At 33.8% G+C, this 140430-nt stretch overlaps 20 protein-coding genes, 1 long non-coding RNA gene and 1 pseudogene across 29 annotated transcripts in view; 9 read left to right on the top strand and 13 right to left on the bottom strand.

Annotated features, from left to right (window-relative positions):
- LOC117932241 (ubiquitin-conjugating enzyme E2-17 kDa) overlaps positions 1 to 4454 on the bottom strand; it is an 8402-nt gene extending 3948 nt beyond the window's left edge. Inside the window, exons 1-2 of the mRNA XM_034853374.1 lie at positions 4250 to 4454; positions 1679 to 1806 (exon numbers count right to left, since the gene is read on the bottom strand). Of these exons, the coding sequence (XP_034709265.1) occupies positions 1679 to 1806; positions 4250 to 4319 (198 nt within the window). The 5' untranslated portion in view covers positions 4320 to 4454. The remainder of the gene's footprint in view (positions 1 to 1678; positions 1807 to 4249) is intronic.
- A 3454-nt stretch (positions 4455 to 7908) lies between these two features.
- On the bottom strand, positions 7909 to 10499 carry LOC117931675 (NDR1/HIN1-like protein 13). 2 transcript variants are annotated; one of them, XM_034852683.1, is made up of 3 exons: positions 10292 to 10499; positions 8999 to 9826; positions 7909 to 8556 (listed from the first exon to the last, which is right to left on the bottom strand). In XM_034852683.1, the coding sequence occupies exons 2-3, from the start codon at positions 9721 to 9723 to the stop codon at positions 8541 to 8543; spliced, it is 741 nt and encodes a 246-aa protein (XP_034708574.1). In that variant the 5' UTR covers positions 9724 to 9826; positions 10292 to 10499; the 3' UTR covers positions 7909 to 8540. The 2 variants fall into 2 exon arrangements, with proteins under 2 accessions (XP_034708574.1, XP_034708575.1); XM_034852684.1 differs by lacking the exon at positions 7909 to 8556 and having other exon boundaries at positions 8995 to 9826.
- Positions 10500 to 13785: 3286 nt separating this feature from the next.
- On the top strand, positions 13786 to 19125 carry LOC117932218 (exosome complex component RRP41 homolog). The gene is made up of 13 exons (XM_034853336.1): positions 13786 to 13880; positions 14676 to 14743; positions 15150 to 15196; positions 15302 to 15362; positions 16038 to 16076; positions 16171 to 16238; positions 16427 to 16505; positions 16590 to 16626; positions 17520 to 17636; positions 17753 to 17838; positions 18271 to 18360; positions 18534 to 18594; positions 18831 to 19125. The coding sequence occupies exons 2-12, from the start codon at positions 14690 to 14692 to the stop codon at positions 18579 to 18581; spliced, it is 726 nt and encodes a 241-aa protein (XP_034709227.1). The 5' UTR covers positions 13786 to 13880; positions 14676 to 14689; the 3' UTR covers positions 18582 to 18594; positions 18831 to 19125.
- Positions 19126 to 19638: 513 nt separating this feature from the next.
- Positions 19639 to 23461, bottom strand: LOC117932217 (putative glucose-6-phosphate 1-epimerase). Its single transcript, XM_034853335.1, has 8 exons — positions 22357 to 23461; positions 22110 to 22184; positions 21459 to 21515; positions 21205 to 21368; positions 20843 to 20977; positions 20534 to 20636; positions 20172 to 20271; positions 19639 to 20061 (listed from the first exon to the last, which is right to left on the bottom strand). The coding sequence occupies exons 1-8, from the start codon at positions 22465 to 22467 to the stop codon at positions 19868 to 19870; spliced, it is 939 nt and encodes a 312-aa protein (XP_034709226.1). The 5' UTR covers positions 22468 to 23461; the 3' UTR covers positions 19639 to 19867.
- Positions 23462 to 27516: 4055 nt separating this feature from the next.
- On the bottom strand, positions 27517 to 34463 carry LOC117932146 (common plant regulatory factor 1-like). The gene is made up of 13 exons (XM_034853225.1): positions 34181 to 34463; positions 31735 to 31888; positions 31502 to 31546; positions 31308 to 31403; positions 31098 to 31178; positions 30594 to 30650; positions 30270 to 30430; positions 30018 to 30066; positions 29851 to 29899; positions 28763 to 29010; positions 28472 to 28549; positions 28234 to 28359; positions 27517 to 28110 (listed from the first exon to the last, which is right to left on the bottom strand). The coding sequence occupies exons 2-13, from the start codon at positions 31795 to 31797 to the stop codon at positions 27871 to 27873; spliced, it is 1293 nt and encodes a 430-aa protein (XP_034709116.1). The 5' UTR covers positions 31798 to 31888; positions 34181 to 34463; the 3' UTR covers positions 27517 to 27870.
- A 7291-nt stretch (positions 34464 to 41754) lies between these two features.
- Positions 41755 to 45541, top strand: LOC117931879 (GDSL esterase/lipase At4g01130). The gene is made up of 5 exons (XM_034852950.1): positions 41755 to 42067; positions 44168 to 44377; positions 44543 to 44700; positions 44780 to 45050; positions 45139 to 45541. The coding sequence occupies exons 1-5, from the start codon at positions 41824 to 41826 to the stop codon at positions 45405 to 45407; spliced, it is 1152 nt and encodes a 383-aa protein (XP_034708841.1). The 5' UTR covers positions 41755 to 41823; the 3' UTR covers positions 45408 to 45541.
- LOC117931880 lies at positions 45506 to 46968 on the bottom strand. Its single transcript, XM_034852951.1, has one exon. The coding sequence runs from the start codon at positions 46508 to 46510 to the stop codon at positions 45632 to 45634; it is 879 nt and encodes a 292-aa protein (XP_034708842.1). The 5' UTR covers positions 46511 to 46968; the 3' UTR covers positions 45506 to 45631.
- Positions 46969 to 48399: 1431 nt separating this feature from the next.
- On the top strand, positions 48400 to 51319 carry LOC117931882 (protein CURVATURE THYLAKOID 1A, chloroplastic-like). Its single transcript, XM_034852957.1, has 5 exons — positions 48400 to 48623; positions 50085 to 50179; positions 50344 to 50451; positions 50651 to 50722; positions 51038 to 51319. Exons 1-5 carry the CDS (start codon positions 48464 to 48466, stop codon positions 51101 to 51103), a joined length of 501 nt encoding a protein of 166 aa, XP_034708848.1. The 5' UTR covers positions 48400 to 48463; the 3' UTR covers positions 51104 to 51319.
- Positions 51320 to 52623: 1304 nt separating this feature from the next.
- Positions 52624 to 57695, top strand: LOC117931881. Of its 3 annotated transcripts, none has more exons than XM_034852952.1 (3): positions 52624 to 52681; positions 53175 to 53954; positions 57445 to 57695. In XM_034852952.1, the coding sequence occupies exon 2, from the start codon at positions 53214 to 53216 to the stop codon at positions 53946 to 53948; it is 735 nt and encodes a 244-aa protein (XP_034708843.1). In that variant the 5' UTR covers positions 52624 to 52681; positions 53175 to 53213; the 3' UTR covers positions 53949 to 53954; positions 57445 to 57695. The 3 variants fall into 3 exon arrangements, with proteins under 3 accessions (XP_034708843.1, XP_034708844.1, XP_034708845.1); XM_034852953.1 differs by lacking the exon at positions 52624 to 52681 and adding an exon at positions 52719 to 52919; XM_034852954.1 differs by lacking the exon at positions 52624 to 52681 and adding an exon at positions 52943 to 53040.
- Positions 57696 to 57902: 207 nt separating this feature from the next.
- Positions 57903 to 58675, bottom strand: LOC117931883 (eukaryotic translation initiation factor 1A). Its single transcript, XM_034852958.1, has one exon. The coding sequence runs from the start codon at positions 58565 to 58567 to the stop codon at positions 58130 to 58132; it is 438 nt and encodes a 145-aa protein (XP_034708849.1). The 5' UTR covers positions 58568 to 58675; the 3' UTR covers positions 57903 to 58129.
- A 1483-nt stretch (positions 58676 to 60158) lies between these two features.
- On the bottom strand, positions 60159 to 65213 carry LOC117931878 (BTB/POZ domain-containing protein POB1-like). 2 transcript variants are annotated; one of them, XM_034852949.1, is made up of 6 exons: positions 64806 to 65213; positions 62661 to 62780; positions 62382 to 62503; positions 62226 to 62289; positions 61633 to 61912; positions 60159 to 61337 (listed from the first exon to the last, which is right to left on the bottom strand). In XM_034852949.1, the coding sequence occupies exons 1-6, from the start codon at positions 65059 to 65061 to the stop codon at positions 60524 to 60526; spliced, it is 1656 nt and encodes a 551-aa protein (XP_034708840.1). In that variant the 5' UTR covers positions 65062 to 65213; the 3' UTR covers positions 60159 to 60523. The 2 variants fall into 2 exon arrangements, with proteins under 2 accessions (XP_034708840.1, XP_034708839.1); XM_034852948.1 differs by having other exon boundaries at positions 62661 to 62786; positions 64806 to 65212.
- Positions 65214 to 79612: 14399 nt separating this feature from the next.
- LOC117932809 lies at positions 79613 to 80502 on the bottom strand. The gene is made up of 2 exons (XR_004654230.1): positions 79942 to 80502; positions 79613 to 79813 (listed from the first exon to the last, which is right to left on the bottom strand). It is a non-coding gene; the product is annotated as an uncharacterized LOC117932809 (long non-coding RNA).
- Positions 80503 to 89990: 9488 nt separating this feature from the next.
- On the bottom strand, positions 89991 to 94710 carry LOC117932418 (uncharacterized protein At5g41620-like). Its single transcript, XM_034853659.1, has 3 exons — positions 93819 to 94710; positions 92455 to 92580; positions 89991 to 91796 (listed from the first exon to the last, which is right to left on the bottom strand). Exons 1-3 carry the CDS (start codon positions 94170 to 94172, stop codon positions 90246 to 90248), a joined length of 2031 nt encoding a protein of 676 aa, XP_034709550.1. The 5' UTR covers positions 94173 to 94710; the 3' UTR covers positions 89991 to 90245.
- A 658-nt stretch (positions 94711 to 95368) lies between these two features.
- On the bottom strand, positions 95369 to 96839 carry LOC117932419. Its single transcript, XM_034853660.1, has 2 exons — positions 96387 to 96839; positions 95369 to 96155 (listed from the first exon to the last, which is right to left on the bottom strand). Exons 1-2 carry the CDS (start codon positions 96391 to 96393, stop codon positions 95824 to 95826), a joined length of 339 nt encoding a protein of 112 aa, XP_034709551.1. The 5' UTR covers positions 96394 to 96839; the 3' UTR covers positions 95369 to 95823.
- A 2006-nt stretch (positions 96840 to 98845) lies between these two features.
- Positions 98846 to 101876, bottom strand: LOC117932549 (F-box/kelch-repeat protein At3g61590). Of its 5 annotated transcripts, none has more exons than XM_034853823.1 (3): positions 101470 to 101874; positions 100429 to 100490; positions 98846 to 100317 (listed from the first exon to the last, which is right to left on the bottom strand). In XM_034853823.1, the coding sequence occupies exon 3, from the start codon at positions 100294 to 100296 to the stop codon at positions 99055 to 99057; it is 1242 nt and encodes a 413-aa protein (XP_034709714.1). In that variant the 5' UTR covers positions 100297 to 100317; positions 100429 to 100490; positions 101470 to 101874; the 3' UTR covers positions 98846 to 99054. The 5 variants fall into 5 exon arrangements, with proteins under 5 accessions (XP_034709714.1, XP_034709713.1, XP_034709715.1 ...); XM_034853822.1 differs by having other exon boundaries at positions 101474 to 101874; XM_034853824.1 differs by lacking the exon at positions 101470 to 101874 and adding an exon at positions 100698 to 101411.
- A 3281-nt stretch (positions 101877 to 105157) lies between these two features.
- Positions 105158 to 106573, bottom strand: LOC117932314. Its single transcript, XM_034853505.1, has one exon. It carries the CDS (start codon positions 106286 to 106288, stop codon positions 105491 to 105493), a length of 798 nt encoding a protein of 265 aa, XP_034709396.1. The 5' UTR covers positions 106289 to 106573; the 3' UTR covers positions 105158 to 105490.
- Positions 106574 to 106956: 383 nt separating this feature from the next.
- LOC117932312 (BAG family molecular chaperone regulator 6) lies at positions 106957 to 112173 on the bottom strand. Its single transcript, XM_034853503.1, has 3 exons — positions 112019 to 112173; positions 109277 to 111319; positions 106957 to 108836 (listed from the first exon to the last, which is right to left on the bottom strand). The coding sequence occupies exons 2-3, from the start codon at positions 111242 to 111244 to the stop codon at positions 107145 to 107147; spliced, it is 3660 nt and encodes a 1219-aa protein (XP_034709394.1). The 5' UTR covers positions 111245 to 111319; positions 112019 to 112173; the 3' UTR covers positions 106957 to 107144.
- An 884-nt stretch (positions 112174 to 113057) lies between these two features.
- On the top strand, positions 113058 to 114203 carry LOC117932313 (annotated as a pseudogene).
- Positions 114204 to 115029: 826 nt separating this feature from the next.
- On the top strand, positions 115030 to 116073 carry LOC117931752 (acidic endochitinase-like; the record flags this gene model as incomplete). Its single annotated transcript, XM_034852804.1, has 2 exons — positions 115030 to 115373; positions 115451 to 116073. Coding segments are annotated over 2 exons (891 nt in total), but the record flags the coding sequence as incomplete, so codon positions are not given.
- A 7-nt stretch (positions 116074 to 116080) lies between these two features.
- LOC117931751 (basic endochitinase-like) lies at positions 116081 to 117224 on the top strand. Its single transcript, XM_034852803.1, has one exon. It carries the CDS (start codon positions 116116 to 116118, stop codon positions 117064 to 117066), a length of 951 nt encoding a protein of 316 aa, XP_034708694.1. The 5' UTR covers positions 116081 to 116115; the 3' UTR covers positions 117067 to 117224.
- A 5261-nt stretch (positions 117225 to 122485) lies between these two features.
- Positions 122486 to 126201, top strand: LOC117931517 (rRNA-processing protein FCF1 homolog). The gene is made up of 10 exons (XM_034852482.1): positions 122486 to 122626; positions 122741 to 122872; positions 122981 to 123046; positions 123146 to 123251; positions 124352 to 124394; positions 124652 to 124724; positions 124987 to 125074; positions 125588 to 125644; positions 125758 to 125836; positions 125954 to 126201. Exons 2-10 carry the CDS (start codon positions 122802 to 122804, stop codon positions 125965 to 125967), a joined length of 597 nt encoding a protein of 198 aa, XP_034708373.1. The 5' UTR covers positions 122486 to 122626; positions 122741 to 122801; the 3' UTR covers positions 125968 to 126201.
- Positions 126202 to 126981: 780 nt separating this feature from the next.
- On the top strand, positions 126982 to 128390 carry LOC117931514 (acidic endochitinase-like). The gene is made up of 2 exons (XM_034852481.1): positions 126982 to 127679; positions 127777 to 128390. Exons 1-2 carry the CDS (start codon positions 127252 to 127254, stop codon positions 128300 to 128302), a joined length of 954 nt encoding a protein of 317 aa, XP_034708372.1. The 5' UTR covers positions 126982 to 127251; the 3' UTR covers positions 128303 to 128390.
- Positions 128391 to 140430: the final 12040 nt, after the last annotated feature.

Below are 140430 nucleotides of genomic sequence, written 5' to 3'. Positions count from 1 at the left end.
TGAAGCAGTTGCTTTCCACTTTGTATGATGTTTATTAGGGGCAATCCCCATCGGCCCGAGGGACTCTTTTAGGGTGTCATGGATCCTTTGTTGGAAAAGGATGTAAGAAGGCTTGAAAAGCGACTTCCTTGTGCATTTTTTTGGACAATGTGGAAAGAAAGGAACCAACAGTCTTTTGATAATGAGGAGAAACTGGATCATCCTCTAAAAATTTCTTTTCCTAGTAATCTTTTCTTGTGGGTGAAGTTGTTCATAGATTTTGTTGATTGGCTAGGCTCTCAACAAGGGAGGGGGAGTTGTTTTTTGTATCCTCCATTTTAGAACATGTCTTTTAGTGCCCATTGTATACATCATGTGTACCTTAGGGTGCTTTTTTTTGCGCATATTTATAAAATTTTATCATTTGCCTATCAGAAAATAAAAAATGTGATGCCATAAAAGGAAAGTTCACGATGCTAAAGATAGGCAAACATGAACCAAGTCATCAGGATTATCCAAGACCAAATGAATGAATGAGAAAAACTACATGTTTCATTAAATCCTTGATTTTTTTTTTTCCTGATAGGTATATATATATAAGGATAAAGGTGTCAATCAAAAAGTGGCGAACACAGCACACTAGAGGTATAGCTGTGCAAAAGCAATGAGAAGCAACGTACAACCACAGCTCAACAAGAACTAAGTATGCAACCACTCTAAAAAAATCTATCAAGGATAGCAAACCAATTTGACCATCAACTAGGAAATGCCCTAGAGACCACATGTACAAATTAGAAATGAGAGGGTCCTTAAGAGCAAGGTTAGTGCTTTGCACCCCTTTAAAGGTTCTTCGGTTGCCTTCCTTCCATATTGTCCAAAAAAGCTAAAGATGAGTTATCATCCAATTTACTTCTCTTCTTGCCCATGAAGCTTCCATTCCAACCCATTAATAATTCCATCACTGAATATAGGTGAACCCACAAATTCCAAATAAGGAGTCCTTCATTCTTGCCAGTTCTAAAACATAGGTCCATCAAAACCATCATTTTCAAAATGTTGAATCTCCACAAACAACATTTCAAGAAGATCCATTTCTTTCTATAGAAAATTGTACAATTATAACGGGCCTCCCATAGCACAAATCCTGCTATTCGATTCCAGCCTATTGAGAGTCATATAACTCAAGCTGATCTGATTGGTAGGATGCACAGACCCATTCTATTTATAACATGTAGATATGGTCCAGACAATAAATCAGTATTTGTTACAGAAACTTAACACAAAAGAAGAAGAACAAGAAGAAAGTAGAATATAAATTGTCAAACCAAAGATTCATGCTGCAGTCTCCAGTTGGATATACGCTCCCTCAAAAGAGATAATTACAACCCTTTTATGGATCGAAAACACTAACAATTTATCCTGTTTTCCTATTTATTCTTTAAAAATATTTCTTCTACCTCTCAATTTTGTAGTAGTTGACCCACCCAAGTTTCTTCAGTCGGAACTAAGGATTCAACACACCATCTTTTGTATGGGATGTTTTTCTATCACTAAAGGATAAGGGTAGGGAATCTAGGGATAACAAAAAAATCCAGAGTTATGAAAAAAAAAGTCCAGGAAATTTTCAAGAGAATAACAAAGAACAGAATTGCAAAGAAATGTCAACTTTTATAGAGAACAATTAGAACTGAAGCCATACCTTAGGTGGTTTGAATGGATAATCTGGAGGGAAATGAATGGTAACTAGAAAGACTCCCCCTGCATAAGGGCTATCAGGAGGACCCATTATTGTTGCTTGCCAATGGAACATGTCTTCAGCAACAGGGCCTGTTAGAATAGGATATACAAAAATGAAAAGAACATATCTCAAAATTTGTTCAAAATAACTGAGAATGCTTGCATGAATAAAATGGATGGAATGATTAGGAGTCAAATTTTTAATAAATCTGGTTATCCAAGAGAGGACTTTTGCCTGCATTAAATGGAACATATTTATTTCATGAAAAGTTCAAATAAAAACAATAATCAGAATAAAGCAAAAGGAAACTCAAACCAATACCGAAACCAACATTCATCCAAACCAAACAACCCCCATTGACACGACCCCAAAGAAAATGGTAAAAAGAAAAACATTCCATGATCCATGTAAAGTAGGGAAGTCATATCTATTCAGATAACAAATTTTGAGTTTATTTTGACAACATCAAGTGAAATTTGTTTAGTTTCTCACCATCATGATGTTTCTGAATGAAGAATTTTCATATGAAATGTTCTTTAGGCTGAAGGAAGCTCAAAGTACCTTTGTAGCATGTTCTATTGAAACTCGAAAGGTAATGAAACCATCACAAATTGTTAAGATCCTATGAATAACATTTGAAAGCTCTATTTGGATAATGAAAAATGTTAAGGAAAGAAAAGAAAAGAAAAGTTGAACAAGAATGAAAAAGAAAATTTGAACTCAATAAAACCTTCTCCAATATTATTCCCATGAATGTATAAGGTTTTTAATAATTTTCAGTGTGTTACATTTTCCTTTATCTTTTCATGACAAACCTAATAAGGGATACAAGATCCTTTATTTTTTTCATTTTCCTAATACTTTTTGAGATCCAAACACGCATTAAGTATGAAAGCTTGTTATCTAATTTCAAGACAAACTAATATATTAATCTAGACCCTTTTTTATGGGTGATATATTAATCTAGATAAGCAACATTCGATTTTAAGAGACAAGTGAAATCTAGGATTCAATTTCTCAGTCTTATTTTTTCCTTCTTTCAATCACTACCGGCTCCAAATGGTAAACCAAGTCTTCATGTGATTGACAATTTCAATGAAAATAGCCTTTCATGCAGGGTACAATATCACAAATAAATAACAATTCAATTACTCTTTCACTTGGATATATTGATACACTCCTAGATTGTTGGCCCAATACCCGAACTAGAAATTCTTGAAAAAGCTGTCATTTGCTTATCCCTTGAGATATGTTTAGCACAACTATAAATTTTAGTGAAACGATTCTCCTAAAGATTCACCTAAAGAAGGGACTTATGTTGAATATGTAAAAATAAATTTAAATTCTAAAACTTCCTTCCCAAAGCTCCTTTGCAAAAGCATCCCAATTCCAGCTTTACTAAATGAATTTAAATCGCAAACCTCTACTAGTTGTAACTAATACATTATAGAATTCCTTTAATGATTCAAAAGGAACTTTAGGCGATTTGAAAAGCTACACTAGAAAAGACCTTACAGCTCCAACGAGGTAAGGTTTAGCTAAAGCCTTGAAAACCATATTACATTACAATAACACAATGGCAACCATAGTGTTATACATCAACCATCGATCATTCTGATGGACTCCAAAAATAAATTGGACCTACAAAAAAAAGCATCTCGCTTCTATGCAGGGTCCCTTCCAAATCCTATACAACCCATTACCAAAATAAATCTTCCACAAATATACAGACTTGTGATGCTTTTTCATGAAAACACAACCCTTCATGACTCCAGAATTACATCAAAGGCTTTCATTTCTATATATAATTTAAGAAAAAAATACATACCCAAAAAAAAAATAATTATAAATTCGAACAATCATCCATCAAAAAAAAAACTATGACTTCATTCTGTATCTATAAACAAACGCATGATCAAGATTAACTTGCACCTTGTGTAGCTTTTTGCGAAGTCTCAGTTTCCCAAAACCTGCAACATTTATATTTATATAGTGTCCTAATCAACTCGCACCTGTTTTAAAACCCCTCATTCTTCTAAACCCCGAATACTTTTTCCCCCTTTCTATCTCCTTTATAATATATTCGACTCATGTTTCAAAAGCTTGTAAAAGATCGATTTAGTCTGAAATCAAAAGATATATTATCTACGTAATTTTCAGGACTAGTGTAAATTTTAAATTATTCCAAGAAGAAACAAAAATCCATGGATTCACGAGCAATAAATATGTAATTGTATGTATATTGTAACATATGTGTATATAAGTTTGTACTATTCACGAAACTCGTAGATCGACCCCGAAATGAGCATTAGGACCAAGGGAAACAAGCAACAACTCTAACCAAAAGAACTGAAACGGAAAACCGAATACCGTTCAGATGCCGAGAAATTTTCGCAGAAAACGCGGAACCAGAAAAAAGGAAAATTAAATCAGGATTTTTCCGTTCATTTCCTCCGATTTCTCAGCCACCAAACAAACCGCTACAAAAAAAAAAAAAAAAGGTCTTTTACATAAAATAAAACAAAAGTATACCAGCACTGCAAGATGTCGGAGGATCTTTCTGGAGATCCTTGAGCTCCTTCAAGATCCGCTTCGAGGCCATGCCGAAACCCTAACTCCGACCGCCACGGACGGCTCTAATCTAGAGAGAGAATTTTAGAGAGAGAAAGTTCAGAGCAAATGAAAATAAGTGGGGAGACGGAGAGATGAAGAGATAAAAGTGAGGTGTACGTCTACCCGACGATTTCAGAGTCTTTCTTTTGCTGAGTTTCTGGCTCAGAAATGATGGCTATTTCTTTAATATTAAACGGACGGCTGTGGTTGAAGGAGTCTCCACAGTTCCTGTAATCGGTTGTTTTTTTGGGCCCCACTTGACTTTTCCGAAACTGGGTTTTTACTGGTTGAGGTTGTTGACCCTTAACATCAATGCAATTTTTTTAAAAAATTTTTAATAATTGGTCGAATAATCTTGGTTCTTTATTAATTCATCTCATCAAGTCTTAATTTTATAATTGGTTTATATTTTTCATATTTTAATCATATTTTTTTTTACTAATTTTATCAATTTTTTATTTAATATCGCACTTCAAACCAAAAAAAAAAAAAAAAAATTTTACATTTGAGATCAAGTTTTTCAAGTATTTGATCAACATTGTTTAAATAAGTTTGACTAAGGCCAAAATTAAGGTTGTTGGGATAAGTTCAACTAAGGCCTAAATTAAGCCTAAGTCGTGTAGACGTCCAAGTCATGATAAGATTCAAATTATGGAAAAGCTTTAAGTCTAAACAATACCCCAATCAAGTCATATTAAAAGTTATTTATCAATAATTTTAAAAGAAATTTAAAACCTTTTCTAATACTTTATTGTATTTATCATGTTTGATTTTTTTTTCTTTTTTTTTTTTATGGAAATAAACTACAAAGTAGAGTATGTACACATTCAATTGAAAGATGAACTAGGATTATATTCAAATCCAAATTATATAACATTTTTAGAAAAAAAATGACCTCCAAATGATAAACTCTAAATTATAAATATTTTTTTAACTAAATAATTTATTATTCTACCTGTTCTTCATACATTTGACGAAAAACATAAGTATTAAAATCTTGATTTAACTTCCATTAATAACATAATATAATTAAAAATGTTACTCTTTTTATTATAATTATTTGTCACCGTTTTTTAGTCACCTTTATTTTTTAGATTTAATAATTCATTGTTCTTAGTAGCTAATACGTCATCTTTAAAAGTCACACATTCTACGATAATTATTGATGTATTACCTCATATGCCTACTTATAGCCATTTTAATCATACTATTCAAATCTCTAATAATCTAACATAATGTACTTCTATTCTCTACTATTGAATCATCAAAATTTATACTAATAGGATGAATTCAACGAATCTATTTTTCAACCATTTTGAGGGACCTCGCAAGTCGCATCTTTCATTTTAAAAGATAAGAGTTAGTTATATATTACATCTGCTTGTAAATTTTGAAAGTTTAGATAGTTTTCTCAATAATAAGAAAGACGTTAGGTTAGGTGGTGTTTGTTTTTTTTACTTTTTAATTAAAGTAATTTATTCTTATAATTTAGGTTGTTTGTTTTTTTACTTTTTCATGACTTATTATAAACTTTTCACTGAATATAAAAAGCCAAAATATGTAGTTTTTTATAAATAAAAAAAATATTTTCTATTAATAACATAATAGAATTAGGAATATTATTGTTTTTATTATAACTATTTATCACTATTTTTTAGTCACCTCCGTTTCTTAGGTTTAAAAATTCATTATTTTTAGTAGTTAACTCGTCATCACTAAAAGTCACATATTCTGCAATAATTATTAATGCATTACTTCACATGCCTACTTATAACCATTTTTATCATATTATTAAGATCTAACATAATGTACTTTAATCATCTACTCTTGAATCATCAAAATTTATTTTGAAAATTTCACTAATTTGAGGAATTCAACAAATCTTTTTTTCAACCGTTTTAAGGGACATTACGTCTTTCATTTTAAAAGATAAGAGTTAGTTATATATTACATATTCTTGTAAATTTTGAAAGTTTAATGTAGTTTTCTCAATTATGAAAAAAAACGTTGGATTAGATCTTTTTAAACATCATCTTATTTTTACAAATCCATACATTCCATAAAATAATGACAACTTTTTTTTATATAGGGTATGTTGAAAATCTTGCAATTAATTTTATAGTTTTTATACACAATTTCAATCTAAAAAAAAAATCACCTTCAAACAAAAGATGTTTAAGACAGTTAAATTTTATGTGATCCCAAATTCTTTTAACAAAATAACAATTTTTAAAAACATGGTCAATGTTTTCAATGTCTTGATTGCATAGACTACACATGTTTGAAAATTTAATTATTCCAACTATTAGTTATCTGTAAGTAAGAAAGACATTTCTAATAACTAGCTATAATAATTTTTTTTATATATATATAAGATTTAATTTCCAAATCCAATGTAGAATTCTAGATTTAGAATGCATTAGAGGCTTTCTCATTGTTCAATTAATTGACTTAAGAATGAACTCATCATCTTACGAGAAACCCCAAAAAATCCTATTACAAAAAGAAGACGATGGAATAGGGATTGCTTTAATATTTGATAGAATACTTGGATGAAGGATCGAGAAAATAAACAGTAAATTTCACTATTTGGAATTCTAATTTATAAAGTCATACACTTTGACATCACAATTGATGCAATGTAAATGATTTTCATCCACAAAAGAAATAAAAGGCGACATGCAAACACAATAATCTATCTATAAGTAGGGTTTCCTCCCATCTCCTATGCACTATTTTAGCTCAATTTTAATATATTTTTTATAATTACTAACTTTCTTCCAAACAATAATTTTTTTTTTTTAAGATATTAAAAAAATTGTCGTTTTTAACATACTTTTCTCTCACGATCCTAATCCAAATGTTATCACTATCCATGAAGATTCTCAACCCTAGTTTAGTAATTGAAGTTTTATTAACATCTTCATTCCTCCTAATTCCTAATCCTAGTTTAGATTTAAGTTTACAAACCTCTTCCCAAACTTTCAAAGGAAATCCTCTAGACTTCTAGGACCTTACATTTTGCAACTATAAGAAGTTTTTATTAATTATATCTAAATCTTCATTATTCCTCTTTACAAGTTTAAAATTCATAACATGAAGAGGGGAGTTAGTCGATTTAGTTATATTAAGGCTATTGAAATTAGTACCCTGGATTTTCTTCTTTGGAAAATGTACTGTACACGGTTTTTATTTTGGATTGTGTGACACCGTATTTCCAAGACATCAATAATGATTCCAAGTACAAATAAGGGCCAGGCCATCCGAAAGGGTCCTTCAAGTCTACCAATCTTTATGGTCCGACTTAAAAGAACATTCACGCACGATTTCTGAACAAGAAATTTAAAGTTGGATTTGACAACTGCAATTCCAATCCAATCTTATCCCTAAACAAAAGGCATTATAGTGTCGGCATAACTCCCACTTTATATTATATCATTACAAAATCAGCCTGAAATTATAAATTAAAAAAAAAATCATTTTCTCAAATCCACCTAAATATTTAAATTATTACGTGGTAATGAGAATTAATATTATTATTTTTTTGTTATAAAATAGTATCATAAATAATGGGAAACTATAAAAAAGAACATGATCATTTGGATTCGTTTGATTTCAATCCCACGAAGCAAAGGACAAAAGGGGAGAAATAAAGATTATCTTTCCACAATGATCGATTACAATATGATTAAAATCACAACTCAATAATCCTAAATGAATGTAAGAATCTTCTCTCACTAAGCAAAGTGGCAATCTCGAGGGCCACTTTCAATCTTCCATTGCCCTTTTCTTTCTTTTTTCTTTTTGCTCTTTTATGGATCTTGTGATACGTTTCTCGAATACACGTTACACCTTTATCTCCTTTTTTTCCCTTTCTCTGTTCTCTGAAGTAATGATAAACGGACAGCTGTCATGATCCTCCATCAATCCATTCAAAAGGAATTTTATTATTATTATTATTATTATTTTATTTTCCTTTTTGCCTTTTTGAAGCAAAATAAGAAAGAAAGGAATAAATCCCAACAAATTCAATCAAACCCAAAAACCCATGTGTCCATCTTTTCTTCTATATAAGGAAAGAATATAGGTGTATATAAATATTAGATTATACACATACATATAATATATATATATATATATATATATATATATATATATATATATATAAACAACCCCACCCCAACCTCAGCTTCTTCAAGTGAAAACGATTTCAGTGAAGGTTGATCCTGCAAACAACGCAACCCACTCGATCAGAGGGTGAGCAAATCAAGTGTATAGACCATGACATTTCACCCATGCAATCATCGCATTAATTTATAATTAATAGTACCAAACCCCACTTTATATTTTTTTCAGAACTCTTGGATTATGTTTGAATCACAAATGCAGAAAGAAAAAGGGAAAATAAAATAAAAATCAAATATAATAATAATTGCTTTAAAATTTATAATTTTTGTGATTTTTAGTTTTTATATAAAAGAGGGAAAGAAGTGACATGAAGTTTGAAAATATAAGATAAAAGTCTAATAATTTTAAATATGTTTTTTTTTAAATTACAGAAATTATATGTGTGCCGAAAAATAAAATCAGGGTTTAATCCAAAGTTCAAAGATTTTTATAATAAGATTTAGAAGGGAACATGATTATAGGAAGTATGAAGATTCTTACCATTTGAGCACATTAACGGTACATTTGGGCATGTCGCCACCGTCGAGCTTCTTCAAGGCGACGTCCCCGCATGAAATATGCATCCCCACGGTCCCTATCCTCCAACCCCCCACACCTAAACTGACCCTAGTCCGAACCACCACAGAAACCACCATAGCTCTGCTTCGGTACCGAGCCTTCAGCTTCGCTCCAACCTCATCAGCGACCAAGACATTCTTCTCATGGACAGTCCACTTCACGACCGTTGTACTCTTCTTCCCTTGAGTGAACTCGCCCGAACTCCCCGATCCCAACTCGGTCTCATCCTCCCCAAGCCCAGCGGTCAGCGTCACACTTGTCTTGCCGTATCTGAACGTTATCTTGTCGTTAGGGTTCCTCACTTCCACCTTGACGGCCGTTTGCGAATCTATATATGTGGCATCAGATTTGACGGTGACGTTGAAGCGTTGGATCTTGAGAGACTGTAGATGAAAAACCGGAACTTTCGGATTGAACCAGAGGTAGAAAAATGCTCCACCAAGGAAAAGGATAATTATGAGAATGAAAGAGAAAATGCAGAAGAAGCAGCAGCAGATACGACAGCAGCTCCTGCGCCTCCTCTTCACTGGAAACGTTGAAGGAAGAATCGGCTTTCGGAGCCCCGGTTTCGGGGCGAGCCGCACTGGCGCGTTGGGGTCTCTGTAACCCGGTGGTTTCTGGAGAACTGGTTTTGGCGGTTCGGCCATTCCTCAATTCGATTTTTTTTTTCTTTTTTAATTATGCTCTGTATGGCTCTCGAGAATCCTGCAAAAGCAAAATTTATCCTGCTCTATTTGGTCGCCGACAAACCTGCAGAAAAACGAAAATTGTTCATATCGCTTGTTTTGGTTTCCGTGAATTGAGAAGTCGCCTCGACTGAGCCGGATACTTGAATTAGGCTCAGTTGAGTTGAACTTCTTTTGTTTCTAAATCTTCTCGCCGACCGAACGGAAAAATGTGATGTTCACATTAAAAAAAATTCCCCATTACGGCCGTGAAAATTTGATAATTGTTTCCGGTAGAATTGAATGCAGATTAAATGAGGCTGTATCTGATGTTAGAAATAACAAGCGATGACCGAAATGGAATCCAACACAATCTGAGAATTCAATGTCATTAATCCTCCCAAACTTGTGATGCAAATCCAGATTACTCAATCATGAACAACAAAATTTGAATCGAATTACACGCAATAAAATCCGAAACAATCTTGAAAAAACGAAGGGAAATTAAAAGAAAAAAAAGGCAGAAAATAACATGCAGAGACATACAAACCTCAACAGGAGCACATTGGAGCAAATCTCGAGAAAGAAATCCAGTAAGATGCGGCCCAAAATTGATGGAGAAACTGAAGGAGATTAAAGATTGGGAGATCTGATCTGACGAGAAGGAGAATATGACCAAACAGTCCAGAGATAGAGAGAGGAGAGAGAAGAGAAAGATTGTCTTGTTATGGAAAACTCGGGGTGGCAGAAATTTAATCAGCGAGATTCACGCGCGGCTCTCATATGCTGACATGGCGGGAAAGTTTCTGCCACTCTTCTCCTCAGCTCTCTACTCCAGCTTTCCTCTTTCATTTTCCAAATTATAAAAATACCCTTCCTAACAAACCAAAATTAATTCCTACAAACTAAAATAAAAATAAATTTATTAAATATCATTATAAATTGTATATTAATATTTGTTATTGATACTAAAACTTAGATATAATATTCTTTTATACTATAAAATTTTAGTGACCAAATATGATTAAAGTTGTAACCCAACACTAACGACTAAGATGCAATTATTAATTCATATGAAAAATCATAATAAAATTTAAAGTAGGAGACAGCTGACATTATGATATGAAGGATAGTTTTGGAAATTCATATTTGTGTAAGGACAGTATAGTAATAGTGTAAATTCATATAATTATTATTTAACGATCTAATTACAGGTGTGATGGTGGAGCGGAGTTGAATGCTACTCGTTCGTCCACGTGGACGGGCTCTGGGCAGCCGTTATCCAGTACGGTGTCGTTTTCGCTAACGACAACTTCCAGAAGAATACGTTGAAAGCCTTTCTTTAATTACGCCAATACCCTTAACCGCGGCCCTTATTTACAATCGATGTCACTGTAGTACACAGTTTATGTAACGCAGAAGCAATCGCATCACACAGTTGGGGCTTTTGGTCATTTTTGATGTGGTCCGGGACTATATTCATGGATTAGAAGAAAAAAACTATTTTTTATTAATTATTATAATTTATTCATTAAATTATAATTATAAACTTTTCATTCCCCTAGTTAAAAAATTTAAAAGTTTGTTTAGTCGTAGGATTTAAAAACGATTTTCTATTTTTAAAACTAGAAAATTGTTTTTAAAAATTTCTCACATTGGTTGTTATTATATAAAATCATTTTTAAAAATATTTAAAAATAAGTATAAGTTATTTTTATCAAATTTTAAAAATAAAAGGACTTTTTGACCATATTTTTTAAAAGTTGTTTTTTGTTTTTTAATTTAAAAATATTTTTAAAAAATAAATTTAGAAAATATAGTGAATTGGATGCTTATGTTTTTAAAATATTTTTTATTTTTTATTTTTGAATAAACTTTCAACAATATATAATGAAAATTTTATTGATTTTGTGTAGAAAGGCATTTTATAATGATGATAAAAGGTCATGGATTATGACCTAGAAAAGAAAGTATTGTTTATGAGTTTTATTTTCTCGGAAGGCAATCATGTATGTATGTTCCCCCCTGGCACTAAAATTGAAACGATACATGACCCACCAAAGTGGCAGACAACCCAACGGTTCAAACAAAATTAATACAAAATGCCTGGAAAAAATGACAACATTAGAATCCACATGCCCATCCCAACAACACCGACCGCCTTTTTTCTTTTTCCGCCCACCATAGCATGGCCTCACGTTATTAAAATATGGTAGATAAGGAAAAAGATTGTAGACCTCAAAACTATCATATATATATATATATATATATATATATATATATATATATATAAATAAAAGAGAAAGTGAATATTGATTATTAATTGGACTTTTTAAAAGCTTAAGGTTATATTTTTGAAGTATTTTTAAAAAATAGTTTTGAAAAGAAAATAATTTTTAAAAACTGTTATATAATATTTTATAAACAAAAGCTTGTATGAACTTGAAATGCTTTTTAGTATGAAAATATATTATTTTTTATTTTTAAAAAATATATTTTTATTTTCATTAATATTTTTATTTTATATAACAAAAACCGTTTAAAAGCATAATTATCAAACTATCATTAAAAATTAATGATAGTTTATTTAATTTAGTCGAGGAATAAGAAATTATTTTTCGTATTTGTTTAAATAAAAGTAATTATATAAACAATAAAAATTTTGAAAATAAATAATAGAGATGATTCATGAATCTTTTAATAAAACTATTAGTGGTGTTTGAATATATTAACATAATAATAATAATAATGATTTTTGATAATAAGTATATATAAAAAAATTATAAATAATTTTTTTTTTGAAGTATTTGAAAAATTATTAAGGATGGTTTTCAAAATTTTATCCAACACTTCATTTTTATTAAAAAAAACAGTTTTATAAGGATTAGAAATCATGCCTAATCCCTCTTAAAATCATCCCCAAAAGAGCCGTTAATTATAATATTAAAAATTAAACTATTTTGAAGGATAAATATATGTATAAAATGAGTCAAATCCATTCAGAAGACTCCAAACGGTCAATGAAACACGTCCATTGCTGCTCTAACGTGGGGGCGAGTGTAATATACTAATATCTTGGAGAATGCAAGGGCCTTTTAGTCATTTTGCAAATGAGGATAGAAATTGAATTAGAAAATTTATTTAATTTGGGGAAATGGGAGGCCGCTATTGGAGTTGGGTCTTCATTGTCATGATGGTTGCTCAGTCCATTTTTCTTACTTTAATTAAAATTTTTGTCGGCAAAATATTTTAATTATTATTAAATTTAGTATTGATCTATAAATTTTTATTCCAATATTAATATAACTTTATATATAAGAGTTGGGCCCAGCTTCGGCCCAATAAGGTAGTTGGGCCCAGATTCGGCCCAATACGGTAGTTGGGCCGGGGTGGCAGTCAAGTCAGACACACAGTTAGGGTCAACCAAAAAGTGAGTTGGATTGGGTTGGGCCAATACACTCATTTTCTCCATCTTTTGTCCACATATAAAATAATTACAAGTTTACTATTTTTAAGAATAAAATAAAAAATTTAGGAAAACTTTCCATTTTTTTTCCTTGTTTTTAAATTACGGGTTGGGAACTATTTTAAATATAATTAAGAAAATGCGTTAAAAAAATTATTTTATATTTTATATTTTTAAGAATAAAAGATTTGTGTTTCTATAAAATATTTAAGATTGTTTAAAAAAATAATTATATTAATATATAAGATGATTAAAATAAAATATTAGACATAAAAATTATTTTAAAATATTAAAAATAGATTAAAAATATTTTATGTTGCTAAATAAATTTTTATTTTATGAAAATTAAAATTAGTTTTTATAAACTATTGTTTTAAAAAAAATGTTTTTTCAAACGGGTTTGACGGTTTTACTAATCTTTGTATTTTGTTAACGGTTGAAATATTGCTAAGTTCACAAATTTAAAATTACACTTGATGAAAATTTTATTTTCTAAAAACTAACATAATTTAGCCTAAATAAAATAAATAGAAAAAAAAATGAAATTTTAATTTAAAACCCTTGCAAAACCCCGAACGTGCTGTTCACCCTACACCTCGCCGGAAGGAGAGAGAGCACTGGTCGCCCTCGCCATCGATACGCCTCCACCGGCCACCACTTCTAGGCCTAAACGGTTTCGTTTTTCTCTTTCTTTGCTCTCCCTATTTTTTTTTTTTTTTTATGATCTTTTGGAATTTCTTTATCATCGTACCTTAATTGAGTTTCATTCTCTGTTGTGCATTTCTGATAATTGTTGGTGAGGATTGATTTGGGTTTGCTCGGTTTCTTGCTTTTGGTTAAAGGGTTTCTGGGCAAGTGATTGTTTTCGAGGAAAATTTCAATTTATTCTTGAATCTTGATGTTGATTGTAAGCTGTAAACATGTATTTATTGATACAAGCGCCACACCCAAATTTGAAAATTGCATTATCAGGCTAATAGTTCTGAAACATTTGTTTGAAAAAGCAATTTTTAGCTGTTTTTAAAGATTATGGATTTTATATCACTCCATTCAGATGATACTCTCAGCATCAGGAGTCATCTCTCCTTGGGAAAGTGTACTTCTGTATTTGAAATTTCGTGAGTAAATGTGTAATCTGTGTGTTTTCAATTTCCGAAGTTGAAACCATGATTGGGAAGTATGTGATCAAGGGAGGAGGTTTTCTCTGGGAGGTCTTGGGTTTTCTCTCCTTAATTTTCATTTTTTGATGATATCTCATGACACATAATTAGAAGTTCTGTTTGGGGTTTAAATCCCTTCTTGCATGTTTCCTTTTTTTTTTTTTTACTGTATTTTTTTAGTTTTATCCAGTGATGCTAAATGTCATTCTTTTATTTGAATTAGGGTTTCCTTGCGTTTTGTTATTTTGTAAACTAACGGTCCTCTAAATTTTCCTACTATTTACAACTTGAACTTTTCTTTAGTTCAGGATTTGTAGTTATTATGGAGTTTGTGAGCCCTGAAGGACTTCGCTTGGATGGCCGCCGTCCCATGGAGGTATTCTTCTCTCCCTCTTTCTACATGTATTTGTGTTGATGTTTTTCCTGAAAAAAATATACTGATAGTGTGTTTATGACCATATGTAACATGTGTATACTACATACTATGGCCTGCTTGATTGCTGAGAAATAGTGAGGGAAAGAAAAGAAAATTGAAACCCTGGCTCCAAAAAGCATTGTTAATGAGTTTTGTTATGTTGTGTCAGATATTTGGCCAAGTTAATTAGAAGTCTTCCTCATTTTCTAGATGGTGGAAAATATTGAATTTCACATCGTGTTTCTTTTTATCTTTGTCAGTTTTCTTGGCAAGCAAACAGATGGATAATGTAATTAAATTCCATTTTCTCAGGCGCCTAATGACCCATTAACTTCTTTTTTTTTTTTTTTCCTTCTGGGAATCTCAGATGAGGCAGATACGAGGAGAGATTGGTGCTGTGGCCAAGGCAGATGGGTACTAAGATTTTGTTCTGCTAATATAGCTTCTGGCATTTCTTTTATTTTTATTTTTCTTTTCTTTTCTTTTTTCTTTTTAATTTCAACTGTTACATAATTGCAGTTCTGCATTTTTTGAGATGGGCAACACCAAAGTAATTGCTGCAGTGTATGGCCCTAGAGAGGTACCCTTAGATTAATGCCTTCTAACCCAATCTTCCTATCATCAACTGTTTTTTAGCATTAGTTTCATAAAAATGGGAGGAGATCTATCTTCTTTCAATCAAGGACTTAATACTTAAAGCAAAATTCCCACCATACCACTGCATATGTTTGGGTGTGCATCACCCAAGATGAGTTTCTACCTCATACAGGGTTTGGGAAAGATGGGGAGACCCACAGCTACTGGTCTGAAAATTCAAGAGCGAACTACAAAGTATACTGAAAAGAAAGGAAATTATGAAGGTTCCTGAATGGACAACATTATGAGTTAATTAAGATATAACAAGATGAATATTTGTGGTTCAATGACTGCAACTTAATTTCTTTGTTGAGGTTTAAGCATATGTCCTTAGACCTTGTTTTGTAAAAGATTTCTGAGTGATATTCGGGTATGTATTTGGGAAACAAATAACCATGATCCAATCTCTTTGGGGTTGGGAAAAATTGAAGAATTCGATATTAATACACTCCAGATATTTAAAATAGGCATGCTATACTGCAGGTGTGTTGTCTATTCAATTTTCTGTCTCTCATTTTATCTATAACCTATCACTGTAAAACTGTTCAATGGTTTTTATATTCACTTTTATAGAATGGGCTGCTTCTATATGTTTTGACTGATCTGTTCTGTTTTCCAGGTTGAAAATAGGAGCCAGCAAATTAGTGACCAGGCACTGGTAATATGTTTTTGGTTATAATGTTGTTTCTTTTGTTTTTTGGTCCATTCATCTATGGTTTTTATATCATGTCAGTATTAATACGTCTTTCCAGGTTCGTTGTGAGTATACAATGGCTAATTTTAGCACTGGAGATCGTATGAGGAAACCAAAGGGTGACAGGTTATTCTCTGTTATTTATCATTTTACTTTCCTGTCACTTGTTTCTGATATATTTGTCATGGTAAAGATTTTGATTGGTTTTGAACATGAATGCATCTGCTGCATGAGCAAATTAAAATATATTATATATTTATATATAAGGGGGGACTTCTTTTAATATTGTATATATGTTTTGTTGTTACCTGCAGGCGATCCACAGAGATATCTCTAGTTATTCGCCAAACTATGGAAGCATGCATATTAACACACCTAATGCCTCGTTCTCAGGTGCAACCACATTATTTTATGGGAATTTTCCTCCATGAGTTGGTACAATATCTTTCACTGAAGCCTTGCTTGTCTAATTTGCAGATAGACATTTTTGTTCAAGTTCTCCAAGCAGATGGAGGTAACTCAAAACTCAAATTAGGAGTGCCTATACAGTGAACTTCTTGATGACTGCAGAGTTCCTTTTTATTTAGCTTTTGTTTTCACTTAGCTTTTATATTTATCACCCTCTGTTTGTGTGTGTGCATGCATTTACCTCATGAAATTTGTGGGATGAGTGAGAATATGTCAGTGTGTGCACATGTGAACAACATACCTCATGGCATTTGTACATGTGTGTATGCATGCATGTGTGTAGTTATCACCCTTTGATTGTGTGTGTGTTTATCCGAGCTCATAGCATGATGTGGAATGATAAATAACTTAGCATGTGTCTGTGTGTGTATTTATTTTCACCCTCTGTGTGTGTGCATGTGTGAGCATGCATGAATGCACTTACCTCATGGCATTTGTGAGATGAGTGATAACATGGCTTGTATATGTGCTTGCTTGGGTATTTATTGCCATCTTTCTGTATGTGATGGCATGCTTATACACGTCCTTACCTCATGGCATGCATAAGATGAGTGATAACATGGCATGTGTGTAGTGTACAAACACACTTACCCCGTGGAATGTGTGAGATGAGTGATAACTTAGCAAATTTAGCAACATCAGATCCTCCATTTTATTGTTGTGGAATCTTTTTGGTGAGCCTACAGTGAGGGAAGCTATTTAAAGTTTAATCTGTTTAAAAGGCTAAATAAACATGATGTTTTGGAGATCTCTCATATGATTGATTGCTGTGTTGAGTGTGACAAAGGAGCTAATATCCTGGAACACTAATTGGGAGGCCTGTTACTTCAATTTGTTCTGTTATCATATGTAAATATGCTGATTGAATATTTTGATGTGATGAGTCCATCTTCTGGAATGGGAAAAAGGTTCCCTAATTGAGGCGTCAGTTGCCTACAGGAACAAGATCTGCATGCATCAATGCTGCAACTTTGGCCCTTGCTGATGCTGGGATTCCGATGCGTGATCTTGTTACTTCATGTAGTGCTGGATACCTTAACAGCACTCCACTACTTGGTAAACCAGTGCATCCTTCTCCCTCACCTTTACACAACTATATCTCATTTCCAAATGGGGTTCTCATCTGATTCTATAGCAGGTTTTATTATAATTGAAACCTTTTATTTCGGCAGATCTGAACTATGTTGAAGATAGTGCTGGAGGTCCCGATGTTACTGTAGGAATTCTACCTAAGTTAGACAAAGTGACTCTTCTTCAGGTTCATATCTCATAGTTTCATTTTCTTTTCTGATCTTCACTATTTCCTTTTGTTAATTAACATCTCAGGTTATTCCTGCTGTACTTGAACATTGACAAAGTTTTAGGATTTGCAAAACTGCTCTTTCCTAGCTTTTATTCTTTTGAAACCTTTTCCCATGTTACAAACAAATATTCTGGAAAAACATATGAATTATGGATTCCTTTTACCACCTTTTAATCTTATGGTTCTAGGATCAGATGTAATTTTTATCATGTGTTTGAAGCTAGAATTTTTCCTCAACATTCAACTTCTTTAACCCGTTTTGCCTTTTTTGCATTACTCGAATGAGTTTGGTATTGAAATTTTTCATTATTTGGGCGAGGGACTTTGCTCAAGTAAGGAGACATTAAGATTTCCTCTTAGGTTTTCATTTGTGATGTTTCTCTGCAGATGGATGCTAAGTTACCAATGGATATTTTTGAAAATGTCATGCAACTTGCAATAGAAGGCTGCAAGGCAATAGCAAATTACATTCGAGAAGTAAGAAAATCTCAACTTGATTTGCTCGTAGTCAAACACAATATTGGTCTTGCTTCCATTTTAAAATTTAATCTTGTGACTCTGCATTCAAGCATGCTCATTCACATCAATATCATTGCTTGCTTTTCTTTCTTTGAAAAAGTTGGTATCTCTTTTGTTGGTGTGGTTGGCAGGTATTATTAGAGAATACCAAGCAACTGGAGTATCGTCGAGGTCCATAGCTTAAAAATCAATGTAAGAAGCTAAAGGCCCCCAATTTGAAGCCTCAATTTTGTATTTTAGAAGGATAGTGACTGCTGGTTTCTGCTTTTCAACACAATTATTTGACCCAGAAACTGCTTTTCTATGTTAAATCAGAAAAATCATTCCAAAATTGAGCCGTGAAGTAATACGGCACTGATGAAGACACAAAAATAACAATTTACCATACCATCGTATAGCTTACGGTTTGCTTAAAATTTCTATTTCAGGTATTTGATGTAAAAGCCTGTGTTGCCTCCATGGTCATCTGCTCAGTGTTAATTTTCAGTTCGTCTGATCTTTACATGGAAATTTTCTTGGATTCTGGAATTGGCGGGCATTGTTTGCTAAAATCAGCTTGTACAATGTCTCAAAACTTTTACTAGGGTCATTGCATAGTCCTCTTGTTTTCATTTTGGGATACTTTTCTGGTACTTTAACACTCAGACAACTGCAGTTTTGTATTATGCAATATCTTTGTGAAAAAAGGTAGTTGTGTTAAAAGAAAATTGTTGACATCTGATACTTCTGGGTTCTGCATCACATCCTACTGCATTAACAGGGTTTTGATACCCAAAAATTATCGTATTCTGAGATGAGTTGGTTAATGTTTTGCTCAGTATTAACATATGCAGATCAACAGGAATCCACAGAAACAAGCTCCTTCTGATGGCTCCACCTGTTTCTATGGAAAGCAAAAGTGGGAGGAATTCTTGATTTCCACAAGAGACGAAAGCTGATGGTGAAAATGTAGAAGCAATTGGAGACGTAATCTCCAAATAAACTCTGCCTTTTCCCAAACACAACACCCAAGTCAATATCGTAGGTGGGTAAGACCGTAAGAGGCTAGACCTAATGCAACTTTGTGAGTCATTTCCAAAGAAAATGTTTTCCTTTCCCCCAAACAAGTTTGACCACCTTTTTCAAAGTTATCCAAATTCATGGAACCAGATCTCCTTTCACATTTCAATTCATCTCTAATTTTTCTTGGGTCGATGGGAATCTTCCATATCTAAACAAAAACAATTAGAAAAAAACAAAAAAAAAAAGGAGGCAGCTCAGCTGCCGTTCTTGAAAAAGAATCAAGGAATTTTCTAGTCAATTACAGGGGGGTAATTTCTCATGACCCTGGTCTCAGAAAACTGCAACTTGATTACATTTTCATTCTGAGTTTTAACACTACAAACACGTCTAAAAGTAGATTTGGACAATTACAACTAACAACTGGGGGCCACAACTTGTACAGTTTTCTCAGTGACATCTCCCTCTAATGATCTAGATACTCACTGCAGAAACTTGAAGGCACAACTGATAGCTCCAAACGCCCGGTCCATTCTTCACCAGGCTTCAAGGTGATGGGTTTCTCAATCGCTGCCCCATCAACACAAAGCATCTGTTTGTACTCCTCGTCGCCAAAATCTGCCATTGCCTTTGATTTCTTGTCCCATGGATTCCAAACCACTGTGTAGATATGGAAATAAATTTGTCATAGATCTGAGTTGAGCCCCATGTACCATCCACAAGTCAAAACTCATAAATTTAACTTTTATAACATATCAAAGGCATCTCACCGACGTCTGGTAGGCCCTCCTTTCTTATTACAAATGTCCGCTTCTTTTCATGATCAAGGACGGCAATCAAATGTGATGAGCTAAGATACACCCGATCCACCTGCAAGGGACAGAAAATATGCTAAAAAATATGCTCATCCAAGCTTCACTCCTTTTACCCAAAAGTGCATAGAAAATGAAAATGGACATTGATTCATGCAACTTTAAATGAAACAAAATTTGGTATTTTGCCATGACCGACATTTTCCCAATCCTCTAGAGTCCCCACCCTAAGGAAATTTTGTGGCTTAGCTCCATTCCTGATATAGTCACTAATATAAATCCTTAACATGTCATACTGTAGTAATCAAGAGGATGCTGACCTCAGATTCAAAAGTAATGGCATCTCCTTGTTCTGTGAACCGCTCCCTTTGGCAAAGGTTGTCTAGGTAGTCAAGGGTTTCCAAGCCTTCTATCCTCACTTCACTGTGGATATAAATCACGTTATAAAAGTCCGAATACCATATATCTTGCATGAGATTAAACAAAAAGTTGATGTTAGTCCTCCTTGACAACACAGGTATCCCATACTTTGCCTCATTTATGATTGTTGGATGTAAAAGAGGAGAGAAAGAAAAGTAACTGTATAGATGCGTACAAACTACTTTTTAATTCAACAATATCCTCCATACCTTATGTCGGAAACTGACAGATATGTGTGATAAGCAAAAGAGAAACTAAATGGCCTGCCATTGATGTTCCTGATGCGCGATATCAAGGTCAAAACTCCATCTGCTGCAAGAGATATCCTCAGACGAAACTCATAACTGAGGCAAAGAAAGAGGTACGTGAGCAACATGCAGTCATGTTAACAACCACACACTTAAACAAGACGAACTCGATCAAACATGCAAGAGCTTTATACATAAAAGCTACTTAACATAATGAGATGAAGTTCTGAGAGGCTATTTGAATCTTCATGTATCACAAGATTTGACGCTAATGGCTTTATATGGTGAAACATTTAGAGATTCCACCTTGTCTAAGTTCGTACCTATGTGGCCAGCCCTTCAGATCTTCTTCAGTTGGCTTGAGTAGTAAGTCAACGAAGGATTTGCCATGGGAATCATTTGGGGGCAGAGGTGGAGGATTTTCATCAATTGTCCAAAGCTTGTTCCTTGCAAACCCATGTTGTTCCAGTGATCCACAGTTTCCAAACTTCACAAGCATTGGTATAAAACCTACCATCAGTTAGAGATGTCCAAAGACCATTATTTGCTTTGCCATGAAAAACAGGATTGAAAATACCTGGGGAAAACAAATAGGGATTCCTCCCCTCATTGCTTTCGGGGGCTTAAAGATCGCCTACAATTGACACAAGAACAGATAATAAATCAGTTGCATATCCATTTCTTGGTTTTTTCTGCTTGGTGATTTACAAATTATCTCATGAATGTAGTCAGCATGTGCAAATTTTCAACTGATGGCTACCTGTTTCTGGTAGGTCTGTGGTGATCATCTAATAGTGATCAACTTGTAGTTTCAGTAACCCAAAATATCTTTTGTCTATTAACATAGATCATCAATATCAGTCGGGGCCAACACAATCAAGAAGATCATTTCAATTGGATAAGTCCAAAAAGAATCCTTCATTTAGCCATGTCCTAGTTTTTTATCAAACAATGTTACAACACGCTGCTGGGTATGATTTTATTGGCTCGGTCCAACAAACAGTGCAGTAAATGTCATAAGCACCGGTATGTAACAGTCAAAATGCAAATTTCTATCAAAAATCAAAGTTAGCACAACTATAGAATGCAGTATATCGAGCCATGTAATGATGAAAACTCAATAGAACTTGTTTGGATCAGTAGCGGCCAGACAGCCCAATTAAGAAATTAACCCGAATAGAACAATAACTGGAGTACCTAAAGGACAGGTGGGATTGGAAAACCAAACCTTACTGCTAGTAAATAGAAGTTCTTCCCCTTGTTCATTTCTCCAAGAAGTAACCTGGCCTCCATGCAAGCTAACCTAAAATCATCAAAAGAAAAACATCACACCATCAAACCAAAACCATTTCAACATAAATTATCATCAGACCCAACACAAAGTTTTCTATTACAGATAAAACCATTAAGCTAAAATTCTTCAAATTCATCACTGTAATTGATCAAGTAGCAATAAAGAGGCTGAAGAGAGTAACCCGTGCTGAAGCTCCTTGCGGGTTCCGGAGCACAACCTGATCGATCCCATTCCAGTCCTTTGTAACTTCAATTGCTGTTCTATGATCCCAAACTGCTGCAGAATGCCCCATTCTACTCTCTCTCCTCCTTCTTGGTCTCTCTACAATCTAGAAACTGACTCAGACTCCTATGGATTCTAGGCTCTTATCCCACTTCTTGAGCATGAAAAACTGACGGTGATATAGAAAAAAGGGAGCAATAAAGTCACTGGGTTAGCTGAAAATCAGAACACAACCCAACACCTATCCTGTGACAACCTTGCGATCCCGTGAACCAAAAGCGAAAAACCAGCTACCAATTTAACTTTCCTAAGCTTTTTATGCAGCGGTTTTCTCAGATCCAGAAAACCCTCTTGCTAGAGAAACCCCTAGAATGCTAATTTGTGAGAGAACTATCGGAGAAACCCTAAGCCTAAATATAGGAACATCTGGCACTTGAAATAAATGACAAATCCTCAAAAATCCAAGCTAAAATACACTAACAAATCCACAGAGATTGTCCTATTTACATAAAAATAAAATAAGACAATCAATCAAATGTAATCCAAAAGGAAACAAAGCACCCCTAAATGTAATCCCAAGTTCTAACTTCAACGAAGAAATTTCACCAAACCTCTCACTCTTTCTACTTAAAGAATTAAACACTAATCCCAAATCCCAAATACAGCCTCCAAATCTCAAAAAATCCAACAAAGAATTGGATTTTTCAGAAAACTGAGTGTCTGTGAAATCAATCCAAATTCCCCTAATAACTAAATTCCAACAAAATCCTCTTGGGAACGCCAAAAGCAAGAGGAAGTAGACCCATTAAAACAATGCCCATTTGAGAGAAAAATGAGAAAAATTCAAAACTCAACACGTGAAAACAAGGGAAGAGATGATCTTTCAATCAACCCCTCTTCCAGAAGGGTTCATATATATAAAACTTTGTGTAAATAATGAAAGATTTGAAGGAAAATGATTCTTAGAAAAGATTGTCGAAGCTGAGAAACACTGAGAAAATAAGGGAAAATGTGCGGACAAAAAACCGGTTTTCTTTTTCCTCTGCTAGACGAGGCGAGGACGTTGAGATACGTGAAGTATATGTACATGCTGTACAAACGGTCAAAATTTCAAAAGAAAAAAAAAAGAATTTTAAGATTACAACTAACAGAAAAAATAAATAAATAAATAAATAAATGAAGTTGTCTAGGATCTTGTCTGCTATATGGATACCGTTTCTTTTTGCCAAAATCTATCTCCCACACCCATTATTTTCTTGGGGTCCAAACAAGTTGAGAAATATTGGATAAGGTTCGTAACTTTTCATTATAATGAATCCGTTCACTATCGAGATCCATTTAGTCAAAATTATATGGCCATCGAATTCAACTTTTATACTCAACCATTCATATATATATATATATATATATATATATAAATTTGGGTTATTATTAAAATAAAATAATATTTATGTCAACATATTATTGATTTTAATAGATTATTATAGAAACCATTTAGTTTTATTTTAATTTTTAATATCTAAAAGGTATAGTAAATTCTAAATTGTTAAAATATTGTAAGAGTCTATTTAATTGTAAATAAATTAAGAATTTATTTGATAATAATTTTAGAAAATATTTTTAATATTTAAAAATTTGTATCCTTAAACAATTGCATATCATATTTCATTAATATGAGTTTAAATTTTATCAAGTTTGAACAAAAACAAAACCCTAGACCAAATTTGTGGAAGGGTCCATTTTGGGTGAATGGGAAGGCACTTTTCCTCAATTGAAAATGTGACATAGAGTCATGAGTCATGACAAGCCAACCCAATTAGAAAGAGAGGAATTTGGTTTTGAAAAAGTACAATTTTCTTTTTCTTCATTTGAGAAAAAAAAGTTGTTTTGGTGGAGTCCCAAGCATTGGCAATTTTTCTACATGTTCATATTCCACACCATTAAAAAATAGTTGATGATGTATTCACATAATCTTGAATAATAAGTATAATAATATAATAACTCAGACGATTAAGTCATCTTAAAAATTCAGAATGGATAATATCCAAGTAAATGGGAATGATTTATTTTATTTTTCATTCAAAAGAATGATTCATTGATCAATCGGGTTTGTGAAAATCTTTTTCGAGATATACTAAAATTAGTTAATAGTTTAAACTTTTGAGTTGGAAATATAATTTTATATAGAATTAAAATTGTAAAATCAATATTTATTTAATAAAACTATTTTATGAACCCATTAATCAAAAATAAAAATTATGAGAGAGAAGTATGAAACCACTTCTAACAATAATTAAAATACAAGACATTGTAGCTAGCCATGGTGGTTGAAAATGAGACATGTGAGGGGGCAAGAAGTGAAGGGGGGAATAAAGTGATGAACATCAAGGAATGGGAAATGGGGGGTTCAAGGAAAATGCATTGAAATTGGAGAGGAGACACATGGGAGGCAATCTTTCTACTGTTTGGTTGTCCTCTCCTTCTGAATCATGTGGCTGCCAGCCTTTGACTCTGTGGGCCCTCATGGGATAGATGTGTTTTTATTTTTTATTTTTTCAAAATTTGGAATAATTTTTTAATATTGATTTTAGCCAAAATTTAAATCACATGTTAATGTTTGATTTGGGCTTGGTTAGAAGTCCATGCCAAAATCATTTGTAGAAATAGATTTTATCTAATTAGGAATATATATATATATATATATATATATATATATATATATATATATATATATATATATATATATATATATTTTGGCGTTAGCTCACAACTAAAGTCAATATCAAAATCATAAAATTAAAAGAAAAAATTATAATTAATATTATAATTTTTTTTATTAAATATGATATAACTTTTTCTACACGTTAAAATAATTTATTTATCAAAAAATAAACTATGATGATAGAAAATTGATTAATTTAGTTTAGGAGTGACTAAATGAACCTTTTTAGTCAAAAGAAAAATAATATCTTCAATTATTTAATTATCTATTTTCAATAAAGTAACACACAAGCAAAGATATAATTTTTTATACGAAAAACCATTTATACACGTAAGGATTTGGAAAAAAAAATGTAAAACTTCTAATTACCAATCCAATAGTCCAAGATACATGGTTTTACATGGGGAAAATTATTTTTAAGTTTTATTCTTGGTAGCATCAAATCAAAAACTTTTTTATAAGTTGAAGAATTTGGTGAAATCTTGAATTTTCCCACAATAAAGTTTTAAAAAATTATAAAAATGAATCTCCAAGATTTTAGAGAATTCTAGACGTTGGATTACTTCACGAACACTTGACCATTCATGGAGATTTTGATCATATTGCAATATCGAGTCTTACAAAATCTAGAAATATCTTAAACTCAAATGAATAAAATAAATTTATTAATCTTAAACTACATAGCCTAATACACTACAAAATACAAATTACATAAACCCCTAATGCTTTCGAAATGAGTTTATAGATCTTTCGATAACTCTTATTTAAACCAAATAATTCTTTATTATGCTTATGACGATTAAATTGTATCTAAGATCGAGTAATCCCCTAATACCTATAAAATAACTTTTTGCACAAGTTAAAATAATTTATCTTTTAAAAAACATGTTTAAATATTTTATATTAAATTCATTTTTTAAATCATAAATTATGATAACAAAATTATGTCACACTATGGAAGGAATTCACTTGAAAAACTTATTTTTATGTGTAAAGACTTGCCTTAAAATTACTTTCTATAATTAGTAAAATAAATTAAGATAATCTTCCTATTTAATTAATAATATAGATCAACCTAGCCTCATCTTCTTTGGATAAGTTTAAAAGAAAAAAGAAAAAAAAAAAAAAACAAAGAAAAAAAAAAGGGAGCTACAACCTCTACCACCTCTGAAAAAGCCATTTGGAATAATCAAATCAAAGAATTTGTCAATTCCTTAAATATCCAATAATCAAATAAATTTTTTCTTTTTAAAAAATAGAATAACAAAAAAAAAAAAGAAAAAAAAAAGGTAAAAGCAGCTGCTTTTAGAATTGTTCCAACGGTCAAGCTCACAAAAAAAATTTAGAAAGTAGACTTCAACTGAATTTGTAGTCTTTTGCGTGGCAATGACATGGTCTAATCCGCATGCCTTTCAAACTTTCTCTTCTTTTCTCTCTCACTTTCTTTGTTTTTGACTTCAACAAAGACTGGCTCCCGCTGTTTGGACCATGCGAAAACTGGTCCAACCCCTAGTCTTAGAGGGTACTTCTCATCCATATCTGCTTAGAATGCCACAAGGCTAAGAGCTTTTTAATAAGAAGTGTTTTTCTCTTTTAGTTATAAAAATATTTGTTTTAAGAGATATATGACTCTATTTGATCAAGCTTTTTCGAATTATTTTTAGTTTAAATATATATATATATAAAATTGGAGAAGAGTTTCTAATTATTAAAACAAAATATTAATATAAAATTACCTTATTTAATATTGGATGAAGCTTTTTTAATACTAAAATAATTTCTTTAAAATATAATTTTTTGCTTTCATTTGAAAATGCAAGAGCAAAGCAAAAGTGTAAAAGACCCCACCCCACAAATGACATACCCTCCTCCACCTTCCCCATGGGCTACCCTCACAATTTGTCGGAAGAAACCATTCTCAATGGACAAGCCCTTACAACCTTAAAGATCATGTTGCTCCCCACTGTCTGGTTGTCTACTCTATAATCTATGTTTCTGCCATGATGCATGTTCTTTTTTGTAGAGGTTTGGGTGTAAGCACAAATGAAGATGTTAATAATATAATGCCAAAAACTTCTTCCATCCATCTTCACACTTCTTAGCCCACCTGTTCTCACAGGTATCAAACAAAACCCTAAACCTTCTTCTACCTCCTCTAATAAATCTTTTCGAAGTCTCACCCAACAGTGAGGAAGCCTGCTGCCCATCCTAGCGCTAATATTAGTGTGAAGAAACAAAATCTCCAGCAAAATTTTGCCTTTCTTTTTTCAAATGATTCAGTGATTATAGAGGTGAGACACTTGGGGGCACCTTATTGGTATCATCAAGTGTGGGAATCATGAGTAGACAATGGTATATAAAAGGGGTCTCATACAGTGAAAAAAGTGAGGGGCGAAATCAAAAGCAGTGAGTACAAATTGCACAACCACCAGATATTATATTATATGGTATAATAAAGGTTCGAAGATTCTCCCCCAAACAAAATCTCTCATTCTCTTCAATGTACACTACCTTTCAGGGCGTCAATCCCACCACTCTGAAATCTAAAATATAATACATATTGGTTTTATCTTCAGAGAAACTAAGTTACAGGTAAAAATTAGAATCCAGTTTTTCTTCAGATACTCATTCTATTCACCTATTTTGTTAGCAGTAATTTTGGGTTTGTAATTATGACCAAAACCACAGGATTCACTTTTAAAAAAGTTGATGAATGATAAAAGTGGCAGCAGATTTTTACAGGTGACTTGATCATCCAGCAGCCACTGCATCTGCCCTGGGACTCGTATCCAGAAGTTGGTGCAGCTTTGCGCCAGTGTTTGTGTTTTTCTCGTACATGTCGCCTTCTTCCTCAGTGCTCCTGTCGACAGAACCTGAATTATTGACTCTGGAAAGTAGGTTCTCTGTGCTGACAGGCAGGACTCTCTTGTCGTCGACCTTATTCAAATGTGTATCTTCTGCTTGTTCTAACTGTGCGCTTTTTAGTTTCTCCTGTAAATTGGAATTGAAATTGAAATCGAAAGTCCACAGTGAGCAACACATTGGCGTACGATAATATGAAGAATCTATGAGCAATGAAAGGAGAAGCGAAGCGAGAAGGAAGCAAGGTTATACCATTAATGTGGCATTTTCAAGCTTCAGTTTCTCTGAATTCTCTCTTAAGCGATTAATTTCAGATTTAAGTACCGAATTCTCAGTATTCAAGCTTTCAACTTTCAGTGCAAGTTCTTCGGTCTCAGCCTGGATGACAAGAAAATTAAAAGCATTAAACTCTTAAGGTACATGGACCACACAGATCTTCAAACTGCGAGTAGATAATTCAACATTAAAGGATGGCATATCTGTGCTGTACCTGCTTCCTCAACCTTGACCTTCTTGCAGATTCTCGATTAGACTGTTTTCTCCTCTCACGTTTTATCTCCCTTTCATTCTGACTCAAGTAAAACAAATCATCAGACGTTAATTTCAGGACAATAAACAAGTAGACAGCACACTAGATCCATATCCTTATTTGAGGCATTGAGCCTTAGAAGAGCATCAATCCAAAACCTTAGCACATACAAGATGCATTTTTTATCAGTGGGAGTGGCGTCCAAACACTAACCTAAGCAGGTTAAAAACATGGACAAGCAGGAGATCATACCAGTATCCATGTGTCAGAAGGCACCATAGCACCAGGTTGAGGGATGCTACCCGGACTAGTTTTTGCATTCACACTAGGAGGATTTCTGAGCTCCAATGCTGTGCTCATTCTAGGAGAAAGTACAGCTCCTGCCAATTTTCCTGTGACACTAGTGGGAGGGACAGCAACACCCAACACCTTATCAGAACCTGCATTTACCTCTGCAGAAGGAGCTGAAGTGGCCTGTGTCTCAGTTTTCCCATCTCCACCTGTTGGTACAGTGATTGAGAAAACATGAATAATAAATGTCTAAAAATGGATCAAATTCAGCAGAGAATCTTGTACAAGATGCATCATCTATTCCACTATTTTTATTTTGTCATTTATTCCACCAATTCAAAGGTAATCTTTTCTAAAATATTTGAGAGGAAGCAGTTTCTTCAATCTTTGCATGATGAGATTCATGAGATGATAAAATAGTTCCACCATATAGAGCTCAAGCAATGCTATTTCCGAACCTATCAGTTATTAAATCATTCCAAAAAACAATCCTGCATAAGAGGACAAGCGATAAACTCTGAGATGGAATATTGCACACAACAGTGCTTTTGCTCAAATAGACCACTGGCATTCAGAATTAATCAGGTGCAAAGACCACAATATTGCACACAAGCTCCAGATTAAAGGAGGACCCAAATTGGAGTAGCAACATGGCAACTCTTGACGCTAGTTATTATCAGAGGAAAAGAGGTTTTGGTACACACCCAAATTTATGAGGCAGGACTGCTTTTGCTCCCAACCCCACTTTTCAGAAACAAATATTATTTTCAATATAATTTGTTGCAACCAAAATTTAAGATAAAATCAAACAGCAATTCATTTAATCACCACATTGAGAGATGCAGAGCAGTGGACATCCTAAGCTTTGACAACCAATAAGAGCCACTCTTCTGCAATATAAAAGGCCAGTCTTATTGTTGCTCTCACTGGTACCCATGGCTCATGCCAAGTTTACAATAGGAGGGAAGCTCTGATAGTGAGAAGTAGAAATCCTAGGCCAATTCTACTGTTTATTGATATATGGTATTAGGTGAAGAAAGCAACCATACCTATAGGTGGTGTTCCCTCCCGGCTTCTTTTCCTTCTAGTTTGATCTGCCTGGCATAAGATGGGAGATCATAAATAAACAGATAAACTCTGTCCTTCAATATTTTATAAAACAATGACATTCGAGCTTTTATGAAAAGCTACTAGTGGCAGAAATATTAATCTTTACCCCTGCTGTATTCCCATCACTTCCATCACTGGAACCTTCAGTTTCTCCACTGTTCATGTGTCAAAATTTGGATGTTAGTCTAGTCACAAGAAATCTACTATGAAGAACACATTGGCTGGGAACATTTCCTATATATAAGATGGAGAAGGAAAAGTTCCAACCTCCCAAAAATAGACCATCTAAATCCCAAAATAAGATAAATGCACATAGAGAAGGAAAGGGTTGGGGGGCAGGGTTGTTTGTTCAACCAACCTCTGAGATAATCCATGATCAGACCCACCCTCGGTGCTCTCACCATTGCCATTCCCTATGGACATTGCAAGCCCATCAAACCCTTTCAACTTCTTCATTAAACCACGGTCTGTATTTCCTGATGACTTTGCAGGTGTTTCTATGCTCAAAGGAGGTGCAGCCTGCATCATAGCACCTAATTAGATGTATCTGTGACTACCTGCACAGCTAAAAGACACAACTTTGCTTTGTCCATCACTGATGCATTCTTAGTCACATTATTCTGTCCATATTTGCAGTACAGGGCAAGAGAATATTTCAAGAGTTAAGGGAAAATTTAAGTACCAATGCTTCGCTTACAACAGGTGATGATTGAACCCCATGCCCATGTGCATGTGACCCCTGGATGCATGGAAAGCAATCAATATAGATATATTAGACCTATTCCAGTTAGATTGCACACTGAGTTTCATTCAGAAACTACTTTGCCTAGATGGTAAATGAAAGCTATATCTACCATAAACAAATTTAAAAATTAAAAATTAAAATAAAAATGCATTCTTTTGTTTGATTCAAGTCACTCGAAAATGGGGGAATCCAAGCCAAGGAAGATGTGCACCAAGAACAAAAAACTGCTATCATTACACAATTAGAATTTCAGGCAAGTGGATGTCATGTATCCTTCCCATCAAAACTGCATATAAGTTCACAAAGCCAATCACTTATACCAAGGCACTAAAGGAGGCTTAAACAACCATCAAACTTAAACTTTGAACACATAGAAACCAATTCCCTCTAAGTAGAAAAGCAAAGTAAATGCCCTATAGTTCATACAAATGTTGGACTTACAAGAGGAACTGCAGGATGTGGATAAACACCTCCAGGCGAGTAGATTGCCGCATATGGTGGCCCATAAGGCGGCATCATTGGCTGAGAAAAAAAGAAAAGTTTCAAATTATCCGCATAGAGTACCATGTAAGATGGCTATGATATATATGATTGAAGGGAAAAATCAGAAAAAATAGAAATTTTCAACTGATTTCCTGCTATGAATAATACCTGTGGAGGGCCCCAAATGTAAGGATGAGGAGCATGACCAGATGCCATAGCTGAATTGTAATATGGAGGTAGAGTGACCCTGGGGCCATAATATGCCTGAAGACAAAACAAATAATATAAATCAATTCTTAAGAAAAATATTTCATTAATTATTTCATCGAAACTGGGAAATGCATGTATGTAAAATGTAGAACCTGCATGGCTGCCCAATCAGGATACACATGAATATTGGCTTGATCCTGTCAACAAAAATGGTTTGACGAGTGTTCAGACTCAGACTCCAGAACTCAATCACCAAATAATGATAATATTGTATGCTTATCCACATAAACAAATAGCACATTCTTCTCCTTGAATAAAAAAATCAAGACAATAACTCAGATTAGATGGTTCCAACAAAAGTAACATGTATAATTGCTCAGCTTACCGGTGGTGGAGGTGAAGTTGGTTTTTCAGGCTTAGGGGACTTCCCCTCTTCTTCATTCCCCATGGACAAGCACCAATGCAGGAACTCTCAATTGATTGAGGATGATAAAGAAAATGCTTAGCCTATTCTGTTTCTCTGGTTAAAATCTTGTCAGCTGCATTTAGGGTTACCGTGTCAAGATGTGATTGTTAGAAAAAAAAATATGCAAGGTGAATGAGAACAGTCTAAAGGAAATCAGAATTTATGACTTTATAGTTAACCCAGATATTGGTCCAATTCATCCACCAAAAAAATCATCACATAACATGAAAGAAATGGGCCCACATTAGTAGATGGAAACCTACCATTAGATTCCACTTAGCCCACAAATCAAGCAGATGATTGTAACCACAAAGTTCCCCTAATTACTACTACCACCGGACCATATCTCTACATCACTTTTCCAATTAAACTTGCTAACCCAGGGTCACAACATCACTTGTGCAACCACAAACCTGTTTGACGTGCATGGGTTCTGTGTTGTTTTTTGAAACACTGAAGTTCAAAGTCAATTTGTAAATTAGGGTTGCTCAGCTTGTTTGGAACAGGGTAACAACAGAAACACAACATGATGCTCATAACACCATACAATTAGAGAATAAATACTTTCAGATTCAATGGAATCTCTACATATTTCTCCCCCCAACATGAATCCACAAGGCTAATTCAACAACTAGATTCTGCTTCACAAAATGAGAAGGATATATAAATATCCAAAGATGAACTTCCCCTCCTTAACTTTCCTTTAACAAACAGTGCCACTAATGACGTCTTGACCCAACATGAATACCAGAGGAATCCACTGGACCCAAACTTTCCATTCACCAAAGTTCCAGCAGCAATTATACTGGGAACTCCACAGATAAAAAGGTTTAATCAGAACCTTCTAACAAGAGTAGCACAATCAGACCCAACAAAGCATTACCCTGAAATATTTTGGATAACCTACAAAGACCAATTTCTGCAAAAATCGGATAACAGATGGGGAAGGTTTACTTTCACAATTCAGGAGCCCTTGGGTAACTGTACATGTTAACTCTAACCAAGTGAGAGGCTGCTTTGTACGTTGAGTGCTGAACCTCACATAATTGAGATTAGTCAGCATATCTTCACCAGAAGATGACCCTAAGATATTAGGTATAGCGTGTATAAGTTAGAAACTACATATGGCTTGGGTTGCTTCAAAAACATAAGAGAAAACAGCTCAATATTTTGGAAGTATTACCAAAAAAGAATAGTAAGTAGCTGCATAAACAACATTCCATCAAGCCAAAAACCATCTCTAACGGAAGAATTTAGACTGTTATCACTCAACTAAATCACTCAATATGATTAAAGGTCCAACGATTCATCATATAATCTATAAGATCCTCCAAGAATACAACCAGAATCTATTAGATCTATATTCACACAAGTTATTTAACCCACAACTACAGCAGAAAAGGTTATTGATCCACACGATAAAACAAATAAATAAATAAGAAAAAATTTAACGGACAAAAATGGAAAAAGAAAAAAAAACAAAAAAACAAAACAAAACAAAACAAAAAAGAAAGGGTCATCAATGTCTTTCCACCATCCCCACCGATACCAAGAAAGCGAAGGGTAGAAATGATCAGAGTAGCAGCAAATCGATATCACCGAGATAGTATGGAAACTAAATGACAAAAATATCCTAGTATGTGTTCATGAAATAAAGAACTCAATTTACTCTTTTTTTTTTTTTTGGGAAATAATCTACAGCAATCTCTATTTTCTGAAAACAATGCTTCCAGTGAGTACAGTTTCACTGCTCATCATCCAAATGGACTCTTAGAAATTATAGAAACCTAATAAAACTGCAAATTATAAGAAAATTTCCCATGGAAGAGCGCAAGAATACATCTAAAATCAACATAAGGAAACCGGCACTCAAAATAAGTGCGCAAAAGTTCATAGCAGGAACAAAGACCGATTAGAGAGATCCAGATGAGTTCCAACTCTCCTCTTCTGTTTGGCTCCCGAGAAAACGAAGGAAAACAAAAGAAAAACAAAATTCCGAGTCCTGCACAGTATTTAAATTTTGTTTCACAAACAAAAAACAAAAATAGAAAAGAAACGCAAATAATCGAACTCAACGACAGCAAGTTCCGCTTAGTTAAGTGTTTCCTTAGTCAAAATTTTGATTTCCCTTATTTTCCTACATTTCTCAGCAACCCCTTGACTTAATTGACTTTTTTTCCTTTTACAGAAACCAAAAACACTCGCATAGAAAAAGAAAAAAAAAATTATAACTTCGTTTTCTCTCCCTTTCCCTTTTCCCCCGTTTTCTCAGCAACCAAACAGAGCCAAATGTCGGAACTCCACCATCAAATCCTCCAATCCGAATCCAAAAATTCAGACAAATCAGACTCCGAATTCCACGTACCTTCAAATCTCCTCCTCTCCGCTTCCCAAACCAAAACACCCAAGAAAAAAAGAAAACAAAAAAGGGCAAAACCGTTCCGGAAATTCCAACAAGCTTCCACTCTCTTCAATGGCGAAAAAAAGATCGCACACGGCACGCCACACACGACACACCACAACCCCTAAATCTAGCCCTAGCTTCTCAGCCTCAGCATTTTCTCTCTCTATGCTTCCACTTTCTCTCTCTAGAAACGGAGGGAAAGAGTTTTTTTTCCTTTTTTCCCGTTTTTTTTTTGTTTTTGCAGAGAGAGAAAGGGGGGAATGAGGAGAAGAGATGGAGAGAGGGGAGGAGGTGGTGCGGTGACGAGGCACCATCCACGTCATCATACACGTGTCGTATATCTGATGACTGTACAAACATACGATGTACATACGGTGGCCGTGGTGGTTGTTGAGCTGGCTCATCGATATTCGCTCCCAGACCATTTTGTTTATTCCGCGTCACCTCTACCGTACACGTGTTGCCCAATGAGTCGATCTACGCGTCCCCCCGGCTAGGCTTCTGAGAGGGCCAACTAATTCCACCCGTCATGTGGCTTACGTGGTTGGTTTTTGCCTTCTTCTTTAATAAAAAAATTTTAAAATATTAAATCCCAAATTTAACTCTATTTGATAGGCCGTTTCGAATCCGGGTTTCGCCGGTTGGTGTGGTCCTTTTCAAATATATATATATATATATATAATAAGATTAAATTTAAAATTTTTAAAAATTATTATTATAAAAATCAAATTTTAATATAACCCGCGAGCATGGTTCAGAAAATTTGGGAAAGAAAATAAAAAAATAAAGAAAAATAAAAATAGATTTAAAATAAATAAATTATTTTTATATGTTATTTCAAACTCGTCTGACTTATTTTTACAAATAATTTAAAAATATATAAAATTTTAATTAGATTTACTTATATATTATTTTCTTTATTATATTTTATAAAACAATCAAATATGAAAAAATTATTTTTTTTAATGTTTTTCGAGAACCAAACATAATATATATATATATATATAATATCTTTTTATCTACATGTAATCCATATATCTCAATAAAAATAAAATATGATGTTATGATATCTATAATAAGTATATCTTATCTTATCTTATCATTTAATATAAAATCAATTAAAAAATTATAATAATGATAACAAAAAATTCATTCAATTTTTGTACTTCATTTAAAAAAAAAATTTGAGTCTTACCAAACGGGCTCCAAAAATAGCAATTATTTTAGCCTTGGAATTTAACTCACATTCTAACATGAAAATTTAACATATTGACCATAAGATAAGCACTTCAAATAAAAGCAGCCCATGGGTTGAACCTACGGGAAAGAGGGAAAAAGTGAGAAATGGGCAAAAATGGGCAAAAATTTTCCCAAGTCACATTTGCTTTATACCTTTTTCTCATATATATATATATATATATATATATATGTATATATAGTACAACCTTTACACTATGAAAAGCCCCACAATGTTTCTCCTGAGTTACCCCACGTTTAAAAAAAAATCAGTATAAATCTTTTCTGAAGTATATTTTATATTATTTATAGGGAAATTAGAAGTGCATACTGCATAGAGTTCAACCATTTTCCATGATTGGTACAGAGGCGGAACAGGACCTAAGGCCCGCATTTTCTTACCAACCCCATTAATTCCCAAAAATAATAATAATAATAATAATAATAATAATAAAGAAAGGGCACTACAGCCATATCAGGAAAAGGTTAGGGGCATTCGGATAAGTTCATAGGAGGGACACCTCACTTTCCGACGCGGAGAGCACTCCATCTCTGACGCCTGATCCTTTGACTCGCAGCAGCACGCAATCATTAAATCCTGGCCGTCCATTGCCAGATTCTCCCATCTCCTCTACTTTTTCCCCAGTCACCTCATCTGTTGCCCACGTGTAAGCGCAGGGCTCGCCACACCTAAAAACACAATAATAATTATCTATTTCACTCCTATGGCCCCCACATCTGACGCCACCGCATCTGACGGCTGCGGTCTCTTTGATCTGACGGATGGAATCGTTCCACGACATTCAGAAATAAGAGATTTTTTTATTTATTCACTGCCAACGAGGCCCCAAAAGAAGGCATCTCGTACGCAAGGGATGAGTGGGGCCCACGGGGCTTTTCGTTGATGTCGGTGATGCTGGTCCCACTCACCTACGTGTGCCGTCTAGACACGATAGAGCGTGGGGCCCACGGGCATCGGAAGGTTGCGTAGCCAGCTCACGCTTCACGACTCTTGGGACTTTCTAGAGATCTTAAATGGCCCACGTGTCACCTCTTTGCTCCACGTGGGAGATCTCCACGTGCTGCTCCATTATTGGATGGCACGTTGTTATTTTAAATTCTAATTCACCTTTTAATAAAAAAATTAAAATAAAAAATTATTAAAATAGAAAAATATTCATATCCTAATACGAAGCGTAAATCTTTTACATAATTTTTCCGATAGAGATAATTAAGTAGATCCAGGGCCGATATTGAAGAGAGCGAGCATGTGACAGGTGGGCACAATCGTGGGGAATGACGTCAGCGTCAGAAGGTCCACGTCAGAGAAAAACGTGACCCGTCGGATGTGGCTGAAAACGGACGGAGATGCGTGTTTTGCGGTTAGAGTAAGAAAGTGAGATGTGATTGAAGGGGTCTGACGTGGCGGCCTCTTTTTATGAAATCTCTCCCGACAGGGTGACGTGTCTGGCAGGCACATGGTTTACTACGCAACGTAGGGTGTGGGGCCCAGTTGACGTGGACTATAAGCAAAGGTTGAGATCCGATCTGAATATCCCTGATTTTTCTGTTTACCTTTTATAGTCAATATTTAATTTTTTACCGGTGTTACTTTAATGCCCCTGCTTTTCTTTCATATGGACGACAACGCCCTCCTGCCGCCTTGTCAGAAGCGCGTTCACATTGGTGACGTAAGTATTGGGCTTCATCCCTGGGGCCCAACAATATGGGTCCAGGCAAGGGACTCGGACTGCGGCAAACCAGAGTGGTAACGTTTAAATTTTCATTTTGAATTTTGAAAATATGGACAGAGAGAAAAATAGAAAAATTAAAATACAAGTTTGATGAAAAATAAAAAACAAAATACGAGAATTAAAAATCAATTATAAACTCTCATCTATGAGTCTCGCCCTTTCTAAAATAATTTATCTGTTACTTTCTTTAATTAAAATATTAAAAATAAAAGCATTCTTAAATATAGTTCATAAAACAGTTAAATGTCATACCAAACAGGGCCTTAAACAGCAGTTATAGAAGTTAAGGGCTCATTTTGATAACGAGTTTATCAAAAACATTAAGAAATTTTTTTATGAAGAAACGATTAGGTTTTTGAATATTAAAAAAAATGTTTAACTATATTTGGTTTCCAAAAAGTAAAAAAAAAAAAATTAAGGTTATGTTTTATCTCATAAAATATTGAAGAAAGAAAAAAAATATATTTGATTTTATAATAAAAAAATACAATATAAAATTAAATATAATTAAAATTAGTTGAAAATTTAAACATTTTAAATTATTTTATAGTTAAATTAGTTTGTAGTGACTAATAATAATAAATTTTTTATTTTTACTGATCCTTCCCTTAGGAGTTGGTTTTATGGCGTTTTTAAAAAGCGCTTATATTCTAAAAGGTATTTTTTAAAAAAAAATTTAAGAGGTTTAGCAAAATTTGAAAAGTTGCAAAAACCACTTTTATTGTTTTTTTTTTTTTACAAATGATTGATAAAACATTTTCCTTAGTATTTTAAGGAAAAACATTATTTTAATTTTTTACAAATTTTTAACAACAAAGATAACGAAACATTCTTTCTTCCCATATATATCATGATACAACGTGTAAAAGTCAATTACGTAGATAGAAAAATTATATTATATATATAATGTTGGAAACTTTTATCCCGATGTTGGAAACTTTATCTTGCGGTCAATTCGATACAAGCTCTTAAACACCAATTTGGTGACTTTAAGAGTAATTAAGGGCCCCATTGAATCAAAATTGAGGCAATTCGTGGATTTGGTGCGTGAACACCATACGACATGAAAATGTGAAGGAAGAAATACGAGTGTGAGTGGGCCCAACGGGCCTGTTGTTGAGTGGAATGGGCAGGGCCCAATTCTCCTTAGTCAAAAGTGGGTCTGACATTTGGAATCAGCCTTTTGATTTCATAAAAATCCTTTTCTTATCATCCAACAAAGCACATTTATGGTTTTAAAACTTTGAAAGTTCCTTTATGGAAGATACTTTTAGTCAAATTACCCATAAGAATATTTTTTAGAATTATTATTTTTATAAATTAATTATAAATATTATATTTATTAAAATAGTTTTTTAAACACTAAAACAAGATAAACTTTTGATTCATTTATGATTTGAAAAATAATGGTAGCTATATTTCATTCAAGTGTTGATTTATATATATATAATTTTTAAATTAGTAAATTTTTTATTTTTAATAAAAAAAATATTTTAAACATGAAATTAATTGCATAATAAACCTAAAAATAAAAATTATCTCAACCCCATCCTTAAATTTTTAAAAACATTTGTGTATTACAAAAGTTGGGGAAAATAGATTAGAAAACTAAAAGAAAGAAAGACGGATAAAAAAATTATTTTTTATGTAAAGAATAAGTTAAACTACAATAATGCAGCTCTTAAACTTAAAAATAAATTATTGAATTGAGACACTTAGAATATAGTCACAATGTGATATTGTTATATTGAATGTAATAAAATGTTTGATTTATTATTATTAAATTTATTAAACTTTAAATAAAATAATCAAAATGAATTCAACTCAATCGAAAATAGTTAAATTCTAGAGATTTTTAATAACATTATATTTGTTTTTGTTTACATCACAATATTTTAGAAGACTTGACTTACTATTTATTTATTTTTTTTAGAAAATTAATATTTTTTATAGAATGGGAAATGTTGAGTGAAAGATATGAAATGTTGGATGGTGGGTGATGAGTCAAAAAATGGGGAGGAGAGAGGAAAGCTTCACTTTAGGGATTGGATCACAAATGTTGGGGAAATGGAAGTTTAGGGGTAATGGGGTGGAGGGTGAGGTGTTGGTTGGTGCTCTGACTCTAGACCCCAAATGCCTAGAGGTGAAGTGACTCAAACCTCCACACTCCATACATAAATGTGAGGTAACCCTCTTTTCTTAAATCTTTCCTTCATTTCATTATTACCTCCTCTCCCATCCTAAGTATCCTTAGGGCCTATTCATTCAACACCCACTCATATTTACTTTGAAAAATACCCCATTTGTGGGATTTTGTCCTTTTTTGTTATGTTAGGTACAAGACCAACATAAAATCTACTTCCTAAAGGGAATGATCAAATTTGGACCATTCAATGGAAGCATGGAAAAAAAAGAAATACAAAAACAAATAAATAAGATTAAAAAAAAAAGAAAGTTGAACAAAAAAATTAGCGAGTGACCCTTTGGATTGGAATTTCCGACTTTCTGATATTAAAAAATTAATTTCTTAGTGGCATAGAAAGATATATTTTTGATAAAATTTCATAAAATATAGGAATTTTGAAAAATAACCCCTCTAAAATTTTAAATATTTAGAGAAACTCAATTAAAATATCATACTCTATGTTACTCCTTCTTGAATAGAGGGTAACAATGTTTAATACCATTTGAAGGGTCATTACCAAGAAAAAGAAAGACATGCCAACAAAAGACCCCTTATTTAAATTCTTTCTTTTATGATTTTTTTTTCTTAAAAGAAGTATAATTATCAAACAGACTTTAAATTTTTTATGAGTTACAAATTATTTCTACAAAACCGAGTTAATCTATGTAGAATATTGAAAAAAAAAAAGGCACTTTAACTTCGTAGAATCAAATCCAAACCTAAACATATGGTATAGGATAAGCTAGGAATTGAATATGGTTGTGGTTTTGTTTGCATGTATTTGGATTTGTGCCATGATTCCCAAATGGTGGCCTCTAAAGGGTTTTATTTTATTTTACTTTTTATTATTTATTTTTGGTTATGAATATTTTGCAAGTAATTAAGAATTTAAGAGATAGTGAGTGTGACCCACAAATTCAAATGGAGACAAAATGAAATGTGGTTGTCCACCACATGTACTTGAACCATAAGGGTTCATCCATTTGTGTGGCTCATATCATGAACATTGACCCCAAAGCAAATCTTCCATTCTTTTTACTTATTCCTTGTCATACCATTTCTCTCCTTTGGGAATGTTTATCATTTTGTCACCTTCTTATATAAATATTTCCCTTATGTAGGATTGTGCATAGGTGTCATCTTTTAAGCTAATTTTGTACTTGAAAATGTATTTTTTTATATTTAAAATAAGATAATTTTGACCTAAATTCAAAATTGCTTTCTTTTTCATTGAGGAAAAAAAGTAGTAGGAGTTCAATTTAATGTTATTAATATATATACATATTTATTAAAAAAATTTAAAGATAATTTTTTAGTATTTAGGAGAAATAATATATTTTAGCCTTAAGTCTTCTTTGTTTTTCATTTAAGTTTAAAATCAACTTTTTAATTTATTACTTTATTAAAATAATTTTTGATTGAATAAAAAGGATTCATTTGTGTACTTTTATTAAAAAAAAAAGTGCTTATTTGGTTGTCCTTTATGTTTTTTGTTTTTAAATATGGAAAATAATTATAACTTTATTTATTTATTTTTTTAATAAAAAAAAAGATGAATTTGTCTTATGTTGGTAAACTAGGGTAGAATTTTTTTTTTTTTTTTTATAAAAAAAATAAGTTGAATTTTTAAATCATTATTTTTCAAGATAAGTTTTAAAAAATTCTTTAGTTTCATATAAAAATTACTATTATTTTCTATTTAAAAAAAAACAAAAAAAAGAAATATATTAAAACCACACACAAATTTTTATTTTTTCTTTTTTAAGTTGTTCAATACTCCTCCCAAATTTTTGGCATCCGCTACCCCAAATCTCCAATCAATTTTTTTTTTGCTTTTTTATTATTATAATGAATGTCATATTATATAATAATTTTTTAATATCATTTCAAGGTTATTAAAAATGAAGATATTCTGAGACTTTTGTTTTGCAGTGTTTTTTAAAAACATTTTTATTCTAAAAAATATTTTTGAAGGAAAATGAAGTATTTGACATAATTTAAGAAATACTTTTAAAATTTTCAAAAATCACTAGTAGTGTTTTATGGAAAAACATTTGATAGGTAATTTTCTTAAAAACAGTTAATCGTGTTTACAAGAATAAAGAGTATGACTTGGGCCTAAAACTTTGACTGAAGTCATTCAGCTCAAGCCCAAACAAGCTGTCTGGATTTATTTTGGGCCCAGCCACTGTTTATCAGGAATAAAAAGAATACATGACTTGGGCCCAGGCCCTCCAAGTTAAATCCAATAAGGTGAAAGTGGATATCTATATATAGAAACAAAAGAGTATAGAATAATCAAATTTCGGATAAGAATATAGAAAAAAAATAAAATAAAAAATTCAAAAGCCATGCGTAAATCAGGTAAATAAGGCTAAAAGCACTTTTGCTCTGTTTTCTCTTCCCAGTCTGCTTCTCCAAGCTGAAAGATGAAGCTGTCAGCACCAGAAATTTCCACATTCACAGTGATTTTCGTAGTGTTTATGGCAGTCTCATCACTTTCAACTGAACCCAAATGTGAATTCAAGGCTATCTTTAACTTCGGCGACTCAAACTCCGACACCGGCGGCTTCTGGGCAGCTTTTCCGGCACCGTCTCCACCCAATGGCATGACCTTCTTCAAGAAGCCCTCTGGACGGGCTTGTGATGGGAGGCTTATTCTTGATTTTTTAGGTAATTTTCAAGACACCCAAGTCCAAAGTAGTTGGACAATTTGAACTCTTTTAGTCATATGACCCAGAATCCGTTTCTGCTTCTTTTTCCTGCATTTTTCTTGCTAACCAAACGGAGGATAATGGGTTTTGTCAGAGGAGAAGAACGTGGGTGTCTCTGTTTTTTGTCCTGAAGAACGTGTAATGTAATTTGATACACATTGCATGGTTCTGTAAACTAGAACTGAGATTAGGGGGTGTTTGGTAGGTGGGAATGAATGCAGATCCAATGACTCTGTTTTCCTTGACCTTTTCACCTCTGTTTAGGAAAGTTCTGGCCCACTTTAACGGGGAAATGGGCGGTTTCAGCCTGTTATACTTCCCAATCCCAACTAAAAGACACAAGGCCTAGCTGGAAAATGCGAAGCTGTCAATTATTCTCAAATAGGAGGATACATCAATTATTTGTAGATTTTTGTCTGAAGTTCATGAGGTACCCTTGATATGATTTTGAATTATTGGCTCCTTCAACTCCACAGTTCGGCTTCGCTGTCTTCTAGCTTTTTAGTTCACTAAGAGAAAAATAGATTCTCAGGGAAGGAGAATTAAGGTTGCGTTTGGGAATGATTTATTAAGGGTTAGAAACGCTTGATCATGTTTAAGAATGCTTGGGGACGCTTAGAAATTTCAGAAAAGTTGGACTTGCATTTTATGATGTTTAATAACATTTTCTCACAATTAGAAACGGTTTTTTAAGAAATTTAGATGTTTGGTATAACTTGACTTTCACATCATTAATCAGATGGTATCATACATACATTTTTAATATCGTTATTTGTACCATAGTCTTATTTGCTTGTATCGTTATACCTATATTCCACTCGTTTGTACTATCATTGTACGACGTAAATCTCATTACACATCCAACAATTTAGATTTCTTATTTTATAAGTGACTAAGTGCTACCATAATATCATGCTATTTTCCTAATGTTTAAGAATATCTTCGACAATTAAAAAAGGCCCTTTTACATTGTTTTACAAAACTTGGACCCGAATCAAGTCATCATATTTTTTTTGTCACTCATTTTTCTATTAACACTCAAGACAAAAGATATTTTGAAGAAAAATGTTAATAATAGAAGAGTTCATTTGAAAATGATTTTGATTGAAATACCTTTATTTGTAATATTTTTGTTAAAAACATTATCATTAAAAGTGTTTTAATAAACAAATATTAAATAATTAGATATAAACTAAAAAAAAAGGTATTTTGATTGTGTTTTGAGTTATATATATAAAATGATTTTTGGAAAAATCACGGTCAATTAATTACCTAACAATCATTTTAAATATTTAAAAAAATTTATCAAATACCTAATTTTTTAACTGAAGCACTTTTTAACCCCATTCAAAATCATTTCCATACTTATGAACAACTTCTTCTAATACGTTCCTTCAAATCTCTTGAATGAAGTAAGAAAAATTTATGGATGGATTTTCAAAATAAGAGTGGATTTCAAAGTGCTTTTAGTCAATTTTTTTTTTAAAAGATATTTTTTTGGGAAATCACCTATCAAGTGCTTTTCAATTTTGCTAAAGGTTTAATTTTGTTTAGAAATGTTTTTTAAGCTAAAAATATTGTCAAATGGAGTTTAAGGTGGTGTTTGTTTTTTTACTTAATTCTAAATAGAACCTTAATACTTAATAGTATTAAATATTAGGTTGTTTGTTTTTGTAGTATTTTATTTCTATTAAGTATTAAAAAGTAAAAAAAACCATTGTGTTATTTTTTTTATTTAGAAAAAATCATATATTTTGACTTTTTTTATTTAGTAAAAAATTTAGAATAAGTCATGAAAAAGTAAAAAAACAAACAACCTAAATTCTAAAATTAAATGGTTTTCGGCAAAAAGTCAAAAAAACAAAGACTACCTAAATGTGTGAAGGTTTAGGAAAATTTGATTAGGGAATTGGGTCATTTGAATGAAATCATGATTCATTCGGATTTCATAATCGCATGCTTCCTATCTTGGGAATATTGGTAGCCTTCAAAAAGCCAAAACTGCAGAGCCAAGTTAATTGAAATAATCCCTCTTTTTTTTATTTTTTTTCTCTGGCAGCTCAAGCTCTAGGGCTGCCATTTATAAGCCCATATCTGCAGTCAATTGGGTCTGATTATAGACATGGAGCCAACTATGCAACATTGGCATCCACTGTGCTCCTGCCAAACACTTCCTTATTTGTCACTGGCATCAGCCCATTTTCCCTGGCCATTCAGCTCAACCAAATGAAGCAATTCAAGGTTCTAGTTGAAGAACATCACTTCTCAGGTACCATCTTTACATCATTGCATAATTCTCACGCCTCGATTCGATCTTTTTCTTCAGAATTTGATCCTTTAAATGGCCTTAAACATGTCCCTAAATGTTTAGTACTCTTAGTTCAGGATGACAAACTTTGCCTTGATGTTTCTGAAGTTTAGCTATTGTTTCTAGGATCAAGTTATCTTCCTCAACCTGACATTTTCGCGAAATCCCTCTACACGTTCTATATTGGTCAGAATGATTTCACTTCCAACTTGGCTGCCATTGGCATAGATGGAGTCAAGCAGTATCTTCCTCAAGTCATCTCCCAAATTGCAGGCACCATCAAGGTGAGTCTTTCAAGTCTAGTCTTTGATCTATTTGCAGCCTTGAACTAGCCTACTTAGCTGAATGAGCTTGAACTTGAAGGAGCTATACGAGCTAGGCGGCCACACGTTTCTGGTTCTTAATCTTGCACCAGTAGGTTGTTATCCAGCACTTCTGGTGCAGCTGAAACACAACAGTTCAGACATCGATGAATTCGGGTGTCTAGTCTCTTACAACAGGGCAGTGGTGGACTATAACAATATGCTGAAGGAGGCACTGAGCCAAACCAGAAAGCTTCTCCCAGATGCCTCTGTCATATATGTGAACACTCATGATGTGCTGCTAGAGCTCTTCCAACATCCCACACTTCATGGTATTGCATGTAGCATGAAAAACTGTTACTTTGTCAGGTTTTTGGATCTTTGCCATTGTTGATTTTTTTCTGGCTTGATTTGGGACAGGTCTCAAGTATAGCACCAAAGCATGCTGTGGACATGGCGGTGGTGCCTACAACTTTGACCCGAAAATTTTCTGTGGAAGGAAACAGGTGGTGAATGGTAGGAATGTCACAGCAGAAGCTTGCAGTGATCCTCAGAGCTATGTGAGCTGGGATGGGGTGCATTCAACAGAAGCTGCAAATAAGATTGTGACAGAGGCCATTCTCAAGGGCAATTATTTTGATCCTCCTTTCCCAATCAGTAAGCTCTGTGACCTTCAACCTATAGGTTGATTTCTTAATGGAGACTCATTATGGTGGGGATTATTACTCTTAGATACATTATTCAGATAACTAGAATTCCAATAACTATAAGGGAGACTCTCATCAGAGGTAATAAATTAGACCTTCTTGTCATGAATCTAGAACAAATTTTTCTTTAATTAATCTAATGTGTTGGAATACAAAAGTATCTGCATTTTTGTGTAAAGAAGGTGAAAAGAAAACTGAAGGAGAATTCAAGGAACATATGCATTCTCAAGAACAGGCTGTGTTCTGATCATTGTTGCAGAAGGGATTTTGCTTCTCCCTATCCAGACTGTGTTGAGAGCTTCGCTGTTTTCTGATTTTCTCTCCATTTCTTCCAGTTTCTTCTTCTTCACTACCTTAACAACAGCCAGTACAGCCACAGCCGCTATAATCAGTCCTGCAAAACCGCCTCCGAATCCAACCGCCCACCACTTCCACCACCTCTGTTTCTTCACTGGTGAAGCTGGAACAACAACAGAAAAATGGCCCTGGCCTTGTGCAAAACACACATTTGGGGTAGTCATGTTACTGAATTGAACCGATCCATCATCTCCAAATGTGACACATTTGGTCTCATTTTCATCTTTTGGTACTAAAATGCTGGGAAAATGAACTGAAATGGGGTCCCCCGAGATGCTGAAATTGATCTTGAGATTGCCTAAGGCGCTCAGATTTGTGGCATCATAGGCCATGAAGCCAACAACAGGGGAAACAAGCGAAAAACCGGGTACTTTGTAGTAATCAGAAGACCAGTTCCCCAAGTTTTCATAGACTATGGCCAGCCTTTTCACATAAGGCATTGGCAGAGTCCTTCGAGGGATATGAAAGGAGCTGAAATTCACTCCTCTTAGCCATAAACTCCCACTTCTAAGACGAACAACAGAGACTTCCATGGTGGAAAAATTTGCAGGGAGGTGAACTCTGTACAGTCTGCCTGTATAAGGCCTTGCCAGAGCCTTCCAAGCTTGATGATGAACAAAAGCATCTAAGGACTCAGGGTCATAGCCATTCAGACCTTCCGCAAACGACAATGCTGATAAACAAAACATCACCCAGATGCTGCAACCCCATCTCCTTCTAGACCCCATCACCGTAATTAGCCAGAAAATTCTTCACAGTTTCATGCCAATTCCTTGAACTAAACTGGCCTATAATCATAAAAAACCCTGCAACCACTCAACCCCACATCCATATTCAAGACCCCCATGAAACAACACGAGGACTTCGAGTGAAATCCCCCAAAATTATCTGGGAATTTTCTAGGGAATCTGAGGGAATTGGTGGGTGATGATGGGGATTGGAAAATGGGTGGTGAAATGGTTGTCTTTGTTGTTGTTGGATTGTATGGGGGGAGAAGGCCATTTAGACCGGCACCCAGAAAAGATTGGTTCCTTTTTGAGTTGTTTTTTGGGGTTTGGTCTCTGATTTTCTTTCGTGACAACTCATTCTTCAAGTCCTTTCTCTTGGAGTAGTTTCTTCATTTTCCTTTATTCTCCTAACTCAGTTTCGGGGCCCCTTTTCCAACTTGCTGGACGGGTTTGTTTCTTCATTCTTTTTTCTTTTGATATTTGTTGGGTTAGTTGAAATCTTATGATACAAGACGGTGCTGCCAACTATGTTATTGGGTGGAATAAGCCCACAAGAGAGGACAAGGTTGTGCCCTTCCAAACATAATATCATTATTATATGGTTATGCTTGGCCACTCCCCTTCCTTAACTTATTCATACCGATATTTCTCAAAGGCAATAAGTTAGAATTATTTTTAAAGGATAATATTGGTATTATAAATTTTTTATTAATTACCTTATATATAAATTAAAATAATTTTTTTTATGTGAAATAATATTTTTTCTCTTTTTTAAGTTATGTATTGTTTAAATAAAGTTAGAGTGCAGTTCACGATAATTCTAAAAAGCGGTTTCAAATACCTAATTTTTATAAGAAAATAGCATCGAAGGAATTGAAAGAGGGGTATTATTGTCTTTTTACTAAAATGCGTTCGTCAAAATAAATTTTAGTTTTATGACCTAGACCTACTAATTATGAAATTAATAATTCAATTAATTTTCTTTAATGAGTGTATTAATTGCTAGTCTAACAGATAGGAAGTGGGTAATTGTCTGGCCGGCACCAATCCCTGGATGACACGTGGAGGATCAAACTTATGGTGCTGGGTCAACATAGAAGGAATCATATGGGCTGTAATGTAGCTCATTTCGGCCCGATGGTGACTTGGTGAGAAGGAAGGGGTGGGTCCAGTTGGGAACCCAAACTTGGCCACATGGGCTGAAAATTTCAGATGTGAGTCCAATCTTGTTAAGAAGCCCATAACCCAAAACAATCCCACTTGCGGTCTTATTCATTCTTGTTTACAAAGCCATTAAATTAAAGTTATAAAGCTTGAGAAATTTATTAAAAAAAATGTATTAAAGACATGTTTCAAAATTATAGTAGAATCATAATTATTTTATGAATTTAAAAATAATAAATTAATTATAAAAGATAATAATTATTTTACTTTTCTCCTACTATAGGTCAAAAGCATTGATGTTCATCGGGTTTAAGAGTAGTATTGTTGCACTCGAATAATCTCTCCAATGTGACACTCCTGTGGTTCAAATCTAAGATCCTATCTCTGATAAATCATTTTATCCGAAATTAATTGATGTTTATTAATGACAAACCATTTGATTACTATCATTTAGGTAACTTGTTCATCGAACTTAAAAGTAGCGTTGTTGTAGCCTACCAAAATTAGCTTGTTTGATCCAATATTTTTATAGGTTGGGTTTAGATATTTGAATTCAAATTGGGTTTGGAAAACATAACATGGTGTTGTGTATGAGGTGTGACCAAGGGAGGAGGATTTGGAGATAGGCCAATCAACCAATGAAAATACTCCATTTCTACACGTGTCACTCTACAGGCTCAAAAGGAAAAATCTAAGTACGAAAGGACTCAAGACCAAACGAATGGACTCGAAGAAGATATAGCAAAGCAAACAACACTACGCTACCAAGAGTTGATTGATTCCTAATCCATGGCAATGCCTTACGTTGCTGTAGCTTCCTCTTCCATGGCGGCCACGCCGGTCCTAATGCCTCGCCTCCCGGCCACTGCCGCCGCCAACGCCGCCACCCGCTGTTCCGCCTTGCCTTATCTCCCACCTCGTTTGTCTGCTTCTTCCAACCACTTTTCAGGTACACTGTTTCAACTCAATCAGGCGCTAATCTTAATTATATGGGATGCGTTACTCAGCTCCATATACAGTGTGAGTGTACAAAATGCTGCGTTTTTATCAGGGTGTGTCGTTTTATCCTCTGTATGCATTTTTTATTTCCCTCATTGGGGCATTTTGTCGAGCAAGTGGTGGAAATTTCCTTGCTAAGTATTTTCAGAGTTTTTTTCTTTCCATTTTTCTTTGTTTTTAAATAAAATCAGTTTGATTTTGAGTTGGGTGGATTCCATTTGAGGGGTGATAATTTGATCTTTCTGGGTCCTGCATTTTCTCGGGAACCAAGCAGGGAAAATAACTATGAGATATATATGTATCCTGATGGAAGAATTGTTAATTGGGAAAAAGATAATTTAGAATGAATATGATGGAATGCATGAAAAAAGTACAGGAAATTGAGAAAAAAATTATAGCAATAATGGAATTTAGATCCTTCACTGCAAGGGGTGTTGCTGAGGAAGTATTCATTTCTAAATGCCTTATATTTGAAACTTTAGAACTCTCATAGCATTTTTTCAGTGGGGTTCATGTGGTCATTACTAAAAACCATCAAAGGAGTCCAGCCCCAACATGTTTTTATGTTGAATTCACCTTTCCATATATTCTTAAAGATCAACTCTACACTCCTTTTGTGCCACTGATGGGATATCCAGAAATTGGATGAGCGGCAAATGGCGATCATCTGAAAAGCAGTATATTCCCTCCCATCTCTTGTGCTCCTTTTTCAGGTTCTTTGCATAGATTTGGGCCTTGGACCGGCTTGGTCATGTGGACTTGTGTAATGAAACTCGGTGGGTTGAAGCGGATGGTAATGGGAGTGATAGTGTCTATGTGCAAAATGTAAATATGCCTTTGATGAGAATTAGGCTCACTGGTACAGGCTGCTGTGCACTGTGTGGCGCTGAGTAATGATGATGAAGGATGATAAAATGCAACATTCAATGTGTAGCTGGAACTAGAATTGGCTTGTAAACTGGAGATGAGAACAGTATATGATAGTCATCATCTCCCCTGATGAAATAAAAGAGAAAATCTATATGAGCACAAAGGTCCCATGTTGCTTATTGAGCATATATCCCTTTCTGGAGCAGCAAACAAGCAAACTTTGAGAATTGTTCAGGAGATGTAACCTTCTGCTTGTAGGCATACAGAAAAGGAAAATTTGGGCACAATCCCAGAAGTTATATTTTCCCTTTGCCCGTCATTTCATGCAAAAACCAAATTGTTTAGTCTAAAAGGCCCTTTGGAAAAAGAAATTAGGGTAAGAGTTGCACTTGTACATAAAACATTGCCCTGTAGTTTGCAATGAACCGGCAAGTTTCTCTAAGCGAGTAAACTTGTCCTTTCACATGAATGTTATAATCAACCTTCTTTCATGATCTATTTGATAACTATACATCTATCTTTTTGTTTTTGTTTGGAATAGGGTCTCGCAGGTTGTCTTCGCTCCAGGTTAGAGCCTCTTCTTCAGAAGAGACATCTTTAAATACTGAAGAGCTATTCACTGACTTGAAGGCGAAGGTGAGAGCATCAAACCTGGCACTGTTGTGAGGCAAATCGCCTTTTTTTGGCCCCTCAATTTCTAAGCGACTAGTTCTAGATTAAGCCTTTTGTTACTAATAGAGCTTCTTTCCATCAAGTAAAATCGTCATTTAGCTCAAAGAATTTCCTTCTGTTATCAACAGTGGGATGCACTTGAGAACAAATCCACTGTATTTCTCTTTGGAGGCGGTGCAATAGTTGCAGTTTGGCTGTCCTCAGTTGTTGTTGGTGCCGTCAACTCAGTTCCACTGGTAGGTGGTTTGATTAAGGAAAAAGTCCAAGCTTCCTTTTCTTTAATTTGACTAAATAAAAAACGATGAATGTTGACTCCTTGATTAACCTAGCAGGATAGGTTTTCTTTGGCAACATATGATATTGTTTTCTTTTGATATTCCCCTGAACCAATCTGAAATATTCCTCTCCCTTTATCCTTTTCCTGAATATTACCAGCTTCCGAAGATCATGGAGTTGGTAGGACTTGGATATACAGCATGGTTCGTGTACCGATACATTCTCTTCAAGGTAAAAACTAAAACATTGGCATGCTTCAGATCGAATTTACTTTCTCTACCAAATATTTTCCAGGTGATCTGATAATAGGAGAGATGTAATGGCCTAATGAAGACTGTAATCAAAGGAGTTTGAACTAACACTGATTAGAGATCATATGAGCCGATTAAAATATATCTGAACCTGAGATTATCATGATATCAATCTTGATTTTGGTTGAACTAAAAAACCTTTTTGAGTCTTCTCCAAAGTATACTTCTACTTGCAAATTATACTTTGTTGGCTAACATGTTCACACTTGGTGGGGTTTTTGTTGTCACTTTTCAGTCAAACAGAAAAGAGCTGGCCACAGACATTGAAGCACTGAAGAAGAAGGTGACGGGAGCTGAATAGATCAATATGATCAAATGCTGAGTTTATCCTTACATTTAGTCTCAACCCATTGGTTTAAATTGGTTCTTTTCTGTATCTTATGTAAAAGGGCCATCCAAGCTCTCCTCTCCTCTGCAATGTAGACTAGTTTTGCTGCTTTTGCATGCTTTCTTGTCACTCCTGGATCTCCCCGGGCTCATCCTTGCAATAAAATTTGCCAATTTTCTTGTTTGCTTTTGTGATTGTTATCGATGAGAAAGTGTTCGATGCCTCATCACCTCTGTTATATCTCAGTCTATGGTTGATCCGGTACAATTTTTCGTTTGTTACCCTTATGATATCGTGTATATAAAAGCATATTATTCTCTATAATTTTTTGTCACCTTTGCATGACGTGTCATGTCAAGGATTTTTTTTTATAAGAGTACGAACAGTTTTAAAAAATAATTCATAAATTATCGTAGTAAGAAAAATAATTATATTTTTTATCGAGATAGGGAAGAGAAAATAATTTAGAAGTGAAAAATCGACGATTTATGAACTTTAAAAAAAATTGTTTTTTTAAGACACGATTTCTAAAATTCCATTTTTTATATGAGAAATCGTCTTTTAAAGATATATGTGTGTGTGTGTGTGAGAAATTCTTACTTTAGAAAAAAAAATAAAGAAGGAAATCGTCTTTCGAAAGAGACAATTTCTACATCGCAAAAGTGAGAAATTCTTACTTAAAATAAAATAATAAAAAAAAGAAAAAAATCCAATTGGGAAATCATCAAATTATAAGTGAAAAATAATTCCTCACTTGGGTTTTTTTAATTATTTTATTTTAAGTGAGAATTTCTCACTTTTGTAGTATGGAAATCGTCTTCTTGAACTTGATTTTTTTTGTGAAAATCGTTTCTTCAAGAGATGATTTCTCATTTTTTAATTTTTGAAATCGTCTCTTTAAGAACGATTTCTCATATAAAAAATTAAATTTTAGAAATCGTGTCTTGGATATATGATTTTTTATAATTTTTTCAAAAGTTCATAAATTGTCTTTTGAAGATATGTTTTTTTACTTGCAATTTCTTTTCTCTTTTCTATATAGACAAAATTAAGATAAATTTGAAATTATTTTTCTTATTGCTAATTTAAAAATTATTTTTTAAAATTGTTGTACTCTTATAAAAAATCCATACCGTCAACATGGTACAATTTTAAAGTAGTAGAAGTTTTATTCCAAAATAAAATTTATATAAAAATGAATTGATATTAAATTATAATTAAATATATTTAAGTTTTAAGTTTAAATAAAAAATATGCCAAGGCCGCTCGAATAGAGCTCTTTCTTATGCTCTATGTATCAAGATGATTCAAATTTAAAAATTTTACTAATTTTATTTTAATTATTGTAATTTTTCAAAAATGCTTTTTAGTTAATTATTTAGAAATAATTATCATAAAATGATTTTTAGAGTAAGGAATAAGGATTATTTTTACTGTGGCTGAATATATATATATATATATATATATATATATATATATATAAATATGAAAAAGTGAAAATAGGGGGAGAGGGAAACCCTAGACTGTTGTTCAGCTGCTGTCACTACTCCGGTAACTCTCGATTTTCTTCTCTTTGCAGTAGATTGTTTGGTTGCCGAGAAAATGAGGAAAAGTGAAAAAGAAGCGGGATTCTTATTCTCATTCTTCGTTTTCTGAATTATACCCCAATGAGGGGTTTTGTCCCATGTTAAAAAACGTCTGTTTCTCAGCAACCAAGCAGATTCTTACTAGTTTGATTTTTGTCTTTCGGATTTACCCAGTCAAGGGTTTCGGTTTTCTTCGTTCCCAAGTAATGCGAAAATTCAGATTCAAAACTTTTCTCTTCCAATTTCTCGAATTTCTCAGCAGCCAAACAGAACGTTGCTTGTTTTGATTTTCTTTTCTGAATTCCTCAACGCAACCCAGCAAGGGTATTTTTTTTCCCCGTTCCGAAGTATTGCAAAACCCCATAATCATCCCTGCAGTCTCTTTAATTTTTCCGCACTTCCTCAGCAGCCAAAGCAGACTGTTAAGATTTTGATTTTTTTTTTTTCATTTTTTTCAGTAATTGCACACTTTAAGAGGCAAGATAGTGGTGTAAAAGATGATCCGAATCAGTGGCATTGCGAAATCGAAATCTTGCTTAGCCCATCAATTCATACAAAAATGCTTTGTAAGTCGAACTGCAAAAGGTAAAGGCAAAATGAAAGATGGGCAGCCATTGAAGCGATCGAAAATAACAAAGAAGAAAGGCCCTGTTGATGCTGCTGCGGCTGACCGGGGTCCCAGGAATGAAGCCAAGGTGAAAATGGAGCAACTGGAGAATGCTTGCCTGACTGCTCCAACGCCAATCCGATATCTGACTCCGAAACAGAAGAAGAGGGAGGAGGAGAGAGAGAAAATGGGACTTACTAGCAATGCAAGAAGAGTGGAGCTCGAGATGTTGAAGAAAAATAAGTCCAAGAAAAGTGAACTCGACTCCCCGATGATAATTGGGACTCCGGGTTTGGACTTGATATCCCTAGGGCTGGTAGATGCAGAGAGTATTCCTAAATATGAATTGACTGTTGAAGATGGTCGTCGGCTAGCTAAGGAGTACAGTAGGGTTTTAATGAGGCGGCACCGGGCTAGGCAGGCAGCAGAGAGTACAATATTGAGGTTGAAGAAGGAAGCCATTGAGGCATTGCCCGAGAATCTGAAGGCTGCAGCATTGGTACCAGATTTGACTCCATTTCCAGCAAACAGGTTTATGGCTACTTTGACACCTCCCATTGAAGGGTACATCGAGAAGGTTATGGAGGCTGCAAAGAGAAGCATTACCAAGGAGAAGCTCAGATGATCAGAGGTTAGTGTTCATTTTCCTTATTGTTTTTTACTTCCTACATTGATATTTTGAGTTTTTTGAGCGATTAATTGGTTTTCCGATGTTGTATGGATGAATAAGAGCTTTGTCTCCAATGGAGAAACTCACATTGAATATAATTGCTCACTGGACAGTGGACACCACTGATCCTAAAAAGACACCACTTATTTTAACACTCAAAATGATATTTATGCAAAAAATTTATGCTGTGGTTCCCTCATGCCGGTCTAATAAAAGTTTTCAAAATTTGATGTTATGCTCCATATGGGTTTTAAGAATAATGGAGGAAGAAACAAAACTTTTTCTCTTATCAAGAGCACCCCATTTCAAATGTCAAATGTATTCTAATGAACAAAAAATTATTTTAAAAAATGTTTCCAAAAAAAGGGCCTAAAATTTTAGACCATTTTTTCATAATTAAACTGTGCTTGGGTCAGATACTTTTTATGTAACTGTTTAGGCTAAATCATTTTTCAGTGAGGCAGTGAAGAATTTTTGATTCCTATATTAGTTAAACATGGTTAACAGTGATTGAGTGTTTTACTTGTTCCATGGATTTATTGCTATTTGCCCATGCTTAGTCAGGTTTGATTTTGTAATTGCAAGGACTGTAAAGGGTTTGTAGCTGTGATCACTAAATTTCTTTACATACATTTTTGAGTTGCATCCTAACCCTATGCTCTAGGATAAATAAGCTGTGATATTTTACCAAATGATTGCTTGGATGGTTGCTCTCATTTCTTATTCAAATTCTTCAAGTTCAATATTACAGCTACATAAAACTTGTGTTTGATTCTCATAGAGATTTTGCTCGTAGGCTTCAGAAAAGGTCTCTCCGAGTAATTCTCGTCTTGTCAATCTGATTAAACTCCATATCTTGATGAGGTCCAGCCTGCTTATTCTTCATTTTATTTATTTTTTGTTTTGTCAAAAGGAATTCACAAGAAAGGGGTTCATTGTCAGAGGGCACTGCCATTGATTATTCTCAAAATGCAAATTCTTGTAAATATAATTAGTACATCTTATACCTGCCAGGGTAGCCAAGTTGGTCAAGGTGAATACCAGGAAGTGTGGTCCTAGTAAGTGGCACATGGTCTTGGGTTCAAATCCTGTCACTGATAATACTCCGAATTTACCTTGTACTGGTTGTTGTGGGGCAGTCAGCACCCTGAGGTTTGGGTCCCCATGGAGAGTCTTAAGTACATCATATCTTAGTTGATCTTCCATTAACTTCCCTCTGTGATGACCAATTCCTTATTCTTATCCAGTTCTGAGTACACTCGACTGCCTTCTTATGTTCTCATCTTCTCTTGCAAATTTTTTATGGCTCCATGTCTTCATAGGTTGCTTGTGCTTTTTTTGAACACAAAATTGAGGCTAGAGAAACAAATACTCTTCCTGCACATCCCACATCATCCAAGGAAAATAGGATCTGTAGAATAATTTTTTTTTGATAGGCATCTATGAACAGTGCCTAGAAATTGGGCAGAGACCAATGTCTGATGTATCTAATAGGTGCAAAAAGGAACCAATGTTTGTAATTGATTTTGTTGATTGGTTGAGTTCTCATTGAGGAAGAGAGTAGTATTTTGTAGTTCCCTCTTATTTTGGTTGTGCCTTTTGGCAATTGCTATACATGTCTTCTGTACTTTGGTGTGCTCTTTTATGATGCTTTTTATATATTATACTCACTTTATTTACCTATCAAGAAAAGGAAAAAAGAAGTGCTGAAAGGAAAGCAAAGGAAAATTTGGAGAAGATTGTTTTAGATTATTAAAAAATAGAGTTGGATGATGATACTGTGATGTGGGATCTTAAAAAATTCAAGCATTATAGAAGTTATTTCTTTGTTGTATAATGAGAGGTCAAAGAAAGCAAAAGAAAAGAAAAAAAAGAAAAAGAAAAGATAGATCCTTTAGCAATCACACCAAGGTTCTAGGTAATCACATCCTCAAAGATGCTAAAAACTTTTATTAGAAATTTGATTTTTTTCAACTTTGAAAGACTATATAGGTGTATATTATGGTAGGCCATTGTGATTCTTTTCCCTAAAACTTCTCTAATTCCTTATCTTTTCTTGCAAGAATGAGAAAAGATATAGGAATGAGTATTCTTTAGAAGCTAAAAGACAATCTTAATATAAAAAGAAGACTAAACGAATTAGAGACTTGATAAAAAAGTAAATCACTAATTAAAATAAAATCTTAATAAACTAAAGTAGAAACTTAACAAAAGACTCAAGCTTAACCTAAACCAACTATGGTAAGTCTTAAGAGGAACTCAAATCATCATTGGCATCCCAAATCAAGGGCTGGGCATTGGAACTAGCTTTTCTCTTTCTCTTCTTGTTAGTTGTAAATCTTCAAAGTATATTTATTTTTCTGATTGGCAAATCTTCAAGGTGTATTTTCAATGTTGGTCCCTTTCTCAGGAGGTCCTTGAAGAATATATTTGAGCTTAGTTTCTTATCAGTTTCAAACAAAAAACACGTGTGCATTCACGATGTAGGATTTATTGGTAGATCATGTGAAAGATAATTTTGTAAGAGGAATCATGTCTTACCAAAGCTTGAGAAATTGAACTTGAAGAGAAACTTAAAACCCATCTATATACTTCGAATTGTTTTTCTTGACCACTACAACAAATATGATGTAGATACTTGCATCAACATCCCATCAATTACACTTAGTAAAAATAAACTAAAAGTATATTACAAAAATCACATTATACTTTAATCTGCATCTTAATTTAATCCATGAACTTTTTGCAGTAACGTCAATCTCAAATTATACCCAAATGTCAAATAGGCTCTTTTGTTAAGATTTTCTGTCAATAAATAGATGGAGAAATCCTTGTAACAAGAATATACATGTTGGCATGAGTTTTTATATAATATATTTAAATATATCAAATTTGTTAATGTGTTTGTTCATCTATTTTGATGGAAAATCTTAATAAAAGGACCTATTTGACATTTGGTTATAATTTGGAATTGACGTTATTGCAAAAAGTTCATGGATTAAATTGAGATACGGGTTAAAGTATAAGGTTTTAGTTGGAGAAAATGCTTGAGGCAGCATAAAACTTAAAGAAGAAGAATTGCAATTTTTTATTTTTGATAGGTAAAGAAAGCTCCTTACTAAGTATATGGATGAAAAAGAATTTCATGTGGTGATTAAATTTTGAAAACTGTCACATGCAATGAGAAAAAAACTGAGACTTGGACTTGGTGTTCTGAGATCATAGTCTCTAACAGAAAAACTATCTGAGAAGTAGGCTTCTTTATTGGTAATATGTATCATGCTATGGAATCCTTCATCGCCAACAGCTGATGTGGGGTAATTTTGAGAACCCAAAAACTTGTTTGATACTGTTATTTCCACTGAGAGAACATTCAGAAAGCAAAAAGTTTGTGTATACTTTTAATCCTTTTTGGTTTCATTTTGATGTGGTCTCTTATGTTGTGGTGCAGATGTGGCTATTTTACTCTTGAGTTGTTGGGAGTGACCATGGTGGATGCAGAAGTTGGAAGTCCCTCATATTTATGGGGTTGAGGGAAAGCAGTGAAGCATCCAGCAGCTCTTAAAATGCAATGCAATAAATTGTTGTTTCGGGGTTCTAAATTGGAACTGTTGAGCGTTGGTTTTTATTTTTTTAGATATTTGAACTTCAACTGAACCCATAAATACATGGCAAAACATGCTTTTACTTTTTCAGGCCACACTCTCTCTCCTTTTGATGTGTCAATGGTCTAAAGTTTAAATTTTCTTTGTTTCCCTTGGCTTTCGTAGCAGCCAAACAGAGGGATAACTAATTCGTCTTTCACACTACTGTAAACCAAAAAAATGCAATTCGTCATCAAATTCTTGATGAGATGAGAAAAAGAGGAGATAGAATTGAAACAACACAAACAGGAACATCAAAATCATGAGAGGTTAATTTTAAAGGAAGTTCACTATTATTCCATAGAAGTCACCATATTAATATATAAAGCCGAAATTACCCACACCGTAACCCTAACATTCAGTATTACAAGCAATCCTCAAGACCGCAATATTCCGTCCATCAGGTATCCAAAAAGTGAAAAAAGAAAAGAGAAAAAAAACCCTCGCCGATATACGGCGAGAGTGAGCGAATAAAAAACCCTAGATCGGCATCTAGATTTTGTCGATGTCCTCGTCCTCGAACTCGATGTAATCGTCACCCGCGCCTTCGTCCTCCTCGTCGAGACCGCCGGCGATACCCTCGTTGAGCCTGGTATTCTCCGGAAGCTCACCATACGCCTTCAGAAGACGAGCCTCGTCGGGCATGTACTTGAGGATGACGTCGGCCTTGTCGTCCTGGTAATCACGAAGACCGACTAGGATGATGTCGCCGGCAGCGATCCAGACCTTCTTGTGCATCTTGCCGCGGATGTGGCAGAGGCGCTTGGTGCCATCGATGCACATGGCCTCACAGCGGCCGTTGCCGAGCATACGGAGCACCTGAGCGTACTCCTGGCCGTCTTCCTTGAAGACAAGCTCCCGCTTCTCATCGTCGGCCTCGTTCTTTCCTCTCTTCCTGTTCTTACCTCCCTTTCCCTTGTTCTTTGGCATCCTTCTCTCCCGGAAATCCTAACCCTAGGTTTCTTTCGATTTCTGTTTTCGCAGACCCTAACCTCTCGATCTTCAAAATCTTTGGGTAATGTTATGAAACGAGTCAAAGAAAAGTTCTCTGGGTCTTATATATATATAGGATGGCGTTGGGCTCACGCATTTGTGGATTTAGGTTGGGTTTACTTGTGGCGGTGCTGCGGACAACAGAACTCTGTAAAACGGTGTCGTTTCATGATGTAGAAATAAACTACTTTTTTGGATGCCTTGCCAGGCAAGTTTTTGGATTTAATGTAAATGTTTTTGAACATATTCCATTTTTTAAAAGGAAAAAAAAAAAAAAAAAAAAAAAAGTGAAAGCACACCTTAGTTCCTCAATCCAATATGATGTAAAAACTTTCAAATTTTTTTTTTACATTTTTAATTATTATTTTAAATATTCTATAAAAATATAATTATTAATATTTTTAAAAAACAACTTATTTTTAGAATAAATTTCAACAATTTTGTTATTTTTTTCTTTAAATTAGAAGACTTTTTTTTTTTTCTCTAAAAAGTAATTAAAAAAAGTGTCTTACCTTTTTGAAAGATAATTAAAACCCCAAAAGTCTTAATCTCAAAGCCCATTTTTGGTTAAAAACTTTTAATAGTCTAGAGACTACTTTTATCTAATAAAGATATTATTAACTTATTTTATTTAATTGAAAATTTTTACTAATTAGATGCAATATATTTCATCGTGTCTTATTGGTTTCAAAATGACTTTGGACTTTAACAAATTCAAATTCACATCAAATTCAAATTTGGGTTATTTGAAACTTTAAAATTTAAGGTAAATATTCTTTTATGATTGATAAAAATTTTAAAATGACTAATATAAGAAATTACGAAGATGATGCTTTATATTTTATAATTTGATTTATATTATATTTCTAATTCAAAAAATTGGCTTTCATAAGTTTAAGAATTGTGTTTATTTGCTTTTTTTTTAGGAATATGTTTTAAAACTAAGTTGATCTCTAAATTTGCATTTGATTCTAAAATTAAAAAATTTTAAAAAAAATCTTAAATAGAGATATTTTATTTAATAAAAAAGATAGACTTTTACGAATCAAAGACAACATAATGTAGAGTAGGAAAAGGATTAGTAGATTATTAGACCATTCACGGTTTTTAACACCAAATACTATGTTCATTACTACGTTTAATTTTACTTATATTAAAATTTATAATAAAGTATTAATTTAAGAATTAATTTAAAGACCACTTATTCAACCCTTCATACTTTATATTAAAATTAACCACAAAATTTCTTTTAGATATTTTTAAGAAAAAAATTGTAATATTTGAAAAAAAAAAATGCATTTTGATATATTTATTTGAAAGAAAAAAATAAATTTATAAAATATAATAAATTTATTTAATAAGAGAGATTATTTTTAATCACTTGTTACGTGGTTCTACCATTCTTTTTATCTAATTTTTTTCAAATGTCTGAAGCAAAACACAATCTTCCCATTTTTAAAATAGGTTATCTAAAGTAAAATCCAATGGAAAGTTCGAACTACAATCCAAGCCAAAAACTGGCTAGGAATAGAAGCAAGAGAGAGCAGTAGATTGACTTGTATAATTTTCAAATTAAGTTCTTTTTTAACTGAACCAGTTCAGAAGAACAGAAACAACAACCACCACCCAACAACAAAACACAAAACCATCACTCACCCCTAAGTCCCTAACACAACCCCAACTCCTCCCCCTCTGGCACTCCACTACTCTCCCTTCTCTCCTCTCCTCTCCCATTTACACTTTCCTCCATATCCATCCTGGACCTAGGTTTAGGCCTGGAACAGAAGCAACATCTTATATGATACAACCACTACCACTTCAATCAAGCCAAGGGCAGAAAAGGGGAGCTCAGCCTGAAATGCTTTGAGGGCAGAGATTCAGGGGGGATGTGTATTAGTGTCTGATGGTAAGCTCGGCCCTGAGATGGAGGATACCGTTGATGAAGTATAGACTGTCTTCAGCCACAAAGGAGGTCCATGGTATGGCAAATAAGTTTCGGTACCCAACTGCCTTGCCTCCTGTGAATGTGTAGTTTCCTTTGTATTTGCTGATGTACTCCTCTGTTGGTTTTGACCTTGCTGCAAACTCGTAGTCTACGGCGAAAGTCACTGAACCCTTTTCTTGCATTCCCAGAAACAGGCCAAAGCAATGGATAGAGCTCTGCTGGTCCATGTTGCAGTGTGCTGAGAGGAAGAAGCCTTGTCCCCCCAAGTGGAATGCCTGAGAATATACCCGTCCGGATGGGAATAGATTTATGCACTCCTCCCGCTTTAGATCCAGGTAAACAACACATTGCTGTCGAGGAAGTTCAAACTCCACAACCTTGACTGGACGATACTTGTAGGCCCGCTCCACGAAGCGACGGTTGGTGAGGGCGGAGTCCTCTGCAGCCAGGCTTCGCTGCCGATGAGGGGCCTCGGCCTTGAAAAATAGAGCCTCCAGCACAGCCTTGGATGCAAGGTCGTGATCAAAGTCATTGCAGGTTAGAACCTTCTTAAGCTTCCTGCAGGTCATATAGGGGAAGCGGATGAAGCGGCCCAGGCGTGTACCAAGGATTTCACGCCGCTCCTCCAATTTTGGGTACTGAGCCCTGGCCCACTTCAACACAAAATCATACACTGCATCCTCTGATGCAACCTGGAGATCATCACTGGACAAAACTGCTTCAATCCCAGCAAGGGGCAAGGCCATCACCTCTTCTTGAAACCTGGTTTTAAATGAAAAAAGAAAACAAAATCATGAATCAGCCTCCAAACACTATCATCCCTACGGATGTTAAGGACCATTTTCCAGATGAATTTTGCTTCTTTTTTCACACTTTGTTCTTCTAAATGCATATCAATTCACCATATTTAAGTCCTCCTGACTTTTTAGTGCAACAACCAACTCAGGCAATGAAGATATGCCCATTCATTAAGAGGGTAAGGAAAAGGAAATGTTGTGAAAGGGTTTCCAAATATCAAGTCAGTGAATAGACTATACCATGTGTGAAAGAAGCTTACTTGGTTATATCCTTGTAACGACCAGCAAGGTACTGCTTGGCTGCATCTGTTAAAGGCTGAACTGCCTCGGCCATTAAGACACTAGAAGGAAGCTCTAGATAGAGCAATGCAGATTCAGGTGTCATGGGTAAGTTCCTTAAGAGTCTGCTGCAGTGCCTCATACATGAAGCAACCTCAAATTTATCAGCAGCCATCAGCACATCCAGCAAACCAGGAGCTGTACTAGTGGATAGGGTATTGCTATACATGAAATTCAAGAGCTCCATGAGAGCAGCTTCCTCTGTATCAATGAGTAAAAATGATAAATGGTTGGAAAGGTGGGTTTACACCCAAACTGAAAAATTGCTGAAACAAAACACATATTTCAATCGAACAATTGGAACATGAATGAAATTACTACCAAAAAAAAAAAAAAAAACAACTTGCATGCAGACAAATCTAAACCAATTTCATATGGCAATACAACTACAACTGACTAGTGATGGTTAAAAATGAGCACCCATCATTGAGCAAAAGATCACCAAACCAATAATTTACAATTTCCATAAAGTGAACCGACTCAGAAAGTAGAAAGAGGTGATAACTGTGCATACCAGAGGCGTTAATTCGTAAAGTTACATGCCTCTGCTCTGACTCCCTCATCCCATTTGAGAAGAGCTGAAGATGGAAAGGAAGAACAGTAAACATCATCCAGCAATTTAAGCAAGTAATAGAATGAGATCAACTTCCATTATAACAGTGATCTTTACCTTATAGAAAAATGGACTTTTTGCAGCTAAAATAGGAGAGCTAATGTGTAGAGTTTTAATTCTCACAACTGTAGAACAATCCATGTTCCAGGCTGAATTATTGCCAACTTCAGCTTCATCACCTACAAAAGTAGAGCAGGCTTGAAAATTTTCTAGTAACAGATGGACATATGGAGCCCGAGAGTTAACAGTTGCAGCCCTTAGATTGAAAAAAAAGTCACCCTTGTTACAAGAGCCAAGAGTTACAACTTTACTGTGCACCTTAAATTATTCCAATACCTGATGCAGATTCTTCAATCATCGCAACTACTTCCTCGTCTTCATTTTCACAGGCCACAACATCATCCACGTCAGGCTGGTTACAATTTAAAATCTGTTCCTCAGGACAAGCAACAATATCTGCACCTAAAACAGATAGTAAATATTGATTAACATCAATTTAAATACATATATAAGCATATAAGGTAATTAACTTCTGAAATGTGCATGATAGAAGCATATTATTATAAAGCATTAAACTTATTATGCAATGAAACAATAACAGAGTGAGGCACTGCACCCAGGATCCATTGTTAGCTCTCAACCCTCTATATAATGCTCTACAAGAGTTTATGGGAAACACATGCATCAACATGCAGCATCACATCACTGCCTATTCTGCTATTAACCATGATTATATTTAATTTAAGGGGTCAAATAACACGAACTGATCCCATCTGTAAGCACACACAACGAGCATGCTAAGAGAGAGAGAAGGAGAGAGATCTGTTATTTCAGACTCACACGATTTGAATTTGCTTCTCTCTACATTGATTCATTCCAAATTGTCCATTATGAGGACAAGACAACATGACACCCATTACTTCCACAAAAATATCATCATGACAGCCTGACAGTGAGCTATACAATGGGAGAAACTAACTTGGGACATCCTCAAATCCGACTGAAAAGAGGTAATGACAAAGCCACAAGAAAAATGAAAGGAAAACCAGGGATTCTTAATGCTGTTTTAGGAAAAAAAATATAGAACTCATAGGGCATGGAACTTTCTCCTCCAAAGTCAAGACACTCATTCTATGAGAAAAAGTTTCTCCTCAAGCAAGATCTTTAATATGTACCTCAACCCGTGACAAAATTTGGGCTTGCATAATATTTTGCCATCTCATAGATATTAATATTTGACATGCAAATTGATATGTAAAACCCATGTCAAAATTATGTAACAAGCACTATATGAAGAGAATTTACACTCCATCTAGTTCTTATACACAAGAAACCGTTTGAAACCTCACTCTACAAATTAATATCCAAAGCAATATTTTAAGTCTAAGGAAGGAACATGTACAGTAAAGTTTTTCCAGTTAAAACAAAGGATTGAATATTGAACTTGAAAAAAAATAAATTCAAATAACACTAAAATACTCTGTTTGGTATCTGAGAAACTAAAAGAAGAGAAAAGTGAAATAGAAACTCTCTTAATCATAATTTGTGTTGCTTTGGGGCCAAAAATGTAGAAGTCAATTCCTTGTGCAACTGTTCATTTTGTTAGGCACCATCTAAAAGAAAGATTTGCCACAAGTACAACTCAAATTATTTTCCTTTTTGACTATAACACAGCTTAATTTCATTTTCCAAGATACCTACCAGTCAAGTTTTCAAGTTTTTCTTCTTTTCCTCAGCTATGTCAACAGCCAAAGAGAGGGCATACAATTCCATTGAAGACTATTTTTCGGTTGAATTGTGATGATTATTTTTTGCCATCCAAAAAAGGTCCTAAATTCATTTTCTTTTCCCTCCCCTGCTTTCCCAACAACCTAACGGAGGCGATGGAAAATAAAGAGAAAAACACAAATGGATCTCCTTTCTGAAAGATCAAGAATGAAATTTGATAATAAGATGGCTTGGTCTCATTTCCCAAAATACCGAAAAAGTCAAAATTTCAGTCCTCTTTTCTTTTCCCAACCTTTTCGGCAGCCAAATAGTGGGCATACAAACCCAACCAACGACTAGTTAGCTTGATAGAAAAAAAGGAAAAAAAAAAAAAAAAAACCTAGAAAAACAAACTAATTATCCTCTAAAATTTATTTTCTTCCCCGTTTCTCTCTGCTCTTCCAGCAACCGAAGAGGGGGTACGAAAATTATTTTGAAAAGAAACCACATACCATATCTCAGAAAATCCATGAAATTGGAGATTACTTAGCTTAGTTTCAGTTTCCAAAAGACCTAATAAGTCAAAATTTCAGTTCTCTTTTCTTTTCCCTAGATTTCCCGGCAGCCAAAAAGAAGGTATCGACCTAATTTTCATTTTTCCCCACTAAACCAAAAGAAAAGAAATTCACCGAAATTAATTTTTCTTTCCCCCTGTCCTCTGCTTTCCGGGAAACCAAACAGAGGCAAAAAGAAAAAAAGAAAAAACACACAAACCGTTCTCCTTCTTGATATCTTCTCTCCTCCTCTTACGGTGCCTAGCCCAATCAGCGATGCTCGTGCATCCCTCACCTTCAGACCTCGAATCCTGCGACCCCGCCATGATCTCGATCCGCAGAACCCGATCGGAGAAGTTACTGTCATTGAAGGCGAATCCGAAATCGCAAGACGAAACCGTGGGTGTGGATCCCGGTGAGGAATCGGAGTCCATGGCCGTTCTCGGGTCGAACAGATCCGTGTTGGAATCTCTCATCTGGGGTGTCTTCTCTCTCTTCTCTTCTATCCTCTTCCCTCTCCTCCACAGAGTCGAAGATGGAAGATGGAAGATGGGAGATTGAAGATGGAGGAGAAAAACCCTAGTGTCGATGAAACGACGTCGTTTAGCTGGAGACGAATCGGGTTCGAATTCCAACGACTGACAAAATATATATTTATATTGAAATCGACACGGAAAAGTCCTCTCCTGTGAGCGGCCTACCTTCCGTGTAAATGAACTTGTTATTCTTACAAATTTTAGCACGTGGCATCATTTTATTGGTCATCACTGGCAAAAATATTTTTAATTTTTTTTATATAAATATGTAGTAAATCAAATATTAAGAGAATTTCTTTATCTTTATTTGTTCATTATTTATTATATTACATTTTCTAATTAAATTTTCCATTTTTGGAAAGATGGGTTTACAAAAATGAAAAAGTGAACACTAATTTGGTATTTTCAAAATTTTCTTTAAAAAAATGATATATTTAATATTAGAATAATTTATTTAATTAATCACAAATATATTAGAGTTTGTCTGATAGTATGATTTAAAAACGATTTTTTATTTATCTTTTAAATTTTTAATATTGTTTAGTCATCATTTTTTAAAAATAATTTTTAAAAGCAAAGTGAAATAGAAATAATTTTTAGAAAATAAAAATAAATTGTTTTTACCAATTCTTTAAAATAAAAGGAAAATATGTACCTCTTTCATGACTTTTAAATCTTACTTTTAAAAAACTATTTTTAACTTAAAAAATAAAAAACAGTTACTAAAAACAAGTTTTCCAAGTCATCATTATTTTGAATTAACATGATATTGACTTTTGAGACTTGACCTATTCAAATTTGGTTAATGTTAGGATTATCAAAAGACAATGACCTAAAAACTTAATAAATAAAAGTGAAAGAACCCGAATTTAAAAATTATTTTCAAAAAATATTTTCTAAAAACTAATTATTTTTAATAAATTCTAGAATTGCCGTGACTTTGGGATTAAAAGAGATGTCAACAGCCCATGTAAGGGTTTTGACATTTAAATTACGACTTTGACCATTGAAATTAAAATTTTATTACCCAAGTTTAAATTTATTTCTAGAAATAAAATATTTTTATACAAATTTGTTTTAAAAAATATAAATGCTTTATTTTCATGGTCAAAACTAAAATCATTTTGGTTTTTATTATTACATAAATCCTTAGAATTGCCGGTCAATTCGGGAGTCCAACAAAAGTCAATAGCCCACGTTAGGGTTTTGAAATATAAACTAATACTTCGTTTAAAAAATAAAAATAATCCTATACATAAAGGATGAAAATAGAAAAATAAAAGTGCAAGAAAAGAAAGGAAAAAAATATAAGGAAAAAAAAAGTGAAAAAAAAAATTCAAAAGGAATGAATTATTTTTATAAAATATATAAATTTTTAACTAATTTTAATTTTATTTATTTATTTATTTTGTATTTATAATAATGAAATTAAACAACATAAACCACTTTCCTCATTATTTTTTTAGATTAATTGATTAAAACAGATGGAAAGAGCCAAAATTTATAAAACTAATATCCCATATTTTTAAATTTATTGTTGATGTAAATACCTTTCAATATTTAGATTATTTATATGTGTTTTAAAAGAAAAAAATATATTTTTTTCAAGAAAAAAGTGAGGATAATTTTGTCCAAAATAGGTATTTTTTAATATAAAAAAATTGGAGGGTCAGATTTCCTAATGAGATGATTTCATTTCTTTTAATTAAATAACCCTTTTTTTTTTAGCACTTTCCGAGAATCAAACACGGCAATTACAAAAATCAAGCTAGACATTATTTTTTGAGCTTTGTTTTTAATGGGTTATGTGATCAAATTACATATGACGAAGTCAATAGTGAATAAATTATTAAATTTAAATATGATATGCACCATGGCCAAATGCATACTACCACAAGAAAGCATAAAGAAAGAAACAAACTTTTGGATTCTAATTAGACCAATTTGAATGATAGCCTAAGCCTACCTTTGTATGCGATAAAAAGCCACCGTGTTTGGTAACCATGAATTGAAAATTTTGGACTTGAGCCGTGTTGACCTAAAAGGCAAGAATATTAAATTTACAATTTAGCTTGAAAATTATTAAATAATATTTGATTCAAAGAAATAGAATTGGAAGTCACCAACCCACCATATTGGATCCTTGTTACATGAATATTTTTAATTTTATTTATTATTTTAGAAAATAAATAGTATGAAATTGTTTTTCACCATAAACAAAGTTGTAGATAGATAAAGTCTAGGGCAAATTTCTTTCTCCTTCTTAAAAATTTGAATAAGAAATAACTATATCAAATTATTTCAATAAAAATATTTCTTATTTTATAAAGGATCAATATAATATAAAGGAAAAGTTAAAGTTACTTTGTACTAATCATAGTTTATTTATTATTTAGGTAAGACGTTATTTCATATTTAAATCTATTTGGATCGGAAAGTTACAAATTCTTTTGTAAGTTCAATAATTAAAAAGTTTTTATACTTGTTTTGTTAATTTTGTTTAAATAGCTTATAATTTTAAAAGAAAACTTAGCATGAAAGTTATGAAGATGTTGCTTTTTGTTGAAAGTTCTTATCGACTTGTGTAAGAAGCTACTTGTAACTTTTTATTGAAAGTTATTTTTTTAATATTAATACTTTTATTGAAGTACATAATAAAAAGTTATTCCAAACAAGGAAAGAAAGTAGAAGGAAAAAAGGAAAAAAAAAAAAAGTTTCAGGCTATGTTTGGTTCTTGAAAAGTTCTAAGAAAGAAAAAAAAAAGTTAAAGAAAATACTTTTTTCATATTTGATTGTCCAATGAAAAAAAAAATTATAATTAAAACAAATTAGGAATTTATATATTTTAAAATTATTTAATTTTTATATCGAAAAGTTAAATATAATTGAAATATATTTAAAATAGTAAATATAAATAATTAATTGATTTTAAAATTATTTTTTATTTTCTTTCATTTTTTATTTTTTTCTTATACTTTTCCTTTTATTTTTCTTTAAATTGCCTAGGAACCAAACATAGCCCTAAAATTAATAAATTATTTTTATATTCTATTTCAAACTCAAAGATTAAAAGTGTGTTTGATGATATTTTTATTTAAAATATTTTAATAAAAGTGTTTTTAGGAGAATCACCAATTAAGTGCTTTTTTTTTTTTTTGTTGAAATTATAGGTTATTTTTAACACTATACATTATTTTTCAAATTTTATAAAAGTGTTTCCTAAATTTTATCTTATTTTTTGCTAAGAATACTTTTAAGACTAATAGTGTTTTTTAAAACGGACTCTAATCATTTTAAAATGTATAAGTTTAGCATTAATTTTAATTATACTTAATTTTTTTTCCATATTTTTCATAATATAAGACAACATAGAAAATCATCTTTTTTAATATATATTTTTTCCTTTTTTCGATAATTTCAGATAACCAAACTTAACCAAAAAGTTGGAACCTTCTAGAACTATAGAAAAACCATTTAGGAGTTCATTGTCAATCATTTAACCAATTGGTGACTTGCTTTAAAGAAGAGTGCAAAATCAATGTGGGATTTCTTTCTTCTCGGTCAAGTTCCATATCTCCTTTGATTGTTTACTTTAGATATGATTTTTGACTTTAAGTGAGCTAGTAATCAATGGCACCATGCCCCATTACAAAATGGAAAAGAGGGTAGCGTTATAATTCCAAATTTCCCTACACATTGATGATGCTCAATTTGATTAATTTGCAAGTGAGGAACCATCAAGAAAGGATAGAAATTGATGTGAATTGTAAGCTTCCTCGACATGGGCCCTATCCATTTTTCATGCTTTCACTTTATAATCCTGCACTCATCATCAAAGTTTAGATTCACATACAACAACAATGCATACATTTGAAGAGAGAGAAATATAAATTCAATTACATTATGTTTATATTATAAAAAGAATTAAGAAAAGAGTTTAAGTTATATTTGGTTACTATTTTTAGTTTAAGTTCTATTTGGTTACTATTTTCGAAAACAATTTTAAAAAACGGTTTTGAAAATTGTTCTTTAATGTTTTGTAGAACAAAAGTTTGTTTTAAAACCTAAAATATTTTTAACTTATTTTTAATGTTTTTGAAATAATTTTTATTTATAATGTTTTGTTTTTTTTAATTATTCTACATATTTATATAATTATTATTTTTAAATAATCATTAAAAAACAAGTAAAAATAATAAAAAAATAACTAAAATATGTTATCTAAAAACATCTTATTTTTTATTCTTAAGAATAAAAAATAGTTTTTAATTATCAAACGTGTTTTCCTAAATTTTTGTTTTGGAGAATAACAATCTTTTCTTGAAAACAATTACCCAACATATTCTTAAATAATAATAATATTTTTAATAATATGTTAATGATCTATCATCACATTCTCTCCAAAAAAGACTATTAGAAAAAAATTATAAACTATTGATAAATAAAATATGTTTACTTATAAATTTATATTGATATAATCACTAACAAAAAATCCCTTACTTTTTATTTATTTATAAATAATTACTTTTTTAACGAACAAACATTTGCAATGGATTAAATCCATTCAAACAACACTCTTTGGTGATCGAAATTCATTATTATAGTAGTTGTAATAAAAACTATATTTTTGTAATAGAAAATTTTATTTGCAATGAATTAAGTTTATTAAAAAATTGGGATTGTTTGAGTTTGTCGCAGAGCAAAACTTAAGTCAATTGGTGAAATTCAAATTTCTAGTAGTGCATGATTAAAGATTGTTGATTCATTTGTATGTGTCATATGTGTGAACTGCATTACTCACATAGTTGCCAGAGTGTTATAACTTCTTGCATGTGCTTGTTGATTGGTTGGTGAGAATGTTAAAAGAGAAAATTCAAGGGGAAAAAAACATGGGGTGGATAGCCCTTCTTTTAAAAACCTTATCCAATCATCTCAGGTGGCTTATTCAACCTCTACTAACCTCATAAATCATAGAGAGTTGTTCATCACTTTCTAATAATTCAAGCTACCATTGGGCTTTATAAAAGATGAAGTTAATAGTAGAGACATAAATAAGATGGTAGGAAAAAGATATGAGGGAGGATTTCTTTACAAAATTCTTTTAAGAAAATAAATTATTAATTGTATATTTAATATTTTTTTAATAGATTTATAATATTGCTATCCTTATTCAATCAATGGTAGCTCAACTAATTGATGAACAACTAATTAGACATTGGAATTTTTTATTAATTGTTTATTAAAAATATATATGTGATAAAATAATTATTATCTTAATCATTTATTTTAAAAAAAAAAATAAAACATTGCCATTGATTGTTATTTTCAAAAACAATTTTTTTTCTTAAAAATATAAAATATGATATTTTCTAGAACATATTTTTTTATTTTTATAAATTTCGTTTAAAATAATTATATAAATATGGAAATGATTGAAAATAAAGTATCATATATGAAAATACAAAAAAAAGTTAAGAACATTTTTCGTCCTAAATTAGATTTTTCTTATGTTAAATATTATAAAATAGTTTTCCAAAAAAAAATTTTAAAAATTATTTTTAAAAACACTTCCTGAATAGAACTAAGGTCAATAGAATTGAAAAAAGTAATATTGTGATTGTTAAAATTGATGTAGCAAAAAAATATTTGTTGTTATGAATTCTTCAATTAATAATGTTCATTTGCATGCCTATTAAAAGCACCATTTCTTTTTTCTTCATCTAGTTTCTATAGGAGCAACATTTCATTTGTATAAAATGCATCTCAAATATGCTGGTTTATGCACTATGTATCCATGAACTAGTAACACCTTTTTCCATTTCAACTTTGGGAGGAAACCTCACAAACCATAGTCAACTTGTAATAATTATTACCGATGATTTTCAAATGGTATGATATTATTAGTTTGAGAATTTAAGCCACTTTCATCAAATACCAATCGTGAGATGTGAAGGCTGGCCATACAAGGCTCCATGTTCAAATAGATGGGAATGGTAATGATACTAATGTGATAATCAAATAAAATTTGGGATAAGATTTTGAGAGAGAGACAAAAGAGAGAAGAAAGTGTATGATATTTGATAACTACAGGTGTAACAATGATACATCGATAATAGTTGAATATGCTCTAGTTTCAATTTTTTTCTATAAAAATGTATAACATATATGAAATTCGATAAAGGTGGTTATAACAATAAGAAATCGATAATAGCGGGATATGATTTCTTTCCATCTTTTTTTTTTTTTTTTTAAAAGAAAATCCTAAGATTGAATTCGATATATAATTTTTTTGTCCATATTAAAAAGAAATATGTGCTAATAATCGAGTTTGCTGGTTTCATCAATCTATTGAACTCATGGAGCTTAATTTTTCAATATTTATTTTTTTCTCTTTCTGATATTTCTTCAACAAAATAAAATTATAAAATATTTTATAAATTTATCATATTCCAATCTTAACTTAGTGTAGTCATGACTTAACTAGTTCTATATTTTTTCTATATATAGAAAAAGCTTAATTTTCTTTACCATCTAAACCATCTCAATTTCTTTCCATCTATATATATATTCTCCCTCTCTCATCTTGGATCAAGGTAGCTTGACCCCCACAAATCTCATAAACCCTAGAGCTACTCTTGAGGTACACCATTCATGAGATGAAGGTGGGTGAAGTGGGTTTAATATCGAGATTGGAGAGAGAAGTGATTAGTAGAGGCATTAATTAAGAGAATCTGAAAAAATCTGAGAGAGGAGTGTAGTCCGTGACAAATTGACAATTGATGAGGTTGTGAAGTTGACCTTGTAGTGACAGGCAATAATGGGTGAGATGATATCTTTTTATCATTTTTCCTTCTTATTAATCTATAAGTTATGTTTTACATTACTGATTGAAGACACTTCATTTAGATCTCACCATTGATTTACTTTAAGAAAAATATTGTTACAAGCATTAAACCCTATTGTTGTATATTCCACTTAAGGCTTCATTATGAAGAAATGCGATAAAACCCATAATTTATTTTAATTATGAACAAAAAATAGAATTTTGTTAGTGATCGTTATATTAATTAATTGTCGTTATTATTGTTATATGAACCGTTATATTAGTTGTTATAATATTGTTATAATGATAAAAGATACCGTTATGTATTGGTTATGTAATAGTCACTAATAATATAAAAATATTTTTAATTATTATTTTAAGGATATTACAATTGTCATTAACGAAAACAATAAATTTGATTGTATATACTAGATAATTAATATAAAAAATTAAAAATAAAATAAAATAGATGAGGATTAGAAGGGTCACCAGAGCTCCCTTCAAACCAAATTACAAGTCAAGAAGGAAACCTCATCTCCCCATTCATGCAATCCCTTAAAGTGGACATTGGATATATTAATCTGTACACTACAAAGGTATCCATGAACCAGCAGATGTAACACCTTCTACTCTTTTGAATTTGGAATGAGGGCAGCTTGTTCAACCCCCACTAAACCTCACAAACTATGGAGCTATGAGCATATGGAGAGATCTTGCTGCACTCTTGGTAATATACGAAGAAGGCTAGGTACACTTGGGTTTATATAGAGACAGGTGAGAATGGTAATTAATACAGATCATTAATGAGGTAATCCATGAAAATCTGAGGGTGATATTTTGGGTGAGCATAGAGAAGAGAGGTTATAAATGTATGAAATCTATAAAGGTTGGTGTAATAATCACAAAGCGACAGTGGTGGGATATCATCCCTTTTCTTTTCCTTTTCTTGCAAGAAATGTCAAAAATTCAATAATATATATATATATATATATATATATAAGGAAAACCATGTGCAATGGTTAGATATGCTGTGGTTTGTCTGGGGTTGGGAAATTTTGAAACTCATGGAGCTTAATTTTTTAATATTTGTTTTTCCTTTTTCAATAATTTTATATAAACACACATACGTGGGAGAAAAGAATATGATAAAACTCAAAAGTTATTTTAATTCTATATATAACAAGAAAATAGAACTTTATAAGTAATCATTAACAATTATTATTATCGTCATATGAACCGTTATAATATCGTTATAAGGGTAAGAAATATCGTTATAATGTCATGACTATTATGTATCGTTATCGAACAACCGTCGATATTGTTATAATATACTTTATTCTTTTAACGGTATTACAACGATCATTAACTAAAACAATAAATTGGTCATATAGAGATGACATTTTTAGGATTCATTTAATATATTATAATTTTAAAAGTTAGCAATAGGACTTGTTCTAATAAAATTAACTATAATTATAAGTTAATTATATATATATTAAAGAAAAAAAATATTTGTTCACAAAACCAAACTTTTTCTATTGATATAAAAATTATTTCCTTGTCCAAAAGACTCTTTATCCTTTTGGTTTTCACATAGTTTTTCATTCTAATTAATATCTTTTTCCCATCAAAGAAGATAAAAAGAGTTGAATAGATGGTTATCTTCTCCTCTAATATATACCCACAATATAGGGAAAAAACCATTAGTGGAAAGTTATTAAAATTTAAATTCTTTGATTATGGACCACACTTACATAGACATACCAATACGTAGTATATATAATCATTCACAATGTCATTTCACATCTTTAGAACACTCAATCTACATTTAATTTTCTCATTGTGATACAACATTTACTTTTGCTTTCAACCTATATGATCTTCTTCTTCCTTCTTTAAAAGTAGGCTAGCTGTTGAGTTTCTTCCTCCCTCCATTTGTTAAAACATGCTTCCTTCTTTTTGTACTCTTAATCTTGCACCCATCTTCAAAATTCACTGTTTCATAACAAAAAACATCAAAATCAGCTCTGAAAAATGTAATTAATTTCTAGAGGCATTAATGAAGTAATTAATATAAAAAATAATTAAAAAAATGAGGATCAGAAGGGCTATCAGAGCACCCTTCAAACCAAATTACAAGTGAAGAAGGCAACCTCATCTCCCCATTCATGCAAACCCTTGAAGTTGACATTAGATATATTAATATGTACACTACAAAGGTATCCATGAACCAGCAGATGTAACACCCTCTACTCTTTTGAATTTGGAATGAAGGCAGCTCGTTCAATCCCCCATAAACCTCACAAACTATGGAGCCATCAGCTTATGGAGAGATCTTGCTGCACTCTTGGTGATATGTGAAGAAGACTAGCTAAACTAGGGTTTATATAGAGATAGGTGAGGATGGTGATTAACACAGGCCATTAATGAAGTAATCGAAAAAAATCTGGGGGTGATATTTTGAGAGAGCATGGAGAGGAGAGAAGTCAATGTATGAATCTATAAAGGTTTATGTATTAATAACAAAGCAACAATGGTGGGATATCATCCCTTCTCTTTTCCTTTTCTTGCAAGAACAATACAAAATTCAATGAAATATATATTTATTTAGTTTCATGCATTTAAGGAAACCATGTGCTATTACAATGGTTAAATTTTTTGGCGTGCTTAGGGCTAGGAAATTTTGAAACTCTTGGAGTTTGATTTTTTTAATATTTGTATTTTCAATAGTTTTTAACAAAAAATAGTTTCAATTTTTTTTTGTTAATTTACTTAACTAGGGTCTCTATTATAGATTAAAGACAATTTATTTGGTTACATTATATTATACACAAGGAATATTATTTGTTATTAGATTAACTAAATGACATTGACAATTTATTTTTTCTCTTATTAATTTATTCTAAAAAATTTGAATTATACAATTAATTAGGAGTGTTTAGTGATGCATGCCAAATCAAAACATGCATATCTTGTGGGACATAATTGAACTTATTTAGATAAAAATACCAAGATAAAAGTAAGGAAGAAGAACTCAATAAGACCGATATGAAGTTATTTTATCAACTTAATTATATGAAAGAAATTATCTGGATTTTGCACATCCGAGCCATCAATCAGTTATGTGCTAACAAAAAAACACATGCACTTGAGGTTTTATTTATGCCTCAATCCAAGATTCCTACCCTTTCGTTTTAATATTGAAAATATTTAAGAAAAATATCGTTATTTCTTGAGATGCTTTATGATAAATGAAATATATGTGTATGCATATGTATGACTAAAATTTGAATATTTTGACACCGATGGTAAATCTTCTTTGACAATGATTTAAACTACCAATTGGTATTTTATTAATTATCAAAGAAAAAATGATGCAAAACACCAAAAAATATACAAATTCATGGAGATAAAGGGAAAGAGGAAGAAGGCTTTTAGAGCACCTTTTAGACCAAATAGGGAATGAAGGAGGCAGATAGTTTTGCCTCCAAGCTCATGTTACTTTTAAAATATGCATTAAACCCTCTTAGTGTTATGGTTTTTAATTCTTTAATGGTTATTTATATATAGTTTTATTGAGCCTTCATTTAAAAGCGTGTGATAAAAATCAAAAGTTATTTTAATTATTCAACAAAAAGTAAAATTTTGTTAACAACCTTTATTTTAATTGTCATTATTGTCATCATATGAACCGTTATACTAACTGTTATAATATCGTTATAAGGATAGAAGATACCATAATAATGTCAAGACGATTTATCGTTATAGAACCGCCATTATTGTTATTTTATTCTTTTAGCCGTATACAACGGTCACAACTAAAACAATAAATTGGTAGTATAAAAATGATATTTAATTTGTAGTATTAATTCAATGTATCATAATTTTAAAAGTCAACAATATGACAAATTATAATAAAACTAACTACAAGTTAATTAGAGGGTTTATCTTTATCATATATATTGAAGAAAGAAATATTAGTTCACAATTTTGATGGACAAACCAAACTTTTCTACTAATTTAAAAATTGGGGTTTCAGTAAACTATCAAAGACAAATTATGTAATTATATTGAATTAATTTCATAAAAAAAAATTGTTGTCAAGATTTGTTTTCTTAAATTCCAAATCAATAAAATAGAGGGATTGTCAATTTATTTTCAAACTTATAATGGATAATCATAAAATTAAAAATAATTTCTTATTTTAAAATAATACTACTCTAATCAATGGAAAAGTTGAACCTTGATGAAGCTAGACTAGTTGTAGCTATTTCAATTAAAAAAAAAAACCTATTTATTTCAATTAGACTTTTCCATTGAGGAGGAAATTAGGGCTCCAACAATTGATTGCTTTAAATTGATGTGAAAAAAAAAATATTGTTTTGAATAATCTAATTAATGGTGTCCTATTGTAAGAATTTCAAAAACATCATTTTTTTGTTTTCCTTTTTTTATTTTCTATGAGGTAACAATTGATCAATGATTTCATTTATCTTTATCCAAAAAGCCACAATCGCTATTTCCTCTTACTTTGCATCTCTTTTATTTAAGGTTTTATATTTTTTTCTTATTTTCTTTTTATAGTTTTTTTATGTTATATTTTAGCTTTTTCCATTTAGTAAAGTGGTATTTTCTTTGAATTAGTTATAGTGTTAGTAGGTTTTCATAAACACAAAAGTGTAAAACCGAAGCCTTGGATCATACCTTCCATCATAGCAATTAGATTCAATGAAAACCTTTGATAGAAAATAGCCCACAAAATGCAATTTATATCATCTAGGACAATTTTTACTAGTCCATTCAAAATCTAATATTCGTGTTGAGATGGTAAAGCTAAAGACTCTCTTATAGACTAGAGACCCTTCATCTTTTTTAAGTTTTTTGTATCATTTTTCATTCTAATATCTTCTTCCCATCAAAGAAGATAAAAAGAGTTGGATGGATGGTTATCTTCTCCTCCAGCATGTCCCCTCCAATATCAAGGAAAATAATTGTTAGTGAGAAGTTATTAAAATTTAAATTCTTTGATAACAGGCAACACAAACATACACATGCGTAATATGTAACAAATAATCATTCACAATGTCATTTTATATCTTTAGATCACTCGATTTACATTTATTTTCTCAATTTGATACAACAATTAGTACTTTTGCTTTCAACTTATATTATTTTCTTCTTCCTTCTTCAAAAGTAGGCTGCTAAGTTTCATCATTTCTTCCTCCCTATCCTCAATTTGTTAACGAATTTCCTCCTTCAATTCTTCTATCCCAATGGCGAACCCATCTTCAAAATTCACTACTCCATAACAAAAAAACATCAATGTCAGCTCAGAAAAATATAATTAATTTCTAGAGGCATTAATAAGGTAGTTAATATAAAATAAAATAAAAAATGAGAATGAGAAGGGCTATCAGAGCTCCCTTCAAACCAAATTATAAGTGAAGAAGGCAACCTCATCTCCCCATTCATGCAAACCCTTAAAGTGGACATTAGATATATTAATCTGTACACTACAAAGGTATCCATGAACCAGCAGATGTAACACCTTCTACTCTTTTGATTTTGGGATGAAGGCAGCTTGTTCAATCCCTCATAAACCTCACAAACTATAGAGCCATCAACTTATGGAGAGATCTTGCTGCACTGTTGGTAATATGTGAAGAAGGCTAGGCAAACTAGGGTTTATATAGAGATAAGAAAGAATGGTAATTAATATAGGCCATTAATGAGGTAATCAAAGAAAATCTGGGGGTGATATTTTGAGGAAAGAATGGAGAAGAGAGAGGCAAATATATGAAATCCATAAAGGTTAGTGTAATAATCACAAAGGGACAGTGGTGGGACATCATCCCTTTTCTTTTCCTTTTCTTACAAGAACAATTCAAAATTCAATGAAATATATATTTATTTTTTTTATGCATTTATGGAAAACTGTGTGCTAATACAGTGGTCAGATATGCTGGTTTGTTTGGGGCTAGAAACTTTTGAAACTCATGGAGCTTGATTTTTCAATAGTTTTCATAGGCTATTGAGTATCAAATTATTCATCATTATCTCTAGCTTGTGATGGATAACATTTCCTAGTTGTGCATGACACAAATTTGTAGTCCCGCTTTTCAACATCTTATCTACATATGATGACTTTGCTAACGTCGATCATGTAGATAGATACCAACATTTTTCCTTTCATAACTAGTATACCTAGAATATACTTTGACATCTTCTAGTCCAAATAAGGCATAATTGCATGAGACTATTAGTTATGACTTATGATACAAAGGATAATTTTTTTTCTTAATTTCTAGAACATGGAAAAAATTTTGGAACTCTATTTTATGAGGACCAAGGCAAGAAATAATCATTGTCCTGGCTTAGAGTCGTTAATGATCACCACTACTTGATTCCCTTCATAGTTTGATACGTCAAATGATTTCTCTTTATCATTTGTCATATGATTAGAAAAATCAAAATCAAAACTAATTACCCAATCATCATCGAAGTAGTTGATGGCTTCAATTATGGACATTGCTGTAAATCAAGCTCTGCTAAAATGGTTCTTATAATTGTATTCTATAGCTATGAGCATCCTTTTTAAGTTAGCTCTTACATTGACTTGATATATATGTTCATTATTTTTGACATTTTCTTGGTGACTAGTAGATGTCACCAAGTTTTCTTCCTCTTTGACCAAGAAGTATTCCCATGATATACAACTCTTGTTAAAGTTGACTATTACAAGTTTTTTCCTTGTTACCTCTTTAGCTTAGCATGTTTTTCATCGTTTGCTACACTCGGAACATTTCAAAAGGCACATCAAAGATCACTTTTAAAAAAAAAAATATATATATATATATATATTTTTTTTAATTATTTTTTTATATTAATTAAGCAATTGCAAATATCTATGGAGATTTTTTTTTTAAAAAAGAAGAGATCTCTTTTCTTTCTTTTATTTTTTTTATTTTTTTTGAAAGACTAATCCAAAATCAAATTAAACGCATATTTTTCAAAGTTATCAAATAAATACATCCGTGCTGTCACAGGGTTTGAACATGTTGGTTTGTGTAGAGTTGGGGATTCCTTGAACTTAATTTTTCAATGCTTATATTTTTTTTCTTTATCAATATTTTAACAAATTAAATTTGTAAAATATTGGAAATTTCTCTCTCTCTCTCTATATATATATATAGATAGATAGATATATTTGGACTTATCGAAAAACAAATTAAATTAATTAAAGTTATGTTTGGCTTTTGAAAGGTTAAGTAAAAAAAATATAAAATAAATTAAAATTATTTATAAACTTATATATTTTCAATTTATTTAATCTTCATATCAAATAATTAAAATAAGTGAAATAAGTTAGAAGTAGTACACAAGAATAATTTATTGATTTTAAGTCATATTTTTTTATTTTCCATAACATTTTCATTGGTTGAATATGATGGATTATAATTTCATAGGATTACTGCAATATTTTAGTATTCAAAAGCAAAAAATATTATTCGTTATTAATAAAATTAACTACAAGTATCAATTAATTAATTAAGTCACTGTTTTAGGATTTATGTGAAATAATAATTGTTAGACCATTTTAATTACTTGATGCATGTATATAAGATCATGAATTTATGATAAAAACAGTACATTTATGCCAAGAAAATGGACTATACAAATTTAAACCTTATCATTTTAATTAATTTAGATGAATTACAATCTTGGGTCCCTGGTGTCTACAGTCCACAGACCTTACGATAAAAGGCTAGAATTTTTTCTCCTCTGCGCGCAGCATCATCAGGACTGTGTACTGCAACGCCCTTGTGCATGGCCTAGTCTCTGTTTGGCTGGCTAGAAAACCACATCGACCTAGAAAAAGGCAGGAAAGGAAAATGACCATTATGTAAGGAGAAAAATAATTTGGCGAAAAATCATAAATGATAATAATATTTTCTTTGATTGAAAATTGTAATTGTGGCCTGTAGTGCTTTATCTACCATGACTCAAACTGTAGTTGCGTGGCCTGCACTACTTTATCTAATCAAACCCATTATTCTTCATCCTCACAATATTTCTTTGTTTCGGTTTTGATCATCTTATTTGAAAACTAATTGATATTAATCAGTGCAGAAAGCTAAATCTTTTTCCGGACACTACAACATTACATGAACATGTTTCTAGAGGCCATATTATTAGGATAAGCAACATTATTATCATCCAAACACCCATCCAACCATGTTCAAATCATTGAAAGAAGCTAACAAAAAAAAAAAAAAAAATCAAGAACATTAGAAGGGTTATGAGAGCTCCCTTCACTCCAAGGCCAGAAAGATCAAGGCAACCACTTCTCCGAGGTCATGCACACCCATAGTTTGCACACAACATTGCTATATATATTGTGCAGCCATAGGTACTCATGAACCAGCAGCTGTGGATACCATCATCTCCTTTCAGAACTGGAGCGTAAAGGAGCTCCCATAAACCCCCTCAAAACCTTAAAAAAGATCAAATGTGTGTTGGAAAAGATGAAGCCAAGAGAGATGGTAGTGAATCAAGGTGAAGAGGGGTCCGTTTATAGGGTTAGACATGGTTGGTTTGGAAGACCTTTTGTATTATTTCAAAATCCGGGTGGGATTTTCTTGCTTCATTTTGAAGATATGTTGCATCTTTTCTAGAGGTTTTGCATTTATGGAGGATTTGCTTCTGGCTAAATAGGGCTAATTACAAGTAGACAAAGTGATTACGCATTTCTTAGAAGATGACTCTTGAATGGAAAATCCTTTTGGATTCTGCCTTGGATTGAGGATTTGATGTGCTTTGTTTGGAAAGTTAGACTTGTAAAATTGCTCCAAGTATGTAGCAATATTAATTGCTCCTACTTGGGTGTTCTTCCAAAGAAAAGTTGAAAGAAAATGAAAATAAATAAATAAATTTAAGCTTAATAAAATATTTCTCATGAGCTTTTTAAAGTGGGTAATTTGAAAATATATAAAATTTTAATTAATTTTCATTAAATATTTAACATTTCTTCATGTTTTTAATTAATTGTACATTAGTTAAAGAGATTTTAGATTTCTTTTTTCCAAATTAAATACTTGTCTTGATTCAAATAAAAGTTAGTATATATATGTCGTGAAAATCTAAGTCTAAAATATAAATTTCAATTGTCAATGACTATTACCTTAATTATTATACTTAATCATTTTATTATTTGTTATAATAAAATACATGATATGTTGATTGGATTGGCTAGTTTCCAAAACTTGAATGCTAACCCAAGCCATTAAAGTTTTGGGTTGATCAAAGGTTTTCCACACCAAGAGAATAATGCAAAGATCCAACGCGTCATTGAGTGATTGAAAAAACTCTACGACAATCTCATGATCCTTTGCGATATGTTTGTGATATGTGGGCGACAATCTCATGAAAAAAAATGTTGTTATAGTTTAATATGAGTTGCATTTTATAAGTCTATCAAATATTTTTGAAAAAAGGGTTCGTAAATTGTTTTGCTTTCCACCTCAAACCGCACATTGGAGACAATATCTTTCTTCGTAGATTTTCATTTTTTGTTTTGACTTCATTTAGTTTTATTCTCTCGTTCCCTTTCTCTAAAATGGCTGTTTCTAGGTAGTTGTGTATCTACCAATGAAGAAAAACAATTTCATTGTTGTGATGCTTCGATTCTTAAATTTTGTGGTGTGGGTGGTGAAATGCGCTTGTAGGATTTTTTTTTCTTTGGGGTTGGGTTGGTGTCTTCAATTTGGTTTTTATGAGACACATTTTCATTTGTTTTCTTTCTGTTTTTACTTATACTCTTTTATTTTCCATGGGTGGGTAGAGAGTATTGATATCTCTTAGATATCCTCAACCAATAAAAAATTTATCTCTTGAAATCATTATGGAAATGCCATTGTTTTGATTTTAGCTATTTTCTAACGTCAAATAAAACCCTAGTTTTGAAGTGTTTTTGTAAAAAAAAAACAATAGGTGTATGTTTCTCCTTATGTATTTTCCAAATTTCAAAAGCATGTTGCTAAAAACAAGCATGCCAAGTGACTATTTGATTGAGTTTTCATTTTTCATGATTTTTCTTTCACAAATCTTGATGATTTTTTTTTTTGTTCCCAAAAATTTGAAGGAAAAATGTAAAGAAAAGAAAATAAAGAAAAAAAATTAAAAAAAAAAATTGAAGAAATATAAAAAATAAATTTAAAGTTAATAATTTTAAAATATATAAATTTTATTTAATTTTCTTTTATATTTTTTGTTGTGAAACTAAATATAAAAAACCATTTTTCTTATTTTTTATTTTCTTTATGCTTTTGAAAAACCAAACATACCTTTGTTTCTGTAGATTAAATATCCTTAAGTAATATTCTCCCTAAGGTGAATTTGAAGTTAATTACCATGCCAATATCAATTTTTAGAGCATTTCAAGTACTCATTGCATAGAACATGAACTCATGATAAAATAAATAAATAAATAAAAAGGCTTTCTATTTATATTTTTTCCAAAGAAAATGTACTATACAAAATGTAGTCCTCCTCATTCTCATCAATTCAGATGAGATTAGTCTTAGTTTTATGATCTTCAATCATGCAGCTCCTCTAAGGCATCATCCCCATGTTGCATACCCCATCAACCCTGCAAAAAGAGCACAAAGGGACATGATTATATAAATTTGGATATTAATTAATCATAAATCATAATACCATTTTCCTTTTCAAAGTTCTGAAATAATTCACAAAATGCCATCTTTTCAATGAAAATCTCTCTTTTAAGAAACAATTCTATGATAATTTGTTATCGGGTTTTGGGTCATCTCATGTAAAAAATAATTTGGTGTTTAGTTTACAGAAGCAGCATTGTTGCCATTCCAACACTCATCTCAACATATTCGAATTATTATTATTATTTTATTTAAAAGGAAAAAAAATAAAAATAAAAAAGCAAAAAGATTAGATGGGTTATGACTTATGAGAGCTCCCTTCACTCCAAGGCCAGAAAAGATAAAGGCAAACACTTCTCCAAGGTCATGCAAACCCATAGTTTGTATACAAAATTTCAGTATACAGAATGCAACCATAGGTTTTCATGAACCAGCAGTAGTAGATACCATCATCTCCTTTCAGTTCTGGAGTGTAAAGAAGAACCCACAAGCCCCTCAAAAACCCTATTTAGGAAAATGATATCTGCAATGTGACCAAAAAGATAAATTTTTGTGGAGAAATGGAATGATCAAGAGGTGTTCCTCTATAGGGTTAGACATGGTGGATATGGAAGACCTTTCGTATTATTACAAAATCTGGGCCAGATTTTCTTGCTTCATATTGAGGATATGTTGCATCTTTTTCTAGAGACTTTGCATTTATGGAGGATTTGGTTATAGCTAAAAATGGCTAAGCACAAGTGGGCAAAAAGGCTAATACATCTTTCTAGATCATGGCCTCTTGAATGGAAAATCCTTTCGGATTCTGACTTGATTTGAATAGAGATTTGTATACGTGATTACATGGAAATCTGACTTGGAGGCTTTCAAAAAGTCCATTTCTTCACATTTTTCTTCTCAAAAAGAAAAAATTGAAAGTTGAATTTGTCTTAAATATTGTCGATTTTAGATATTAAAATATATATTGTGTTGTATTCGTCTTCTCCTCTTGCAACATAAAATATATTAAAATATGTTTAATAGTAATTTTAGAAAATATTTTGAAAGATAAATTTTTTAAGTACTAAGAAATATTAGAAACGTGGAAATTGATTTTTCAATTGAGATTAATGTAAAAATATAAATTAAGAAAATTACAAATAATAGCATAATACAATTATAACGGGTTATTCAAAATGTATAAATCAAGAAGCTGAAGATTCTATGAATTTTCCATAAATTTGGATGTTGTACATAATACCAACTTGTGCTAATATTGATAACCTATAATTTTCCATATATATACTCATTCACTGTTTGAGTGGTGCAAGCCTTCAAAATCTCTACAAATGATTCGTCAATGGCCATCCTTTTCTGGTTTCTGCATTCACCGTAAAAGAAACCTGCATGAGCCATTTATACACACAAATAAAAATAATAATAATAACAATAATAATAATAATAAAAACCCTTCTATTCTATCATTTGATTTTAGGAGGAAAATCCAAATACCAATACACTAAAAACTTAGAATACATATTGAGTGTGAAGAATAGACACAAAGAGAAAGACGAAAGATATGAACATGAATGTTATTTCTTTCAATAAACGTATAGAAAAAATTTACTTTCTTTTTTTGAAGAAAAAAACCCATAGTTCATAAAATAAAAATCAAGAAATGAATCAAAACATTTTCTGAAGGATGTTAGAAGTAAGAACCATAGAGCTCCCTTCACTCCAATACCAGAAAGATCAAAGTACCCTCATCTCCCAAGTCATGCTCACCCATAGCTTGCTCTCACCATATGCTAGAACTTGAGCATCCATGGGCATTCATGAACTGGCAGCTGTGGCATACCCTCATCTCCTTCTAGCTAGGAGCAAAGAGAGCTCCATTGAACCCCACCAAAACCCTAGGGAGAAACTATAACATAGATTATAAACTCAAGAAGAGTAGCTCGAATGGCTGTGAGCAAAGATGAAGGTGAATGGGTCCTTTATATAGGCCTAGAGATTCCATATGCACCATTGGATTTGATAATACTTCCTATTGGGAGCATCTCATAATGGGATTTTTTTATTTTTTTTTTATTTTTGCCAAAAACCGAAGAAAATTAAAGATTGAAATATTGGATAGAGATTATAGTGCTTATGAGCATCTTTGCTTTACATTTATGGATTATTGGTTGAAGCATTTAATAATTTTTTGTAACCATATATGTATAGCCAAAGTGGGTATATGTGAATATTTTTTACACTATCAATATAGAGTTTGTGGGTCCATTTCATGATTCCATTCGGTGGCCTTGACCAATTATTTTTTTGTGGGTTTTTTTATAGGCATGGTTGCTAGCATATCTTGCAATTATTTGTAAAGTTAAGAATATTTACATCATAATTTTATAGTTTTTATTCAAATAATTCATTCAAAAGTTTAAGGAAAATACAAAAGAAAATATGAGCTATTAGTAAATGATAAAAATTTAAACTTTTCAAATGAATTGCTTAAAGATAATTTCTTAATATTACCATAAATGTCACAATTTTCCATTTCCCTTCCCATTCCCTTTTATGTCACAAAATAATAATAATAATAATAATAATAATAATAATAAACCCATTTATTCAATAGAATATTAAATCCTTAGAAATTAAATATCATGATGAGGTGGATTTTATCCATTTCAAATCCATTTCTAGTCATGGCTTTAAGATGGGTCCCTATGTACCCAATATATTACCATTTAAAAATAGTAGAAACTTCTTTTCAAGATGGCGTGAGATACCAATCCAAATAGGGTCTTCCACCATCAACACATACATGGCCTCATCTAATTTGTTGGGTAAAAAAAATCAAAAGAATTCAAATAGTGATAACATTTATACAAAATTTAATGGAAAAAAAAGAAGGGAAATTGAGTACATTTTTTAATAAAAATTCTTTTTCAAAACCTAAATGAAGAAAGTAGCAAATGCATGGGCACAAATATGAGAATCCATAGGTACAAAACACTATTTTTCAAATTCATTTGTGGGTGGTGGGTGGTGGGACACGTTCACTATGCAATGTTAGTTATTCTATGGACTTGGACAGCATCAATCTATGTACCAAGTTTGAATTTTGGTCTGCTTTTGTACTTTTATATACATTAAATAAATTTGCATTTGGTGGATTATATAATTTTATAATATAGTCAAAAGTTATTGGAACACACCAATATGTGTTGCACTTATCGATAATTAGGGTATGGTCCATCACGGGTCATAGATTGTTTTATGACTCAATGCCTTACGGCTTTGGCTTTCATGATGGTGTCACCAAAGTCTTTTATTTTATTTTTTATCATCTCCCACGTCATCAAAAGGTGATTAGGGTTCAAGTTTTCTATTTTGATTTTTTTTTTCTTTATCTTTGCTTTATCAAATCTTAATTGGAATCACGAATCAAAATGGGTTGGGACACCTTTAAATGTAGAATAAAATTGAATCTAATTTACTCATATTTTTTATTGTCTAAATCAGCTTTTTGATTCTTAGAAAATTTATTTTGAATGCATTTGATTGTATTTTTATTTGAAATACTTTTGATAGAAATGTTTTCTAAAAATGTTTTTGAAAAAAAAAACTATCAAGTGTTTCTCCAAAAAACACTATAAATGATTTTTAAAATTTTTTTAAAATATCTTTTAAATTTTGTCAAAAACTTAAATTTTTTTAAAAAAAATATGTTTTAAGCTAGAAATGTATTTTTTTTTTTTAAAAAAAAAAAAGAACTGCCAAAGGGCCACTTACATGTTTTAAAAGGTGAAGATCATTTTTGTAAAATAGTTTTCCAAAAGACAGTTTAGAATTTAATATTTTAATATTAATTAAAATTTTTTTTCCAATTTATCCTTTCCCCTAAAAGTTTTAAAGTGTCCAAAAGGGTTCCTTATTGAATGAAAACACACACAAATTATATAAAGAAAAAAATGAAAATATTAGTGCATTTTGAAGGGGAAACAAAATAGTGTGTTTTGGTCAATCAAATGAAAAAAGTTATGAGATAGAGATGAGTTGACTATGTGACATGAATAGAGATTTGAGGAAGAATGAGAGACACCCAGTGGGACAAAGAGTTTATAGTTCAAAGTATGGATACAAAGAGTAAGAAATATGAAATATTTCGATAACTCAATAATTATATCTTATTTTGTCTTTTGTAATATTTTTTATGGTATAGTAGAATGATTATTTTTCATTTGTGAATGCAGACATAATTGGTTAAACCATGATACTCTTTTATGTTGATTGTTTTATCTTTATGTTTTTAAATTAATAGCATTTGCATTATAGTTTCTACACGCATAACACAAGTAAAGGGTGTGAAAAGGTGAAAGGAGTTGTGTGACATCCCACACCGAATAGAGGGGAAAGTTTCTAACACTATATAAGTATGGACTCTTCGTAATTTTGTAAACGTATTTTAAAATCGTGAGGGTTCCTTTGGGTCCAAAGCAGACAATATCTACATGGTTGAGAGCTGATCGTTACAAATGGTATCAGAGACGATCCCCGACCTCGGTGTCAAAGAAAATTCCTGATACTATATAAGTATGAACTCTTCGTAACATATAGACACGTTTTAACAACTCGTTCCCAACCGTGTAGATATTGTCATCCGATGTAAGATGTCACAAACACCCCCCATGTAGACACAATGTCCTCGTTGTATCCCACAGGATTGTGGAGCTAAACAGACAAACACCCTTACGGGGCCAAACAGACGAATACCCCTTATGAGGTCAAACAAACCCCCACACCGAGGTCGAAAACCTGACTCTGATACCATTTGTAACAATCTGCTCCCAACCGTGTAGATATTGTTCGCTTTGAACCCAAAAAGACCCTTACACCTTTAAAACGCGTTTATAGAGTTGAGGAGTCTATATTTATATAGCGCCAATAACTTTCCCCTTATCCGATGTGAGATGTCACAAGTTGGATGTTGTAAGATGCACTTACAAACATGTCAAAACATGATTAGCTCAAATTTAGACAAGATTAAGCTTACGTTTGGAAAGCATTTTCAAAAATAGTTTTTAAAAATTGTTTGATGATGTTTTGTAGAATACAAGTCAGTTTTGGAAACCTAAAATATTCTATTTTAGAAATAACTTTTATATGTAGTATTTTATTTTTAATCGTTTTTCATATTTATATAGTTATTTTTTTTAATACAACACTTAGAAAATAGGTGAAAATAACAAAAAAAAACTAAAAAAATATTTTTAAAAAATACCATATTTTTTATTTTTAAAAATAAAAAATAATTTTCTGGTTTCTAATTGTTAAATATGTTTTTCCTTTTGTTTTGTTCTAGAAAATAAAAAAACCATTTAAAAAACAGTTGCTAAATGTAAACCTAAGAGTTGGTTTGAGATAGTTTCCTATTTTTAGTTAAGTTAGAATATGAGACCAAAGCTAAAGTCATAAATTTTAAAATATAATATTAGAATGTAAAAGTTTTATCAAATAAGAAAGAAATTTTTGTATAAGTTAAAATAAATTTCTATAATTAATATTAAGGCTCTTTTTTCAGTTATAAGCTTTTTGAACAAAATTATTCAAACAAATATGAAATTTTTTATTGAATTTAAGAAAGAACTTTCACTTCTAGAAGTTAATCAGAGGGCTAAAATAATACTTGTTAAGTTTTAAGATTCTCTATTTCACAAAGATGACATGAGTTGGGCCGAATCATCACATGTCACCATAATGTTGGGCTTTCAATGTGATCACATGAATTATATAGAAAGGCCCAATGTCCAAACAAAATGGAGGCCCAATTTTAAGCCAATTTAAAGTTAAACCATCAAATCCTTTGAGCTTATTCACTGAGAGAAAAAATAAAGGGTTATTTAATTAAAAGGGTGAAATCATCCCCATTTTGTTGATCTAATTCTTCTTTTTTTCTTTAATATTAAAAAATATTCATTTTGGATAAAAATATTATCATATTTTTCTTGTAAAAATAATATTTTCTTTTAAAATGCACGTATAAATAATCAATATATTGAGAGACATTTACATATATATAAAAAAAAAGGTTACTTTTTAAGACAAAAAATGAGAAATATTATATTTATAAATACGAGATGTTTTCATCCCTTTTAATCTATTATTTCAAAAATAAAAACCCTGGCCCAAATGTCTGATAAGTCAAAATAATAATAATAATAAAAAATAAATAAATAAAAGAGAGAATAAAAAGTTGATTTTGGCATCAACAAAGTAAATTCAGTATCACGTTTGTGTTGTTTTCCACTCTCATGTCAGTCACAAGTTGGCCATCTCACCTAAAGGGTCATTATATGGTAGCCAAAAAAGTAGCTTTTCCAAACCATATGGGAAAATGATTGCCAATTTAAAAAATGGTCTTACCTAAAAATCGTCTCATTTACTTATTGCTTCACCTACTCCCCTTTTATTTGTGGTAAAATCCCATTTACTTTCACCTATATTTCTTTATATTTTCCCTTTTTAACCTTGAAAAAAAGTTGATTCACGATAAACTTGCCTATCAATATGTCCAACTCATATCAAATTTAACTCGAGATAGAAACCATACCAACTCAATTCCCATGATTCTCTTGAATTATTAAACAAAATAATTATTTTAAAATCCATGTCATATAAATCATATTATAAAAGTGATAAATTCTATCATAATTTTAAAAAAAATGTTAAAATTTATTCCTTATATTTTAAATAAAATTATATACATATATATTTTAAATTTCAAGTTTTCAATCCATAGGAGGGAATGTTAATCCAATCAAACTTTATCTATACTAATCAAAACTTAGGCATAGAAGTGGGATCCACCCACATGGTTTGAATTTAGCTACACACATCTATTCAAAGTTTGATTGGCACTATACCTCTTCGATACCTCAACATTTTCCCACTTAAAGTAATTGGTGTTTAGTTAGAAGTGTCAAACTCATGACATCACGCCATCCACCTGGATTTAGAGCTGTCATGGCACCATGATTGACAATCATGAAAAGAAAGACCGAAAGCTCGACCCCTCCGGCCCTCCCTCTCTATTGAGGAAGGCAGAGGCCTTTAGTGTCCCCCCACCAGTTGAGAAGTGGGGCCTCACAATCGCTAGCGAATATGCTCCTTCTCTTTGTCTTTCCTTTGATCATGGTTTTCTAGTATCCTAAGTGTAGAGGACATCAGGCCACCCATCCCTAGCGTGGAGAGCGGCATTGGTTCTCTCCAACAATCACCTTGAAGGGCATCATCCATCGCTCTAAAAATTATTGTCGGTTCTGTTTATAACAATATCTTCAAACAGAGAAATTCAACTGTAAACTGACATGAAAATGATAGTGTAAGAAGAAAGAAAAACACAATGAAGCCGAGGTAGAGTTCATCAAAATCTTCAAGAGGGGACTTCAACTCTAGTTGTGATTTTTGTAACCATGTAAGCAACAATACATTTTCATGTACAGATGTGATCCAGAAACTACAGAAGAAAATATAGATATACCCATCATTTTTTAACTTGAAGACAAGGATCTTGGAACTTATTCACAAGCCAGTAGTTGTAGATTGTGAGTGTGTTACCTCAGGCAGGCAAGTGTGCAAGTTTCATGAACCTAAAAGGAACCTTTGGAAGCTTTGGCCCTGAAATGCTGACCTTCTAACCTTGCTTCAAGTAGTTTTGCTTTCAAGCTATTCTCCCTTGAGCCTCGAGGCCATTTTGAAGAAGATTCGGAGATTTCAAGATCTGGGGATGTCAATTTTGACATCCATTGTTGTATGGGACTAGCATGGCCCATAAGTACAGATTGATTGCCAGCATCTTCCCTGCAGTTGTTCTCAGGATGTATTTTCTCACCTTCCAATGGAGAGGAGTGATTTCTGATTAGGTTATCAAGCACATGATTCAAATTCACTCCCCGGGCTCCTGCCCGTTTATTCTTTTTTTCTGGCATACTCTCCTGTGTAGCCTCGTTTGGTTCAAACTTCTGGAAATTGTTTATTTCAACTTGGTCATCCCCTCCCATTTCCCCCTGCTCACTGTCCACAAGCTGGGTCTTGTTTCCATTACAAGACATGGTTCGGGCCATGTATTCTTCAAACTGCGTCCGCAAGCCGGAAGGTTTGCGTCCCTTGGTGATTTCTTGTGATCCAGACTTTTTCTTTGTAGGATACGATTTCACTGTGTCTTCAGCATGACCTTCTACGGAGTTGCCAACGTGTTTTTTACAGCTGCCATTGCTTTGCTTTGCACCTGAACCCTTGTTTATCTCAAAACAGTGTGAATCACTATCTGAAGAATCTTCTTCATCCTCTGCATTTTGAGGTGCACTTACAGCCTCATTCAAGTGGAAGGACTCTAAAGAATGCCGACGTAAGCGACTTTCCTTCTGCTCACTTGGGGATGAGTAATCATCTCTTCTAGAAGTGACAGATTGTTTAGCTCGAAGGAAGGTTTCTATTTCAAAGCTCAACTTGTCCACAATTGTGTTCTTTTCTGCAACATCGCACCGAGCTTCAGCCAGCTTCATTTGCATCCGCTCATCAAGCCATGCTTCAGAAATATGAAGAACTAACCGATCAGAGTTTTCCCTAGCAACCCTGTCCTTTTCAGGCTTGTGTTTGAGGGACCGCACCTCTTGTTCATACTCCCTTATTCCCTTAGCAAACTCATCACATAGGTCTTCCAATAGAATCCGTGCCTTTTTCTCCCTTTCAAGTTCTCTCAAAGCATTAGAAAAAGAAGATTTCACCTCAGAAAGCTCTCGAGCTAGCTTTCGATGCAGGGTTTCTGAACGTTTTCTTAACTTCCTCTCATCTTCTAGCTCATCTCTCACAGACTGAACTGCAGCTTTGATTCGATCTTGCTCCTTGGTCTTTCTAATTAGTTTGTCTTCTGCAACTTGCTTCATCAAGTCATCCATCTCCTGCCGTTCTGTTTGCTTCTCTTGTAATAACTCTTTGATTCTTGCCCGAGAATGATCCAGTTCCATTTTCAGGGCTTTCACCAATGATATGGTAGATGAATGCTGTTCTTCAAGACTCCATATCCGATTGAGTACTTTGAGTAATTCAGTGGAAGTTTTAAGGTTATAACTTGATTCACCAATCCTACCCTTAAAGTCTAAAGAACTAGTTGGAGTGACTGCAGGATTGTAATGTGCCACCTGTGAAGAACAAAAGAACATCTGGATCAATTTAACTAGCATAATCATAGTGAAATAACCTTTAGAAGAATGAGCCATTTGACAGAAAGCATTATAAATATGAAAGACAGCAGTATGTTAAGGAATCCATGGTAAAGATTAAGATAAGCAGTGTCCTTGCAGCTGTAACCATAATTGCATCATGAGTTTTTCTAGCTCTCACTTTTCTGATGGAACTAGAAACCTAAAAACAGCATTTCTTGAAATATTAAATTTTCTTCAACCGTTCTTCAAAACAGTTGAACTGCCCTTTTCGAGGCACTTTTGTTGTGAACCTCTTCTGTGACAGACCTTCCTTATTATATTTTCAGAATCCTGCTTGTATGTCTCTAGAACCTAAATCTTACTGGACAATATGCTGTGTTTGACAGTCATTTTCATGTTAATTAAAATACAAAATGAGAGTATCACGAACACAATTTCTAATGGAATAGCCTACTTGTGCTCCAACAGCAGTGAATCTATGTGCGAGCTACATAGAGAGGACTTTGTGAAAACTTGCCATGTTCAATTCAAAGGATACATCCCCTTCCCCTTTTTTAGTCTGAGAAAAGCAAAATGGGTTTTAAAGAAATATTGGCAGGAAAATGGAGAGGAAGGGAAGAGAATCATTGTTTACCTCCATTGAACTACTATAACTTGCAGGAGATACAGGCTGCAGAGCACGGCCATTTCTTTCAACTGATCGATGGTGTTGCATCAGTGACGCAGCAACATGCCGCCTCAAGCTACTTGCACTCTCTGGCTGGAATGAGAAACAGGGGAAGATCAGTTAATAAAGAGAAAAGAAGAAATCTACATGATCAGCTAAAAATTTCCAGAGCTGTAAAATGGTTAAACCATAAATTCATAACTCTCATATTAAATCAATACTAAAATCTACTCTGAAATAGGGGCACCAAGCATATAATCTTTTCAAATTAAAACTCATTATTTGTAGAGCAATTGCCCCTTTTTCAATGTAAAAAAAGAAATAAGAAATTTCTTCTTTCAGGGCAAAAGGGTATCCAGATTTCAACTCAGAAATTCATGGTAAAACAAAGCAAGACCAGTTCATGGTAAGATTCTTCCCTTCATTTATTCTTATCAAACCAGGAACTCACTGATCACTATCACCAAAATCAAAGAACAAGGAAATATAAAAGGAAACAAAGTATAAAGATGTGGCAAACAGTTGAATTTCAGGAGGAAAGAAAATGAATTCAGTTGAACAAGATGGTAGAAATCTAAATGAAGACCAAAACCCAATAAGGGAAAAGAGAGACATTTTTTTTCCTTTTCAAATATCCCAAGAAAAACAACATAAACATCCTAACAAATAAAATGATAAGGTTGAGAGCTAGCAACCCAAAGGACATCTCAAACATGATTTGATGAAATGTAGACCACATGATGATGAACCAAGGAAGAAAGTTTTCAATTGAAACTGAAACTCCCAAAATAGAAGAGATACTGGTACATCACAGAAATCAATGGAGTGCCAGAATCAGAATTGCAATAGGAATGAGATAATTGAAAAGAAAAAAATATAAATCAAACACCTGCATTTCTCTTTGCCAAACCATATATGTGAAAATCATCAACGTCACCGACAAAGACACAGGACAGGCAATAAACAATCAAGTAAGTATAATCCAAGAAAAAGGCAAAAAAACCTTATGTTGAGAGAACATAACCGATTGATCCCATCACAAAAAATCTCAAGAAAAGAAAACGAAAATCTAAACCAACACAGACCAACAAGGACCCAAGACAAGCAAGTAAAAACACAAACCAACATCATACAAATATTCAAAAACAAAAAACAAAAAAGGGCCAAGATCTTCCAAATGAGAAAACCTAATTGATCAAACCCATCAACCCAAAGCCCTAACAAATCGCAGGAAAGAAACAAACAAACAATTATATAAATAAATAAAACACCATATCATAAAAAACCTAGAAAACCCAAAACCAAGCAATGGAGGAGTGGACTATGGTTACCTGATCAGGAGGGCTGTGAGGAGGGTCAACCAAGTGGGTGGGAAGCTCAAAACCCTTGTCCTTGTGGTGGTGATGGCGAAGTCTACCACCTCCCCTGTTCATATTAGCAACTGGGAGGTGTGACTGAATCTCCCAGAGGTTGGCACCTAGTTTTCTAGCAGAGACAGAGGTGGAGCAGTCGAGATCTTTATCAATGGAACTGGTAGCATCATTCTGAGAAAACCCAAGTCTCCATGTGGGTGATGGAGTACAAGGCCCCCCTCTTTTCCCCACCAAGACACCGCGTTTCAACTTTTTCCCCATGAATTCCTGCTTTTGTCTCTCTCTCACTCTTCCTTTTTCTCCACCCTCCATCTCCCCGCTCTCTCTCTCTCTCTCTAGACTTTCTCACTCCTCAAATTTCAAACTCCGAGTGCTTCACTCATGCATGGTTCAGCCAAAAAGCAAGCTGGAAACTATTAGAAAAGTGGAGATGTTGTAATGATGGCCTATGTTTGTTTATTTTGGGAAGATAAAAAAAAATAGTCCTTAAAACCAAGGGCCATGCGCCCCATAGAAGGATGCAATACGCAGCTCTACCAATGGAGTCAAGAAAAGACCACCACACCTGCCGGTTTCTACATTTTGGCTAGGGGTCGAAGCCCAGTTATAAAGGGCAAAGACAGTGAAGATGGTCCTATAAGGTTTGTCAGAAAAATAGACCAAAACTTGTGGTCCTTAGATTTCATTACTTGCTGCCTTTAAATACAATCTACAGTACAGTACAACAGAAATGAGGGCATTAAAAGAAAGAAACAGCTAAAAGAGAGAGAAACATGGGCTGAATGATTGAACTATGATCCATGTAACAAGTTGTGTCTACAATAACTAAATTAAACTTCTCATTTCAAAGTAATGCAAGATCACATGAATAGATTCTCCCATTAGCCTTTCAATAAATTATTTATCAAAAAAATAAAAATTAGCTTTTCAATAAACATACCATGATTTTTCAAAAATTATATTTATGTTATTGCGTCTATTGAAGTGAAAGTAAATTGATTCTGCAACTTAATCATACTACCAGATAAAAGCCTTTTTACTAATGAATCCTAAAGGGTATGTTATCCTTTTTATAATTGATATTTTGGAATTGAGAAAAGCCATTAGGGTGGATGGACCAGTTTATGGTTGAATCTTCAATCAAATGTGGTCCATTGCTGCACTTTGGTAAAATAATATTCGACTCGTCGTATAATTGTACCTAACATAGCAAATGATGAATCGTTTAAGCATATTGGGTGTGGTCCATATTCATGATCATAATCTTGATGTCTCAGCCTCACCAGTCACCAGTCTACCTCACTCATTTTTTAGGGTGGTTTGGTTTTTCTAGAGACACAGACTGATCGATATCAAAAATGGTCATTGGTTTAATGCCGAGTCTAGAGGGACATTCCTTCAAAGGAAGACTTTGGATGCCATATGCTGAACTTCCATCCTGATTTTTGAAAGTACCGGAACACACTCTCGACTCAAATGGGACAAGTGGGGTGGGTGGGCACAGCCTGTTTGAGTAATTTGAGACCAAGGGCAGCCCACAATTGCCTTCCTTGAGGAATATTTTTTTCTAAACTTAGGTCCAAAGTCCTCAACACTTAAAATAAGGTCACATGAAGATATCATTGATTATCCTATTATCATATTCTATTACCATCACCTTGAAGATTATCAACAAGTTGATGATTATTACAAATGAAGAAAATGCATGTAAATCATAGATTTATAATGAGATGATCATAATTTCCCATACCGTAATCTCCCAGCTGAGTGATAATCATTAATCACAGTTGTCAACATGGCTCGGCCAGTGCCTCTAGTTCCACCACTGCATCACCATCCAATTGCCCCATATCTATCCACATCCCAGTCACAAATGCATTTGATTTCAATAGAGGTGGAACAAGCTGAATGAGATGGTTGCTTTCATAGTTATAATGGGGTGTGGCCCTTTGATTGAGGCCCTTCATTGCTGTCCAATGGCCTGAGACACACGCAACAGGGTTGTGCAGCAAAAGGAAATACTAGTATTGTTGACCCACAATGCCAACAAAACATATAGGACTTGGGCTTGGTCTTTGGCTTGACTAGGCTTGGGCTTGATCTTGGGCTTGGGCCTCAACGATACCCGTCTAGGGCTGAACATTCGGGCTTGGGCTTGACCACTTCCATGAGGCTCAGCAATAGTTTCCTGGGATCCAAAAATTGAGCTAGAGATACATAAACTTACAGGGAATGGTCCCTTTAGAAGCTTAGGAATCTGAGTCTTCAGCTTGGAACATTGTGCAGAGAAAAATCCTGGAAAACAAAAAGAGCAGATTATACTTTGGGATCATGACTTCATTAACTTACTAACTTCAGGAAGAAATGTCCCTCTTCCAACCATGCATTCTCTAATTGGATTTACCGAAAAACAAGTGAAATGTTTTAAAAACTATTTAAAGACTAATGCTAAATTTTCAGGCTAGAATCATAGAAATGTATGTTCAAAATACAATATAAATCCCTAATTTAGCATTTCAAACTTACCAACCATTTTAACAGTCAAACCATAGCCCAGCAAACTAAGATACTAGCCACAGGGCATTGCCATTGTTCAATAAGAAAAGGTATAGCTACAGTCTTCTTTTGATAACCCTTTTGTCAAACAGTTCATGTGCATTGTTAGACTTTTTTCTCATGTGAATAATGAATCAACACATTGCTCCATCTAGGTTTCTACATCAGATAGAAATTTAGAAAAATCTACAAACAAATGAATCAAGTGGGAATATAGAAATCTTAAAGCAAATAATCATAGAACAAATTTTTTTGAAAGAAAACCCTAGTTTTATTTCGAGTGGGATATCCCTGGATCTGGCATTATTAACTACAACATATATTTCACAGCCAAGCTAGATTCTAGAGAGAGATGGGTTGCAACAAAATCCAGCAATAATGAACAAAATCCAATTTGGTATCAGAAAATTCAGGAACCCAAACCCACTTGACAGCTCAAAAAAAAAAAAAGGGCTTTAAATTGAAGATAGAATAAAAAACCTTCAAATTTAAAGCAACTTTAAATCTCTGAAAAAGTATCAAAAAATAGGAAAAATATATAAATAAAATAATAAAAACACCATCAAAAGAAGAAAAAATATATATATATTGAAAATAACCTGTCAGAGTAGGTTTTTTGTTAGAATTTCGAGAATTTTAGGCACCAAAAGGAGAAATAAACAAAAGGGTCTTTTCATTTTCACATTCTCTTTTCATTTTTGTGTGTAAGAGCTGATGGGTCTGACTTTCAATTGGCCGTTGCCGCTGACACTACGAACCTTTCGCGCCTTGTGTAGTTGGTGGGTTTAGGAAGGTTTTCTTAACCAACATTAGGTTTTTGGAAAAGGGGCATTAATGTAATTCTATTTTTGGATTGATTTTTAAACATGAATTACTAAAGAGAATTCTATTTCAATAACTCATAATTTATATATATATATATATGGGCATGTGAATTATGACGTGTAAATTCATTTAGACAATTTTACCCTTACCAACCTCCCTTTTTTTTGTCAATAAAATGAGCCTATGAAGTTTGCATCCTATTTTTAGTTGGACAATTTTGCCTTTTTCACATGTTCTATGGTTTTCATGGTATAAAAATAAGCTCTTGATAAGCAATTTGGTGAAACATTGGAAGATTCATTTTTTGTACCCTTTATTTATAAAAATTAAAGGAGTTCAGAACATATAATGTTCTAATTTTAACCATACTTTTTTCCAAACAAAGCCTTGTTCCTTCTCATCATGCTCCAATGGACTCTTAAAAAAAAAAATAGAGGAAGACAATCATTTTTCTATAACAATTCCAATGAAGATAGTCTTAACATATCAATTGATGGTCCTACCTTTTTTACACCTTTGGGAAAAACAAAAATGAAAAAGTAGAGAGAGATGTTGGAGCTCTGTTTGTGTAATACTAGTCATTTCAAGAATTTTTGTTTGGGTTCAGTGAGCAAGAAAACAAATTCTGCAGGAAATTTGGCTTTGTGTTTAGTGAAGAAAACAAATCTTCACATAGTGTGGAGCCTCTCTGTGAGCTGTTAGTTTAACTTTGAATCCTTCAAAGTTTTGACTCATTCATGCCTTCAAAACAAGAGGAATATGAGTATTATATAACCCTTTCAGAAAGTGAGGTGGGGTTTTTTCTCACCTTCCCTTCTCACATTCCTCACAACACAAAGAATCTGCATCATACCAAACACAATAAGAAAAGGGGATATGTTCTTAGGGCTATCCGGACAAACCAATACCACAAAGATATACCAGGTAATTTTACAAATTTAGGTCAAACCTAAAGTCATGTCTTCCATAACAACCAAATGACAATGGAAGCATTTCTACAAAATGATGAATTTAGAGCAACACATACACAACTCAAAATAAGCAACAAGAGTAGTAAATGGGAATTCTTAGAACATTGGCATGTGCCATATGGTTTGCTGATATGGAGACTACTCTCTACCTTACAACTACTGTTGGGGGTGTGACACCAAAAGGATATCCTCAGCTTGGCTGTAGCTGTGGTCCTGGGCTATTAACCTATCCACTCTCATTATGGGGGTGGGGAAAAAACAGAGGTGGTGGTGATATAAAAGAAGCAAACTAATGGAATCACTGGCATGGGAGCCCATATCCAAATATTGACTTTGGGGGTTGTAAGAGAAGTCACTGTCTAAGTGAAAATATGAAATGGTACCCATCTGCAGATTTGATTTGGTGATGGAAGGATATGCCAAATCTAGAAAAAAGGAACAGAAGAGATACCATCCCTAAGTTTGCCTTGGAGACCGAAAAAGATCCTCAGCCTCTGGGAAATCTTTAAGCACCCACAAGAGGCAACCATGTGAAATAGGATCTGAAAATGATATCTAAAGAGCATGAATGAAAGGTTTAGGTAAAGGTCTGAGTGATAACACCATATATTTTGGGGAACAGAGATTTCATGATGACTGAAAGAAGCCCATAATGTAAAACAGTCTTGAGCTTGTATCTACTACTGCTGTATTTCTTAATGCAAAGAATAATATTCCCATTTTTCATGAACAAGCAGCCTTTTTCTGCTGTTACATTTTCTATGAACTTTGTGGAACAGAGATTTCATAATGGCTGAAAATAAGAGCAAAAAAAAAAAAAACAAAGTAAAAAGGGCAAATGTTCAGTCAAATTTGTCAATACCACCAAATGGAGCAATTTCAAGTCTTGGTTCAAAGCAAAAACCAGTGAAGAGCTGAAGTGGGAACCTCTTTACTACTGGGCATTTCTGTGACCATTTCCATTGTTTCAGGTTTATATCAAAACCAAGAAGATGTGGAGCCCCATAGCTTTGGATGTAAATGAGATCATCTGTTCCACTGCTGGCAAAAACATCATCAAACTCCCCAAACCCTTGAAAGAACTTATGCGGCATTCGGGCAACCTCCTGCCACTCCTTCCCATTAAGAACCCAGATGCCAATACCCTTGATTATGTCAGGCCGATCATGTTTCCCGATCCCTCCCACCATTACCAGCTTTCCCTTGAGGTTCATCAGCCTGCCACATGTAAGAGGGCAGGGCACTGGGATAAAACTCCTGATCAACAAACCATGGGAAGATCGACTCAAGAGATTATACATTATGAGGCCATGGCGATTCTCAGGTGCACCACCCCCAGTTGAGTAAATCAAGAAGTACAAAACCCCATCACAGATCACACTCTCATCACCAGCTCTCCACCCAGTCACAACCTCTGTCAAGGCAGTCACCCATATCATTGTTTCTGAATCATAAATATGAATTGAGAGATCCCACTGGAAAAAGTTTCCAGGGACTTGCTTAGATTTCACAATTGAGATAGTATAATGGTGGGATATCCTGTTCACCGAGATTGCAAGCGCACTGTAATCAGAGAATTTCAAGCCTGGAGGTTCCTCAAGCCTTTTGCACCTCTTGGTGATTGGGTTACATACATATAGCTCACTTCTACTATCACTGTGCATGAAGCATACCAATCCAGATGATGAAGTTATGAACCAATTGGATGTATTTATACAGGGGAGTTCAATGCTGTACCACTTCCGAAAAATGGGATCATAGGCATAACCCACTGGTTCATCAGAGCTGGTAAACATGAAATACCAAGGCTTTTGTGATAAGACATGAGATTTATTCCATAAAAACCGCTTTGAACTGACAATTTCATGCCATCTTTTACATACTGAACCGGCTCTTAGAATGCTTGCAATGGGAAGATAGGCCAGGATCCGCTCCAACAAGTCATTAGGCAGAATTAAATCTACTGAAACCGTTGCAACTTCTTTATTGACTTCTTCCCTGATCTCCGAGAATGAACCAAAATCCCCAATATCCCTCCTTCTGTCATCAAGGCAATGGTTGATCCATGATGCTTCTCCCTCCATGATCAAGAAACACTAGAAAGCCTAACCAAACAAATGAAAAGAGCAATTAATATAAACCGAAGGAATGGATAAGGCTTCTACTACTTAAATGTGAAAGGCGGAAAAAAAATCCTCTTATGAGATTGGAATCACCTTGGAACACTTCAAATCAAAGGAAAACTTAAACCCCGCTGGACCAATATAAATCAAAACATCTGCCAACATATCAAATATGAGGAAATCGAAGATGTATGGAAAATCAGTATCAGATATCAGGTAATGTGAATAACAGAATAATATAAGCACAAAAAATAAGAAAATAAACTAAAGTATATATGGAAAATAGATCAAAAACTTTGTTTACTACATAATACAGAGGCAAACAACATAAAAATTAACAATAAATCAAAGATAATACAAACCAACAATCAAGTTTGAGGACTTGTAACCAAATCCCATCCTCCTCCATCTATTCCAGATAGACAATATAAAACCCAAACATGTCCCTCTAAAAATAAGATGAATTAAAAACATTTCAATGTTATGTGGATGGATTCCACATGAAGCAACTTTGGAACAAAGATCCAAAGCAACTCCACAAAATGATTAAATGAAAGAGGATCTCAACATGATAAACACAACCTCTGTTTTTTCTTGTGACAAAGATCATATCCATATCTAGGAGGAAGTAGTATATCAAAATTGAAGGAAACTGGGCAATCATACAAAGGCAATACTATTAGTGGATTTGAAAGCTTTACTTTAAATCCAGATCACATTCAAGTGCCTCAAGAACAAAAGCATAAAAAAACAAATCACTGGTCTATCACTGCAAAAAGAAGAAACACAAAAAATAGGATAAAGATAAGAAGATTTTACTACAATGGGTTTGTTTTGCTTTCACTCTCTTTTTCTTTTTATTATTTCCTTTAGGAAATAACCACTTTACATCAAACCCTAAAATGGATTTATGACATAAAATGATACAATAATGTTAGGTCGAGACTAGAGAGATGGATTAGAACATGGGGACCTATCAATCAAACATCAAAACCCCACAAAACTAAAAACAACAACAGTAATAACTGAAACAACACCACAAAATTAAAACACAGACAGATCAATGGGAAAACAAAACACAGAAAACAATTTCAAAAAACACTTCGAAAAATGAAAAACCCATCAAGGGCATACCTACTTTTGAAACCTCTCTCCACTCCCCACTGTGCTTCACTAGATGGGTGTTGCTAGATTTGGCTGAAACCTCTGGATTTAGTGAGTAAAATGGCAAAAACGAGGAAAAAATGGAAGATATAAACCTCAAATCCAAGATAGACCCATTTCCAGAAACAACTATTAATAGCCTTCTCTATAGATTTTTTCTCTTAAACGGGAAGAAAACTGAAGTGGGTCGCTCTAGATTTAGCAGAAAACCCACCACACAAGCCACAAATGCAGAGAGAGAGAGGGTGAGAGGTTGTGTTTTTTCCTCTCTTTTTTGCGGTGTTTAGCTTTGATATAAACCAGAACGACAGGCAGAGAATGAGGTGCGAAGGCGGTTTTTTAATAAGGGTGTGTTTGGGGAGAGAGAAAGTTAGGCGCGTGAAGGAGCGTGTGACCAAGTGAATGCCTGAGTTGAGGTGTCATTGGAGCAAAATCCAATTCATTTTAATCTAGAAAATAAGTGGGTCTTATTTTCCCTTTTTCATTTTTTTTTCCCCTGAGCACAAGGTAAAGGGGAAAATGATAATGCTCTCTTACTCATCAACCCCCATTTTTTACTCTGTTTTCCTTAAAATCCTAAAACAATTTGTTTTATTTTTTCCTTTATGTGTTTTTCCTCCTTCCACTTTCTTTGCTTTTTCATACTTTTGGCAATGGGCATATTCCTTACTTACCACCCCTTACAAGATTGGCCCAAGTTGCTTACCACATGGGGTACCTTTTGTTCTCTCTTTATGGGCTTGGGCCTTGCTGGTTTGATTCACTATGGGCTTATGGGCCTTCCTCACCCACCCAAAGTTCCTAAGATTTGAACATGGTTTATAGTTTGTAACACAACAAAATGTTGATGCTAAATAATCTACTGAAAAATCAAGACTATAATCTTGAGTAGAAGTCAAAAAGAAATTGCATTTTTAACTAAATTTATTGAATTTAGGGTTTAATAACTTAATTCCCGATATAAAATAATGCGACAAAATTGAAATCGATTTGTAATTCTAAATTACCCAACAATGATATTTACAATCACAAGGATACCATGCACTAAGTTTTTAAATAGAAAACAATTGTTTAATACGATCGTGTGTTGTACTCATTATTTTAAAAGTTAAATGAGACATTTTAATAGGTCTTAGGGCGATATTTACATGACCAAATCTGTTTTTTATTTGTCTACCTTTTTTTTATTAATCTTTATCGAGGTGGAAAGAAGTGTCCAAAGAGTAAAACAAAAGGGGAATAGAAGATATGGAATGTGACATGCGATCCAATGGATGCCCTACATGATTTGCAAGATGCCCAAAAGAGGAAAAGAAGTCCAAACAAAATGGAACATGAACATTATTTTATATTTGAAAATTGTTTTTTAATCTATGCTATTTTTAACAACTTTTTTGAAAATTGTTTTTTATTCTTAGTAACAAGAACATATAAAAATATATATTTAAAAATAAAAAATAAAAAATAAGAAATTTAACTTATTTTTTAAGTGTTGTTTTAAAAAATAATATATATAAATTATTTTCAAAATATGAAAAATAAATTAAAAACATTTTAAATCATCAAAACTATTTTTAACAAAAAAAAACACTTCCTAAATAAAGTTTTTTGTTAAAAATGTGGAGAGCCCTCATACCAAGAATGACTCATTGGGCAACCATGGGAGAAAGCATTAAAGGGGATGTGGGTGTGGGTAGTGGCAACACCACTTTGTAGCTCTTTCCAGCCAAGCCACTCCTTGTGCACCTTAAGTCATGTCTCACTCCCAATAGTTTAATATTTGGGACATTCCCACAAACAATTTCAAAAATGCATGTGATCGTCTTGCTATATGTAGGTGTGTATATATATATATATATATATATTTATTGCTGATTGGGAAAATCCACCTAATACATTTCCAATTTGGAGACATGGAGAGAGATGTTAACCAAAATATTGAAAATGATGTTTCAAAGCTTGACTTTTCCCAAAAAAAAAAAAGTATGGTTATGTTTGCTTTAAAATATTAGGGTTTAAAGTTTAGAATTAGTTTATTTATTTTAGGGTTGAAGATTTAGAACTAGTATTTAAAATACTTTTTTATTTTGAAAATTAAAATTTGACAAAATATAACATAATTCAGGACTTGACATTAATAAAAGTGTTTCTTTCAATATTAGAATAATAATGCTATGACTTTAAGGTTCAAATGTTTACTTCCGATGTCTTCCTTTACGATATTATTAATTTTAATAAATTTTATATTCAAAAAATGTGATATTATATTATTTATGTTTGGCAATTATATTGAATATATGAATATTTAAATAAAATTACAAAACATATGATCATTTCGATGGATTTAGTTAGTAAATTAGTTAATCATTCAATATCTTAATCATTTTTACATTGAAAACATGATCATGGAAAGTGGGAGGAAAATTGAAGTAGTGGAGGTAGAGGGAGGAAAAAGAGACAAAGAGACAACACATGGTTGCATAGTTAGCAGAAAATTATTGCAAATTCATGGTGATGTGAATAGGAGTGAAGGCACTGAATGAAGTCGGTAGGGAGAAAAAAAAAAAAAACCAAAACAAAATAGACATAAATGCTTAGAGGCTTGTGCAGATTGTGGATGGAAAGTCAAGTTGGTGCTGCAACATTGAAAATGTGTCCTATGCTTTTAAGGCCATTTGCAATTGATGCTTAAGCTTTTGTGGGGCCTTTTTTAAATGCACCAAACCATTGGTTTCATTTTCCACCTATCCAAACACTTTTAGGGCTCATTTAGTGACTACATGGATTGTGCTGGATTGGGTCCAAAAAGAATTTCTCAGACATTTTGCCTAAAATTTTTTAATAATGTTGCATTCAAGTGAAATGCATCAATCTTTTGTGGGGTCTTTCTTAAATGCACCAAACCATTGATTTCATTTTCTACCTGTCCCAGCACGTTAGGGCTCATTTCCTGACTACGTGGAAGGAAAGAACGAGATGATTCAAAAGGTTGAAGAAAAGAGAATGGAATGAACCAAAATCAGAATTAAGAAATAAAATGAAAATAAAATTAAGCACCATTGAAGTGCTCTTATTGGACCGAAGAAAAAAAGAAAGGATAATGGCAGCGTGGCTTAAGCAACCGAAGGTGAGCAGTCATATCAGATTGGACCCACAACCCACACATTTAATATCACATCAATCGTGCGTGGGAAAATGCGCTGTCATCTCACATACCTCACAGCCGGCTATCACTCTCACCAACTCTATTTACGTTTTTCTTTTCTTTCTAAATTTTTTTTCAGCGTTATCACTTATTTTCAGATTCTGAAGTGACAACAGGAAAAAGTCAAGGCAAATGAAAATTAGACACGTGTCTGAGAGAACACGAGTTTGGTGGCTCGACCGGCGGTGGTGGTAATGGTGAGTGGGTGCGTGGAATGTCGAGTCTCGGTGACAGTGGCTGGTACCTAACGTGCGCCAGAGGCGTACCGGCGCAAAATCCGGAGATACAATAGATTTCAAAATTGGTTTTAATTTATTTTCCCATATTATAGCATAATATGATAAAGATAAAAAAAAATTAATTTTGCTTTCAAATTAAAGTTGGGGTTAAAAAAAATTTATTTAATAGTTATAAAAATTAAGGTCAGGAATGCACATTCCGATGGAATCGGGGTTGGTGATATCAATCAATCGGGTTCGAAATCTGTGCGTTTACCGTGCAAGAAAAAGCAGTGGGGTAAAAATTACAATTGAACAGTAAACGAGTAATAGGATTAACTGTGATTCGTCTGTTTTAAAGTAAAAAAAAAAAAAAAAAAACTAAAAAAATGTTGATTTCACCTGCAACGTGGCGTGGCAAGATATCAGTGGTTGGGTCACTTACATTCCTCACCTACTTGTCAGTGGCTCTTTGTATACGGTGGAATTTACATGATTGCCAATGCCCAACCTAACTGTAAACTGTCCGTTAGCTGAAAAAAGGAGTTGAAGCGATCTTGACCGTTCATCACATCTTCTTGCAATTGGATGGGAAGACCTGGAAATTCTGATCTGACGGACTCAGATGAATCTTCCTTTGAAACCCCAACCCGCACAGCACTCCTCCGTCGTCCGATTTGAATGCCTTTGTTCCCGCCATCTCTCTCAATATATTACAATCCTTGAGAACCGTTGATGCTGTTGACGAAGAGGAAGTCGTCGAATCTGCGCCGTCCGAGTAGTCGGCGGAGTCTGCACACGAGTGGTCACAAGATTCCCCGCCCGAGAGTTGCTCGCTCTTCGCTGTTCGTCGCCGGTGGCCGCGCCGGCGCCGGAGACTCTGTCCCATTAGATCGCGGTGGTCGATCGCCAACATTCCGGTCAAGGAAGCGAAGTCTGAGGCGTTGACCACTGCCGCAGCTACGTTGAGAACGCCATGAAATCTCCCGGAGGGGCGCCGGATCTGGACGGCGGTGAGGGAGGGAGATCTTGCGGCGAAGTTTCTGGATTGAAGGTCGGCGGCGGGAAGGCAGTTGCTGATTAGGATACGGACGGTGCCGATCAGATGGTCGCGGATGACCCCAACGGCGTAGATCTCGACGGCTACGGCGGAGGTGTCACAGGCGAGGAAATCAGAACTGACTCGAAAGATGAACTTATCGTTCCAGGTCGGGTTTTCCGCGCCCACTCGATCGACTTGTGTGCGGAGCTTGTTGGCTGAGTCTACCCAGGCGATCGCATAGGTTTGCATGCGCCGTAAGTTGCCGGAGGGAGGCTTGAGGCCCTGCGCAGAGATCAAGATGATCTCCAAAAGTTGAGTTTCCATGCGCTTCTCTTTCTTTCTCTCTCGCTTTCTTTCTGTCTCCCTTCCTTCTCCGGTCTATGACATGAACACCTCTGAATCCAAGAACAACTCCAGTGAGATAAGTGGACCACGGCTCTGATTCGAATTAGATTCAAAGATAAGAATCCGCATCCATCTAGAATTGTGGGATCACAATATAACGATTCCGGCGACCGGCCTCCGGGCACGGCGGAGAGAGTTTTGAGATGATTCAGAGCCTAAAAGAAGAACCTTCTTGAGAAGGTGTGAAAACTAAGATTGGTGAAATTACAGAAATAACCTTTTCCACATTTATTTTCTATTGGAGCTTGGACGGGCGCACATGGGCCGGAATTGGCTGTTAGTGGGCGGCGGGCCAAACAAGGAAAACATAGACTCCAACTGACAAAGCCCATGTAGCCCATTTCAAGAAACCACACCACAAAACCAAAAAAAAAAAAACTAAAGGATTAAAGGGACAGTTGGAGAACAATTAGAGAGATAAACAATTGAAAAAATAATAAAAATAAATCATTATCTTCCATCCACCGTTATTAACTGTTAGTTTATCACACAACCTTTTCTAATGATAAATTTAAAAACTAAGTCGATCATTTCATATTTTGATCGATTTTCTAAAATCTGAATCAATGATTTTGAAACCACTAAAATCAAGTTTAACTTTAATAACAATTTATTATCACCAAAGAGAGTTTCAAACACAGTAGAACTCTACGGTCAACCCCATACATTAAGCAATCTACAACCCTCTTATAGGAGAAAAAGGAAATAGAGATGCAATTTTAGCCCAAAAAGAGTTGCATTGCTACAGTCACACACTTAAAATTGTAGAGTATTTTCATGGTTCGACTGAGATTGGACTAGGTGCTGCTGCTCTATGCCTTCTGGTTCTCAGTTTCTTCTTCCTCGACAACTTTCTTTCCAAATCATTCACTCTCCCGGTTAAGTTTGATATAACTGTTAATTGCTCCTTCCCCGCATTGATCAGCTGCTCCATCATCTCCCTCAGTTTCTTGTTTTCTTCTATTAGCTTTTCATCGGGAGTCTTCCCTGTGTCTTGGATCACAACCTGATTGCCAGTGGCCTCTTCATCACTCTGTGTTCCAGGAGCCTCTTCTCTGGCAGTTTCAGATCCTTTAGGACTGTCGCTAATGACAGATTCCACCTCCTGGGGTTCAAACTTCCCCTCCAGGGACTCTTCTTTGGTTTCTTCAATGGGCACTTCCTTCTTATGGGAATCAACCACTGCAGAGTCAGCACCAGGAGAGTTCGTGTCATCAACGTTAATGGCTCCCTGGTCTTCCTTGTCTTCTTCGTGGCAAGGTTCTTTCTCCACAAAGGAGACCATTGGTTGGGGCTCCTTGGTCTCTGAAACTTCCTCTTTCTGCAATTCAGCCGTGGCTAAATCTTTGGTTTCTGCTTCCATTGAGTGCTCTTCTAATTGGTTCATATCTGGAGCTTCATCATCTCGTGAGGTGATGTCGATTGTCTCATCACATTCAGCTTGACTACCCTCTGAAATTTTAGCTTCCTCTGCTTCCATCTTTTCATCATTCTCGGACTCAGAAACAGCACGTATGGCTGGCTCCCCTTCTGTTCCATGTTGAAGTACTGCTTCAAGCTCATGAGTTTCTGGATTTTCATTAATCGGATGTTGTTCTGGTTCATTCATGTCTGGAGTTTCATGGTCTGCCATGGTGACATCAGTTGTCTTGACACAGCCAACTTGGTCACCCTCTTGGACCGTATCCTCTTCTGCTTCAATATTTCCATCCTTCTCCGACTCAGGAACAGCATTCGTGGCAGCCTCCTCTTCAATTACCCCTTGTGGCAGTTCTGCACCCTCATTCATTTCCAGATGACCTTCATTGATGGGTGGTGTTGTGTCGTCAACTTTAGCCACCTCAATTTTGTTTGCTGCATTTGAGTCATAAATTGCGTCTCCCAAAGGGCATTCAACAAATCCCGTTTCATGGTTACTCTTCTCAGTGACCAATGGAAGCTCAACAGTTCCCTCTAGGCCAGAACCAGAATTAGGCTCACTCGTGGCCACCTGGCTAACATCCAGGTCTCCATTGCCTTGCTCATCTTTTGATTCTTCCAACACAGGCCCCATGTCTGCTGCATGAGGCTCTACACTTTTCTCTTGTACTCCAATGGTGTCATTTTCTGATTTAACTTGGAGTTCCTCCTCAAAAGACGTGGGTTCTGTAGTGTCCTCACCTTGGGATTCAACTGATGCATCTGCCTCCGGTGGACTCTGAGATGGCTCTGTAAAATTGGAAGTTTTATCAGAGTTGTCTTCTGAAGAGTTATCCTGAAGACTTTCTGTTGCCTCCTTGTCTTTCTCCTCATCTTTCCCACCTGCCATGCATACATCATTTGTCAAGTTCTCCACAGACTTGGCAGTTGACTCCTCAACAACAGACACTTCAGGCTTCTGGTTCATTAGAGAATCAAGCTTCTCTTGCAGGCTTACAAGCTCCCTTGCCAAAGATTTTCTGAAATTCCTGAGATTTGGGTGCAAGCCCTGCTAAACACAACAACCAATTAAGAAACTGTATAAGAAAAAGCTGAAAATATAGGGAACTTAGAATCTTAGTAAGCACAAATACTGAGAAGGGCAGAACTCCCAAGCTGCATTAACAAAAGGACTAATGCATTTTAAAACCCCAGATATACTTCAAGACCAATTACTTCAGGTTTCTTTACATATGAGCACGTGTGTCTGTGTGCATGGGCTGCTTGGGGGACTGATTTCAAGATCCCCTGTTTTTGATATTAAGACGTGGACCTTTATAAGTTTTATTCGTGCATATGGGATCTGTAGAACATATTGGTTGATGTAGTTGAAATCTAAGTTCATGTCTAAGAAGCCTAATTAGGCCTTCTATCCATTTTCAACCGATGGGAACAGGCATAAAATACATGACAAAGGAAAGAAGCTAAAAGTGTAAGCAATACACATACCTGAATGGCATCCAATTTTAGCAGGAGGCTCATTATGGTTTCTCCAATTATCACTCTTTGTCTATTGTCTCTCTGAAGATCAGAGAGAGACTCCAGGGCCTGAATGCGATTCCTGATCTCATCTGCTTCTTCACGAACTTTAGCCAGTTGCTTCAATTTCTTCAATGGCTCCCATTTCCTCACTTCAAATCCACGATAGGCAGACTGGATGATCACTGCAGCTTCTGAATCAGACAAGTTATTTTTCTCTGCTTTGGGTGCTTCATCAGATTTTTTCTCTTCCACCTCACTCGCCGCTTTATCTTCTCCTATCTTGCATTTACGATCATCTGATTGGATTTTATCCATTGCCTTCTGCTCTTCAATTGCCTCCTCAGATATCTTACCTTCAGCATTTCTTTCCCCATCCTTTTTAGCTTGATACTCACCGCCAGCTACCCCAGGTTTTTCTGCAGTTAAGTCATCAGACACCTCTGTGCGAGGATCAATTGGCAAGTTCACAGGAGACTGTGAATGAGTCGGAATCTGATTCTGAGACCCACAGTTAGAAATGTTGTCAACATTTTGTTCAGCTGTCTGATCTACTACCTTAACAACTTTTATCTCCTTTTTGTTTGGCTCCAGTCTGTGGCTCTTGTTAATGGTAGTCTCCTGAGAGCCTTTCAATCCTTCTGAAGGAGAAGAAGCCTTTATAGTGTCATTTGATGTCTCTTGTGATTTCCCTCTCTGACCAGGAGGACTAGGGGACCTCGAACTGCCATTCCCATTCTTCTTCTTAGGCAAGGGATCTACTCTCAGACAAACAGGAGGTAACTTGGCCATCCTTGGGGAGGACGGAGACTGACTTTTAGCACTGTCTGAAGGTTTCTTCTTTCCACCATCTTCTCCATGTTTAGTGGCATTGCCTTCCCACTTCCCCACAAAGTTTTCTGAGGTATTCTCTTCCCCATGTGCTTCTCTTTCCTTCCCAGGAATATTGTTTTGATTACCATTTTTCTCCATGATCTTCAAGCCACCATGGCCTCCAGAATCTTCTTCAGTTGCTCTAGGTTTGTTTCCACCATCACCAACTTCTGGGAGCTTCACTGGAATAATCTTGAAATTCAAACTTGGCTCTTCCGCAGGCTTAGAAGCAGAGTTGTTCGGCTTGTGCTCCTTCCCCTCACCTTCCTCTGTTTTTTCAAAAGGAGGCATCCAAATTATAGGAAATGGGAAACGAGCATTCTTGTCTTCACTTTGCTGATTTCTCTTCCCTTCTCCACCCTGCTTCAAAGATCTGAAGCCGTTTGAATCAGGTGGAAACCACCTGTTCCAAACGCCAGGTTCCCACTCAATAGATTTGTTGAAACTCTTTGGTGACGTTGCATCATGTGCTTCCTGGCGATTCTCACTCTGCTCCTTCGTATCTGGATCGACTGGTGCTCTATTCTCCCCATTCTTCATGTACACAGGTGGAAACCACACAATTGGATATGGGCAATCTTTCAACCCAGCTGGAACCAAGGATTCCCTCTCCTTCTTTCCATCATCTACCTCGTGTTCTTCAATCTTAACATTGTTACCTCCCTTCCGATTAAACCCATGATTAGGGAGCCCGCAACAATGATGATTTCCTGAATCATTCTTCTCATATTCAGGTCTAGGCTGCTCCATGGAATAATAAGGAGCAGGGGCATGATGAACAGGGTATGGCTCCGGGTACATGGGACGGCACCCATGCCAATGAAATGGCATTGGTGGTGCCAGCTGATGGTAAGGTGGGAAACTATAGTAACCAGGGAAGCAACTATGGTTGTAGCAGGCATGACACTCAACCGGCATTGGGTGCCCAAAATTTCCACTATAAGGCCTCCATTCATAACCCATTTGAGGAGGTACAGCTGGACAGGTTGGACAATGGTTTTGAGGGAAAGGCATTTGGTTTCCCTGGTGGGGATGTGAGTCCATGTATCTGTATACAGGCAACATCTTCCAAGAACTCTAGTCTAACCAAGAGTTTCGATCCCTTGGTGATGCAGACGAAAACCCAAACGCAAATACTATCTGCAATGAACAATTTGACCAGTCAGAGGCGGATGAAATTTGAACTGTTGTCTTGGATGAATCCGAATTCAGAGACAAATCAAAGCTAGACCTAAAGTATCAACACTTTGGGGTACTGATAGCAGAGTAGAATTGAGAACAAGCAAATGAGATTAAATCACATAAAAAAGAAGTAAATGAATTTTAAAACGTTAGAACCCATATGGGTTGTGAGGAGACGGAGAAAGCAGAAAAACAACAAAATTTCAAGTGTCAACAGCTGGAGGCTTCGTTGAGACCATCCCAGGAAATGCTAAAGGACTTTTGTTTACTGCATTTCCCAGCAGCCAAACAAAAAATCTTACGCCTAAGCGTGCCATGAGTTGACGTAAACTAACAGGTGGCTTTGTTTCCGGGGTTCCCCACAAACTTTCAAAAATCATTGATTGGTTTTATTTTCCCCCATTTTTCCAAGTAACCAAACAGAAAACCATACGCCTACCCATGCAAGGAAATGGAAGAAAAATCAATCTCGAATTTGCCTTTAACACCAATAATAACTAAACTAAAAGGATACTGCTTGCTTCCCGGGTCCCTAACTAATTTTCAAATAACCTGCTCTGTTTCTTTTTCCCCCGCATATTCCCAGCAACCAAACATAAAACCTAATTCCCGCAAAAGCAATCAGAAAAAGAAAAACAAACGAAAGAAAACACTTACAAGCTTGTGTAAAATACTAAAATCCCCCGAAACGCTTCCGCAATCCCAATGACTTAGTTCTCGGTTCAAATCCGTCCACCAACCCAAACAGTGATTCTGATCTTTGCCTCTCTTCTCTTTCGCGATCACAATTCAGAGCTCTCTTTGATTTTTTCCGATAATCCAAATATCAGATTTCGAGTTTTTATATACGAAATCTTAAGACATTTCTCTCGGGTTCTCCAGACGTTTCCAGTGTGTACCAGTGGCGAACCGTCTGGATTTTCCACGTGTGATGTTGCCGTTGGTCCGTGTCGGTGATGTGGCAGTTTCTAACTAGTTGGAATTCATGATGAAGCTTGACCAGTAAACTGGAACTTTCGAGACTCTGGATTATGCTGATGATGTAACGATCCATGCAAAATTATTATTAACCATGGAGGATTTTGTACTTGAAGTAATCTGCACCCATGAATTATTGTATTCTTCACATTTTGTTGTTAAAAAAATTACTAAAATTATTGAATATTTTTTTAGTGTGATTTATTTATTTATATAAATAAAATAAATTCCTTTGAATATTTTTTTATAAACTTTCTTTAATAAAATTTAAAATTTTTAACTATTTCTTTTACCATTTTGATTATTTTTTACAATCAAATTTACGAGCCGCTTGTTATATTGATAAAGTCATAAATTCCAAGAAGATACTAAATTTTTATATTTGAAAAATATGAATCTTGACTAAATATGTTGAAATATGTTTTTAAAAAATATTATACTTTTTAATAAATTTAAAAAATATGTTTTCTCTAAAGTCCTAGACCGCGTTCTGTTTTCTTGGTCTTCTTCCACTCCGCCGTGTAAGTATAGAAATGAAAACCAAAAGTCACCCTTTCATATTAGCTTGCAAGTAGACATTAAACTCATACCCAGAAGTCTATCGCATGTTTCCTGTAAATTTCTTCCACAGACGTGCAGATTGGACAAACAATTTGATTAAGTATTTTCCAAGAAATGTGCCTATAAATTCCCATACCTTCCTCACAATTTTTCATTCAAGCAACAAAGCTCAATGGCACACCGATCTCTCCCTTCATTGGCCCTCCTCGGTCTTATCCTCGTGGCCTCGATCTCGAACACTCGAACACTCGTGCAGGCACAATAACGGTCTATTGGGGCCAGAATGGGTATGAGGGCAGCTTGGCTGATACCTGCTCATCGGGCAATTATGGAATTGTCAATATTGGTTTCTTGATTGTTTTTGGCAATAACCAAACCCCGCAGCTGAATCTGGCTGGCCATTGCTCTGATGATTGTACGTGGTTGAGCAACGACATTAGAGCATGCCAGAATCAAGGCATCAAGGTGTTGCTTTCCCTCGGAGGTGCCGGAGGAAGCCCTTTTCTGACCTCTGCGGAAGATGCCAGGTGATTATTTTTCTCAAGTGTACAAATTATTTTGGTTTTTGAAAAAATACTAAAAAAAAAAAATTAAGAAAAATGATATTCTCAAGTTTAGTTTTATTGTAAAAATTACGGGAAAAAAGGCAAATATATAAAAATAAATATAGCCCTAGCCATATCCTTGTGAGATCAACGCTGATTTTAATGTTGTGATGCAGGCAAGTTGCAGAATACCTATGGAACAATTTTCTTGGTGGCCAATCAAGCTCTCGACCATTAGGAGATGCTGTTCTAGATGGGATTGATTTTGACATAGAGGGAGGCACGAACCAGCACTGGGATGAGCTAGCCAAAGCCTTGTCGGAGTACAAGCAGCAGAGGACGGTGTACCTGTCGGCAGCTCCACAGTGCCCATTTCCGGATGCATGGATGGGCACAGCGATTGCCACAGGCCTATTCGACTATGTTTGGGTCCAATTCTACAACAATGACTGCCAATTCTCCGGCAACGCCGACAAACTTATCAGCGCCTGGAACCAATGGACCACAATTCAAGCCGGTCAAGTATTTTTGGGGTTGCCTGCAGCCCCAGAAGCAGCCGGGTCTGGCTACATCGCACCAGACGTGCTTGTTTCCCAGGTCCTGCCGTCCATCAAGACTTCCCCCAAGTATGGAGGTGTCATGCTTTGGTCTAAATATTATGATAATGGCTATAGTGCAGCCATTAAGTCCAGTGTTTGAAGTCTTGTCTTCTTATATATGTTTACTTCTAATATGGTAAAATAAATGAGCATTTGATACTTTCTGAAGCTTCCCAGATAAAGCTGAATGAAATATGAATTTTCTGCTTTCATGATTAATACAAATAGTACAATATTTTTCAATATCGACTCAACTGGACACCAGGCTGCCCATATGCCTCACCCATGGACGCCAAACTTTACTTTGCAATTCTCTTGCTTCTCCATCTCTTCAAATTGTGCTTTTACTTTTAGAGGGCAAAAAAAAATCTTCCAAACAGGGCTTTCTCCTTAGTGGTCCAACTATCACATCATATTTGAGACATATGGTATCTCGGCCTTGTTTGGGTAGGTCCTTTGGGACCACAGTTCTTAAAATATAATTTTTTTTTTCAATAATTTAAAAAAATGCTTTTTTAATATTTTATATATATATTTTCAAATATTTTTTAAATAAATTTTATCCTTGTTTTCAATTATTCTTCATACTTATACAATTTATTTTTCAAAACAATGCACAAAAAACCAAACAATTAAAATATATTATTAAAATCATCATGTTTCCAGAAAAATTTTCAAAAACATATTTGAAGAACAATTAATAAGCAAAATGTTTTCATATATTTTTTTTTTTCTCAAAAACAAAAATTTCTTCTTGCCATCAATGTCAAACATAACCTTTGTTTTCTTCTCTAAAGTCTTCTTCTCCCACCGTTTTCTTGGTCCTCTTCTACACCGTCCTATAAAGCCCAGAGATGAAGGTCAAAAGTCACCCCTTCATATCAGCTTGTCAAGTCTTTATAGTCGTTACTTCCATAGTACCAACAAATTCCCATACCTTGCTCACAATTTTTCATCCAAGCAACAAAGCTCAATGCCACACTAATCTCTCCTTTCATTAGCCCTCCTCTGCTTTTTCCTCATCGCCTCGATCTTGAACACTAATGCAGACACAATATCTGTCTATTGGGGCCAGGACGGAAATGAGGGCAGCTTGGCTGATACCTGCTCGTCAGGCAATTACGGAATTGTCAATATTGGTTTCCTGGTTGTTTTTGGAGATAACCAGACTCCGCAAATGAATCTGGCTGGCCATTGCAACCCGAGCTCTAATAGTTGCACGGGGTTGAGCAATGACATTAGAGCATGCCAGGGGCGAGGCATCAAGGTCTTGCTTTCCATCGGAGGTGGCTCAGGAAGCTATTCTTTGACCTCTGCGAAGGATGCCAGGTGATTTATTTTCATAAATATCATTTGATATTCGGATTGATTTTCAAATAACCGGTGATTTTATCGTTGTGATGCAGGCAAGTTGCAAATTACCTATGGAACAATTTTCTTGGTGGCCAATCAAGCTCACGACCATTAGGAGATGCTGTTCTAGATGGGATTGATTTTGACATAGTGGGAGGCACGGACCAGCACTGGGATGACCTAGCCAAAGCCTTGTCGGAGTTCAGGCAGCAGAGGACGGTGTACCTGTCGGCAGCTCCACAGTGCCCATTTCCGGATGCATGGATGGGCACAGCGATTGCCACAGGTCTATTCGACTATGTTTGGGTCCAATTCTACAACAATCCCCCTTGCCAATACTCCGGCAATAGCAGCCAACTTATTAGCGCCTGGAACCAATGGACCACAATTCAAGCTGGTCAAGTATTTTTGGGGTTGCCGGCAGCCCCAGAAGCCGCTGCTTCTGGCTACATCCCACCGGACGTGCTTGTTTCCCAGGTTCTGCCGTACATCAAGACTTCCCCCAAGTATGGAGGTGTCATGCTTTGGTCTAAAAATTATGACAATGGCTATAGTGCAGCTATTAAGTCTGACTCTATGTGTTCACTTCATATATGGTAAAATAAATGAGCATCTATTTTCTGAAGCTTCCCAGATAAAGCTGAATGAAATATAAATTTTCTGCTGTTTTGATTAATGCAAGTAGTACAATATATTTTAATATGGACTCAACTGGATCATGTTCAAAGGCTCTAAAAGCCTCTGCTCGCCTAGCAGCCCATTTGCCTCTACCATGGACACCAAACTTTACTTTGCAATTCTCTTGCTCATCTTGTTCTCTTTTGTACCCAAATCCGATGCTCGCGGAGAAATTGCCGTCTACTGGGGCCAAGACGAGCAAGAGGGCACGTTGACGAAGACCTGCAATACCAGAAAATATGCTTATGTTAATATAGCTTTCTTATCAGCATTTGGCAATGGCCAAACCCCTAAAATCAACTTGGCCGGTCACTGTGACCCCAACTCAGCCAAGGGGTGCCGGAGGGTCAGCAATGGCATCAAAAACTGCCAGGGTCAAGGCATCAAGGTGATGCTATCGATAGGCGGGGGCGATGGCAGCTACACTCTAACATCAGACGACGACGCCAGGGCAGTCGCTGACTACATATGGAACAACTTCCTCGGCGGGTGGTCGAGTTCTAGGCCGCTAGGGGACGCTGTGCTTGATGGCATAGACTTTGATATAGAGCAAGGGGACTCGCACTACGCCGCGCTTGCAAGAAGGCTGTCCCAGTATAACAACCGAGGGGGAAAGAGGGTGTACTTAACCGCAGCTCCACAGTGTCCATTCCCGGACCATTGGCTGAATGATGCTCTTAGAACAGGGCTGTTCGACTATGTCTGGATTCAGTTCTATAACAACCCTTCTTGTGAGTTTAGCTCTAGAAGTCGTGGAGGCTTCAGGATGGCCTGGAGGAAGTGGACATCGTCCATCCAGGCACGGAAGTTCTTCCTGGGGCTGCCGGCTTCCCGCGAGGCCGCTGGCAGCGGCTATATCTCACCGGAGACGCTGAGATCCGAGGTGTTGCCTTTCATCAAAGGGTTTCAAGGGTATGGAGGAGTGATGCTGTGGGATAGGTATAACGATGTTCAAAGTGGCTACAGTTCTGCCATCAAAGGGAGTGTCTGAGTTCTTCATGGCCTAATGACCTTACTAATCTAAATAAAAGCCAGCTCCTGTTTGCTAATCTTGTATGGGATTCTCCATATCTGTACCATGGAAGAAAAGGAGAGGAAATTGAAATGGAAATGATGAAGCAAATCCACCTTCACAACATTAGCTGAAAAGCCTTGAGTTCTACCAATATAAAATCTCCTTATTTTTAGGGTGAATAACCGGATGAATATTAGAGTGCCTGCTGTCATTTTAGAAAGTATTTTTGGTATTTCTAATATCTTAAAAGATAAAAATTTTTAAATATAAAAAATTTAAAAATATTTTCTAAAATTACTATGAAATGCACTCTTATTTCTTTTATTTTTTTTTTCTAAATTTGAAAAATTATATATTCTTTATTTTAAAATTTACACCTTTTGTTTCATAGTAGGAAGAAAAAACGCTCTGAAAAGTAAATTATTATTTTTAAATTTTGTTTAAAAAAATTAATTGAATCATTTTTTCAGAATAAAATCCGATATTGAAAGAAATACTATTTTTAAATCTTTATTCAATTTAATATAAAATAGTAGTTATTAACTTATTTTTGCTTTTCTAATTTTTTATTTAAATTAATTATAAAAATAAAATAAATGTTATAAAATATGAGAATTTATCATATTATGGGAATTTGTGGATGATCATTCATGATCATAATGTATATCTCTTTGTGACTCCTTATAAAAGGGAGATACCTCTAATGAAAATTATTTTATTCTCTTCTTACATTCTAATTTATCTTTCTTGTTTTCTTCTCCTTTCACTTTATAATTTTACAACATGTTATCAACACGAATATAGAAAGATTTTTCTCTTGTAAATGTTCTTTATTTATCTGACAAAAGAAACAAAAAGATTTTTCTCTATTAAGAAAAAAAAATGATGTTCTTTTCTTCAGAGAAATAGAAAGAGTATTCTCTCTTCTTTTTCACAAAAAAACATGTGATAAACTTAAATCATGATTTTCTACTTTATCACCCTTTAACTCTCTATTTTCACTTATTTTTTTCGAATGCATAAATATGTATAATCCCTATAACCAGAAGTTATGAGATAAATTATAAATTATAGGGTAAATTCATAACCAGCAGTTATGAAAAATATGTACAATCCCTAGAACAAGAAGTTATGCGATAAATTATAAATTATGGGGTAAATTCATAACCAGAAGTTATGAAAAATATGTGCAATCCCTAGAACAAGAAGTTATGCAATAAATTATAAATTATGGGGTAAATTCATAACCAGAAGTTATGAAAAATATGTGCAATTCCTATAACTAGAAGTTATGATGAAAAATTACAAAATTACAAATACATAACCAGAAGTTATGTATATGATCCCTAATTATTTATTTTTAATTATACGGTATAACTAGCAGTTACACCAAACAATATTATAGCCAAAAGTTATAAAATAAATAAATAAATAAATAAATAAATAAATAAATAAATAAATAAATGTTCATAGTCTGAAGCTATGCACAAATTTACCCAATGAATAGTTCATAACCTGAAGCTATACACAAATTTATGTAAAAAAAAAAAAAAAACAGTTCATAGTCTTAAGCAATGTACAAATTTAAATATTTTCTTATTTTGACAAAATAATCATAGCTTGAAGCTATAAAAGATATTAACTTTTAATTTCTTTTAATTATATTGTGTAACTAGAAGTTATACATAAATAGTCCATAGCCTGAAACTATGTACAAATTTGAATATTTTATTGTGTTATATATGCTCTCATTACTTTTATACAACTTATTAAGTCATCATCAATGACTAATATTTTTCCATTGATTTTAACTATTTCTCTATGATAATATTTATTCAACTCTATAAAGACAAAGTCTTTATGACAATGTTTTATGACTTGCTATTTTGATGAAACTCTTGTCTCATTAATTGCACAACATTGATGACAAACAATGTTAATACTATATCATGTGATAAAAACCTAATGAAAGGTTCCAAAAGAGCTTATACTATGTCATTAGTGGTATTTGATTCCATGTGAATGACACTTTATACGATGATAGATCCAGAAGAATCTTGTAAGACCAACTTCGTCCCCCAGGGTAAAATGTCGTATGGATGTACATTATAAAACCAGAAGTTTTTATTTAATGACTAGTCTGCCTATATACTTAAAAGGTACAATATTTTAATGAGACGATTTTCTCACCGTTAAGGGGAGAAGAGCTAGTTCCAAAAGAACGACGTGAAATTATTTGGAATGTATTGTCTTTGACTTATCTTAATCCTCGTACAAATCAATGTGAATTAGAATTTCAAAGGATTATTCATTTGCAAAATTTTGAAAATCAATTACAAGATGCATTCATTGATACAAAGAAAGTGATAAGGTCATATATTCCGGCTACAAATACTCCAACACGAATTGATGTCCTTGTAAGACAGTTAACAAATTAATCTAAGATACGCTTGAAGCGTGGTAGTCCTATTAGCCCAAAGGATGTAACTCCTCGGAAGAGGAAAACCCAAGAAAAACTTGGCACTCTAAAGAAGACCATAAAAAATAACTGATTAGTTTAAAATTGATAAATCTATAGCCTTAGAAGAGGCACAAATAATGCAGAAAGCCCTTGAAGAGGCACATGTTGAACGAGAAGCCCTTGAAGATGTACAAGTACATGAAAATTGTGAGATCTTAATAAGTTATGTACACACAGAAGAAAAATGGGATCGAAATAATATTGTTATTAACAATATTTTTGCTTTCCAAGTGACCTCTGATATCACAAGAAATGATAAAAATCCCGAATCATGAAATGTGGAAGAATGTCGACATAGAAATGATTGGCCAAAAATGGAAAGAAACTATACAGGCAGAGTTAAACTCATTAACAAAAAAAGAAGTTTTTGGACCTGTAATCCAAACACCTGAAAATGTAAAGTCTGTTGAGTATGAATGGGTATTTGTAAAAAAACGCAATGAGAATAATGAGATCATAAGATATAAAGTGCGATTAGTAGCACAAGGTTTCTCGCAGAAACCTAGTATTGACTATGAGGAAACATTCTTTCCCGTCATGGATGCAATCACATATAATTTCTTAATTAGTTTAGCAGTCCCAAAAGGACTAGATATGCGTCTCATGAGTGTTATTACAGTATATTTATATGGATCCATGGATAATGATATATACATGAAAATCCCTAAAGGATTTAAAAAGAAAATTGTACAAAGCCTCGTAACATGTACTCAATCAAGTTACAAAGATCCTTGTATGGATTAAAGCACTTTGGATGCATGTGGTACAATCGCCTTAGCAAATACTTGCTAAAAGAAGGGTATATGAATAATCTTATATGCCCATGCATCTTCATTAAGAAATCAGAAATCGGATTTGCAATTATTGCAATGTATGTTGATAACTTAAATCTTGTTGGAACTCTTGAAGAACTCACAAGAACAACAAATTACTTGAAAAAGAAAATTTGAGATTAAAGATTTTTGAAAAACAAAATTTTGTCTCGGTTTGCAGATCGAGCATTTTCCAAATGGAGTTTTATTATATCAATTAACATACATTAAGAAAGTTTTAAAGCATTTTTATATGGATAAAGTGCATCATTTAAGTTCTCCGATGGTTGTTCGATCACTTGATGTGAAAAAAGACCCATTTCGTCCTTGCGAAAAATGATGAAGAATTGCTTGGTCCTGAAGTACCATATCTTAGTGCTATTGGTGCACTTATATATCTTGCCAATTGTATAAGTTTAAACATCGTTTTTTTTTTGTCAATTTATTAGCAAGATATAGTGTTGCTCCAACTCGAAGACATTGGAATGGTATCAAACATATATTGCATTATCTTTGCGGAACTACTAGTATGAGTCTATTTTCCTTAAGGGAATCAAAACAACAATTGCTTGGATATGCATATGCAGAATATTTTTCAGATCCATATAAAGAAATTCTTGCAATTCATGAAGTAAGTCGTGAATGTGTATGACTAAGGTCAATGATCCAACATATATAAGAAACATGTGGACTACCTTCCATTAGAGGCAATGCAACCAAGTTACATGAAGATAATGCTGCTTGTATTGCACAAATTAAAGGAGGATTCATAAAAGGTGATAGAACTAAGTATATCTCCCTAAATTCTTTTATACTCATGAGGTCCAAAAGAAATGTGAGATCGATGTTCAACAGATTCAGTTATGCAATAATCTAGCAGATCTATTCACAAAGGCGTTACCTTCGACCGCATTGAAAAAGTTAAGGTATGACTTTGGAATACGAAGATTGAGAGATCTACCATTTGAAATGTTGAAGAAATCATAATCATATCTACATGAGAGGGAGAATGATAATATGGATATACTGCACTATTTTTACCTTCATCTAGGTTTTGTCCCAATGGGTTTTACTGACAAGGTTTTTAACGAGGCAGTTATAGTAATCAAAAAAAATATTGTACTCTTTTTCCTTCACTAGGGTTTTTCCCAGTAAGGTTTTAATGAGACATATTCTTATGATCATCTAAGGGGGAGTGTTATAAAATATGATAATTTATCGGATTATGGGAACTTGTGGATGATTATTCATATCGATGTGTATCTCTTTGTGACTCCCTATAAAAGGGAGATACCTCTAATGAAAATTATTTTATTCTCTTCCTACATTCTAATTTATCTTTCTTGTTTTCTTCTACTTTTACTTTATAATTTTACAACAATAAAATAATTTTGAAAATGTCATAGCAATAGATATAGTAATTTGAAAGTAATTCTAAAATTTAAAAATAAATAAAAAAACAAAAAATATATCAAATTATTCCATTTTTAAGCTTATTTTTAAAAACATTACTAAATAATTCCCACGTTTAGAATTTTTTTTTTAAAATCATTATCATTTAAAACTCAAATTTTAAAATAAATAAAAGAAAGAAATAGACAAAAAGGAAAAATAATTTTGTCTTTCATCTAATTGGTGAAAAAGGCTTTAAAAAGATATAAATATCGGAGTAAACTTATGTCAATTTAAAAAAAAATATTTTTCATTATAAATTATAAATCAAATAAAAATGTGCAAATTTTTTTTTTCTAATACAAATAAAATTAAATTGACTTTTTTTTGGGAGAATTAGTATAACTATTTGGTGTAAATGGGCAGATAAAAATATTAATATTAACTTCTAAATTTCTAATATATATAAAGGGAAATAAATAATAAATAAATTTTTTAGAAAAATATGTAAATTTCAAATAAATTTATTGTTAAAGGTAACCATATTACATGAGTGGAGGGTTGGGAGGAAGTCATTTAAATTATTATTTTTTTAAATAAAATAAAATAAATAAAAATTTTTGATTTATTTATTTTTCCTCTTTTAAACCCTACCTCTAGAAAGCTCTGTTTTTCTCGATTCCGATTTCAACTGAATACGGTCTGCGGCTCTCTGCGTCTTGTGCGGCAGCAACTCTCCGACAAGCCCTCTACTGGTGACCACTCTCCAGAAAGCCCTCAGAAGCTTCGGAGTCGTTTTTGAAAACATTAGGTGAGTCCTTGCTCCCAAAAAAAACCCTAAATGCTATATATTTACCGGAAATTGCCCTAAACCCTTGAGAAAAATCCCTAAATTAATGTGAGCAATTTCTTTGAATTGGCGCAGAAAAACAACTCTACGACGTTTCAATTTTGTAATCTTCTATTGGCCTTCAATCCATCAAAACATGGGAAAAGCAAAGAAAGCCCAAAAATTTGCTGTCATGAAGAAGATGGTCACCTCCAAAGCACTTAAAAAGTAAGGTTTTTCTTTTATACAGATTTTTTTCCCTCTCTGTAATAGATTTAGGTTCCTCTAATTTTCTTCAATTGAATATATCTTGAATTTGTTTTTGGTTTTATTTAGACACAAAGAAGAGGTTTTGAACCCTACCAAAAAGGACGAAAACAAAGAGAAAACCTCCAGAAATGTGTAAGTTTTTCTTAATAAACAATTTTTCCGCTGCATTATTTTCAGAATTTGCTGTGTTTAATCATTGTTAAATTATTATTTAATTTTCTGAGAATGCAGGCCATATGTTCCGTCCGCTCTTTTCTTCAAGTACAACACTGCTTTGGGGCCGCCTTATCGGGTTTTGGTCGATACCAATTTCATCAATTTTTCTATTCAGAATAAAGTGAGTGTTTACTGTTGTTTTGTTAACGTAGGGAACATGATCTTGTTTAGGTTCTATTCAATGTTTGTTTTCTATGAATATATCTCAAGTTTTCTTTTCTTTTTCTTCTTTCTTCTTCTTCTTCTTCTTTTTTTTTTTTTTTTGTGAGAATTTTCTTTTAGATTTTTGTGAAAGCTAGTAATTGTTATGTGATTTTGGAATTCTGGAAGTGTCTTTCTTGGTTTTTAAGAGTTATAGCAGATGTGATTTTTGCTTCAAAAAGCAGGAAAACTACTTCCAAGGTGCTAGCATATGATGCATTGTAAGTCCTTAGATGCCCATTGGTGAATATGCTCAATTGGTGTTAAGTCCATATGGAGGGAGAGAAATAGGAGAGCTTTAAATAATGGTGAAAGTTTGGATCAAACAATTAAGAGTTGTTTCTTGAATCCCTTTTAGGAGTGGGTAAGATTGTATATTGGGGACAGATCTCTATCGTTGTTAGAGTTTGTGGACTGGATAGGCTCTTCGTAGGGCATGACTGCTGGTTTTTGTGTTCCCGCGCTTCTTTTTGGTTTTTTTGGTTGCTTTTGTATACATCACGTATACTTCTTTTTTATTCTAATACATTTACATTTATCCAAAAAAAAAAAAAGCCCAACCGCATGTTTGTTAGCTTCTGCTGAAGGTGAGTTATGGCATTTGGGTATGGAATTTTAGGGCCTGGAAATTGTTTTCTAGCATAAACACATGTTTGACAATTTTCTGTAAACAGTTTTTTCAAAATTCTTCTAAAACAGGTGTTTTTTGGGAACAAATTTGAGATTTTTTTCATGTGTTTTTGTAGTGTGTTCTAAAGAACAATTGAAAATATAAATAATAGTTTGAATGTTTTTACATCATATATAAGAGTACACTACTTTCATTGAGAATAGTTGAGAAAATTGTTTTTCATGTTTGAATTTCCAAACAGATTTTTATTCCTGTAAACAATTGAAAACTATTCCTAAAAATTGTCCTCAAAAATGGTTTTTTGACAACTGTTTCTTAAGACGTTGCAAATGACTATCCTAAGCATTTCTCAACAATGACTAATGAGTTTTCTCTGAATTCTTCTGCAGCTTGATCTGGAGAAAGGGATGATGGACTGCTTATATGCAAAATGTGAGTTCAATGAAGTTACTGATTTTGGCATTTATTTAAGCTCATTCCTAAATGCTGTTAGTCTTTGTCTAAGAAATTATGATGTTACCATGGTAGTTTGTATATTCACTATGTTGAAATTGTCCGCTTCAAAACATTTTGGGCACAAAATTGACTAAATTTTGTATCTTATCAATCTGAAAGTATTTTTATGTGATGGGATTCTTATATTATTTTGTTTTGTCTTTGTTGCTTCCTTCTATCTTTTAATTTTAAAGGCACTCCTTGTATCACGGATTGTGTGATGGCAGAGCTTGAGAAGTTAGGTCAGAAATACCGCGTGGCTCTGAGGTAAATTTCCATTTGTTTTACTCAATGAAATTGTGATTCTCAGTAGTTTTGCCATACTATTCACTGAGAAAATATTTTTGATGATTCTCACCCTATTAAGCTATATTGGAGTCAAAACTATACAATTATGTGTGCATGTGAAATAAGAGCTGCAAAAAAGGGAGATGAATATTTATTCCCAATTGAAGAAATTGAGACATTGATATCCAGTTTTACCATAAAATAGAAAGATAAGATGTCTCTTGACCTACTTTCTTGGCAGGATTGCAAAGGATCCTCGGTTTGAAAGATTACTTTGTACTCATAAGGGAACTTATGCTGATGACTGTATTGTTGATAGAGTTACTCAGGTATGATTTGGATTCTGCACCATGTTTACATGTGTATTATCTCGGGCTTCTATATACATTGATCCCAAGCTATATTCATTTTATGTAAAAATTTCCGTTGTCCAATCTGCTTTGTACTGTGGGGCTATATATCTTGTGTAAATGCATTGCATGGAGTACAGAATATGAGTAGTTACCAAATTATCTGATAAAAAATGTGGGTTACATCATCCAGTGGTCTAAATTTCAAGTTGATTGAATATTTTTCATAAACTAGCCTTAATGTTCAAATCATATGTGTAATGACGATAAAACTCCATCCATGAGATATTCGGGCGTTGAACTGATTGATGGGTTCCCATAATCCCGAGTTTCCACCCTTACCCCAACCTTGTTGTTCTGGATACAGGACCATACCAAATCAATCATCTAATGGGCTATGCAGCTGAATGTCATTATAACTGTCCAAATTGCTCTGTTATCTTCTATCCTCTTTGCATGAGTAATGTGTGTACTATACTTTGTTTAAAACAGCATAAATGCTACATTGTTGCTACATGCGATCGAGACTTGAAGCGAAGGATTCGCAAGGTAAAAATGAATTGATGATGCTCATGACTTGATAATTACTTTGCATCAAGTTCCAATATATTTTTGATAGGTGCATCAAGTTCTAATATATGAAATTTCTTTTCAATGTGCAGGTCCCTGGTGTGCCAATAATGTACATTACAAAACACCAGTATTCAATTGAGCGGTTGCCCGAAGCGACAATTGGTGGAGGTAGGCTTGAAACTGTTTATTTATATATATAGCTGCAAATACCCCTTTTTTTTCTTTTGCCTTCCCTTGCCTTCCCTTCCCTTCCCTGTTCTGAGATATCTGTTTCCATTGATGCAGCTCCAAGAATTTAAACTGTGATTGGTAGCTTACAGGCGTGAGGAAGATAGGTGATTCTGTTTTTGCTAATTATCAATTTTGTTTACTTGTTGTAACTAAAACCATCTCTAGATTCAGGTGGAATTATGAATTTTTGTTGATTTACTTCTCCTCTTTTAGAGACCACAGATTCTACAGTGTAATTTCTATCAAATGGGGTGCTTCTTGCTCATTCAACTTAAGAGTTCTGATTGTTTGTTTTTGTTCAAGGTTGATTCCTAACATGTTCTTAAATTTATTTAAATTTTAAGAACATTTATTTAGCGGAAAAAAGAGTTTCAAAATATGTATATGTAAAAATAACTTGGTTCTACTTAGTGTCTTCTCAGTTATGAAAAAATAAGGCTCTAACTAGTAGTTGTTTTTTTTAAGAACACTTTTTTCTTCCTTTTTTTCCTCTATTTTTTCCCTTAATTTTTTTTTCAACCAAACAAGATATTAGTATTTTATTTCCTTAACTATTTTTATGGCATCCACGTCTTTTTTCTGTGACAGTGCTTCTCCTTCTCTTAGAATCATTCCATCAATGGGAGAAAATATATCAAAACAATGGAAAAAGCAAATTATATCAGTAAGCATGAAGCGTTCGTTTCAATAAAAATTACAGTCAATACCATTTTGGAGATCACTTTTCAACTCCCATCAAATCTTGAATCTTTAATCAGCTCACAGATGCCTCTAGTAATTCTAATCTTTCTTAGGAACCAAACAGTGAGCAATGCGATTGAATTTGTTGTTCTTGTTGGATGGCACATTACCTCATATTTTTTTTATTCACATGTTGGTGACAGATAAAGGAAGTTTGTCTATAGTAACTTTGAACTTTTGTAATAAAAAAAAAAAAATTGATTTTTTCAATTTAATTTTTTGAAATGACTTTATAGGTACATAAAGAGTTGATCACACACAACAGCAAATATGGGCAAGGATTTCAAAAGTAATTTTCTTAATTTGTATATATATCTGTATGTATATTACCTCACCTAAATCAAAACTCTTCTACCATGCTATGCTATGAAACTAATTTGATTCAAAGTAAAAAATGAAAAATTGTTTTCAAAAATAGAAATTAGTGATTTTATAGAAAAATTACTATTGTTTTTTTGTTTCTAAAAACAAAAATCAAAATGTCAGATGAGGCATATATACCTTAGCAAATTTAAGTGGTTTCTTCACATTGTATTCATGCCCGAAAGTCTATCACAAGTTTCTTGCAATCTTCTTCCACAAACCTGTAGATTTGACAAACAATTTGATACATGTGGTCCAACATATGTGCCTATAAATTTCCTTACCTTCCTCTCAATTTTTCATCCAAGCAACAAAGCTCAATGGCACACCACTCTCTCCTTTCATTAGCCCTCCTCAGCTTTTTCTTTCTTGCCTCCATCTCCAACACTAATGCAGGTACAATAACAGTCTACTGGGGCCAAAATGGGAACGAGGGCAGCTTGGCTGATACCTGCTCCTCAGGCTATTATGGAATTGTCAATATTGCTTTCTTGGTTGTTTTTGGCAATAACCAGACTCCGCAGCTGAATCTAGCTGGCCATTGTGACCCGACTTCTAGTGGTTGCACATGGTTGAGTGATGACATTAGAGCATGCCAGGATCAAGGCATCAAGGTGTTGCTTTCCATCGGAGGTGCCTCGGGAAGCTATACTTTGATCTCTGCAGAGGATGCCAGGTGATTATTCTTCAAAAATATATAGACTATGTTTGGTTCCTAAGAAAAAAAAAATACTGAAGAAAAGATCAGTGCTGATTCTATTGTTGTGATGCAGGGAAGTTGCAAATTACCTATGGAACAATTTTCTCGGGGGCCAATCAAGCTCACGACCGTTAGGAGATGCTGTTCTAGATGGGATTGATTTTGACATTGAAGGAGGCACAACCCAGCACTGGGATGAACTAGCCAAGGCCTTGTCGGAGTTCAGCGGGCAGAGGAAGGTGTACCTATCAGCAGCTCCACAGTGCCCATTTCCGGATGCATGGATGGGCACTGCCATTGCCACAGGCCTATTCGACTATGTTTGGGTCCAATTCTACAACAATCCCCCCTGCCAATACTCCGGCAACGCCGACAACCTTATCAACTCCTGGAACCAATGGACCACGATTGAAGCTGGTCAAGTATTTTTGGGGTTGCCTGCAGCCTCAGCAGCAGTCGGATCTGGCTACATCGAACCAGACGTGCTTGTCTCCCAGGTCCTGCCGTCCATCAAGACTTCCCCCAAGTATGGAGGTGTCATGCTTTGGTCTAGATATTATGATAATGGCTATAGTGCAGCCATTCTGTCCAGTGTTTGAAGTCTTGTCTTCCTAATATGGTCACAAAAATGAGCTTTGATACTTTCTGAAACTTGAATGAAATATAAATTTTCTGCTGTGATGATTATATATATATATATATATATATATATATATATATATATATAATGGCACGATATCTTTCAAAGGCTCTCTCTAAAAGCCTCTGCTTACCAAGCAGCCCATTTGCCTCAACCATGTACTCCCAACTCTACTTTGCAATTCTCCTTGCTGATCTTGCAGTTTACCAATCTCATCACATTTAATTTTTTTTAAATGAAAATATTATCGTAGAACCCTATTTAAATATATGGTCAATACAAAAGTCATAGGCATAGGAGAAAAGCCACATTGATGAGTCACGACTCATGAATGCCAATCCAGTTAGCTTTCCATAGCTTTCCATTTCAGGTAATTGGATGTCCAGGGTGCCAATCCAGTTTGGCAGATGTTTCCATTTCCAGATCATTTTTAACAGAAGCAAAGTTTGGCATAAGAAAATAGTGAAATATGGGCTATAAATTGGGCATATTCCTACATCCAACATATTAACTAATCAAAGCTTAATTAAACCACCAACCAAACAAGAATCAATGGCTCTCCATAGCTTTCCATTTCGGGTAATTGGATATCCAGGGTGCCAATCCAGCTAGGCAGATGTTTCCATTTCCATAGTATTTTTAACAGAAGCAAAGTTTGGCATAGCTGGATTATTAAGGATATGTTTGACAACTGCTTTTGAAAAACAGGTCTAAAAAATAGTTTTTTTAGAAACCCAAAATGTTTTTAACCTGTTTTTAATAGTTTTAAAGATAATTTTTATGTTTAGTATTTACTTTAATCATTTTATATATTGTTAAGGTGAATTCACAATATTCCAACAAACACTAGAATTTTCCTACCATTTCTTTGTGCAAAACTAAATATACAATATCAACTAACAGCAATAAATAAATAAACTCATGCAACAGAAAAATAAATCAGACATAAGAATTTTTACGTGAAAAACCCCCAAAGGCGAAGAGAAAAACCACAAGATCTAGTCCAATTCAAACTTCCAATATCAACAATAATGAGTTACAACTGTCTTTTCTAAAATAATCTCTATAGGCTGCCAAATACATTAAGAGCATATATAGCCTTGGATTATACAATTTCTCTTGGCAAAAACAAAGAAAATTTGATAAAGTATACCAAAAATGTTGTTACTGTTCACGGACAGTAACACCAGTTTCAAGCTCAAAATCTGATCTCCACCGTTCAGATTGTAGATACTTGAGTTTCAAACCTCTCCTCCAAATTTCAACTCGATCGGACCACAAATGAAGCAGGATCAACTTGTTGATGAAATCTAGGTAGATGCGTTTTTCCTTTCTCTCTTCTCTTCTCTCTGTTTTCTTTTTCTTTTTCTTGATCTTTTTTTTTTTTTTAATGTAACTGACTTGGTCCGTCCCCAAGCATATGGGGCCCACTCCCTCACATACGAGAGAGCCTAACAAATCTCCCCCTTCCAACTATGTGAAGGGCTCTACCAAACCCGTTTGCTTTCTACAGAATTGTAGTTTCTCTGAAGGTATTGGTTTTATTATCATATCTGATCCATTCTCATCAGTATGGATTTTCTCAAGGCAAAACAATTTCATCTCTAATGCATCATGAATCCAATGATATCTCACATCAATATGCTTGGATCTAGTGTGAAAAGTTGGATTCTTACTGAGATGAATAGCATTCTGACTATCACAGTAGAGTAGATACCTTTCTTGCTATAGACCCAATTCTTGTAGGAACTTCTTCATCCACAGTAAATCCTTGCTAGGTTGAGTGATAGAAATATACTCGGCCTTTGTGATTGACAAAGCAACACCTTTCTACAATCTTGATTGTCATGACATTGCTCCCCCTAAAAAAGTGATCAAATAACCAGAAGTAGACTTTCTGGAATCAACATTCCCAGCCATATCTGCATCTATGCATCCTACAAGCACAAGTTTGTCAGTCCCAAAACATAAACATGTCTTAGAAGTACCCCTAAGATACCTGAGAATCCATTTCATTACAGCCTAGTGTTCTTTGCCAGGATTAGAAAGGAACTTGCTGACAACTCCAACAGCATGAGCAATATCAGGCCTTGTGCACACCATGGCATACATCAAGCTACCCACGGCTGATGCATAGAGCACCCTTTGCATTTATTCTTTTTCTTTCTCACTTGAAGGACTTTGTTTGGAACTTAGCTTTAGATGACTTCCATATTGAACTTGTCTAAAACCTTCTCAACATAGCTTTCTTGAGATAGCCACAATTTTTCATTCGTCTTATCTCGAGAAATCTTTATACCAAGAATTTGACTTGCAGACCCAAAGTCCTTCATTTCAAAGGACTTGCTCAACTTTTTTTTTTTTTTTTTTTTTTTTTTTTTTTCAGTTTATCAATTTTACCAGTATCACGACCAACAATTAGCATGTCATCCACATATAGCAAGAGAACAATAAATTCTTCATCAGAGAATTTCTTCACAAACACACAATGATTAAAAACAGTTTTATCATACCCATGCTCAACCATAAAGGAATCAAACTTCTTGTGCCACTGTCTCGATACCTGCTTGAGACCATACAAACTTTTCTTCAGTCGACACACTAAGTGTTCCTTACTTTTGATTGTAAACCCTCATGGTTGCTCCATATATATTTCCTTCTCAAAGTCGCCATAGAGGAAAACAGTCTTCACATCAAGCTGTTCAATCTCTAGATTCATACTGGCAGCCAAGCCTAACATAAGTCGGATTGAAGACAAACCATGGGTGAAAAAATCTCTTCAAAGTCAATGTCTTTCTTCTGATTAAAACCCTTCACAACCAATCTTGCCTTGTACCTTGGCTATGATCTGTTTGGTTCAGGCTTCCTTTTCAATATCTATTTATTCTTCAATGTCCTCTTACCCTTAGACAACTCCAATTCATAAGTGTTGTTCTTATGCAAGGATTTCATCTCTTCATGCATAACTCTCAACCACTTTTTTTTTTCTTGTCATCCAAAAAAACCTCTTGATAATTTTTTGGCTCTCTCCCATTAGAAAGCAACAAATACTCATCACTAGTATACTTTCTGGAAAGTTGATGCTCTATAGTAAATCTTCTTAATTGCGTTTCAATAGGCAACTCTAAAGTAGATTGTTCTTGCTGTTGTTCTAGGTTATCATTCTCAATTGCAGGATTTTTCTTGTACATCATCAAATGCAGACTCATCATTTCTGTCAACTGTATCAACTTTTTCTTCTTTCACAACTTCTCTATGTTCATTATGTCCCATAGAGTTAGGAGAGACTGGACCCAAATCAACATGTTCTTCACTGAAATGCTTTGGCTTCTTAACTCGGTCCAAGTCTTCAATGGTTTGATCTTTGAAGAAGATAACATCTCTATTTCTTATGATCTTTTTGGTAGTTGGATCCCATAACCTGTACCCAAACTCTTCATTTGAATAACCCAGGAAGATACACTATTTAGTTTTGTTGTCAAACTTAGACCGCTCGTCTCTAGGAACATGAACAAATGCCCTATAGTCAAACACTCTCAAGTGCTCAAAGGAAACAAATTTTCTTGTCCAAACCTTCTCTGGAATATCACCCTCTAAAGGATATGATGGAGACAGATTAATCAAATCAACTACTATCCTCGTGGCATCACCTTAAAAAGAATTAGGCAATTTTGCATGAGAGAGCATACACCTGATTATATCACAGATGGTTCTATTCATTTTCACAGCTACACCATTTTGTTACGGGGTCTTAGGAACCGTCTTCTCAAGCCTAATGCCATGACTTCTACAATATTGCTCAAATGACCCCTTATATTCACCACCATTGTCTGTTTTGACAGATTTTAACTGTTTGCCAGTTTGCTTCTCAACTTTCACATGAAAATCTTTGAATACATCAAGTACCTAGTTTTTGGATTTCAAAGCATATGCCCACACCTTTCTTGAATGATCATCAGTAAAAGTCACGTAATAAAGTGCACCACCAAAAATATTACTTTGCATAGTACAAAAATCAGTGTGAACTAAATCAAGAATATTTGGTTTTCTACGTGAAGGAAATCTACGAAATGCAACTCTACTTTGTTTTCCAGATAGACAATGTGTACAATTTAACAGTGACGTACCTTTAACTAGTAGAAGCTTCTTTCTGGCAAGAACCTCAAATCCATTTTCACTTATGTGACCAAGCTGCTTAAGCCATAGCTCAGTAGAGGCTTCATTCTCAACAATGTTCACCTCTCTCTTAACTAGTTTCGCTTCTGTCTTATAGAGAGTATTGTCTTTCTTCCTCCTACCTAAAACAAAAGAACCCTTACTAAGCTTTCATTTACTCTCTCCAAGGTGACTATGGTAGCCCTCATCATCAAGCTTCCCAACAGAGATCAAACTAAAGCGCATTTCAAGAACATGTCTAACATATTTTAGAAGCAATTTGCACCCAATGCTAGTTTCTAACTCTACATATCTCATGCCAACAATTTCACATTTTGCTTCATTTCTCATCCTAACCCAACCAAAGCTGTCACTGGTGTAGGAAGAGAAGAAATCTCTATGTGCAGTGATATGAAAAAACGTTGTTGTATCAACCACCCAAGTGGAATCCTGGCATGCAAGGTTTATACACGCATCATCACAAACAATGATCGTATCACCATCAGATGCAACTACTGCAATGTCCTTGTCCTCTTTTTGTTCTTCACATTTTCCTTTAAACTGTTCTCTCTTGAATTATCTACACTTTCTCTTAATGTGCCCTAGCTTGCCACAATAAAAACACTCTATCTCTTTTCTAGACTTTGATTTTCCTCTTGACTCGTCACAGTTATAATCATTGGAAGGTTTTTTGTTTTTACTTCTTCTCCGCCTCTCTGTAACAAGTGCTTATGTATTAGAGGAAATACCTAACTTTTTCTTCTTGCATCTTCATTAAACATGTTGTCTTTTACCATGTTGATAGTTATCACACCATTTGGGGCTGAATTACTCAAGGATACCACCAAAGTTTTCCAACTGTCTAGTAAAGAACTCAACAAAAGTAAAGTTTGTACTTCATCATCTAGCTTAAGCTTCATGGTAGACAACTCATTCAATAGTCCCTGAAAATTACTGAGATGCTCTACAACACTATTACCATCCTTGTACTTTAAATTCACAAGCCTTCGTATCATAAAGCCTTTGTTTTGTGCAGTCTTTCTCTCATAAAGACTTTAAGTTCTACTAAAGGCTATATGCATCAACTTCCTTGGCTACATGATGGAAGACACTTTGATCAACCCATTGCCTAATTTTTTCAATGATTTTCCTATTTAATTTCTTCCACTCATCCTCAGTTGCAATAACTGGCTTATAACCCCTGCATTCAATTGGCTCAAACAACTCTTTGCAATATAGAATATCTTCCATTCTAGTATTCCAAATTGAATAATTGGAAGCTGTGAGTTTAATCATTCCACTGCCAGTCTTCTCCATTTAATTCACACAAGAGATCCCATTGATAATCAACTTGGCTCTGATACCACTTGTTAGGGTGAATTCACAATATTCCAACAAACACCATAATTTTTCTACCATTTCTTTGTGCAAAACTAAATAAGCAATATCAACTAGCAACAATAAATAAATAAACTCATGCAACATAAAAATTAATCAGACACCGGAATTTTTACATGGAAAACCCCTAAATGCGAAGAAAAAAAACCATGGGACGTAGTCCAATTCAAACTTCCACTATCAACAATAATGGGTTACACCTGTCTTTTCTATAATAATCTCTAGAGGCTGCCAAATACATCAAGAGCACATATAGCCTTGGATTATACAACCTCTTTGGCAAAAACAAAGAAAATTGGAGAAAGTATACAAAAAACACCGTTACTATTCACGGGTAGTGACATTAGTTTTCGAGCTTAAAATCTAATCTCCACCGTTTAGATTGTATATACTTGAGTTTCAAATCTCTCCTCCAAATTTCAACTTGATCGGACCATAGATGAAGTAAGATCGATTTGTTGATGAAATCTGGGTAGATGTGTTTTTCCTCTCTCTTCTCTTTTTTTTGTTTTTTTTTTTCCCAATTTTTTTTTTAATGTAATTGACTTGGTCCCCAAGCATATGGGGCCCACTCCCTCACATACGAGGAAGCCCAACATATATTTGTATATTTATATTTTAAAACAACTCTTAGAAAACAAATGAAAACAGTAAAAAACAACTAAAAAGTATTCATCGAGAACACCATATTTTTTGTTCTTAAGAACATAAATAGAAAACAATTTTTTGTTTTCAAACATGTTTTCTAGGCTTTTTTTTTTTTTTTTGTTTTGGAGAACGAAAAACTGTTCTAAAAAATAGTTGCTAAACAGGCCTTAAGGTTTTGTTGAAGATGTGTTTTCGAAAATAGTTTTTAAAAATTGTTCTCTAATATTTTTTAACATGTTTTTTTTTTTATAATTTTTTTTAATATTTTTTTAATATATTTTAAAAATAATTTTTAAATGTGATGCTTTATTTTTATCATTCTCTATATTTGTATAATTATTTTTTAAAACAGTCTTCAAAAAATAAATGAAATAAATAAAAGATGTTTTTCAAAAATACTTTATTTATTTTCTATTTTAAGAAAGAAAACTATTTTCTATTTTCTAATTACTAAATATGGCTTCCTTTTTTTTTTTTTTTTTAATCCTAGAGAACAAAAAATTGTTTTAAAAAACAAATACCAAACACGGGTTAAGAATTTTGAAGAATTATCCCAAAAAACAAATAGCAAGACAAACTTAAACCTTTATGACATATCCATCTTCATGCGAAAGAGAAATAAAACTAAAAACTCTTCAAAAACATTAAATGAATACTAGAAACATGTTTTCAAATCCTTGTCAATAAGAATAATTTTTTAAATTAGAAAAATTTTCAAATCCTTGTCCATATCTCATAGATGATTAAAAATTCTAAGATTCTTCGAAATATGTTTCAAACAAATATTCTAAAATATCATATTGTATTATTAGCAATGTTTTCAAAACCGAACCGGTCATTGAATAGGAAAAATTACCGGTGATCAAACCGCGATCGAACCGGTGATGTCATAAATATATAATTTATATTTTATTAAAATTTAAGAATAATTTTAAGAAATTTATATATATATATATATATAATATATATATATATATATATATATATATATATATATATATATATATATGAATAGGATTTTCTTTAGTACATTTAATAGGGTTTTGTTTGTTGTTTTTACTTGTCCATTGCTTTGTGGATAGCAAGGTGTTGAGTCTAGGTTCTTGATGTTTAACTTCGAGCAGAATGTTCGGAAAACAGTACTGTCAAACTATGGCCCATTATCCTTAATAATCACTTGTGGAACTCCGAATTGACATACGATGTTTTTCCAAACAAACTTGGAGACATCTTTATCTTTAATGATAGCATAGGCTTCTGCCTCCACCCACTTGTTGAAATAGTCGATTGAAACGAGCAAAAACTTCTTTTGTGTTGTTGCAATGGGCAAGGGCTTGACTATGTCCATCCCACACTGTGCAAATGGCCAAGGACTTGTGATCGGGTTGAAAGCTTCATAAGGTAAACGGGGAATGGGATCGTGTCTTTGACACCGATCACACTTCTTAACATAACTTTCAGCATCTCGCTTCATGGTGGGCTAGTAGTACCTTTCGTGTAAGCGCAATGTGCCAAAGTTCGTCCACCTGGGTGAGTGCCACATATGCCTTCATGGAGTTCGACTAGAACATATTTGGCCTCTGGCTCGCTCTAATACTTTAGGTATGGACCTCCAAATGACTATCTATACAATTGGTCATTAATTAGAGTAAAGCGTGCTGCTTGTATGCAGAGTTTATGCACTTGCTTCTCGTTTCCTGGTACCTCTCTTGTCTGAAGGTATTTCACGATGTTACTTGAGTTTATTTGACTGGTATTGCACACTGGCTCGAGTGTGATTGATGGGGCAACTTTGAGGTAAACAGGTAGCATCACCGCCTTTTTTATGGGAAGAGTGGCAGTTATTCCGGCTAGTGCATGTGTCTTCCCGTTCTCTTCACGTAGCATCCATCTAATGACCCATTCGTCCAGCTTTTTCAGGTGACTTTCCACCATGGCGGGGTAGCAAGCCATGCGTTCATCCTTTGTTTCATACTCTAGTTGAATCTGTCCGATAATTAGTTGAGAGTCACTCCTGATTTCCAACTTGGTTGCTGCTAATACTAGGTCAAGATCTAGCGCAACTAGGGAAACTTCATATTCTGTTTCGTTATTGGAGATAGAAAAGTTGAGACGGATAACTTGCTCCATCAGTTCCCCAGTTGGTGATTATAGGATTAGACCTACTCTAGATCTGGACACTCTAGACGCTCTGTCTACATGAAGTGTCCACTATTACTCTCTAGGGCGATCAACCGAATGTGCTTGTTTTTTAGGGAGTTCAACTATAATATACTTGTAGGTTGACATTTGCAAGAAGTTAGCTAAGCTACCTGGATTAATCATAACCCTTCCCACGTCGAATCCACCTACCCCTAATGTTAGGACTAGGGCATCTTCATGCGATTGCAATACTCGGTTAGCATTTTACTGGAGGAAAGGTAACTGTGTTGTCAAGAGGGCATACACTCCCTTCCGAAAAGTTGCGCTGACAGAGTTAACCCGCTTTCTTATAGAGGCTGCACGGAGCAACCTTCATCTTTGCTGTTTAGAACTGTGTCTATCGTCTACGAGATCTCCATATATGTAGTTGATGACAACTCTGGGAGCTATCGAAGATGCAAGGGCTTGAACGGCTAGCTCTTGTGTTGTCTCTCTTTGCTCGCCAGTTGTGCAGACATACTATTTTAAGTGCTTGGATTTGATTAGTTTCTCCACCAAGTAATGAAGACTCTTGCATTGCTCGATGGTATGACAGTGATCCTTATGATAAGAGCACCTTCTGTTTTGATCCCGTTTAGCTGGATCTGTCTTGATTGGCTCTAGCCATCTAAAGTCTAATAGATTGTGGATTATCGGGAGGAGTATCTCATATAAGATACTGAGATGGGCCAGTCTCACCTGATTCTACTGCTGCTGGCCAACCCGTCTCTTGTTAGTTTGCCTCGATTGGTTTGAGGGCTTAGAATTTCTTACTTCATCGTCCTTGGTCAGACGATTGGTGACCAAGACCTGTAGAGTAGCTGCTCGGACATCGTTTTTGAGAATAGAGTATTTGTTTGCTCACCTGAACAAGTCATCCATCGTTGTAGGCGGCTTCTTTACAAGAGACTCAAAAAATGGCATGCCTGGGCCGATGTTTCGCTTAAAGATCTACAAGATGACATCCATACCGCAAGACTCCACTTGGAGCATTGCTTGCCCGAACTGCTTCATGAAGTCTCTGAGCGACTCGTTCTCCTGCAGCTTGATGTTCTGCAGGGTGCTTATGGTGAGCAGAACATAAGTAGTGGCCCATAAAGGCTTCTGATATATCCGGAAAAAGTTCACGAAAATCTATGAGACGGTGGAACTAAGAAAGAGTTTGGTCATATAGGCTAGTTGGAAAGACCTTACACAATAGTGCATCATTCCCTATATCGAGGGTCATGAGTTACCTGAAGTGCATGATGTGATAGAACGGATCCCTTGTTCTATCGTACATTATGAATTTTGGCACTATGAACCCCCTAGGTGGCTCATAGTTAATAATATAAGGGTCGAACGACGTGGAGAGCATGTCATCCAACTGCCAATTAACAGAGCTGGGTAGAGCTCAGATTGCCGAAGCCCCAACTTGTTGGTGCCTTGGCGGCTGAGAGGTTCATTCCGACATAACCACTGCGACTGGGGGACTTAGACGAGCCTTTAGGGTTTCTGATATGCATGGTTGTCCTTCCACACCTGGTGCTTGAGGTCCCAATCGGGCTTGCATCCCATATGACAAACGTGACCTTCTACTACACCTCATTTTCACTAATGCCCGGGTAGAGTCAATGTCTTCATCCAACTGTATTTGGCGAGGTTGCGAAAAATCCTCCTCAGACCGTCTTGTGTAGATGCCAGATGAGAACTTTGTGTTCTTGGGGAAAGATGCCTCATTTGCCTCATCAGTCCATCTTGAGACTGTTTGTTGGCTTTGAGGGTACTGATTTTGAAAGGGGCCCGATGCTAACATTTGTGCCCGTAACTCTTCATTCTCTTGTTTGAGTCCCTTCGTTTGGCGGAGCAAAGACTACATTTGCCGATCATTCTCTCGTTGGCATCTCTCCATCTCACTCGTTGAAATAAGTAATGAAATTTAAAATTTTGATGAGAATACAAACAAATATAATTAAAATATAATGATACAAATAAATGAAATTTGGAGACACCAATATCTACCTTTTGACAATGTCTTTTAATACCTACCTACCTAGAAAAATAAAACAAATATCTTTCGATATTACCGCAGAACTCTATTTAAATATATGGTCAATACAAAAATCATTAGCATAGGAGAAAAAACACATTGATGAGTCATGGTTCATGAATGCCAATCCAATTAGTTTTCCATAGCTTTCCATTTCGGGTAATTGGATGTCCAGGGTGCCAATCCAATTAGGCAGATGTTCTATTTCCATATTATTTTTAACAGAAGCAAAGTTTGGCATAAGAAAATAGTTGGATTATTAAGAATATGTTTGACAACTACTTTTGAAAAACAGGTTTGAAAAATAGTTTTTTTTAGAAACCCAAAATGTTTTTAACCTGTTTTTAATAGTTTTAAAAAATAATTTGTATATTTAGTATTTTATTTTTAATCATTTTATATATGTGTATAATTATTTTTTAAAACAACTCTTAGAAAACAAATTAAAACAGTAAAAAACAACTAAAAAATATTCTTCCAAAACACCATAATTTTTATTCTTAAGAACAGAAATAGAAAACAATTTTTTGTTGTCAAACGTGTTTTCTAGGTTTTTTTTTTTTTTTTTTTTTTGAAGAACAAAAAACCATTCTAAAGAACAATTGCCAAATAGGCCTTAAGACTTTGTTTAAGATGTGTTTTCAAAAACAGTTTTTGAAAACTGTTCTCTAATTTTTTTTAATGTTTTAAATTATGTTTTAAAAATAAATTTTAAATGTGATGCTTTATTTTTTTTTATCATTTTCTATATTTGTATAATTATTTTTTAAAACAACCTTCAGAAAATAAGTGAAATAAATAAAAGATGTTTTCTAAAAATACTTTATTTATTTTCTCTTTTCAAGAAATAAAACTATTTTCTATTTTCTATTTTCTAATTACTAAATATGTTTTCTTATTTTTTGTTCTAGAGAACAAAAAATTGTTTTTAAAAACAAATACCAAACATGGGTTAAGAATTTTGAAGAATTATCCCAAAAAACAAAGAACAAGACGAACTTAAACCTAAATGACATATCCATCTTCATGCGAAAGAGAAATAAAACTAAAACGTTAAATGAATATTAGAAACATGTTTTCAAATCTTTGTCAATGAGAATAATTTTTCAAATTAGAACAAATTTCAAATCCTTGTCCATATCGCATAAATGATTAAAAATTATACATGTTTCACCCAAATATTCTAACATATCATATCGTATTATTAGTTATTATCATATACTCTAGATACCTATAAATTCCTTTTAAAAACTTAAATTAAAATAATCATGATTTCAAATCCTTGTCAATAAGAATAATTTTTTAAATTAGGACAATTTCATATCCTTGTCCATATCACATAGATGACTAAAAATTATCGGATGCTTCCAAACATATTTCATATAAATATTCTAAAATATCATCTCATATTATTAATCATTATTGTCTACTCTAGCTATCTATAAACTCTTTTTAAAAACTTAAATTAAAATAATCATTATTTCAATTCCTTATCAAAAAGAATAATTTTTAAATTAGAACAATTTTCAAATCCTTGTCCATATCGCATAGATGATTAAAAATTCTAAGATGCTTCAAAACATGTTTCATACAAATATTCAAAAATATCATATCGTATTATTAGTCATTATCATATACTCTAGCTACCTATAAACTCCTTTTAAAAACTTAAATTA

The sequence above is a fragment of the Vitis riparia genome, chromosome 15 (assembly GCF_004353265.1).
Source record: "Vitis riparia cultivar Riparia Gloire de Montpellier isolate 1030 chromosome 15, EGFV_Vit.rip_1.0, whole genome shotgun sequence".
In the NCBI taxonomy this organism is placed as follows: Eukaryota; Viridiplantae; Streptophyta; class Magnoliopsida; order Vitales; family Vitaceae; genus Vitis; species Vitis riparia.
The sequence above is the reverse complement of the archived record's forward strand: the minus strand, read 5'-3'. Positions and strand labels throughout refer to the sequence as shown.

Excerpts from the sequence above, each read along its gene's own strand:
- LOC117931517 (XM_034852482.1), top strand. The coding sequence starts at position 122,802 with ATGGGAAAAGCAAAGAAAGCCCAAAAATTTGCTGTCATGAAGAAGATG. Across the intron at positions 123,252-124,351 it reads ATTTTTCTATTCAGAATAAA|CTTGATCTGGAGAAAGGGAT; the intron begins GTGAGTGTTTAC and ends ATTCTTCTGCAG. Across the intron at positions 124,395-124,651 it reads GGACTGCTTATATGCAAAAT|GCACTCCTTGTATCACGGAT; the intron begins GTGAGTTCAATG and ends TTAATTTTAAAG.
- LOC117931883 (XM_034852958.1), bottom strand. The coding sequence starts at position 58,567 with ATGCCAAAGAACAAGGGAAAGGGAGGTAAGAACAGGAAGAGAGGAAAG.
- LOC117931878 (XM_034852948.1), bottom strand. The coding sequence starts at position 65,061 with ATGAGAGATTCCAACACGGATCTGTTCGACCCGAGAACGGCCATGGAC. Across the intron at positions 62,504-62,660 it reads GATTGAAGAATCTGCATCAG|GTGATGAAGCTGAAGTTGGC; the intron begins GTATTGGAATAA and ends CTACTTTTGTAG. Across the intron at positions 61,338-61,632 it reads CGTTACAAGGATATAACCAA|GTTTCAAGAAGAGGTGATGG; the intron begins GTAAGCTTCTTT and ends ATTTAAAACCAG.
- LOC117932549 (XM_034853826.1), bottom strand. The coding sequence starts at position 100,296 with ATGGAGGGAGAAGCATCATGGATCAACCATTGCCTTGATGACAGAAGG.
- LOC117932418 (XM_034853659.1), bottom strand. The coding sequence starts at position 94,172 with ATGGAGGGTGGAGAAAAAGGAAGAGTGAGAGAGAGACAAAAGCAGGAA. Across the intron at positions 92,581-93,818 it reads CTCACAGCCCTCCTGATCAG|CCAGAGAGTGCAAGTAGCTT; the intron begins GTAACCATAGTC and ends TTCTCATTCCAG. Across the intron at positions 91,797-92,454 it reads GTTATAGTAGTTCAATGGAG|GTGGCACATTACAATCCTGC; the intron begins GTAAACAATGAT and ends TGTTCTTCACAG.
- LOC117931882 (XM_034852957.1), top strand. The coding sequence starts at position 48,464 with ATGGCAATGCCTTACGTTGCTGTAGCTTCCTCTTCCATGGCGGCCACG. Across the intron at positions 50,180-50,343 it reads TCACTGACTTGAAGGCGAAG|TGGGATGCACTTGAGAACAA; the intron begins GTGAGAGCATCA and ends TGTTATCAACAG. Across the intron at positions 50,452-50,650 it reads CCGTCAACTCAGTTCCACTG|CTTCCGAAGATCATGGAGTT; the intron begins GTAGGTGGTTTG and ends GAATATTACCAG.
- LOC117931675 (XM_034852683.1), bottom strand. The coding sequence starts at position 9,723 with ATGGCCGAACCGCCAAAACCAGTTCTCCAGAAACCACCGGGTTACAGA.
- LOC117932217 (XM_034853335.1), bottom strand. The coding sequence starts at position 22,467 with ATGGGGCATTCTGCAGCAGTTTGGGATCATAGAACAGCAATTGAAGTT. Across the intron at positions 20,272-20,533 it reads CCATTACTTTTGAATCTGAG|GTGGATCGGGTGTATCTTAG; the intron begins GTCAGCATCCTC and ends TGTCCCTTGCAG. Across the intron at positions 20,062-20,171 it reads GGAGGGCCTACCAGACGTCG|TGGTTTGGAATCCATGGGAC; the intron begins GTGAGATGCCTT and ends ATATCTACACAG.
- LOC117931751 (XM_034852803.1), top strand. The coding sequence starts at position 116,116 with ATGTTCAAAGGCTCTAAAAGCCTCTGCTCGCCTAGCAGCCCATTTGCC.
- LOC117932312 (XM_034853503.1), bottom strand. The coding sequence starts at position 111,244 with ATGTTGCCTGTATACAGATACATGGACTCACATCCCCACCAGGGAAAC. Across the intron at positions 108,837-109,276 it reads TAAAATTGGATGCCATTCAG|GGCTTGCACCCAAATCTCAG; the intron begins GTATGTGTATTG and ends TGTGTTTAGCAG.
- LOC117932314 (XM_034853505.1), bottom strand. The coding sequence starts at position 106,288 with ATGGAAACTCAACTTTTGGAGATCATCTTGATCTCTGCGCAGGGCCTC.
- LOC117931880 (XM_034852951.1), bottom strand. The coding sequence starts at position 46,510 with ATGGGGTCTAGAAGGAGATGGGGTTGCAGCATCTGGGTGATGTTTTGT.
- LOC117931879 (XM_034852950.1), top strand. The coding sequence starts at position 41,824 with ATGAAGCTGTCAGCACCAGAAATTTCCACATTCACAGTGATTTTCGTA. Across the intron at positions 42,068-44,167 it reads GCTTATTCTTGATTTTTTAG|CTCAAGCTCTAGGGCTGCCA; the intron begins GTAATTTTCAAG and ends TTTCTCTGGCAG. Across the intron at positions 45,051-45,138 it reads CCAACATCCCACACTTCATG|GTCTCAAGTATAGCACCAAA; the intron begins GTATTGCATGTA and ends GATTTGGGACAG.
- LOC117932218 (XM_034853336.1), top strand. The coding sequence starts at position 14,690 with ATGGAGTTTGTGAGCCCTGAAGGACTTCGCTTGGATGGCCGCCGTCCC. Across the intron at positions 15,197-15,301 it reads GCTGTGGCCAAGGCAGATGG|TTCTGCATTTTTTGAGATGG; the intron begins GTACTAAGATTT and ends ACATAATTGCAG. Across the intron at positions 17,637-17,752 it reads TAACAGCACTCCACTACTTG|ATCTGAACTATGTTGAAGAT; the intron begins GTAAACCAGTGC and ends TTATTTCGGCAG.
- LOC117931881 (XM_034852952.1), top strand. The coding sequence starts at position 53,214 with ATGATCCGAATCAGTGGCATTGCGAAATCGAAATCTTGCTTAGCCCAT.
- LOC117932146 (XM_034853225.1), bottom strand. The coding sequence starts at position 31,797 with ATGGGGAATGAAGAAGAGGGGAAGTCCCCTAAGCCTGAAAAACCAACT. Across the intron at positions 31,179-31,307 it reads ACATTTGGGGCCCTCCACAG|CCAATGATGCCGCCTTATGG; the intron begins GTATTATTCATA and ends TTTTTTTCTCAG. Across the intron at positions 28,360-28,471 it reads GGTCAAGGTTGAGGAAGCAG|GCTGAGACCGAAGAACTTGC; the intron begins GTACAGCACAGA and ends CTTGTCATCCAG.
- LOC117931514 (XM_034852481.1), top strand. The coding sequence starts at position 127,252 with ATGTGGTCCAACATATGTGCCTATAAATTTCCTTACCTTCCTCTCAAT. Across the intron at positions 127,680-127,776 it reads ATCTCTGCAGAGGATGCCAG|GGAAGTTGCAAATTACCTAT; the intron begins GTGATTATTCTT and ends GTTGTGATGCAG.